General features: G+C 44.6%; 1 protein-coding gene across 1 annotated transcript; it reads left to right on the forward strand.

Moving 5' to 3' along the window:
• Nucleotides 1–11544: 11544 nt before the first annotated feature.
• ndrg3b (ndrg family member 3b) lies at nucleotides 11545–109153 on the forward strand. Its single transcript, XM_068048570.1, has 16 exons — nucleotides 11545–11810; nucleotides 44680–44748; nucleotides 56793–56828; nucleotides 71698–71803; nucleotides 73378–73498; nucleotides 74228–74290; nucleotides 74440–74500; nucleotides 75918–76004; nucleotides 77345–77401; nucleotides 83029–83132; nucleotides 84753–84818; nucleotides 88037–88088; nucleotides 90739–90786; nucleotides 91510–91545; nucleotides 93605–93656; nucleotides 107274–109153. The coding sequence occupies exons 1-16, from the start codon at nucleotides 11550–11552 to the stop codon at nucleotides 107441–107443; spliced, it is 1389 nt and encodes a 462-aa protein (XP_067904671.1). The 5' UTR covers nucleotides 11545–11549; the 3' UTR covers nucleotides 107444–109153.
• Nucleotides 109154–144179: the final 35026 nt, after the last annotated feature.

Here is a 144179-nt window from a genome sequence, read left to right on the forward strand (position 1 = left end):
TAAACAGATTACCTGGTCATTATCACACTGTTGTTTGTGGGAGCTTGCTGTGCACAAATTAAATGCAAAGTTTCCTGCATTACAACAGTGACGACATATCATTGGCTGTAATCACTTTGGGACATCCTGCAACATAAGTGCAAGCCTTTCCTTTCTTTTAAATGCTTCCCTGAAGAAGACTGTGCACTGTCTTTAAATTCCTTGTGTTCCCTGTTTATGTACAGAACTCATCCCCCTTTATTAATCTACCTACCCTGAATTTCTCTAAACTAATTGACTATCGATCACTTCTCGTTTTCTCAGAAAGGTCTTGGCTTCTTGGATAATCACTTTGCTGAACATATCATCTGGCTTGTTTTCTTTATTCAAACAATGTGGAGAACATTGCATTATAATCATCCAGTTTTAAGCACTGTGATTAAATGCTTCACCACTGTAATGGCTGGCGAGTATCCCAGCACTGTTGTAGCTAAAACATTGCTGCAGTCAAAAGGTTTCACGTCAGGCTCAGCTGTCTGGCTAAATGAATGGAGAAACTCATTTTTTAACTGCTTGTTTAATTAAATCCGACTAGATATTTGCAGTATTAAGAGGGGATGTCCAGATCAAGAGTGTGCACAGCTTTTTAGTGGATTTCCATTTCCTTCTCTCACAAAGTACTTTGGAACCTCAGTGTGTGCTGCTTAACAAAATTCTTAGGTGGTAAGGTTCTGATCTCAGCTTCAGAGGTACAACATGCCTACAAGTGGAAGCTATGCATTGTTCCATTAAATGTGGAGGAAAATTGGAAAAGCAGTCACTCAGAGGTGCTGCTAAGTACCTCTGTAAATCTCTGTTCTTGGAGGAATGAGCATAGGAGCTAATTTTATAGCCCATACCTTTAGCCAGTAAAGATATTAGCAATGGCACAGAAAATAGTGATAAAATATATTAAAACATTTTCTCACATTACTCCTCTTCTCGTGGAGGTGGTGTCTTATGCGGGAGTACAGTTCCTTTCATGCCACTGGTCCTCCAATACCTCACCCAAGTGACCATCCTTTGAGTGTGAGCCTAAAAGGTGAGTGTTGCTACACTGTCTGAGAGCTGGGGGAAGGTGTCACATTGAGACCAATCCTGCATTCACCCTATTTGCAAATTGTCCATCCTGCTTTACTGGAAAGTGATCAGGAGCAGGAACTCTTGATGATTCTGCCACTCATGGATTAGGGTCTGCAGAGGTGAGTTTATTATACTTAATAATCTAAACAGAATCAAAACATAAAAATAGAAATTATGCAACACATTCAAGCATGCACTCACATGAGAATCACACACACACAAATAGATTAAAGAGTGATGAAGGGTAGATTTGTGGTTGGATTAGAATCCAGAATAAATAAAAATTAATACACAATCTGTGGGTTGGATGATTCCCTTGTCTTCCAGCTAAAGTTGTGTCATTGAAGTCTTTGGCTGGTAAATGTGCAGCTTGTGGCTCGCCCACCTGGTTCAGGCTTTTCTTGTAGGCAGAATTGTAGGTGGCTTTCTTCCCCTGGTGTCTCTGTCTTGGATCCAGCAACCAGCAGTTAGACTTTGCAGGCCCCCACCTGCCCTTCTGGAGAGAAAGGGAGAGATCTTCTGGCTTCTGCCCTGCATCAGCCACTGGCTTGTCTCCCTTTGCCCCTGCCAGATCATTGTCCAGGAGCAAGTCGACCTTGTCCACCGGTAGACGAGGGACAATCCCCATCGTTACTGGTCCTGAAACAAGGTAACACTCCAGATACACCCAGTATAAAGGTATGGGCCTATACCGCCCTCTGATACCATTCACTGACACTCTAGCATTCACTGCACGCTCTGGGGGAAAGGGCATGCCTTTTCCAGCAGAAGGGATTGGATGGCCCTTGTATCCCTAAGTACAACGATGGACTTTCTTGCCTCACTCGAGGGGGATGGGGTCACTTTTCTTGGCACACAAAATCCTGGTGACCCTCAGGAATTTTGTTAAATTTTCCCGCACTCAGAGGTGTGTTTACTGGGTCTTACTGCCGCATTTAAAGCCACAGCCTGCTCTGCTGCACTTTCCATCAGGGCCCCATCTCCTGCACTGATCTGGTGTGCCCTGATTAATACGACAGGTTTTCCCCGTAATTTCCAGCAGTCAGCTCAAAGGTGACCTGCCTTGTTACAATAGAAATACACAGGTCTTCGGGTGTCACTCCTGCTCTCAGCACCATCCTTTTTTCCCAGAGGAGAGCCCCCTGTGTGTCCAGCTTTTCCTTCTTGCCCATAGCTATTCAGGCTCATATTGCCCTCCCAACTTTTATCCTTTTCGGGTTTGTGGGGGTGACTAGGGAAGGGTCTGCCTTGGGGTAAAGGTTTGTGCACAAGCATGAATTCATCAGCCAGGATTGCAGTCTGCCTGGCTTTTGGAACATTATGTTCCTCTATGTGGTTTCTTATGGAAAGGGGGAGTGAGCTTTTGAACTCCTCGAGAAGGATCACCTCTCTGAGGTTTTTATATGTGGGCTGCAGCTTGAGTGCCTGTATCCACTGGTGAAAAGCAAGCTGCTTAACTCTTTCAAACTTGAGGTAAGTTTGTTCAGGTTGCTTTTGGAGGTTTGGATCTTTTGGCGGCACGCTTCCGGTACTAGCTCATATGTGGCCAGGATAGCATTTTTAGTCATCTCATGGTCTATTGAACTCCCATTTGGCAAAGTGAATAAACCTTATGGGCTTTTCCTGTTAGTTTGCTTTGTAGTAACAGACTCCAGCTGTCTGCCGGCCATTTCAACTGTTCATCAAGCTTTTCAAAAATGACAAAAAATGCTTCCACATCCCCCTCATTGAACTTTGGAATCAATTGGGAGAACATTAAGAGCTCAGCACTCAGCCCTGAGCTAGGGGTAGCTCCCTCACTAGCCGTGCCTTCACTGGGTTTATTGGGTCTCCCCCTAGCAACTCTCTTTCCACCTTCTCCTTCTGGAAAGCTCTTTCTTTCCCCCTTTCCTTCCTTTCTTTTTTTCTTTTCTTGACACTCTCTCTGCTCTTTCTCTCTTTGGAAAGTTCTCTCTTTTTCTTGGGATTCTAATTCCATTCTCCTCTGTTCTAGTTGTATCTTTGCTAACATTACCTTGTCTGATTCTGACTCTAAACCTGTCTCCGGTTCTTCAGTTTCAAGTGCAAAATGGTTGCCCACAAGTTTTAGGATTTCGGGTTTCCTAGCCTTTGGACAGATAGTAATTCCTAACTGCCTAGCTACATTCCTCAACTCTTCAATGGATAGGGCATTTAACCTGTCCCAACTTACTTCACTCTGGCTTAGGAAGGTACGGGTCTCGAATGTGAACATGTTAGTACTGTAGCAGTGAAAAACACAAGAAAACCTATATTGAAGTCTTCATATTTTTTGTTCAGGATCAATTAGATTTCCCACATCCAATTTCACATTTGCCGTTGGGTTACGATCACAGACTAGAGCCCCCAAATTTCTGTTATGATCAGATGAGGAGGGGTCAGAAGGCTCCCCTCTCACCCTTCCTCTTATTTGACCGCAACAGGGTTTATTCCTTTTTAAACAGTGGATGTGCTTCCCACTTCAGCAAGTGTTTACCTTTTACCTGTATTGTGATTGTAAAAGAACCAATCGGACAGGTTTTCTTGAGTTTAAACAAGAAAGAGGTGAGTTTATTATACGTAACAATCTGAACCCGATCTAAAAAAATAATAAAATTACTCAACACATTCACGCATGCACTCACATGAGAATCACACACACACAAATAGATTATAGAGTGATGAGGGGTAGATTTGTTTTGGATTAGAGTCCAGAACAAATAAAAATTAATACACAATCTGTGTGGTTGGATGATTCCCTTGTCTTCTGGATGAAGTTGTGTTCTTGAAGTCAGGCTGGTAAATGTGCAGTTTGTGACTGGCCCATCTGGTTCAGGCTTCTTTTGTAGGCAGAATTGTAGGTGGCTTTCTTCACCAGGTGTCTTTGTCTTGGATCCAGTAACCAGCAGTTAGGCTTTGCATGCTGCCACCAGGCCTTCTGAAGTGAGAGAGAGAGAGAGAAAAAGAGTGAGAGGGATCTGCTGGCTTCTGCCCAGAATCAGTCACTGGCTTGACTTTGTCCAAGGGAAAACTTCCAACTTTCACAGAGATGTACAGACAGTCACATGACTGCCTCAGTGTATTGTTTGGAATCTTCTAATGAGATTCAAGTTTAGGAATTTTAGTCTCTCAGGCCTCAGGATGTTAACATGTACACCTGGAATGGTTGGCCTTTTCAAAGTTAATGTGCCACGATGGCTTTGAATGTCCTACTAATGAACACAATCTCCTGTGGTTTACTCAATAGAGCAAGCCATTGTCTTGGGTACAGGCTCATCAGACATGTGTCTGCTCTTTGAGGCCTTGGAATGTGTAAGGTGTTCAAATGCAAATTGCGGTGGCCATCTTGGCTCCCAGCCTTTTTAAAAAAATTGACTGTAGAATTCCAGCTCTTTCTGTTTCATTAAAAGTTTAATATAGGTTTCCAATTGATTTAGATTTAGATTTAGAGATACAGCACTGAAACAGGCCCTTCGGCCCACCGAGTCTGTGCTGACCAACAACCACCCATTTTTATACTAATCCTACACTAATCCCATATTCCTATCACATCCCCACCTGTCCCTATATATTTCCCTACCACCTACCTATACTCGGGGCAATTTATAATGGCCAATTAACCTATCAACCTGCAAGTCTTTGGCATGTGGGAGGAAACCGGAGCACCCAGAGGAAACCCACGCAGACACAGGGAGAACTTGCAAACTCCGCACAGGCAGTACCCAGAATCGAACCCGGGTCCCTGGAGCTGTGAGGCTGCGGTGCTAACCACTGCGCCACTGTGATCCCCCTTTGGCATAGCAAGTTTTCTTGACAACATTAGACAGGTTGGTGGAATTGCCAGAGATGTAGCAGATGAGATTTAATGCAGAGAAATGTGACGTGATACATTTTGATAGGAAGAATGAGGAGAGGCAATATAAAACAAAAGGTAAAATTCTAAACGGGGTGCAGGAGCAGACCTGGGGGTATATATGCACAAATCATTGAAGATGGCAGGGCAGGTTGAGAAAGTGGTTAAAAGGGCATATGCGATCCTGGGCTTTGTAATAGAAGCATAGAGTACAAAAGCAAGGAAGTTATGGCGAACCTTTATAAAATGCTGATTCGGCCTTAACTAGAATATTGTATCCAATTCTGGGCAATACACTTTAGGAAGGATGGGAAGGCGTTGGAGAGGGTGCAGAAAAGGTTTATGAGAATGGCTCCAGGGATGAGGAACTTCAGTTATGTGGATAGATTGAAGAAGTTGAGGTTGTTCTCCTTTGTGAAGGTTGAGAGGAGGTTTGATAGGCGTGTTCAAAAGCATGAGGGGAAGGACAGAGTAGATAGAGAGAAACTGTTCTCATTGCTGGAAGAACATGAGGACACTGATTTAAGGTGAATGGCAAAAGAACCAACGACAACATGAGGAAAACCGTTATTACACAGCGAGAAGTTGGGATCTGAAATGCACTCCGAGTGTGTGGTGGAGGCAGATTCAATCATGACTTTCAAAAGAGAATTGGATAGTTATCTGAGGAGAAAAAATTTGCAGGGGAACGGTGAGGGAGGGGGAACGGTGGGGGAGTGGGACCAGCTGAGTTGCTCTTTCAGAGAACCGGCATCGAAATGAAGGTCCGAATGGCCTCTTTCTGTGCTAAAACCATTCTATGATTCTATGTATGTTGACACAGTATTTTGCTTTGTAGGTGCACTACTGTTGCAGAAGATATTTTGAATACACAAAGGTTTTCAAAAGTGTTGCCAAAGCTTGACTGTAGCCTAAGTTCCTTCACCTCTCCAGCTCCTTAAAGACCCTCTTTAAAACTTCTTTGACCAAGCTCTTGGTCTCTGTCCTTAGGTGGCTCGGTTTTGTTTGAAAATGCTCCTGTGAGCTGCCTTGGAATGTTTTACTATGTTAAGGAGTTGGCGTTGTTCACACATTTTTTCTGAGAAACCTTAATCTGAGCACGTCAGCGAGGCTGACAGCGCAGTCTGGTGGATCCAGCCTTATAACCACTTCACCCTGAAATCTCCATTCCTTTGACTCTGTCCTTTTGTGCATCCTGCTCCATTTGCTCCACTATTGCCAGCCGTTCCTTCAGCCACCCTAAACCCTTCCCTGGAACTTCCTACTCGCGCTGCCTGTCCAGCTCCTTGAAGACCCTCCTTAAAGCCTATCGCCTTGACCAAGCTTTAGGTTACCCATTCTAATATCTCCTTTTTGTTTTTAGCTCATATCCATTTATTTCTGATTACACCTCCATGAAGGGCCTTGTGACATCATCTATATTAAAGGCGTTATGTAAATCCAAGGTGCTCTTGGAGGTGTTGTTCTTTAGATGAGATGTTACATAGAAATTATGCATGGAAGCAGGCCATTTGATGCAATATGCTGGTGTTTATTCTCCACATTAACAACAGTTCTAATCCCATGTGCCCACTGTATTGCCATATTCCTTTATTCTCTTTCTCCCACCACCTATCTATCCTATTCTTGGAAGTTGACTTGATCCCTGCCTCAATTACTAATTCTGGTAGTCCATTTCACAACCTCGCATTCTCTGTCAAAAAAAAAATTCTCCTGCTCGCTGTCCTAAATTTCTTTCAATTAATCTTATCGCTATGCCCCCTTCTTTTAGGCTGGTGGTTTGCAAACATTCTCGTCTGTGGACTACACTTTGAGAACCACTGTTCTAGTCTCCTCAATCACTGGAAACAGTCTGTTTCTATCTACCATATACCATCCTTTTGTTATAGGAAAAAAAATAGGCCCCTCCAGTCTGTTCCGCCACTCCGTGAAATTATGGCTGATCTGTATCTTACATCCATTTAAACACTTCAGTTCTGTACCCTGTGATACTCTTGCATAACAAAAATCTATCAATCTCAGTTTTGAAATTTTCATTTTAACCCCCTATTTCAAAAGCTTATTTGGGGGAGAGAGTTCCAGATTTCCACAACCGTTTGTTTGAAGAAGTTCTTTCTGACATCATCCCTGAACGGCCTGGCTCTAATTTTAAGATTATGTCCACTTACTCTGGACTCCCACACCAGAGGAAATATTTTCTTTCTCTACCCTACCCTATCAATTCATCTGACTGGCCCTAATTTCACAGAATCACAGAAGGAGGCCATTCTGCCCATCAGGTCTGCACAGGTTCTCCAAGTGAGCAATTCATTTAATGCCATTGCCCCACCTTCTCCCCATAACCCTGTACATTCTTCCTTTTCAGACAACAGTCTAATTCCCATTTAGAATGCCATGATTGAACCTGCCTGCAACACGCTCTCAGGCAGTGCATTCCAGACCTTAACCATTTTCTGCGTGAAAAGTTTTTCCTCATGTCGTTTTTGCTTCTTTTGCCAATCACTTTAAATCTGTGCCCTCTTATTCCTGATCCTTTCTTGAGTGGGAGCAATTTCTTCCTATCTACTCTGTCCAGACCCCTCATGATTTTGAATACCTCCATCAAATCACCTCTCAGCCTTCTCTTCTCCAAGGAAAACAGTCCCAGCTTCTCCAATCCACCTTCATAAGTGAAGTTCCTCATCCCTGGAACCATTCTCGTGAATCTTTTCTGCACTTTCTCCAATGCATTCACATCTTTCCTAAAGTGTGGCACCCAGAACTGGATACAGAATAATGTGGATAAATGTGAGGTTATCCACTTTGGCAGCAAAAACAGGAAGGCAGTTTATGATCTGAACGGCTATAAACTGAGAGAGGGGAATATGCAGCGAGACCTGGGTGTTCTCGTAAACCAGTCGCTGAAGGTAAGCATGCAGGTACAACAGGCAGTAAAAAAGGCAAATGGTATGTCGACCTTCATAGCGAGAGGATTCGAGTACAGGAGCAGGGATGTCTTGCTGCAATTATACAGGGCCTTGGTGAGGCCACACCTGGAATATTGTGTGGTTTTGGTCTCCTTCTCTGAGGAAGGATGTTCTTGCTATAGAGGGAGTGCAGCGAAGGTTTACCAGACTGATTCCTGGGATGGTGGGACTTACGTATGAGGAGAGATTGAGTCGATTAGGATTACATTCACTGGAGTTCAGAAGAGTGAGGGGGGATCTCATAGAAACCTATAGAATTCTAACAGGACTTGACAGGGTAGATGCAGGAAGGATGTTCCCGATGGTGGGGGAGTCCAGAACCAGGGGTCCTATTCTAAGGATACGGGGTAAACCTTTCAGGACTGAGATGAGGAGAAATTTCTTCACCCAGAGAGTGGTGAGCCTGTGAAATTCGCTACCACAGAAAGCAGTTGAGGCCAAAACATTGTATGTTTTCAAGAAGGAGTTAGATATAGCTCTTGGGTCTAAAGGGATCAAAGGGCATGGGGCGAAAGTGGGAACAGGTTACTGAGTTGGTTGATCAGCCATGATCATAATGAATGGCAGAGCAGGCTCGAAGGGCCGAATGGCCTACTCCTGCTCCTATTTTCGATGTTTCTATGTTCTCAATACTCCAGTTGGGGCTGAACTAGTGACTTGTACACGTTTAACATACCTCCTTGCTCTTGCACTCTATGCCCCTATTAATAAAGCCTAGGGGCTGGAATTTATAATTCCACCGCCATAATCAGCAGCAGATGAAAACAATATCGGTTCCCCGCGTGGGCCGCACATTGTGGAGCCGCCACAATATTAAGCGCGGCGGCTCATTTAAAAAGCCAGGGCAGACCGTCCCCCCAAACCCCGATGATGTGGAGGGGGCGGGCGGTCCGTCCCCGACAATGGCACCAGCTGCCTTTGCACAGGCGCTGACACCATATTTAAAAGGCTTCAAGTCCTACCGTTAAATTTAAATATTTAAAGAAGTAATTTTTAAAAATGTAATAAATTTATCCTGCCCCTCTCCCAACTACACCAATAACTGTAGAATTAATTACTTGCCCTCTGCCCCCAAAACACTTACATTGTGCACTTGACCTTCCTCCCCAAGCGCATCATCTTTACACTTTACCCCTTCCCACCATCCCCTATACCAATGAGATGACTGTGACCCTGTTCCCCGCCCCTCCTGCACTGAAAAACGTACCTGCTCCCCCTCCCCATCAGTGTTCTGCCTTGGATCCCCGGATGGGGATCTGGAGGTATGGGAGTGCTGGCCACTGCCACCAATATCGCACCGGGACAGACAGCGGGAACGAGAAGGTAATTTATTCCTTTATTTAAATTAATTTACATATTTAAATTTGGCTCCTGTCGCCGAGCAGCGGGGGGCCCACCACGAGTCCTCGTCGCTGCTAGCAATATCAGGCCAGTCTTTCCTGGCATCGAGGCCCATGATGGGCATCTGCTGGAGGCATTCTCCTACCCCCGCCCACCCCCCCCCCCCCCAAGCCATGACCCCCGCATCAGGGGGTCTGTAAATTTCACCCTAGGATACTGTATGCTTTATTAACCTCGCTCTCAACCTGTCCTGCCACCTCCAATGATTTATGTACAAATACACCCTTTGCTCCTGCACCTCCTTTAGAGTTGTACCCTTTATTTTATATTGTTTCTCCATGTTCTTCCCACCAAAATGAATCACTTCCCATTTCTCCACATTGAACTTCATCTGCCACCTGTCCGCCCATTCCACCAACCTGTCTATGTCCTTTTGAGGTTCTACACTATCTTCCTCACAGTTCACAATGCTTCCATGTTTTATATCATCAGCAATTTATCAACTTTTGTCTGTTTCAGGGGTTCAGTTTGGAGTTAAAGATCAGATTAGAGTGAGGCCTCTCAAGGGTGACGTTAGTAAGTATCTCTTTGCACAAAAGGTATTGGAAATCTGAAAATCTGTTCCCCAAAAAGTTGCTGAGGCGGGGGATGAAGTTGAAAATTTTGAAACTGAGTCCTGATGAAAGGTCACCAATCTAAAAAGTTAACTCTGTTTCTCTCTTCACAGATGCTGCCAGACCTGCTGATTTCCAGCATTCAGTATTTTGCTTTTGTGTTTTCAGTTTTTGTTAGGTAAGGGTATTAAGGGATACAGAACCAAGATCGACTGATGGGGTTAAGGTGCGGAGCAGCCATGATTTAACTGAATGGTGGAACAGGCGCAAGGGGCTGAGTAGCATCCTGCTGTTCCTATAATAAAAGAATGGGACATAGTAGATAGAAATAGGCTGTTTTCAGTGATTCTCTCTTTGGCCTCCTTGTCTCGAAAGACAATGGATAAGCGCCTGGAGGTGGTCAGTGGTGTGTGGAGCAGTGGCTGGAGTGGCTATAAAGGCCAATTCTAGAGTGACAGGCTCTTCCACAGGTGCTGCAGATAAAATTTGTTTGTCGAGGCTGTTACACAGTTGGCTCTCCCCTTGCACTTTTGTCTTTTTTCCTGCCAACTGCTAAGTCTCTCCGACTCGCCACTCTTTAGCCCCGCCTTTATGGCTGCCCACCAGCTCTGGCGATCACTGGCAACTGACTCCCACGACTTGTGATCAATGTCACAGGACTTCATGTCGCGTTTGCAGACGTCTTTAAAGCGGAGACATGGACGGCCGGTGGGTCTGATACCAGTGGCGAGCTCGCTGTACAATGCGTCCTTGGGGATCCTGCCATCTTCCATGCGGCTCACATGGCCAAGCCATCTCAAGCGCCGATGGCTCAGTAGTGTGTATAAGCTGAGGATGTTGGCCGCCTCGAGGACTTCTGTATTGGAGATGCGGTCCTGCCACCTGATTCCAAGGATTCTCCGGAGGCAGCGAAGATGGAATGAATTGAGACGTCGCTCTTGGCTGACATACGTTGTCCAGGCCTCGCTGCCATAGAGCAAGGTACTGAGGACACAGGCCTGATACACTCGGACTTTTGTGTTCTGTGTCAGTGCGCCATTTTCCAACACTCTCTTGGCCAGTCTGGACACAGCAGTGGAAGCCTTTCCCATGCGCTTGTTGATTTCTGCATCGAGAGACAGGTTACTGGTGATAGTTGAGCCTAGGTAGGTGATTGAGGAGCCTAGAATAAGGGGACATAGAGATAAGATTAAATGTAAGGAATTCTGGAAGGTGAACGAAGAAACTATTTTTTCCCCCCAGAACAGCAGGGAATTCTAGTACCCTGGCGAACATTCCTCCCTAAACCAAAAATAAATGAATTCATCATTCATCCAACTGTCATTGGGGCATTTTGCGATGTACAATTAACTGGCCATTTGACCAATCTGAGAGAGGTGATAACAATACTACTTAAATTCAAACCTGCCTTTGAAAAAATGTTCTAACCTGCCGCAAATAAACAATGCTTTTCCAACATTGGCAGTGTTTTTAAATTTGAATTAGCCTTATGATCTTTATCCAGCATCCACAATTGTTCTTAATAGATCCCCCCCTCCCCCCATTTTAAACCTTTTGTTTTTGCAGCGTTTGTAGAGTAAAGGAACGAGTGGAAGTTTTAATGGTGGTACAGATGCAGTGTTTGGAGGTGGAGCAATAGCAGTCACTGTATGATTTTCCGGGATAGAGACAACAGAGATGGGCGGGGTAGACCTCCGTTGCCACAGTGACTCAAGCTTTCTCTCATTGCGGCTGGTTCCTGTCTGGATTGTGTTGCCGCCCCATTTTCACCCAATTCTCCTCCCTCCGCTTGCTGGAGCCGTGACGCATTTGCTCAGTCGGAGTGAGGATCGGTTCCGTTCCTATCAGAGGGCAAAAGCAGCGACCAAGACAAGAAGAACGTGGAGTGAGACAACAACACCATCGATATCCCAGGGGCTTTCCATTGCTGTGCAGTCGGTGAGTATCTGATACATTTTGTATCAATTTAGACAGAATGGAATGTTGAGAAATGGATACATTGAATCGGACACATGTCCCATTCAGTCCAAACGTGTCAATCTCTCCTTCCACAGCCGCTGGAATTAGATTGCCTGGTTGCAAGAAATGAGTTAGATGGAAATAGTTCGACTTTAAGCAGAAATCATACACATTGGGCCAAGAAAAAAAAAGCTAAAGTATTTTCAGCAGTGCCCGAGATAGATGAACAACTTATGGGGAGGGAGGGAGGGGGAGAGATGTAGAAAAGACAGTAATCGCTTAATTTAAGATTATGCAAAAATTAATGTTCATTTTTCTCTGTTGATTTGTGTTCCTGGTGGGCAGGGGTTTTGTTAGGAGGAATGAATGGGGAAACGTTGATGACTGTTGGGTGATAAACTCCCCTCTCCTTCAATTGTACCCGTCCGATTCTCTCGGAGATTAACAAGAGACAGAAGGAAATTGATGCGCCAGCCGTTTGTCAATGAAATGTACAAGGAGCTAGACTTGGACTCTTTACTGCAATGTTTTGCATGCTGATCTTGGATCTGATTCAGACTGTATTTTAGCACAGACACGGCACGTTTCTACTCTCCCTCTCTTTCCACCTTCTTTGTGACATTAGCCGGAGAGATTATCAAGGACGCTGACACCTAGTGTGCACAGTTGCATTCTCCTGTACTCTGCTCTGTCTCCTTTGATCACGTAGCTTCCCAAACTCAAGACGAGATTGCAGGCGTCGTAAATTCTAGTGAGCTTCCCCGTACCCCACAGAAGTATTTAATAGTTCTGTATCAGTCTGCATCTCAACAACATCTTTTCACCTTGCTCGATTTGACCTTGTTGGAGAGGACGGTGGTGAATACAATATAATTCTGTCTTTGAGGTGCAGTGATGGTTAATAGTTCCCCACTGTGTCTAGAGTTAATAATCCTTTCCTTAGGCTACTTTTTACTACTTATGAAGAGCTGGCTGTTGACCTCCAGGAAGGAGAGGAGTTCTGAAAAATACCGCAGAAATTGAGACTACCTGTTAAGAGTTGGGGTCAGGGTAGACCACATTAGCAACGGGAAGGGACCAAGAGATCTCTGAGTGCCCTGGAACATCTCACCTGTTGTTACTTGATGGGCATAGAATGTGTGGCACTGATGATCAGTGACAGCAGAGAGTCCGCAACCACACAACCCCCCCTCCCCCCAATTCCTTCACATTGATGGCCCTGCATTCAGCTGTGTAGACCCTGAGCTCTGAAATTCCCTCCTAAACCTCTCCACCTCTCTCTGTTCTTTCAAAACACTCATTTAAAGCCGACCACTTTGACTAAGCTTTTGGTCATCTGTCCTATTGGCTCCTTAAATAAAAACAAAAAATATTGGCTCAGCAGGTCATAGCCTTTACTATGTTAAAGGCTATTTAAAAGCAAGTTGTTTGGGATTAGGTGTGAGGCGATCACAATTTTTCTGCTTCAATTTTTTCTCCTCGGCTCGATGATTTGCACTGGGGTATGGTTCCATTGCGGTCACTTGGTGGTGAGCCTAAACGCAGAGTGTTGGTAGGCTGTTTAACCAGAGAATGCATCACACCTGAATCTGACCCTGTATTGTGTCAATGCACAAGGATCACTGGATAATGATCAGGAGCAGAAACTCTGCCTGATATTCCCCCCCCCCCCCACCTGTCTCCCATGGGCACTGTAACCAATTGTAGTGCTTCTCTGTAATCTACTAATATAGCACAGACTGGGGATTAATCTTGGCGCCTCAGGTTTTGTATTCGGCAGATATGTTCTTAAATGCTTCTTGACCGTTGTTGTGTAATTGTGGTTTATTTGTGCTTTTTATCTCATTTCAGAATATTGGATAGGGAAAGACATGCTTATAGGGCTTTCAGGAGTAGAAAGAAATATTGCTGTATTATTGCCATGAGGCATGAACTGTCCAGCAGGAGCACATTCTTTCCCGTCCGAAGATGTTAGTTTAGTTTCATAGGTGCTAGTGGATGTCTACTGGCCACCTTTCACTTTGTGAGCCCTGTGTTTTTTCCAGGCTATTTGATAGTGTCAGGAGGGGATATGTAACTACTTTTCAAATATGTTGATCATAAAGTCCTCACATGACAAGGGTGGGTGGGGAAGAACAGTAATTACAAGCTCTCGTTTATTGTATCATGTGACGAGTCAGTGATCGAGGAATTTTAATTGTTATTGATAAAGGTATAATTATATAAGCGTCTCGGCATTGCTTAATTATATATGAATCCTTGTGTTGTTCCTTAACCTTGGTGGTGCTGTTAACATTGTGAAGGAGCATTTTTCAGCAGGAATTACTGGCTCACAAGACAGAAATTTCTTTTCTGTTGGCAGTTTCAAAAATAGCACTGCACGTCTAATAACACAGTCCCAATCAATTTTGTTTACTTGATTTTTGTTTAGGCCAAACGCAATCTGGAGGCCAAGCTCAGTGAAAGTGATGCCTTATAACTTCAATATTGAATCATTATCGCATTTTGTACATTTTTAAAGCAATTCATACTCCTTCTACATCATAGCCAGTGAGTAATTCCTCTTTCAGCTTTGAGGTCTGGCTAAGTGATGGTCACAATTAATACTCTACCTGGTAACAAATTGAAATGGCTTTATAATCTTTTTTAAGGACTATTTTAAGTACAACTTTAGATTGGATTGCATCTGCAACCTTTATGCTGAGAAGCGATGGGACACCTGACTTTAGCCAGCTAGAGAATAGAGGTATGGGTGGGGGTACCAAGTACTCAGTAGCTTGTTAACTTAGCAGTGGTACAGCGAACCCGAAAAGGAGGAGAAACCTGGAAAAAGTGCCAAAGTCACAATCTCCATGGAGTATAAACCAACAATGGATACTACCAAATATACACAAAACAGTTGCCTTTCAGCCATGTCAGTCGTGGCTCAGTTAGTAATACTCTTGTTTCTTAGCCACAAGATTCCAGGTTCAAGTCCCACTCCAGGACTTGAGCACAAAATTCAAAGCTGACACTCCAATGCAACAGAGTGGGTGCAGATGAGGCCTCAGTTTAACGTCCCATCCAAAAGACAGCTCCTCCAATTCTGGCCACAATTCTGCGCATCCCCTATTTTCGTCGCTGCACCATTGGTGGCCGTGCCTTCCGCTGCCTTGACCCTACACTCTGGAATTCCCACTCCACCTCTCTCTCCTTCTGTATGATGCTCCTTAAAATCCAACTCTTTGACTAAGCTTTTGATCATGTGTCCTAATATTTCCTTATGTGGCTAGGTGTTAAATTTTGTTTAATAATGCTCCTGTGAAGTTTTACTATGCTAGTGATCACAGTTAGTGGTATGTGTCTTCCATGTGCCTTCAGACAAGGGAGGGAAAAATCAGTTGGGGTTCCCACTCCTGATCCATAGCTAATCACTTGTTGCTTCATGTGTGAATGTTGGGTCATGACCGGCTTTTCCTTGTTTAGGGAGCCCATTGCAGTCAGATAGCCTGCCAAGACTTGAGGTCATGGCTCACGCACAAACCACAGTGGCAGAGTAATGGAGTATGCTAGGATCCTACCAATGCAACAGGTACCTTGAAGAGAGGAGCAAAGAAAATAAGGCACAAAGGAAGCTCTTGTTTTCCAGATACTGATTCCAGGTGCAATGATGTGGTGAAGAGTCAAGGGAGCAGAAGTCAGCAATGTGTGCTGACAATGGGCAATGTTATTGACCTCTCGTAGAGGAAAAAATTGCATCAAATTCCCAGTTGATATTTAAAATGAACTACCTGTACTTGATAAAGGAATATCATTCAGAGACTGGCTGTGGCTGTGGTTGTTATGATCAAATTTGAAGCAGAGCACCATGGCAACCATCCAGCTGATTACCAGAGTGATGGAGATTGGGGCTTTCAACCTCAGCATGTGTGGAAGCTGTAGTTCTCAATTCCTTAGCTTATGGTGATCCTGTTGCCATGATCTATCTATTACAAACCTGCTTCCCCACTGCGCCCTGATTTACCTTACTGCCTACATGTACACACACTCCATCTACCTCCCCCAGCCCCCGTGTGGGACGTGTTACCCAAAGAGCAGTTAAGTCGAGGCATACATTAACACAGAATGCCGTTTTTGCAAACAGTATAAATGAGGTCGAGCAACTCAATGGTGGTACGTTTGTCACTTTTTTTGGAAAAAGTATAAAAATGATAGTCAGTGCTCATCTGCTTTCATTTAGCTTTAGGAACAGGCGAGGCCATTTAACCCTTCGAACCTGTTCCTGCCATTCAGTGAGCGCATGGCTGATCTGTGGCCTAACTTTGCCCCATATCCCTTAATAGCTTTGGTTAACAAAAACCTATTAATCTCAAATTTAAAATTTACAATTGATCTAGCATCAATTTCCATTTGCAGAAGAGAGTTCCAAATTTCTACCACCTTTTGGATGTAGGAGTGTTTGCTAATTTTGCTCCTGAAATGTCTGGCTCTAATTTTTAGACTATATCCCCTAGTCCTAGCCTCCCCAACCAACGGAAATAGTTTCTTTCTCGCTTCCACCAACCCCTCCCCCCTGCATCTTGTAAACTTCATTCAAATAACTTCTTAACCTTCTAGGAAGAGCTAGAGATTTACAAGCAGTTGCCAATCTACAGAGACTCTTCCCAGTAATAGCTCCTCTAATGCACCTTCGGACATACCTGAGAGTAATTAGCCTTTAAATGACTTGAATGTCTTTCTGCAGTTTGATATTTTGGCTCTAAATGGATATGAAAGATCCATCTTGGCAACAGAATAAGACATTGTACATTAAAGTGTACAGTAGCCCTCTCATGAAGCAGCATAATCTCTGATTTACCATGAGCGACCCTGCAATTATATTAAAAAAACATTGGTCATCCGCTGTCTAGCCTGGTTTTGTATCTGTTTATGGACAGCTGGCTGATCTGTGGAGATCAAGAGGTATTATTGGTCCAATCTGATGACACAACATGATTGGAAAGTGATCATGTTTAATCTGTTAGAGCTCCTAGTCTCAGACTTTGGCCCTCACTACCTCTGAAGGAAACAGCAGGCTATCTCCACCTCTCCTCCTTTTAAGACAAAGAATTTTACAACACAGTAACAGGCCATTTGGCCCAACAGGTCTATGCTGGTGTATATGCTCTACTCGAGCCTCCTCATTTTGCTTCATCTCATCCTATCAACATCTTCTATTTGTTTCTCCCTCATGTGGTTATCTATCTTCCCCTTAAATGCATCTACGTTAATTGTCTTAACCACTCGATGTAGTAGCAAGGTCCAAATTCTCGCCACTCTCTGTCTAAAGACGTTTCTCCTGAATTCCTTATTGGATTTATTACTGACTACCTTATATTGATGGCCCCTAGTTTTCGACTCCCCCCAGAAGCGGAAACATCTCTACGTCTACCCGATCAAACTCCTTCATAATTTTAAAGACCTTAAAACCGATTTCTTGTACCGTGATTTTGATTCCCTATTCCAATGTCTCCTTCTTCACCATGGTGTCAATTTTTTTTCTGAATTATGCTTCTGTGAAGTGCCTTGGGATATTTTACAATGTGCTATATAAATGCAAGATTTCTATTTTCCCTATGTGAGTAAATATGAGTCTTGGTTAAGCTGTACCCTAGCCATATACTATGGTCATCATTTCTTGGAAGCTGCATTCTTGGACCCTGCAGACTTCAGCAGCCCCTTTAGCTAACCTACAGCCTCAGCAATGTGAAGAAGCTGTTTAGAGGACCGACAAGAGAGAGAGTGGGGGAGATATTCTTGGGTTTAAATTTAATAGCAGGGGCCATGAGATTCATTTATTCTCCAGGAAACAACTACTATCCTTGGGAGAGACCACTAGTATTTGGAAGCTTGATATTTTCTGATAGGATGTAAGTCGGGTGGGAATAACTGACCAGTCACAAGCACTTCTGAAACATTCGCACTTCTATGTGTGATAATAAAAATTGAGAATTTCTATTTTAATGGTTATTTGAAGGTGAAAGACGGGCAGCTTGTTCACAGAACACACTCTAGGGAGAAAGTTATAAAAAATGAGAAAATAACTATCGCTGGCAGTGAATTACAGCAATGTCAGTTGGAATGGCCCACTTCTGTATTAACATCAATTCTATATAGTTTGTGGGTGATTATCAGCTGGTTGGCATCTCTTTTTGTTAAAATACATGGACTGAATTATCAGCTACGGTTGCTGACCCTCTCCTTAAGAACACTCATTAGTTTTATTTGTGAATGCTGTGCTCTGCACCTTTCCCAGAACAGCTGAAAGTTAGATAGTTACAAGGGATAAGCCTGGTTATTTTCATGTTCTGTCCCTAACACATTCTGCCTTAGCTTTGAACATAAATTTTGCAGAATAAATATTCCAGTATAGGCAGAGGGTAAAAGAGCAGATGTTGAGTGTAAGAGATGGAGATATGAGGGAATATTTTTTTTTTGATTAGCTGTGGAGTTTTGAGATATTGTCAAGGAAGAGGGACAATGGAAAGATGGAGAGGTTTAAACCGTCAGAGAGAAAAAGAAGGTAAAAGATTGAAGATATGAGAGGGGTTGGGGAAAAAAGGAAATAACCTGCATTTCTGTAGCACCTTTCACGATCCCAGGATGTCCCAAACAATTTTACAGCCAATGATGTAGTTTTTGAACTGTAGTTACCAATGTTCCCTCCAATGTCTCTTTGCTTGTTGCATTGTGCTGGTCCCTTTTAAGATTGTTGTGAGGCCGTGCATGCGCGCTTCTTAAAGGGAGCGTTGGTTGTGCGCAGCCTGTTTGTTCCCTACGCGGTAAGTTCTGGATTGTTGCACAGCTGCTCACCCACACAACTTAGAAGGAACATGGGTCACTTGAAATGTAGGAAACAAACAGCTTTTTGTGCGCCGCATGATCCCACAAACAGCAAAGTGTTAATGACCAGGACATCTGTTTTTACTGATGTTGGTACAGGAATAAATATTGGCCAGGACCACAGGGTGAAACCCCCACCCCGCTCTACTTCAAAACAATGGTATGGGATCTTTTAGGAGAGAGCATTACGGGGTCTCAATTTAGTGTCTCATCCAAAGGACGGCACCTCTGACACTGCAGCACTCCCTCAATACTGCACTAGCAGTGTCAGCCTAGATTTTGAACTCAAGTCTCTGGAGTTGAACTTGAACCCACAACCTTCTGACTCAGGTGAGAGTGCTACCAACTGAGGCAGAGGTAACACCACAGGAAGGTGGAAAGATGGAGAAATAGATACTTGGAGAGCATACAAGCTATTACTATATCCTATATTGATATCCTAATGATGGAGAGACCCCCATGTAGATATAGCTCTTTGGTTGCTGCCAGGGAACAGTTGAGGGGATTATCAGCTGATGTCATCAATCCGTTTGCCCATGGAAATGTATTCTTAACCGTGAAACATCATCTGACCTTGTATAAATTAATTGCATGAAGCTGTGATGTGTGGTTCATTCCTGAACTCCTGCTGCATGGAATCACTGGGATAAAAATAATTGAAAGGTATGGATGTGATTGTTGGCAGTTTCAGCCAGTGAGGAAAAATAAAACTGGAAGAGTTGAATCAATTGCCCTCAAATGTTTCCAAATGCAATATGGTCGACAGTCGACCCTCTGTTTGCTGCCTTTGAGTCTCAGAGTAGGTCTTAAGGGTGTGTATTACAGAGATGATGTTTGTACAAAGGTTTTCCAATAGAGAGGGAGCCAAATATTTCACCAATGTAAAACTGACCATAATTATGTACAGATTGACGTTACATTTCCAGTCTCCAGAGAAGCTAATGTGAGAGATGGAAATATTGTATCACAAGAAAATTCTGGATGAGGAAGACCTTAGCTCATTTTAGTTCCTCCATTGGACCCTAAAGTTCCCTCGTTGCCGCATCTAGTTGTTTCTTAAATGACTCCAGGAATTTTGCCTCCACAGGCAATCCATTCCAAGTGTTTCCTGTACAGTATAGTTAGGTTAAGGCATATTTCCCGTATGTTACCTGTGTTATGCAGAACCTAACCCATGCAAACACCAACATGTCTTTGGTCTGACTCCATCTACCTCAGGTTAAGCCTAGACTCATAGATGCAGCACTTTGCACGTGCTCGCTCTTGTGCTGAGCCTCCTCCCAGCGTTCCCATCCCCCCACCAACCAACCGCCAATATCGGTTCCATTTACTTCTGCAACATTTTCCATTCCACCTCTACCTCTGACACCCTAATCCACACTCTATTAACCCATCAGCTGGATTTCAACAATTATGTCCTTGATGTTTTCCACCATTCATAAAATACATCTCTCATTCCTTGCTCCATCTCCGCCACCTTCAGCCACCATGTCCTATCCTCTAGAATTTCATTCTTCATCATCTCCGCCACCTTCAGCCACCATGTCCTATCCTCTAGAATTTCATTCTTCATTATCTCTGCCTTGTTGCCTCTATCCTTGCCTTCAGAAACATCCTTAAGACCATCCTGTTAGATTATTTGGTCTCCATGTGATCCCTGTTTCCTTTACCTCCTCTTGTTTTCCATCAATCTGTGAGTGCTTGTTGCTGGTTCTGGGTACCAAAGGTAGAAAACAATTGTTGCAAAGATATCCCCAACTGTCAGTTTGACATCAAGTCTTGAATGAATTGGAAGAAATTTTGATTCGATGTAGCGAGGCTGAAGCCATTTTTTTTTTAGCTCCCATCAATTCCTACATACCTTTCCTATTTACTCCATCAGTTGTCACTTCGGGCTGAGTGGGGGGAAATGGTGGTGTAGTGGTAATGTCAGTGGACTAGTAATCCAGGGGCCCAGGCTAATGCCCTGGGGACAAGGGTTCAAATCCCGCCATGACAGCTGGTGGAATTTAAATCAATTAATTAAAAAGAAAATCGAATCTGGAATTGAAAGCTATTCTCAGTAATGGTGCCGATAAACTATCATCAATTGTTGCAAAAAACCTATCTGGTTCACTGATGTCATTTAGGGAAGGAAATCTGCCATCCTAGCCTGGTCTGGCCGACATATGACTCTAGATCCACAGCAATGTGGTTGAGTCTTAACTGCACTTTGAAATGGCCTAGCAAGCCAGTCAGTTGTCAAGGGCAATTAGGGATGGACAACAAATGCTGTCTTTGGCAGTGACACTCACATCCCATGAAAGAATTTTTAAAAATCTGATGAAAAGAAAGAAAGAACTTGCATTCGTATAGCGCCTTTCATGACCTACTGGACATTCCGAAGTGCTTTACAGCCAATGAAGTAATCTCTGAATTGTAGTTGCTGTTGTAATGTAGGAACTGCAGCAGGCAATTTGTGCACAGCAAGCTTCCACAAACAGTAAAGTGATAATGATCAAATAAAGTATTAGTAATGTTGGTTGAGGGATAAATATTGGCCAGGACATGAGGGAGAACCTCCTTGCTCTTCTTTGAATAGTGCCATGGGATCTTTTACGTCCAGATGAGCCTTGGTTTAACAACTCACCCAAAAGACAGCACCTCTGACAGTGCAGAGCTCCCTCAATAGTTCACTGGAGTGTCGGCCTAGATTTTGTGCTTAAGTCTCGAAGTGGCCTGATGCAGAGAGTATTTTTTGTTCCCTCCACATCCATTTGACCATCGTGGATTATAAGGAACAGCTGTTCCTTTGTATATTATAGGCAATGCCATTGCTTTTATCATTCTTCATGGAAAAATAGGTGGAATCTCGGACTGTGGTCCACTAAGCACAGTTAAGATCCCTGGAATCCCATATACAGTTGAAATTTGGCCCGTTCATTGTCTATTGCAGCTTTTCTCTAACTTATTGGCTACTTCCTCTATCTATATGATAGATTTCATTGCACGTAGGATTCATCCTCTCCGGTTAATTTCAAGTAAGTTTACTTTTTTGCAAGCGAGTTGGGGGGAAAAGGTCCTTTTTTAATGTAGAGACCTACACCCATGGTATACAACCACTAAAGAGAAGGCAAGATAAATAAAGAAGTGGTGGTTAATTAATATTGGGTTTTAAGAACCTGTAGACTGTAGAATGGGTCATGCCAATTGGTAAAGATCATTTTAGACCCCAGGAAATAAGGGAGATTGCTAATATGACTACAAGACTGGCTTTGTGAGGTTACAGATTGTGGATTGGGGTGTGTTATCTGCGAGAAAAGTCAAAGATGAGACTTCAGAGCACAGCATCCTTATTTATAGCTCAACGTAGTAGGTAAGTGGGTCAGAAGATAAAGGGTTTGAGCCTTGCACCAGGAGTTGAGCTTATAATTTAGGCTGATACTTTCAGTACTGAGACTCCATGCTGGTGTTTGAAGAGCGAGGAGTTCTCACCCTGTCCTGGCTGACATTTCTTCCTTAGCCAACATCATAAAGAAAGATCCTTAGGGCAGAAAAGGTTGAGGGAAGAGTTGGTAGAGGTGTTCAAAATCGTGAAAGATTTTATTAGAGTTAAATAAGAAGAAACCGTTTCCAGTGGCAAAAAATTAATTAATCACAGGACACAGATCCAAGATAATTAGCAAAAGAACCAGAGGCGACACGATAAAAACACTTTTTACACAGTGAGCTGTTGTGATCCGGAAGGCACTGCATGAAAGGGTGGTGGCAGCAGATTTACTAACTTTCAAAAGGGAATTGGATAAATACTCAAAATTTAAAAATTGCAGGGCTATGGGGAAAGAGTAGCGGAGTGAGAGTGATTGGATAGTTCTTTGAAAAAGCTGGTGCAGGCAAGATGGGCCAAATGGCCTCTTTCTTCAGTGCTGATCATTCTGTGATTTGTATGATTGATTTTGCAAAATTTTGCCATCAATTAATGCAAAAGACAAGGCTGAAGCATCTGCATCCATCTTCAGCCAGAAGTGTCGAGTGGATGATCCATCTCGGCCTCCTCCTGAGGTCCCCAGCATCACAGATGACAGTCTTCAGCAATCCAATACACTTCATGTGATATCAAGAAACAGCTGAAGGCACTGGATGCTGCAAAGGCTATGGGCCCTGTCGATAATCCGGCAGTAGTACTGAAGACTTGTGCTCCAGAACTTGCAGCACCCCTAGCCAAGCTGTTCCAGTACAGGTACAACACTGGCATATACCTGGCAATGTGGAAAATTGCTCAGGTATGTCCTGTGCACAAAAAGCAGGACAAGTCCAACCCGGCCAATTACCGCCCCATCAGTCTACTCTCTATCATCAGCAAAGTGATGGAAGGGGTCGTCGACAGTGCTATCAAGCAGCACTTACTCAGCAATTACCTGCTCGCTGATACTGGTTCTGCCGGGGCCACTCAGCTCCTGACCTCATTATAGCCTTGGTCCAAACATGGACAAAAGAGCTGAACTCAAAAGGTGAGGTGAGAGTGACTGCTCTCAATATCAAGGCATCAAGAAGCCCTAGCAAAACTGGAGTCAATGGGAATCGGGGAAAGCTCTCCGCTGGTTCGAGTCATATCTAGCCCAAAGGAAGATGGTTGTGGTTGTTGGTGGTCAATCTTCTCAGTCCCAGGACATTACTGCAGGAGTTCCTCAGGGAAATCCTAGGCCCAACCATCTTCAGCTGCTTCATTAAAGACATTCTGTCCATCATAAGGTCAGAAGTGAGGATGTTCACGGTTGATTGTGTAATGTTCAGCACCATTCGTGACTCCTCAGATACTGAAGCAGTCCATGCCCATGTGCAGCAAGACCTCGACAACATCCAGGCTTGGGCTGATGTGTGGCACGAATGTTATTTTCCACTTAAGTGCCAGGCAATGATCATCTCAAACAAGAGAGAATCTAACCATCTCCCCATGACATTCGATGGCATTACCATCACTGAATCTCCCACTATCAACATCCTGGGGGGTCACCATTGACCAGAAACTGAACTGGCCTAGCCACATAAATGCTGTTGCTACAAGAGCAGGTCAGAGGCTGGGAATTCAGCCCAATGCCTGTGCACCAAGGCACAAGTCAGAAGTGTGATGGAATACTCTCCACTTGCCTGGATGAGTGCAGCTCCAACAACACTCAAGAAGCTTGACACCATCCAGGACAAAGCAGCCCGCTTGATTGGCATCCCATCCATGAAATTCGACATTCACTCCCTTCACTACTGACGCACAGTGGCAGCAGTGTGTACCATCTACAAGATGAACTGCAGCAACTCACCAAGGTTCCTTCAACAGCACCTTCCAAACCTGTGACCTCTACCAACTAGAAAGACAAGGGCAGCAGATGTATGGGAACACCACCACCTGCAAATTCCCGTCCAAGTCACACACCATCCCGACTTGGAACTATATCGCCGTTCCTTCACTGTCGCTGGTTCAAAATCCTGGAACTCCCTTCCGACCAGCACTGTGGGTGTACCTACCTCACATGGACTGCAGCGGTTCAAGAAGGCAGTTTACCACCACCTTCTCGAGGACAGTTAGGGAAGGGCAACAAATGTTGGCCTGGCCAGCGACACCCATATCTCCCAAACAAACAAGAAAAAAAATTAATTGGTTGTGTCTGCCTTCATTTCACCAGTCACTGCACATCAAAGTTTTCACTGTGTGAATTGCTTTGAAATATCTTGGAAAGAGGTAATAGGGCACTTCATAAATGGAAGTGTTTTTCTTTACAGTTGTCCTTGCCCTGAATGAGATTGTAATTGCCATTACTGCTCAAGGGTTCAAGAAGAGTAAATGATTTTATTATTCCATTCTCTTTTGAAATGCCCAGATTGAAAATGTAAGTTCTTTTTTAACTTTATGGGGCGAAATTGTGCAGCAGCTTCTATAATTCACTAACATGGATTGCTGAGCCCTTATGCAAGTGCTCGTCTGCTGGAAGCCAAACCAAGTTCTCCTGCAGGTTGATCCTAGCTGAGAGCAGAATGGGAGTACAGATGGCAGGAAATGGAGACAAGCAAGTGCTCTGTTTTTGCCCTGTCTCTTACTCCCTTTTCCGCACATTCCTTCCCTCACGCTGTCATTTACTTCGTTCTGTAGACCTTTCCCACACTACTAGCAGCAGACTTGGCAAGAGTTTGTGCAGAGCTTAAATGAGAGAGCAGGAAGTAAGGGGGAGTGGAAAAATAAGACCAGTAATGAGAGGATATTGGCAGCTCGGTCCATCTGTGTGCATTCTGTGGCTGGTTTTTGAATTTCTGAACTCTGCCATCAGGCTCTAATGGGGATCAGAAGCCCGCAATGTTTGGGGAAGCAATCCACACCACCGCGATCTTGCGCCCGGTGGCTCATTAATATATGCACGTGGCTGCCCCCCCCCCCCCCCCACCAAAATCACGACACGAGGGCGGCCTCACCAATGCAGTGAATGGCATCACCTGAGACAGGAGCATTTTTGAAAGGCTGCCAGCCTGCAGACAGTTCCAAAGATGCAGAGTTGGCACCTACCCCACCTCCTCTGTGCAAAACATGCAGCATTCACTCCTTCCACGCCCCTTGCCAATACCTGATTAATGGATGTAGAGTTGCAAACCCCCCTCCCCCCTCACTGCCACCCCCACTCATTTCTGGCTACTTATATTTAATGAGTTCGCTGCAGAAGTGAAGAAGAGCAGGGTATTACCTACCAACCTTTGCAAGCACCGAGGACTCTCGCCTCAGTGGTGCCAGCTTTTCAAGGGCGGGAACGTGAGGGCACCTGAGTGCCGCATGTTGAGTTGAAGATTACAAACGGCTGGTAGGATCACGACAAATTTCATTAAAATGTATGCAAACAGGTAATTTCAGTATTTGAAGTGTGGTCCCACTGCAGAGTGGCAGTGTGATGACATGGAGCTTCCTTGCCACCGGGTAGATCGGGACCAGGAATCCCGGTTTTGGTCTCCTTGGCGGCTGCTGCCGCTCCGACCTCTCGGCACCCCTGCCCCCGCACCCCCCCACCGCCATGGAACCCAACTTGGGCTGGGAACAATTGTGATTTTTCCCCAGAGCAATCAATTAATTGCCAGAGGGCCACTTTGATGTCCAATGAAGGACGACTGGAGGGCCAGTCGGATGCAGGATGCCAAGGCAGGTAAGTGAAGGAGAGGGCACTTTAAAATGGAGATGCCCACTCTGCAACGTTTTCAAACTTTGAATTAAAGTTTAAACTTTGCAGTTGGGCCACCAGTGAACGGGGGGTGGGTGGGGGGAGCCCCTTCACAGGGCGACTGAGGTGGCTTCTGCTGCACCCAGGCAGGCAGGGAAGGCCTCTAAGCCTGCCTGGAGTGCTGGTCAATCCCCCCCCCCCTTCCCAGTCTGCTGCTAGGAGACCCCCTCCAGTCAGTTAAACTGTCCCCCGTCGCCTCTGGGAACCTAGGGGCTGGCTGGAAAATCCCAGTCACCCTCTGTTAGCAGGCCTCCAGTTTGGTCAATTGACTAGCCGATGCGGGCGGTAGCCCTGCCACCCCTCATCCCATCTCTGAGAAAATGGCCCATGGGTGGGACGGAGTCATGGAACTGGCACACAGGCCAGCGTCGCAAAATTCCGCGCCCATCTGCCTCTGTTCCTGGCCCTGTTGGGGGCTAAAAATCCAGCCCATGGTTTTTTAAAATTCATTAATGGGATGTGGGCGTCGCTGGCCAGGCCAGCATTTATTGCCCATCCCTAATTTCCCTTGAGAAGGTGGTGGTGGTGTGTAAACTTTTAAGTAAAGACGATGCTTCTAGCTTCCCTGATGATTCGAGTGACTGTTTGACCGAGTGAGCCACACAGCAGGAAAGTTCTATCTTGCTGAGGTTTATTCTTCAACCAACACCTAATAACCTGACCATCTGTTTTGAGGGAGTTTGCTGTGTGCAAATTGGTGTCCCATTCCTTACAATGGTCGATGCAGTTGAAAAGTACTTCATTGGCTGAAACGTGCTTCAGGATGCCCTGAGGTTGTGAAAGGCGGTGTATAAATGTTAGTCTTTCTGTACTGTGCTCACTGATTTTAGTTGAGGGCAATGGCTGGGATGCTGTAATTGGCTGCCTTGGGTGAGGATGGGGAAAACACGGCCAGTTCCTGCTCCTGGTCATCATCTAAAGACTCTCTGGGAACTGAGCCTGCCTGGCTGGCAAGCAAGGACAGAATTGCACTCAGTCGAGTCGTAGAGCCTGTTTCCGCTCGCAGAATAGATTTGCGAGAATGGTTCCAGGGAAGAGGGTCTTCATTTACGAGGATCGATTTGAGAAGTTGGGGTGCTTCTCAGAGAAGATTAGATTCAGAGGAGATTTGCTAGAGGTGTTTAAAATCATGAGGGGTCTAGTCAGAATGGACGAAGAGAAATTGTTCCCATTAGCGGAAGGGTTGAGAACCAGAGGGCACAGATTTAAGGTGATTTACAAGTCACCATTGGTTCTTGCCAATCTTTTTTACGCAGCAAGTGATTACGATCTGGAATGCACAACCAGAAGGGGTGGTTAAGGCAGATTGAACCTTGGCTTTCTAAAGGGAATTGGATAAGTACCAGAAGGGCAAAAATTTGCATGGGTACAAGGAAAGAGCTGGGGTGTGGGACTAGCTGAGTTGCTCTTGCAGAGAGCTGGCACAGATATGATGGGCCCAATGGCCACATTCTGTGCTGTAACCATTCTATGTAGAATAGAAGAGTGCAAGAGCCCATTGAACCATACCCCCAGAATGAGTCAGTGTCTTCCACATATGAGAGGGACTGGGGGGAAGTATTTTATCACAATTGCAGTTTATATATTCTCATTATAAACATCATGACTTTGTTAAGTGGCATTCTGTTAGGATCAAGGTTTTAGCCATTTGCAGATAGAAATAGCCTATTAGGAAATTTAATCCTCAATTTATTTTATTGCCTAACTCAATTCCTCACTTGGAAGGAAATGGACAGAAAAATTGAGTAACCGAGTGATTATGTGCTGTAACTTCCCTGGGGGTGATCTTGTCAGCTTGTGTTTTGCTTGGAGCAGGTGCGTATTTATCCGACAGCGACTGGAGCACATTTCCGTTTACTTGCAGGCACAAATGGGAGGTGCTGCTTTGTGATGGAGGTAGATAACGAACCAGGCTTATTTAGTAAATAACTGTGCTCTTCACAATCTCGGGATGCCCCAAAGTGCTTTACAGCCAATGAAGTACTTTTTGAAGTGTAGTCACTGTTGTAATGTAGGAAACACAGCAGCCAATTTGTACACCGCAAGCTCCCACAAACAGCAATGTGATAGTGACCAGATAGCGATGACCATTTTAGTGATTTTGGTAAAGACTCAGTTCATCTCAAGTCCTGATGCTTCTAGTCCTGACAATACACAACCAGAAATCACCACGAGCCACTTGGGCTGATGATTCAGCACAGAAAGAATCTTCTATTAACCATTTCACACATTGAGAGTAGATAGTTACAGGTGATGTGCTACCTGCATCATCCATTGCATTAGACAATGTTGCTGATTTTAAAGTCTGCTGACTCTCTTGTGCATTTTAAAAGTGATGCCAATTATAGATCATCTGTGGAGCTGTGTACTACCCACAGTTACTGCCTAATTCACAATTAATTAACAACAACGCATATAGTGTCTTTAACATAGTAAAACATCCCAAGGAGCTTCACGAGCAATTATCAAACAAAAATTGACACCAAGTCACATTTATTTTTACTTAGAGATACAGCACTGAAACAGGCCCTTCGGCCCACCGAGTCTGTGCCGTCCATCAACCACCCATTTGTACTAATCCTACACTAATCCCATATTCCTACCACATCCCCACCTTCCCTCACTTCCCCTACCACCTACCTATACTAGGAGCAATTTATAATGGCCAATTTACCTACCAACCTGCAAGTCTTTGGCTGTGGGAGGAAACCAGAGCACCTGGCAGAAACCCACAAGGTCACAGGGAGAACTTGCAGACTCCGCACAGGCAGTACCCAGAATTGAACCCGGCCTGCTGGAGCTGTGAGGTTGCGGCGCTAACCACTGCCGCCCATTACTTTTTTTTAAGTACACCCCTACTCTTTCTATACTCCTCTAGGGCCTCTGCTCTTTTCAGCCCTCTGAATCTGCCATCAGCATCCTTTTTTTTCCCTTATCCAATCCTCTATATCCCTTGACATCCAGGGTTCCCTGGACTTGTTGGTCCTACTCTTCACCTTTATGTGTACATGTTGGCCCTGAACTCTCACTATTTCCTTTTTGAATGACTCCCATTGGTCTGACATAGACTTTCCTACAAGGAGCTGCTCCCAGTCTACTTTGGCCAGATCCTGTTTTATCATATTGAAATCGGCCTTCCCCCAATTCAGTACTTTTATTTCCGGTCCCTCTTTGTCCTTTTCCATAACTACCTTAAATCTCACAGAGTTATGGTCACTATCCCCGAAATGCACCCCCACTAACACGTCTACCACTAGTTCGGCTTCATTCCCTAGGATTAGGTCCAGTACTGCCCCTTCTCTTGTGGGCCTTCCTACGTGCTGGCTCAAAATGCTCTCCTGTATGCACTTAAAGAATTCCAACCCCTTTAAACCTTTTGCACTAAGACTATCCCAGTTGATATTGGGGAAGTTGAAATCCCCTGCTATTATTGCCCTATTATTTTTACACCGCTCTGAGATTTGCCTACATATCTGCTCCTCTATCTCTCCCTGACTGTTTGGAGGCCTGTAGTACAATCTCAGCCATGTGATTGCCCCCATTTTGTTTTTAAGTTCTACCCTATGGTCTCATTTGAGGAACATTCTAAGATATCATCCCTCCTTTCTGCAGTAATTGACGTTTTGATCAACAGGGCAATGCCACCTCTTTTACCCCCTCCCCTGTCCCGCCTGAAGATTCTATACTCTGGAATATTGAGCTGCCAGTCCTGTCCTCCCATCAACCATGTCTCTGTGACAGCAATAATATCATATTCCCATGTGTTAATCAACACCCTCAATTCATCTGCCTTACTAGTATGAATCCTTGTGTTAAAATAGATGCAATCCAGCATTGCATTATTCGCTTGTTCCTTAACAGGTCTATATTTGTCCTGCCTTCCAGACTGACTCATTTTCTCTTCTATATTTGACTGTGCATCATTCCCTACTGTACCTCCACTCTGTATCCCATCCCCCTGCCAAATTTGTTTAACCCCCTGCAACAGCACTAGCAAACCTCCCAGCAAGAAGGTCGGTCCCGTTCCAGTTCAGGTGCAACCCAACAAACTTGTACAGGTCCCACCTTCGCCAGAAACAGACCCAGTGATCCATGAAACGAAATCCCTCCTTCCTGCACCATCTCTTCAGCCACACATTCATCTGCTCTATCCTCCTATTCCTAGACTCACTAGCACGTGGCACCGGGAATAATCCAGAGATTGCAACCTTTGAGGTCCGGCTTTTTAATCTGCTACCTAGCTCCCTAAATTCTTGTTGCAGGACCTCATCCCTCTTTCTACCCATGACGTTGGTACCAATGTGTACCATGACCTCTGACTGTTCACCCTCCCCCTTCAGAATGTTCTGCAGCCGCTCCGTGACATCCTTGACCCTAGCACCAGGGAGGCAACATACCATCCTGGAGTCACATTTGCGGCCACAGAAAAGCCTATCTGTACCCTTCATGATAGAATCCCCTATCACTATAACTCTCCGACTCTTTTTCCTCCCCTCTTGTGCAGCTGAGCCATCCATGGTGCCACAGACTTGGCTCTTGCTGCATTCCCCTGAGAAGCTCTCCCCCAACAGTATCCAAAGCAGAAAATCTGTTAGATAGGGAGATGGACCCAGGGAACTCCTGCAAAACCTGCCTAGTTCTTCTACTCTGCCTGGCGGTCACGCATTCCCTTTCTGCCAGAGCAGTCTTTACCTGCGGTGTGACCACCTCCCTGTACGTGCTATCCACAATGATCTCAGCCTTGCGGTTGCTCCACAGCGTCTCCAGCTGCCACTCCAGATCTGAAATGCGGATTTCGAGTAGCTGCAGCTGGAGATACTTCCTGCATACATGTTCACCCTGGACACTGGAAGTGTCCCTGACTTCCCACATTGCACAGGGGGAGCACTCCACGCTGTCGAGTTGCCCTCCCATGACTTACCCTTAATTTACTCCCTTATATTCATAAGGAGATATTGTGGCAGGTGACCAACACTTGGTCAAAGAGGTATGTTTTAAGGAGTGTTTTAAAGGAGGAGAGAGACCTAAAGAGGCAGAGAGGGAATTCCAGAGCCTGGGGCCTAGGCAACTGAAGGCACGGCTGCCAATGGTGGCGTGATGAAAATCAGGGATCAAGAGGCCGGAATTGAATGAGTGCAGAGATCTCAGAGGGTTGTAGGGATGGAGGAAGTTTCTGAGACGGGGAGGTGCGAGGCCGTGGAGGGATTTGAAAATTAATTAAGTGTGGTCAGAGACAACTAGGCTTGAGAGACAGTATGTGTCTGAGATTCACAAGCATTTCATTTCACAGTACAACAGTGTTGTGTTGACATCTACGGTCAAATTTATTCAAGGAGGATTTTGATGAGGGGGCAAAGCCCAAGTTGTACTTCCTGTAGAGACTCACAAAAGCAACGCAGTGATAATTCTAGTTGAAAGCAAGTCATTGTGTCGTGTGTTTACAAAACAACAGGAATAGATTTTTCTGTACTTTTGTTCAAGGATGGCTCTGTGACACCTTTCAGCACAACTCAAATCTTCAAACCAGTTAGGCCAGATCATTTTCAACCCCAATTCATGTTGAGCGAGACCAGGGAGGAAATTTGTCTGATGCTGGTTACACTCATGGAGCAAGTATTGGGCAACGGAGGGAAGATCTGTAGGATTTTAGAAAAAAGTCTAATACGGTACCTGTATTCCAATCTGACCCAGGCAACTACAAATCCATTCACTGAATATCAATAACGAGGGAAAATGAACAAACGTGTCCTGTTGTCGGCTGGAGGAAGCATGTAATAAGATAGAAAATTGATTGACTGAAAGGAAATTATTTGTGATAAACCTTTTATTTTCCTGAGTGCGTTATATAGTGGAGGTCCCTTTTTTTGGACTTGGCCCACACCCACAAAAGATTAGTAATTAAACTAAAAGCCACATGAATCCAAGTAGAACCTGGTCACTAGGTTGGAGGTAGAGGGGATTCGTGAGAGTAGGATTACCAGAATGGGTATAGGTGTTGCGTCAATCCTGTAGGGCTCAGTATCCGGGCCTGTTGTTTTTAATCTAGGCAGTAACTTGGATATCATGAAATATGAGCTGCTTTAATTTGCTGATGACAACAGGGAGAGCGATGGGGACAGATAGCAGCAAAAATCATTACAGAATAATTTGGACCCACTGTGCATTTGGACAGATAGCCTGCAGACTGATGAATATAAAGCATTTCGTAGTGATTGAGGCGGGTAACATAGATATGCATTAAAGGGAAGCTAGAGAAACAAGGGAGAAAATAAATAGAAGGATGTGTTGATGGGGTTAGATGAAGAGGGTTGGGAGGTGGCTCGTGTGGAGTATAAACACCAGCATGGACAAGTGGGCTGAATGGCCTGTTTCTGCACTGTACGTTATATGTAAGCATCTTGAGTATATAACGAATGGGTTTGAATTGACAGAAAGGGAATGGGAGTAATTAATCACTTCTAATGTCTGGCCGATGAGCCAAAGCAATATTTATGTATAAGAGCAGAATGCTGGGATGTATAAAACTAGACAATAGAGCAAAGTCTCTGAAGAGCTTTGAAGTGGATTGCTCAATCTTTCCTTTGGAGTATTGTGCTCAATCCTAGACAACCGCATTAATCCTGAGTGTAAAGGGGGGGTGTTATGAGGAAATATTAGATACATTTGAGCTCTACAGTCTAGAAAGGAAGTATCTTATTGATGTATGTAGATAAGTTAACCTGGAATATACCAACACCAACTTGTATTTATGTAGCACTCTTAACATAATAAAACGTCCCAAGGCACTTCACAAGAATGTTATACAATAAAATATGATACTGAGCCACATAAGGAGATATTAGAGCAAATGGCCAAAAGCTTGGCTAAAAAGGTAGGTTTTAAGGAGTGGCTTCAAGGAGGAAAACAAAATGGAGAGGCAGAGAGGTTTAGTAGGAAGGGAATTCCAGAGCTTAGGGCCTGAGCAGCTGAAAACACGGCCGCCAATGATGGAGCGATTAAAATTGGGGATGCTCACGAGGCCAGAATTGGAGGATTGCAGGTATCTCGGAGGGTTGTAGGGCTGGAGAAGATTAGAGATGGAGAGAGGTAAGGCCATGGAGGCACTTGAAAACAATATTGAGAATATTCACAGCACACTCAAAATAAAGTACAGGACAGAGATTTAAAATAAATATTGGCAAGAACATTAAAGGCCTGCTCAGGTCAGGGAAAAAAAAACCCGACCCAAACCCGACAGAACTGCATCGGACCCGAGCCTGACCTGGCCCGAGTCCCTCCATTTTTTCCCGACCCAACCTGAGCCTGAGCCCGACCCGACCACCGGAATGTTCCCTTTACCTACCTTGTGACTCCGAATCTGCAGGAAGCTGCAGCATGAGCGTGATGACATCATAGAGACGCTCACTGCGCAGACTCTGAGTTTGCCTCCTTGATGTCCCGGACACCCAGCTCAGGTAGGTTTTTTACTTTTAACACTTACCAGCAATACTTAGTTTGTGTGTCCGACCTGAGGCCGAAGGCAGACCCGAAAGAGCGACCCCACCCGAGCCCGACGCACGTCGTCGGGTTCAGGTCGGGTAGCAGGCCTTTAAAGAAAGTCACTCAAAAAGAGTGATAGATTTTTGCAATAATCTGTCAGGTGGGGCAGCAAAGCCATAAAAAATGGGCAACAGTCAAAGGAGATTGGGAAGTATGGGATATTAAAGAGCAGGTCCTCAGTAGGACAGACAACCATTTCTCAGACTTAATCTTCTTGCATTCTTGTAAGAAGAGTTTAAAGAGCATGTCCGTAAATGGAAAACATGACATCAAATGTTTGTGGCTGAAACCTCTTAAGTCTGGGGGTAGTAAAACTACTGAAGGGGATTTAAAAAAAAAAGGTGGGTGAGATTCAAATCTAAATTTTAAAATAAAACTCATCTGTGGCACCCCTCAGAACGCATTCGAAGATGCATTGTATTCGAAGGACAGGAAGATTACACAATGTAAAACATAATGTATTCTGCAATGAAAGTCAGGTGTGTGCTTTTTGTATGGTGTAGTCGCTCCGCACTTTGAGTACTTGGGGTTAGTTACAGGACAGGTTGCAGAACAGAAAATCCTGGCTTTGTGAGAAAGTCAATCAAGAAATAATAAACATTCCAGCTTTATATTAGTGTGGCGTAGAAATTTGATTTAGATAATGTGTAGCATCTGGAGTGCAGTCTAGTAGCAATCTAGTCAGTTTTTCCACTGAAGAAATGTGAATTATTGAATAATTTTGTATAACCCAGCAAAGTGGGAATATGGTGCTAAACATTTTGAATCATCAGATAATTTGAAATATACAACTGAGCTACAGCACACTGTATGTGCATCTCCAAGCATTTATTGAAGTCACTTGGAATCAGGGGTGGGGAGGCGGGGGTTGGTGGGAAACTCTCCACTAGCTAGATTCATACCTGGCACAAAAGAAGATGGTTATGGTTGTTGGAGTCAATCGCCTGAGGAGTTCCGCAGGGTAGTGACCTAGGCCCGAACATCTTCAGCTGCTTCATCAGTGACCTTCCCTCCAGCATAAGGTCAGAAGTGAGGTTGTGCACTGATGATTGCAGTGTTCAGTTCCATTCACAACTCCTCAGACAATGAAGCAGTCCGTGCCCACGTGCAGGACAGCGTTTAGGCTTGGGTGGATAAGTGGCAAATAGCATTCACGTACCAGGCACTGACCATCTCCAATGAGAAGGAGTTCACTTTGCCTTGACATTCAATGGCATTACCAAAGCTGAATCTCCTACCATCAACAATCCTGGGGGTTACCATTAACCAGAAACTTAACTCGACTAGCCATATAAATACTGTAGCTACAAGAGCAGGTCAGAGACTGGAAATCCAGTAGCAAGTAACTCACCTCCTGATTCCCCAAGTCTGTCCACCATCTACAAGGCACAAGTCAGGAGTGTGATGGAATACTCTCCACTTGCCTGGATGAGTGCGGCTGCAACAACACTCAAGAAGCTCGACACCGTCCAGGATAAAGCAGCCTGCCTGATTGACAACCCAATTATCACTTTAAACGTTCACTCTGTCCACTGCTGGCACATCTGCAAGATGCACTGCAGCAACTTGTCAAGGCTTTTTAGACAGCCCCTTCTAAACCTGTGACCGCTACCACCTAGAAGGACAAGGGCAGCAAACGCATGGGAACACCACCACCTACACATTCGCCTCCAAGTCACACACCATCCTGACTGGGAACTATATCGCCATTCCTTCATCGTACTGGGTAAAAGTCCTGGAACTCCCTTCCTAACAGCACTGTGGGTGTACCCGCACTACATGGACTGCAGCGGTACAAGAAGGTGGCTCATCACCACCTTCTCAAGGGCAATTCGGGATGGACAAAAATTGCTGGCCTGGCCAGCGGTGCTCACATCCCATGAACAAATAAAAGAAAAATCTCCTACGTACACATCCATGATCTCTGAAAAATTCTATGGATGCTGGAAACCTGAAATAAAAATAGAAATTGCTGCGGAGAACTAGCAGGAGCAGGTCAGCTACCCGTTTCGCAGTGGAGAGAAAACAAAATGGGGGTGGGGGAGATTCTGAACCAGACACTGCAATGTGGATGAGCACAATCTAATTTGTTCTTTGACTATTTTCTGTTGCCCGCTGTCTCACCGGGGTGACATCTCTACAGATAGCCAAACCTGAAGTTGGATTTGCATCTTATCCATCTCTAGAAAAGAGAAGGCTGAGGGGGTGACCGATTAGAGGGCTTCAAAATTATGAAGGGGTTTGATAGGGTAGACAAAGAGAAGATGTTGCCACTTGTTGGGGGGCCAGAATTAGGGGCCGTAAATATAACAAAAGCAAAATACTGCAGTTTCTGGAAATCTGAAACGAAAACAGAAAATGCTAGAAATACTCGGTAGCATCTGTGGCGAGAGAAACAGAGTTAACCTTTCAGGTCAATGACCTTTCATCAGAGTCATAAGTACAAGATTGTCACCAATAGTGACAACAACAACTTGTAGTTGTACAGCGCCTTTCAATGTCGTAAAATATCCCCAGGCATTTAACAGGAGAAATTGCTTTACCCCGAAAGTGGTTAGAACATGGAATTTGCTACCACAAACTGTAGTTAAGGCAAATAGCATAGATGCATTTAAGGGGAAGCGAGATAGGTACATGGGGGAGAAAGGAAGAGGGTGAGAATAAGTAGAGTTGGGAGGAGGCTCCTATGGAGCATAAACACTGGCGTAGATTTATTGTGCCAAATGGCCTGTTTCTTTGCTTTAGTTTCTATGAAACACTCAGCAGGTCAGACAGCAGCATCTGCGGAGAGAGAAAAACAGCATGAATGCTTATAGACGGATGACCCTTCAAGAAATGATGAAAGGCTATTAGCTTGAGACGCGGGGCTGAATTTTCAGGGCCTCCCCGAAGGTGGGAATGGAGGGGGTTGCGAGGAGGGGGCCTGAAAACACCGGCGTCCCAATGTCAGGGCACCGGCAATAATCACCGGGGCGGAGGGAGGGCAGGACAGGGATCCCACTCCCCTCCCAATTGAGACCAATTAAATCAGTTAAAAAGCTTTTTAAAGAGCTTGTCAATGGGCAACTTTTTAAGTTTTTAGAGGGGCAGACAAGAAACCCGCGCCTTCCGAAACTGACCACCTGAAGGCAGGCGGGTAAAGAGTGGGGAGCCAATCATGGCTACCCTCGGAAATCACCCTGGCCCCATAAGAGGGCCAGCAGGGCAAAGGGGGACTGTGCATTGAAAGAGGGTGCCCTTAGTGCTGCACAGGAGGCAGGGAGAGTGGGAACTCCGTGCCTGGGCTTTGAATGGGGTCATCACCTCCCCCTGGCATCATGGGGTAGAAGAGCAGGGGGGAAAGGACAATGGGCAGCTACCTGACCAGAAGGAAGGCTGCAGCTGGCAATGGGGACACAACTGTCAAATCTTGGGCACAGTGGTGATGAGGGGCAACACTCTCTGCTGGAAGAGTAGAATCCCAGGCATCAGGAGAGCACAGGAGAGGCAAGAAGGGCAGGAAGGCAAAAGAGGCCAAACCCTCAACACAGAATTGAACGCTGAAGATGGAGCTACCTGGAGATGACCCAGAACCAGTGCCACAGGATAATACGACTCTCCAGATAGGTGGTCACAGACATCTGTGCCCTCGTCACCAAAGATCTTACAACACTGGTCTCCATGCCCTGCCAGTGACTGTCAATGTCACTGCGGCCTTGAGCTTCTTTGTTTCTGGCTCCTTTCAGGGATCATCTGCAGACCTTAGTCGCATCTCAATAGCAGCTGTACATCACTGCATCTCACTGGTCACGGACTCCCTCATTTTGCCAGAGCTGAACAGCACATTCCTTTCAAAACAGACTAGCCCTCACAGGGACCAAGGCCATCGGGTCTCGCTGGATTTCCCCCAAGTGCAGGGCATCGTTGTTTGCATCCATGTGGTCATCGAGGCAGTCAGTGAGATTCATCAACAGGAAGGGCTTCCACTCCCTCAACATTCATCTGGTCTGTGATCGCAACAAGAGCTTCCTCCATGTGTGTGCTCACTTTCCCAGCAGCTACCGTGACTCCTTCAACCTTCGCCAGTCCAGGCTGCGCAGAACTTCACTCCCATCCCCAAAGTGCATGGATGGATCCAAGGGGATAAGGGAAATCCCTTGAAGAGATGGCTACTGACCCCTCTCTGGGAGCTGCACACACAGGCGTTACAATCAATGCCACCTGCTAAGCAGGACAACCATTGAGAGGCCATTGGGCTTCTGAAGATGCAGTTCTGCTTGGATTGGTCAGGTGGTGTCCTCAATACAATCCTGCAAGGGTCCCGGTCATTGTGGTGGTCTGCTACACTCTCCATAACATGGCCCTGCTGAGAGGGGTGGACCTTGAGGACGGTGAGGCCCTGTAAGGAGAGAGCTTGTCGAGGAGGAGGAAGAGGAGCCGGAGGAAGATGATACTGAACAAAGAGGTGCCCCTCCTGCCCTATGAGGTGGCCTCCTCCTGCCAACCTCCAGGAAGAGGACCTCCATCCTCTCTCTCTCTCTCTCTCTCTCTCTCTCTCTCTCTCTCTCTCAGCCTCCAGGTCGGCATTGTTGAAACGAAGGGGAGTCCTGCCCCAGATGCTGGGTCTCCAACTCCCCTGTGACATCTCTCTTCCCTCCGGTGAAGTGGAAGGCTTTGGCACAAACCGCAGATCTCTCCCTCATGACAGCCGGCCGTCTCAGTAATGGCTGCCGTGGGGAGTCTAAATGAATCTCACACTTCAGCTGACCCACCTCCGTACCCACACCCACTGTCTCTAATTGGACAGGAAACCCATCTCCATATCAACTAAGGGCTCACCCCGTGAAAATCGGGACTTTAATCAGTTTCCCACTGGAGGCGGGTTTCTGACCCGAAAACAAACCGGGCTGCTGTTTCCCGCCTCCGTGGCGAAAATTCAGACTGTGAAACTGTTTCTGCCTCTCCATCGATGCTGCCCAACCTGCTGAAGTGTTTTCCAGCATTTTCTGTGTTTTTCTATCCCCCTTAATCTCTGCTCTGTTTCCAACACACAATTTATCCAATTCCTGCTGTCTTTGCCTAAAACAGGAAATTATATTTGGTAAGTGACTCGTTTTCATATGTTGAACTAATTTTTGTTTTCGTGGCTGAGACGAGCAATTCCCAAAACAAACATCCTACCTTGTGGTTGTCTCAGACTGTGATGCATTTATTTAGTTTACGTGTCCCCAGACCAATTGGCGCTACCCTCTGTAGAGGCTGGCTACATACAGCAGGAGAAGCCAACAGTCTGATAGTTTATGCTGTCAACACTGCACAGTTGCTCACTAAATCAGATTAGTTTACAGTGTAAACAGCATGTGGCTTAGGGGCAGGGTCCTAAATCAAAATAGATTGTATTATAAACTCAGTGCGGCTGTCCAGATGGTTTAGTACTGTGTGGTGATGTACCAGCCAATATCCTAACTTGCACCAAGTCGTATTCTCCCATTACCTCTGTGCACACTGACCCACATTGCTTCCCGGTCCAACAATGTCTCAGTTTTAAAATTCTCATCCTTTATGATTAAATCTCTCCATGGCCTCGACCCCTCCCCCTCCCCCTGCCATCTCTGTAACCTTCTCCAGCCCCACAACACTTTGAGATCTCTACGCTTCTCCAATTCTGGCCTCTTGAGCATCCCCAATTTTGTTCGTTCCACCATTGGCACCTATGCCTCCAGCTGCCTCTGCCCATAGTTCTGGATCTCCCTCCCTAAACCTCTCCGCCTCTCTCCTGCTTTTAAGGCATTCCTTAAAACCTCCCGCTTTGACCAAGCTTCTGCAAGTATCTCCGTAAATGGCTGAGTGTCAAATTTTGTTTGATAACCTTTCCAAGACGTGCCTTGAGATGTTTTCCTATGTTAGGTAGTCAAGAAGGGATACGGCATGCTTGCCTTCATCGGTCGGGGCATAGAGTATAAAAATTGGCAAGTCATGCTGCAGCTAACTTTAGTTAGGCCACACTTAGAATATTGCGTGCAATTCTGGTCGCCACACTACCAGAAGGACGTGGAGGCTTTGGAGAGGGTACAGAAGAAGTTTACCAGGATGTTGCATGGTCTGGAGGGCATTAGCTATGAGGAGAGGTTGGATAAACTCGGATTGTTTTCACTGGAACGACGGAGGTGGAGGGGCGACATGATAGAGGTTTACAAAGTTATGAGCGGCATGGACAGAGTGGATAGTCAGAAGCTTTTTCCCAGGGTGGAAGAGTCAGTTACTAGGGGACATAGGTTTAAGTGTGGGGGCAAAGTTTAGAGGGGATGTGCGAGGCAGGTTCTTTGCACAGAGGGTGGTGAGTGCCTGGAACTTGCTGCCAGGGGAGGTGGTGGAAGCTGGTACGATAGCAACATTTAAGAGGCATCTTGAGAAATACATGAATAGGATGGGAATAGAGGGATACGGTCCCCGGAAGTGCAGAAGGTTTTAGTTTAGGCAGGCATTGAAATCGGCGCAGGCTTGGAGGGCCGAATGGCCTGTTCCTGTGCTGTACTGTTCTTTGTTCTTTGTCAGAGGTGCTATATAAATGCAAGTTGTTGTGACTGCATTCAGAGAGGAAGGGGAAATTTGCAATAGATTAAATCTGCAACAGCTTGGCACATTATTGCAAAAAAGCCTAGAAAATTAAAATCTGTTGGTTGTAAGAACAATGTTTAATGGTGAACAAAGAAAATGGAGAGGGGAACGGGACTAATTGGATAGCTCTTTCAAAGAGCCAGCACAGGTGCGATGGGCTGAATGGTCTCCTTCTGTGCTGTAACATATTATGGTTCTAATATGCTGTAATATATTTACAGGATTTTTTGGGGGTTTTTTTTGTAATGAACACTCAGTCATGTGGCTAAAGAGAACTCGACCTTTCTTAACTTGAGTTAATGCCTTTAATTGGCAGTTATGGTTGAATCAGACAAAGGAAATGATGCTTTAAATTTTTGGTTTGAACCGTCCCAGGCAGCTGTTGCCGCAGCTGAGCCAGCTGTGTCAATCTAGGTAAACGTGATGACTCCTCTACAGCTCCCAGCAGCAGGCCCCAAAGCAAAATTGATTTAAATCAGAGATATAAACAGAAAATGCTGCAAACTCTGGTTTGCAGGTGCCTGACCGGCTGAGAGAAAAACGGGAGTTGACGTTTCACATCAATGACCTTTCATCAGAACTGGGGGGATGTTAAAGATTGGACAGTTTATATTCCAGTACGGAGCTTGGGAAAAGGCATTAATTAACTTAAGTAAGTTCCGGTTCTCTCTCATCACAAAATTGAATGTTTGTTTAAAAAAGGAACGCAAAATGCTGTAACTATACTGCAGGCTCATAGAATCATCTGTTACAGCACAGAAGGAGACCATTCAGCCCATCGTGCCTGTGCTGGCTCTTTGAAAGAGCTATCCAATTAGTCCCACTCCCCTGCTGCATTTTCTTTGTTAACCATTAAACATTGTTTTTACAACTGGATTTTAATTTAATTAGCTTACTTGCCATAACATGCCAAGCTGTTGCAAGTTCACTCTACTGCATTTTCCCCTTCCCCTCTGAATGCAGCTGTAGCAACTTGCTTTTATATTAGCATCTTTGATATGGTAGAACATTGTAAGGCACGTCATGCGGGAGTGGGTGAAGGGAATGGTTGAAAGAACACGAGGCGTGTTGGGGTGGGGGCAGGAGTGATTAAATGACAAAGGTAGACACCTAATCAGCCACGAAATGGGAAACAGAAAGGAATGAAGATGAACAAGGGAAAAGAAACAAACAGGAATCCCTTCGCAGGGAAGATTGATTTAAATTGGGTCTTTGAGCAGACTATCCACCAGGCCTGTGTTACACATTAGGCCTGGGAGCAGGTTACCCATTGGGCTTTCATTCCATATTGAGCCTTGGAGTAGGTTATCCATCGGGCCTTAGTTATCCATCAGACGAGCCATCCAGGGATGGCATACAGCATAGTGACATCTCAACCACGACGAAGGCACTAAATAGCTTCATTTATGTTTTTAAAAATAGAATAATCTCTATCCTTTGACCCCTGTTCAAAAGTGCATGTATGTGGGCATCAGATGAGGAGCGGAAGGGACTGGATTTTGTTATCTGTTTGAATAGCCATCAAATATTCGCCATCCAGCCTCTCCCATTCAGGCTAATCTCTGGCATTCGTGGAGTCAGACTCGAGTTTGAGCCAGGGCCTTCAAGAGAGGCCAGAATGAGAAAAAAAAAGATATTGTGTGCGGGAGGATGAGGGATGGGGAGGATGCTGGGCGGACGTGGCGGGGGTATGTGGGGTTGGCTGGCATATGGGGTTGGTTAACAAAAAAACAAGAGGCCGTCCTGATTTATTCAAGGAGAGTTCCCTAGACATTTATCTGATTTCTCTCTGTAATTACAAGTACCTTATCTCCCAAACGGATTAGGTCACGTTCTATGCATAATTTAATTTAGATGAAGGATGTTTCTGTGAATGGATTGAGATGATTTTTGTAAAGACGGATGCTTTAGGATGAAATGTGGTATAGAAATTGTTGGGAAGGTGAGACTTTCCTGAGGTGTCGTTTAAATTTGTGTTTTTAAACATTTTTTTCCCGAACCCCCTCGCTCTTAATCTTCCTGTTGTATGTAGAAACTGTTAGTGATCTGCCCAAATATGTTTTTCCTCTTCCTATTTTTTGACGTATTTGCGTTATGTAATGGAGGGGTTTGTGCTTCACTCTGTTGTGTCCTCCATAGTCAGATAATATCTGGCACTCAGCCCACATTTCCGAATTGACATTATGTTCATGGCTGTGTTGACCCCTTTTTAAATAGCAGTGGTGTATCGACACTGATAGGAATCTCTAGTCTTTGTTGCTGAGGCCCATACATCAGCAGTGGCCATTCGGCCCAAATCAGGACTGGTGACCAGAGTGCCTTCAGCTGTTCATCATTGAGGGGGTGAACACCAGGAAGGGGGAAAAAGATAAGTTACATTTCTTTAGTGCCTTTCACAACCTTGGGATCTCCCAAAGCACCTTGTAACCAATGAAACACTTTCCCTGCTCATTGTTGCAGGACACAGCAGCCAGTTCAATTACAGCAAGATCCCAGAATCAGGCAGGTGACCAGTTCTACTGTTCCTGTTTTTAAATGGTGCTGGTTGCGGATTAAGTGTTGGGCAGGATGCCCAGAGAACCCACTGCTGTTCTTTGAATGGCGCCCTGGGATCTTTCACATTCACCAAGAGGGCAGAAAGGACCTCAGGAGAGGAATCTTGCACCCCGCTGGTCTAACCTGAATTTGGATCCTGATTTTGGAGCGGGTACAGTGGGCTTACCCGCTGTTGCAACCAGACACCATACAGGTTTTAGACCGGACGAGAGCAATGCTTTTGCATGTAATTTCAGTTTCTCTTTAATCCTGCTTTCATGTTTTTTTGAAAATACAAATCTCTCGCTCCAGATCCTTAGAATTCTCCATCTGCTCCCAGTGATTAACCGATCCTGCAAAACTGTCCATTTGCTCTAAATCTCTGGACCATAACAGATTGTCCAATTATTTTAATTGAAACTGGTTTAGCATGCTATATTTCAGTTCCCTTAATGCTTGCTTGACCATTTGAATTGAACGGACACCATCCTCAGCTTTGGCTCAGTTGGTAGCACTCTCGTCTCTGAGTCAGAAGGTTTTGGGTGTAAGTCCCATTCCAGAGACTTGAGAACAAAAATATAGGGTCTGGGGGAGTGCTGCGTTGTCAGAGATGCCGTCTTTCAGATGAAACTTTAAAACCGAGGCCCCGTTTGCACCCTCAGGTGGGGACGTTAAAGATCCCATGACAGTATTTCAAAGTTAAGCAGGAGAATTCTCCATGGTGTCCTGGCCAATATTTATCCTTCAATCAACATCACAAAAGCAGATTATCTAGTCATCATTATATTGCTGTTTGTGGGATCTTGCTGTGTGCAAATCGGTTGCTGCGTTTCAAACATTACAACAGTGACTACACTCAAAAGTAATTAATTGGCTGTAAAGTGCTTTGGGCCGTCCTGTTTTTTTTTATTCGTTCAGAAGATGTGGGCGTTGCTAGCTAGGCCAGCATTTATTGCCCATCGCTAATTGTCCTTGAGAAGGTGGTGGTGAACTGCTTTCTTGAACCTCTGCAGTCCTTGGGGTGTAGGTACACCAACAGTGCTGTTAGGAAGGGACCCAGTGACAGTGAAGGAACGGCAATATGGTTCCAAGTCAGGATGGTGTGTGGCTTGCAGGTGGTGGTGTTCCCATGCATCAGCTGCCCTTCTCCTTCTATGTGGTAGAGGTCGCAGGTTTAGAAGGTGCTGTTGAAGGAAACTTGGTGAGTTGCTGTAGTGCATCTTGTACATAGTACATGCTGCTGCCACTGTGCATCGGTGGTAAAGGGAGTGAATGTTGAATGTCGTGGATGGGGTGCCAGTCAAGTGATCGTGAATGCAAGTCTTTCTTTCCTGATATAAAGGAAATTGCAGATCTGTCCCTGTTTGCCCCTGCCCATTCCTGACCCCCATTCGCCTGAAGAATGGCCAGAAAACCTGCTCTCAAGGTTCACCTCTGAATGTTGACTCGACTCATGCTGTTGTTCAACACACATATCTGTCTGCCTCCTTCATCGATCAGTCCCTTTCCCTCCTAAACCTCTCTGACTCTCATCCCATCAGTCACTGTTTAAAACCTACCTCTTTGACCAAACCTCTTGGTCCCCTGTCCTAATATCTCCTTATGTGGCTCGAAGTCAAATTCTGTTCATTAATGTCCTGTGCAGTACCTTGGGATGTTTGACTATGATAAAGTTGCTATATAAATGCATGTAGTTGTTGCAGTTAGTTTTCTTCACTGTTTCAAAGACGCTTTCAAGTAGGAATGATGTTATTTGTGTCAGATGATCAATTTTCTGGTAATTCTACTCGCTATTGGTCAAGTAAGCAAATTATTTAAATTCTAATACTTCCTGTGTACCGTAAGTCAGTGCAAGTTTTGATTCAAAATTATTCCACAGAGTAGAGTCGATTTCTATTAATTCAACGCTAAAATGTTTGATCCAATATTTCAAATTAAGCGATTTAAATAAAATAGTCCTGGAGGCTTTTTGAGAGATTCAAATGATCCAGAATTAAGTAGATTGTTTTGTAGTGGTGTTTTCTGGTTAGAGTAATCTTCTGTACCAGACACTGTGCTTAATTTGTGTTCCTTTTGTATTTGTGCAGATTTTGGTAACAATGGAGGAACTCCAGGATGTTCAACTGACTGAAATTAAGCCACTGCTGCCAGATGGGGTAAGGAACTTGCCCATTTGAGTCTGTTTTTATGTTACTAGACTAGTAATCCAGTGACCTGGACTAAAGATCCAGCGAACATGCATTCAAATCCTATCGTAGCAGTTTGGGGATTTAAATTCAGTTTTAAAAAGTACTTTAAAAATCATAAAATAAAAAGCTGGTATCAATGAGAGTGATCACGAAGCTGTTGCATTGATGTAAAAGCCTATGGATTCATTAATGTCCTTCGGGGAAGGACACCTGCTTTCCTTATACTGTCTGGCCTATATGTGACTTAAGTCCCACGTCAACATGGTTGACTCATAACCCTCCACTAAAGTGGCCAAGCAAGCCACTCAGTTGTATCAAACCTGGGTAAATAATGATGTCAGCTGCCTCGCCAGCGACACCCACATCCTGAGAGTGAATGTTTAAAACAAATTCGGAGCTAAATACATGTTTAGTGTAGTTGACATTGTCCTGCCCTGTTTATGCCATTTGGATTGTTAAGTACCAGTTACACAAAGGTTAACAAACTTCTATGCACCATGCCAAATTATTTAAGAATCATGCCAGTGGAGCTGAGTGAGACAGACAAGGGAGCTCCCTGGTTTAAATCCTATTCAGTGCTGAGCTAGTTGATCTTGGTCAGACTAACTGTGGGACTACTGTTTATAGCCTCAGTGGCCCTGAGCCAGGAAAGGTTCCCCACCTTGCTCACGAAACAATGAACATTGCCGGAGAGTAGGCATCTTCGTGAGGAAGCATTGGGCTCGCCCACAGTGCTTGAGCAGTCTGCTGCAGTCACTGACTGGCCTCGCACACAACAAAAGTACCAGAGGGGTGCCAGTGTATGATGCGCCATCGTTCTAAGAGCAGGGGAGGATTCCTTCTGAACCCTGAGCTTCTGGTTGATGCGTATTGAGAAAATAGGTGGAAAAAGAAAGAATTAATGTTCCCATTTGGGATGTGAAATACATACGTTTGACTGTGTGAGGATCACATTACTGGCTGGGATGTTATCTGGGTGACTGGGCTCTCAACCCCATCGCCTCCTCTGGGGAAGGTCCATTGGATTACATGCCAATTAGGCACTTAAGTGGACAGCGGCGAACCTTCCCTGGGATTAAGGCTGCCAGTGATGGAAGTCCTGCCCTCTGAGAGCCGCTGGCCAGTCAGAGGCCGACACCTCTTTAACTGAGCAGCGCCACCACAGAGGTGGTGGCTGCTGCCAGTCGAGCACTTACCGGAGGTGCTGGAACCAGGCCACAGGTAGGTTAGGGTGGAGGGGCGTGTTGAGGGTCGGCAGCAAGGGCAAGGGGGTGGCTCTCATTTCGTTCCCCCCTTCCATATGCTGCGTCCCACATTCAGGCACCTCCACCCCCGGAGCTGGCAAGCAACTCGCACGGGTTTGCTTGGCATGCTTGCCATGGGGCAACAGGCTGACCCACTGCTGGGCTAATTCTGGTGGTGGCGGGCTGAGGCCCTTGATTGGGCATCGATTGCCCACTCGAGGGCTGCAGTTGGCGGCAGGGCAGTTCACAGGCGTTGCTGCCCCAAGACTAATTTGGATGGAGGTGGGAAGGTGACAGGGTCACCCCACCCCCCCCCCACCGCCTCCCAACTCCCAACCGGACACAGGAGAGAACATAAAATTCCTCCCACTATTTTCTTTTCTCTTTTTATATTAATAAACTGATTGGCAAATGCAGAGGTGAGAATGGGTAGAGATGCGTCTTTGATATGAATGCAGTACCTGAAAGGGTGGTGAAAGCAGATTCCATACGATATCTCAACTGCCAGTTGGATGTGTACTTGATAGGAGCTAATTTTCAGGGTTATGAGGAGAAATCATGGGGTGAGGGACTAAATTGGATAGCTCTTTCAAAGAGCCAGCTCAGGTACGATGGGCTGAATGGCTTCCTTCTGTGTTGTATGATTCTGAGCATGTTCTGCTTTTCATGTCTTTAGGCTTGGAATTATTATCCTCCTCTCTAAGTAATCTTGAATTGCTTCCTTTTATGATGTACAGTATAATTTTTCTACTGCAGATATTGAGCTAACGGGTTTATGGTTCTCAGGGTCAAGCTTCTGGCCTTTTCTTAAAAAAAAAACAATTTTTTTTTCCACACTTCTGGTATCACCCTTGGTTATTGAAGTATGCAAAGTTTCAGCTACACTTCCCTCATTTCTTAACTGTTGTTGAGCACTTTTATGTGATGAAACTGAATCCCATGAGATATGAGCAGCAGCCTGCAACCGGGGGGGGGGCATAAAAGGAATGAAGGGGATGTTCCCATAGCAACAAAGACCCACATTTTGGCGCAGGATGTGAATGGATATTGGAATCTCAGCCACTTTTGAGTTTTCAGCTGCTGGAAAAATAACGGGAGGAGAGGGACGTGAGACGGCCAGTATGACGTGCATTTATTTAACCCAGCACAGCAAGCTTAGGGGGCCTCTTGATTGTGTTCCATTCGGTCTCATGTCTTGACTAATATTCCAACAGTTCAATTTTCATTGGCTTTTTTTGTAAGTTTGGCAACACATTTCCTGTCCATAAAGCTACCAGAAGAGGCTTAACATTATTTTGTTCAGTGAAAACTGATGCACAAAAATTTACAAATATCCACAGCTGTTTTTCCTCCCATTGTTGCACTCCTTTGTGACCGCACTTGTCAAATTTGGCATTGAATTTTCACTTCTGTATGTGAAATATAAAAACATAAGAAATAGGGGCAAGAGTAGGCCAAACGGCCCTTCGAGCTTGCTGCTCCATTGTGACCTTAACTTTTCTTTCCTACCTGATCCCCATATCTCTTTATTCCCCTAGATTCCCAAGGTCTGTCCATGCCTTGAATTTACTCGAATGGGCATTCACATTCTGGGGTAGAGAATTCCAAAGATTCACAACCCTCTGAGTGAAGAAATTTCTCCTCATCTCAGTCCTGAATGATTGGCCCCTTATCCTGAGACTATGACCCCTAATTTTGGACACTCCAGCCAGAGAAACAGCCGCACAGCATCTACCTTGTCAAGCCCCCTCAGAATCTTAAGTTTCAGTGAGATCACCTCTCATTTTCTCGAGAGTTTTGTATTTATATATTTTTAGGGTAATAGAGAATATGATGAAACAAAAAAGAGGGTATATGATGTATGTCAGGTGAGTTGTTAAAGCGAGAACCAGGCCAAATGCAATAAGTTGAGAGGGGAAGAGTAAAATAAGACTGGCAAAGAGAGAATATGCAAATAGAAAGGCATTTAATATAAAAGGAACCCAAAAATCTTCTACCGCATGTAAGTGGTAAGTGGGTAGTAAGAGGTGGCGTGTTGCCAATAAGGATAAAGAAGGTGATATATGCTTAGGCGCAGGGCAAGTCTCGAATACTTAATGAGTATTTTAGTAGTGTTTACAAAGGAAGAAGATGCTGACAAAATGTCAGTAGAAGCAGAGTTGGTAGACGTAATGGATGGGGTGAAAATTGATGGACAGGATGTACTGGAAAGGCTGGCTATGCTTAGAGTGGATAGGTCGCCTGGTTCAGATGGCTTACATCCCAGGTTGCTAAAGGAAGTGGGAGTGGAGATAGCAGAAGGACTTGCCATAATCTTCCAATCTTCCTTAGATATGGGGGAGGTGCCAAAGGATTTGAGAATGGCAAATGTGACACCCTTATTCAAGAAAGGGTGTAAGTACATTCCGAGTAACTACAGGCCGGTCAGTTTAGCATCAGTGGTGGGTAATATTTTAGAAACAATCAGAGAAAAAAATCAACAGACACTTGGAGAGGTTTGAGTTAATTAAGGATAGCTAGCATGGATTTGTAAAAGGCAGATTGTGCTTGATGAATCTAATTACATTTTTTGATGCTGTAACAGAGAAGGTTGTTGATGAAGGGAAAGCAATGGATGTTGTCTATATGGATTTTAAGAAAGCGTTTGACAAAATACTACATAGAAGGCTTGTTAACAAAATTGAAGCTCATAGAATAGGAGGGTCAATGTTAGCTTGGATTAAAAAATTGGTTTAAGGACTGAAAACACAATGAACATGATACCAATTGACTGCAACAGGATATAAATAGGCTAGCAGAATAGGCATACAAGTGCAGGCAGATGGAACTTTATTACAGAGAAGTGTGACGTGATGCATTTCGGCAGAAGGGATAGGGAAAGGTAATAAAAACTTAATGGCACAGTTCTAAAGAATGTGCAGGGCCAGAGGGACCTTGTGGTCCATGTGCACAGATCCTTGAAGGTGGCAGGATATATTGGGAGAGTAGTTAGCAAAGCATATGGGATCTTGAGCTTCATAAATAGCTATGTTGAGCACAAAAGCAAGGTTAGGCCACAACTAGAGTATTGCATCCAGTCTGGTCACCACAATTTAGGAGGGATGTGAGGGTAATGAGAGGATGCAGAGGAGATTTACCAGAATGGTTCCAGGGATGAGGGATTTTAGCTACAAGATTAGGTTGGAAAGATCATGGTGTGTGAGATTAACTGGATAGCTCTTTCAAATAGCCAGCATTGTTACAATGGGCTGAATGGCCTCTCTTTCTGTTGTATGATTCAAATTTCCTTTCTTATAAGTTACACTCCTAGCTGTACATCCCAAAGTTCTGATTACTTTCCTCACTTTTTTTAGCAGCTTAAACCCCACAAACTTATTCTTGGAGACGTGCATTTCCATTTCATACAAACTACACGATAATCTTTCCACTGCAAAATTACGTAACTTTCCACTTCTCTACCCACAGATACAGCTTCCCTCGATCCTTTTAGATTTGTGCAACTTGATAATTGTCATTCGCCACTGCTTCCGAATTGGTGGCCGCTGTAAACTTGGAACCTCTGGGCATATTTCCATTTCCAAAGATTATAAACAATAATGGTCCAAACACTGACTCCCTCTAGAACATTGCCTACGACCAACTACCATCCAGATAACCGCCTCTTCCTCAATTAGTCTATGAAGAATTGATTCTACCTGTACAACAATATTAACAACAACAAAAGCAGCTTGCATTAATGTAGCGTCTTTAACGTCCCGAGGCACTTCACCGAATGTAATTAGGCAAAGATTTACTCAGAGCCAAAGGAGGAGATATTAGGACAGCTGGCTAAAAGTTTCCCAAAAAGGCAGGTTTTAAATGGTGTCTTATGAGGGCAGAGAGATGTAGAGATTTGGAGAGAGAATTCCAGAGCTTAGGTCCTGGATGGGTGATTGCATGGCTGTCAGTAGTGAGGCGAAGGAAGTGGAGGCTGCCCAAGAGGCGAGAGTTGGAGGAGCGCTTGGAGGAGAGTTCTTGGAGGGTTGTAGGGCTGGAGGAGGCTACAGAGATCTTCAATTCATTGCTGTTTAAGTGTTCCTATTTCTCTCAATTCTCCACCACCTCGGTTTCAGTCCAAACTAAATTGTGTCTGACCTTTTTCCCCTGTTGTAAACCAGTATTGTTTTCCTCTACATGGTGGAGGAAAATAGTCATTGACTGTAATTATTGTGTTTTCATCAACTAAATTAAAAATAGAAGCAGTCTTTTTTTTTGGGAAGGCCAAAAAATAAAAAAGAAGATTAAAATTCAAGATGACACCAAGATTAAAATTATTTCCTATAGCTAAAAACACGGATCAATCCCCACGTTTGGACCAAATTTTGAAAACTGAGACCGCCAATTATAATAATTGTTACTTGAGCTTCAGTTTATTGTTTCTCAGCATTTCTTGGCAGCTGTGTGAGGAGTGAAAGAGCAATTGGTATTTTTTTTTAAACATAACCTGTGAACCTTATGGAAAGAGCTAGAATGAAAATATGGAATCCAAAAATTAGATCCTTGACTAAGTTATTTTCCCCCATAGGACTGAAACTAAAATATGACTACACATTGGGAACAAAAGACTTGAATCCATGGCCCCGCCCCCTCCCTTTCTCTGTGATCTCCTCCATCCCCACAATCCTCTGCTAATTCTGTCCCCTTGAGTATTCCCGATTTTAAGCACTCCACTATCGATGGCTGAGCCTTCAGCTAAGCTCTGGAATTCCCTCCCTAAACCTCTACCTCTTTTTTCCTTCTTTTTAAGATGGTCCTTAAAACCTATCCCTTTGACCAAGCTTTTTGGCCACCTACCTAATATCGCCTTAAGTGGTTTGGTGTCAGATTTTGCTTTTTAAACAGTTTCAGTTTGAGGTGTTAAATAAATATTTTGTTTTTGTTGTTGACCCCACTTTTCCAAAGACTAAGTGAAATGACCCGAAAACTCATTGGTCCAACAATGAGACCAAACATAAAATTAGAAGAATTTCTGGGAAAAAAAACAACCCTGGTAAACAAACAGGGCCCTTAAGGTCCTCCTATATGCTGTTTTTGGAGTTGGTTGGTGTGTTTGAGTTTAATTCCTGTCTCTGCTCTTTTAATATAGTTTTAGGCTTGTTTGTTAAAATTACCAGACAGGATTAAATACCGCTGTGTCACGAGCAGGCCCTTTAGTTAACTCCATGCATTTTCCTTTTCTATTCCATCGCAGAGCAGAGTGAGTAAATACCCTGTAATTATCAACCTCCCTTCTTCTGATGCACGTTCTATTCAAATAACTCCCATCATAATTCCTCTTCCTCGCTGCAATGACCTGTCATAATTCTCGCTATTAAGCGCCTTTCTTTCCTCAGTCACAAATGAACTCAGCTGTACAAATGTGAAGTCAAGTCCAATTGTCTTGTCAACGTTTAGATACTCCATTACCAGCAATGCTGCTCCATTCTCTTCCCCATTTTATCTCTCATATCTTCCAAATATTTTAAGCCCAGCTGTTTGAAATGTGTCCTTATCCTGCAGTCTAGCTAAGGCCAGTTGTATCTCATTGCACCCATGATCCTCAAATGCTTTGTTTCCTATGCCGGCTGGGTATTCTCCAGGGAGTGGCTCGCTTCCTGACTCCCCAGAGTTTCTCCACCACCTACATGGCACTAGTCAGGAACGTGATTGAATACTCTTCACTTGCTTGGATGGGTGCAGCTCCAACGACACTCAAGAAGTTTCACGCTAGCTAAGGCAAAGATTGCTTGATTGGCACCTCATACGTTGGCTTAAGCATCCACTCCCTCCACAATTAACCCACTGTGGTGGCAGTGTGTACTTTCTACAAGATGCACTGCAGAAACTTGCCGAGGCTTCCTCGGCAGCTCTTCCCGAATTTGAGAGCTTTACTTAGAAGAACGAGGGCAGAAGCTGCATGGTAACATAATCAATTCCAGGTTCCTCTCCAAGTCAGACACCATCCTGACTTGGACACATATCACCAGTCATCGGGTCAAAATCCTGGAACTCCCTACCTAACGGCACTGTTGGAAGTACCTTCACCAGACAGACTGCAGCAGTTCCAGAAGAAGGCCCTCCACCACCTTCTCAAGGACAACTAGAGGTGGGCAGTAAATGCGGCCTGGGCAGTAAATGCGGCCTGGGCAGTGATGCCCACATCCTGAGAATGATTTTATTTTTAAAATATTCCAATAGTGCAGTTTATCAGCATTGCTGAAATTCAGGATTATTTACTTGATGGTTGGCTGTCTCCTCTAATCTTCACAGTTCAGCTCCAGTGGGGACAGCTCTTCTAAGGCTGAGGTTCTACATGTGACCTGTGCTGTTCTTGATGAAGCAGTGTTGATGCTAACAGTGGCTGACAAAAACATTCGATTTCTCAGCATGGAAGAATCACAGAATGATAGAATGGTTACAGCACAGAAGGAGGTCATTGAGCCTGTCCAGTCTGTGATGGAAGAGAAATTTAGTTAGCCCCGCTCCTCCGCCCTTTCCCTGCAGGCCTGCAATTTTTTTTCCCCACCAGGTGCTTGTCCAATTCTCTTTTGAAAGTCACAATTGAATTTGCGTCCATCACCCTTTCAGGCTATTCATTCCAGATCGTAACCACTCGCTGTGTAAAAAAAAAAAAAATGTTTTTCCTCACTTTATTATCTTGAAGATGTGAGAGAAAAGAAACTGTGGGAAGTAGTCCATTTCAGTATGCAAGAAAGCTTGGACAGAGGAAAGGCCAAGTGGCCTGTCCAATGTGGGCCTTTCAGAAACCATTTGCAATATACCCAACAGTAGATTCTACCCCAAACATACATGTCCAAAGGGAACCTGGAGTACTATGTGCAGTTTTGGTCTCCATATTTAAGGAAGGATCTACTTGCATTGGAGGCAGCACAGCGAAGGTTCACTAGATTGGTTCCTGGGATGAGAGGGTTATCCAATGATGAGAGGCTGAATAAATTGGGCCTATATTCTCTGGAGATTAGAGGAATGAGTGGCGATCTCATTGAAATCTACAAGATTCCGAAGGGTCTTGACAGGGTAGACACTGAGAGGTTGTTTCTCCTGGCTGGGGAATCTAGAACATGGGGGCACAGTCTTAGGATAAAGGGAATGATCATTTAGGACTGAAATGGAGAGAAATTTCTTCGCTTAATTGGTTGTGAATCTTTGTAATTCTCTACCCCAGAGGGTTGTAGATGCTTCATCATTGAATATATTTAAGGCTAGGATAGACAGATCTTGGTCTTTCAGGGAATCAAAGGATCTGGGGAGCGGTCAGAAAAGTGGAGTTGAAGTCCAAGATCAGCCATGATATTGAATTGCGGAGCAGGCTCAACGGGTGGTATGGTCTACTGCTGCTCCTATTTCTTAGTTTTTTTAATACATATACTCCGATTCCTAATGATAATGGAGCAAAAACATCCATTATTCTTGTATCCTCAGCTTTGGTCCATTTCTGTAGAAATAAGAACGTATAAGAATAGGAGTCGGCCATTTGACCCTTCGAGCCTGCTCCTCCATTCAACAAGATCATGGCTAACCTTCTACCTCAACTCCACCTTCTCGCGCTATCCCCTTTCCCTTAATTTCCTTAGTGCCCAAAAATCTGTTGACCTCTGTCTTGAATATACTCAACGACTGAGCATCCACAGTTCTCTGGGGTAGAGAATTCCAAAGATTCACCATCCCTTTGAGGGAAGAAACTTTTCCTCATCTCAGTTCTAAATGGTTGATGCCTTATTCTGAGACTGTGTCCACTGGTTATGGATTCCCCAGCCAGGGGAAATGTTTTCTCAGCATCCACCCTGTCAAGCCCCTTAAGAATTTTGTCTGTTTCAATGAGATCACCTCTTATACTTCTAAACGCCATGGAATATAGGCCTAGTCTACTCAATCTTTCCTCATAGGACAATCCCCTCATTCCAGGAACCAGTCTAGTGGAGCTTTGTTGCTCTCCCTCCAGAGCAAGTATATCCTTCCTTAGATAAGGAGACCAAAACTGCACACGCTACTCCAGGTGTGGTCTCACCAACGCCCTCTATAAATGTCTCCATCCCCAATGCCACCAATTGTCCCTTTGCTGCTGTGTGCAGACTACCTGTTATATATTGTGGGTTTGAAATGAGAAAGAGAGACATGGTGTGAATCAAGTGGGGTTCGATTTGAAATCCGAGCTGTTGCAAAAGCTTGACTGACCTCATTGCCATGGCGTGTCACTGTCTACTCTTGGGCAGCCTGAATTAACCCTCAGTGACTTTTCCACAGCCCTCCTCCCTGCGCCAAGGAATGGCCGCGTCATGTGGCTGATTGCTTCCGCTGTAGAGAGATCTTCACGTTGGGATCAAAAACTCTACTGGGTAAACATACAATGAACCCATCTGCAGCCTCCATCTCTACTGAGAAAGCCAAGAAATCTCTGAGAGGAATCTGGCAACACTTTGTAGGCATCAGTGTAGCACCGTGGGCGATTACTGATCGAGTGATGGATTGTATTTACTAGACTTCAGAAATAAAACTGTCAGCGATATGACCAGTCCTGTGTTATATATTTTTCATACTTCAGATCAGCATCATTGCTGTTCTTTTGTTTTGATGTCACCCGTATCTCACACTCCTCTGACTCAGATGGCTGTGGGCTCAAACCCCAATCCAGAAATATAAGATTATTGTAATCTATACTGACGCTTCAGTGCACTGTTGGAGGTGTTGTCTTTTTCAGATGAGGTGTATGCCCTTTCAGGTGGGTATAAAAGATCCCATGGCACTTTTTGGGGGGGAAAAAAAGCAGGGGAGTTATCCTCGAATTGCTGGTCAACATCTACCTCCCAACCAGCATCACTAGAAACATTATATAGTCATTTATCTCACTGCCGTTTGTGGGATTTTGCTGTGTGCAAATTTGCTGCTACAGTTCGCACATGACAACAGCAATTACATCTCAAAAATATTTAATTGGCTGTAAAGTGCTTCAGGACGTTCTGAGGCTGGGAAAGATGATCTATAAATGCAGGCTCTTTTCCTTTGTTTTTAATTTCTTCCATCCTTATTCCCTACCATAATTCTTTGTGGAGTACAGTATTTTCTTGTGATGTTTCTCCTGAAAATTTGTTTTTTAATCTCCTCTCTCTGGGTAAGTCCTGGTCTTAACCCAACTGAGTAGTTGATGCCAGGAACTCAGTGAGTGAGGAGTGACAAACATGAGGCACTCTGTGTTGTTAGTCTAATGCTTTCCTCCAAAACATTTGTTGCTCGTTTTCTCCTCTGCTGGTCTGAAGGTGCTGACCTTTGCTGGGGTATAGCTCTTCACAAGAGTCCAGACGTTGCATGTCAACTGTTTGACCATGAACCAAAACACAGTCGAGCTTGCTTCTCTCCTCGCCTGATGTCTGCACATTTTCCAGTAGGAGGCACTGGGTGGCAATGAGTTCTTCCTTCCTAGGGGTTTCCCAACTGTGGGCAATTGGCATTTGTGTCTGCTGTAAGTGGTGAGGACTATACTGGGATTTAACTTCTCATGGGTCAGTGAATTATATCCCAATGCATTGCTAAGCCGTGCGGAACGGGAAGGGGTCACTTTTGATCCTGATCCATGTTGAGTTAGCTGATCTTGAGAGCTATGGTTCGACTCAGTGCAGCTGGATTAGGAAAGGGAAAATGGAGTAAGGATCCTGCGGTTGTGGAAAATCCAAAAGTGAGGAATGAGATGAGGCCAGCATCAGGTTAGCCCATGATACCATTCCTCTCCCAGTTAGGGGTACTGTTGCATTGTGGTTATGTTACGGTACCAGCAATCCAGAGAATGTCAGTTCAAATCCCACCACAGCAGTTTGAGAATTTGAATTCAGCTATTAAAATTTTTTTCAAAGGCTGGGACTAGTAAAAGTGACAATAAAGCTGTCTGATTGTCACTAAAAACCCAATAGGTTCACTAATATCCTTTTGCGGTGGTGGGGGGGGGGGGAACTGCCTTTCTTTCCCAGGCTGGCCTCCAGTCTCCCATCAATGTGATTTGACTTTCAACTACCCATTCTGTACCTGACATTTGTCATAAGCCTTCTTTTCCTGTTTTATTTTGATCTCTGTTCCCTTTGTCGCTCGGGGAGCTCTAACTTTAGATGCCCATTCTGGGAAAATGTTTGGTTTTGTGCCTATAGTATCTCCAGCTTAATTGACCTCGCAAGCTACTTGGTGGCAACAAGCCTGGGTATAGGCAGTAGGTGGCAGCTGTGCTTGTGATGCCCGCATCCCAAGAATAACCAATAAAGAAAAAATGGTCACCTAGCCTAGGAACCCTTGCTGCTCAGTCTTACACCTGACTAGGGGCCACTTGGGTGAGGTACCAAATAGCAACTGTTGCCCAATATAGCCCTGAAGAGGAGCAGTAGAGAAAATTGACAGGAAAAACTAGTGAGGACGAAACTACAATTTTTTAAAAACTGAGAATTTAGTCCATTTTAATCCTTTCGGCTGATAGCCCAAGTCCATTTCATCTGAGGTTCTCCATGTCCAACATTGAATTAAAATAGTGACTAAAAAAATTACCTTTTCCTATTCTTATGATTTGACAGTGCTACATTTGAGGTTGCAGTAGCTTGTATCACACAGGTAGTCACTGGCAAGGTGTCACTGCTGGCGGACATTGTTGGGCTAACACCTCCAGCGGACACATTGTCCTTGAACACTGAACTGGTAATAGGTTGGTAATTCATGGAGTTATTGATGGCTGCCTTTTCCATTCTTCCTCCACAGAACACTGCAAGGAGCTTCCAGGATTTCGACTGTCAGGTAAGTCATGTCTATGTCCTCTGAAGTGTTTGGGAAGTCTCTCGTAGAATTCAGTGAGGATCTGCTGCTCCATTTTTTTTTTTTTGTGGCATTTTATTCCATTGCTGAAAGGGTGTGTATTTGTACGAGTTCTGCCCTGCTGGTTTCTGGGCTGGAGAGAATGGGAGGCAGGAAGATGTGTGTACAATTCAGAAGAAACGGCTGAGAGGATCTCGCTCAGTGTGAAGCTGAGCATTGTGGACCATGAATATTTCAGGCTAACTCCACCCCAGTCTGAGCTAAGTTCATGGTTCTTAACCTAAATATCAGTACAGATGGCACAGTTGGTTTTGGCTCATTTGGACTTTGAAAGGAAAATATTTGACTCCTGGTTGACATCCACTGACCCTTAAGATGAAAACACATGCACTGTCCACTCTACACGATTCAAATATGTTCTTTTGTTGAATAAACCATTCAAGTTATTCAATAATTTGAATCTAGCAACATAAAGAATGCAACAAAGGAATTTACTGCTTAAAAATAATTTGACTTGTTAGATAATTTGAATTCCGTCACTTTGAATTAAGAGGAGTAGACTATATATGGACAGGATCTGGCTTGTTTGTGCTGCCCTCCATGGTAAAATAGTCTGCTGTGCTGTCTAGACAGGTGAAGAATGGTGACTTGGCCCGTGTTTGAATCTCTCCATTTGTGTTTTGGCCCTATCACCATATTGCCTCATCCGCCTTGTCTTTCACACGTTCGCCAACACTACCTTCCTCCAACACCATTTCTCCACTGTCCTTGCTTGGTTCCCATCTTACCTATTCAGTTGTAGCCAGAGCATCTCCAGCAGTGGCTTCTCTTTCTGCCCCTGTGCTGTTGCCTCTGGATCTATCCTTGGCCCACTCTTCTTCTACATGCTGCCTCTTGGTAACAGACATGGGGTCAGTATCCACTGATGACACCCAGTCCTGCCTCCCCACCACCTCTCCTGACCACTTCACTGTCTGTGCTCTCAGATTGCTTATCCAAAACCCAGTCTTGGGATGAGCCACAATATCCGGTTAAGTATTGAGAAAACTAAAGCCATTGCCTTTGACCCCCAGCTCAAAGCTCAAATCCTTGACAATGATTCCATTCCCTTCCCTGAGCACTGACTGAAGCTGTCACAACCTCAGAGTCCTATTTGATCCCGAGCTAAGTTTCTGTCCACTTCGGTAACATCCTCCACCACTGCCTGTTCCTCGGTCCATCTGCTGCTGAATCCCTCATCCCGACTTAGCTGTTCCAATGCTTTCCTGACCATCCTTCCAGTCTCCATTCTCTATAAACTTCAGCTGCCTCTATCCCATACTGTACCTACTCACCTGGCACCCCAGTTCTTGTTGACCTACTATGGCTGCTGGTCCCCCAGAGCCTTCAATTTAATATTCTCCTGCTAATGTTCAATTCCCTTCGTGGCCTCATCCCTCTTCATCTCTGTGAACCCCTTCCTCTGACTCTGGCACTTGATGCACGAGCCCTCCCTTAGACACACCATTGGCCTTCAGCCACCTAGGGCCCACACTCCGGAATTCCCTGACTAACCCTCTCTGCCAGTCCACCTCACTCTCTCCTTTAAGACCCTCCTTAAAACCCACCGAGCTTTTGACCATCTCCTCCTAATATCTCCGCCTTTGGTTTGGTGTCCATTTATTTCTGATGATGCCTTGTGAGGTGCCCTGGGACGTTTTTCTATGTTAAAGGCGCTATATAAATGCAAGTTATTGTTGGTTGCAGTATCCAAGACTGACCTGCCTCAGCCAGAACCATTCTTCACTATCAATCAGTGGGAAGGAAACAGAGAAAATTGTTTGCACGCGGAAGGGGCTGAATATTTTCATTTGAAAAATTGGTTAGAACTAAGAACAAAGAAAATTACAGCACAGGAACAGGCCCTTCGGCCCTCCAAGCCTGCGCCGATCCAGATCCTCTATCTAAACATGTCGCCTATTTTCTAAGGGTCTGTATCTCTTTGCTTCCTGCCCATTCATGTATCTGTCTAGATACCATCTGTCTGGTTGAATTAATGAAAAGCGTTGCTGCTTCTTGGCTTGCTATTTTTAAAAATCTTGATTGCACCTTGGTGTGATTATACTAACTGTTCTCCCATCTAACTCTCCACATGGGTTAGCGTGGGTTACTCTGTTTGCAATGCTGGGCATCTACGCATTTTGCCTTCACTCTATCACAAATGGAGCTTTGTTTTAGAGCATGGAAGAGTAGGAAGAGATCTTGAAGGGAAAAATCAATGTGTTAAAATATCAGTTTGTGGGCTGTACATTTTCCATTGTGTTTACATTGCAAGCTACTCTGTCAGCTGTGACTCAGGTGGTAGCACACTCACATTGGAGTTAGAGGATTATGAGTGTATGAATCTCGCTACAGTGACTTGAGCACAAAATCTAGGCTGGCGCTCCAGTGCAGTACTGAGGGAATGCTGCACTGACTGAGGTGCCGTCTTTCGGATAAGACGTTAAGCCGAGGCCCTGTCTACCGTCTCAGGTGGACATCAAAGATACCGTAGCACTGTTCAACAGATGATCTGGTAATTTATTTAATTGCTGTTCAGGGAACCCTACTGTGTACAAATTGGTTGTTTTTTTTTTCACATTACAACACTTCAAAAGTACTTCATTGACTGTATAGTGCTTTGGGGCAATCTGATGCCGTGAAAGGCGCTATTTAAATGCAACTTCTTTGTTTCTTGTTATTGTAACGGGAGCACCGGATCAATTCTGTAGAGGGGGAAGAGAGCATGCCTGTCAGCTGGATGCAACGCATGTAATCCAAGCAGGCAACAATCAGTCACTAATCCCAAGGTTGGGAGTCTAATGCATTGTGACAGAACTGGCCTACATGCTGACACCCAGGTGCTGCCGTCATATTATTCTGCAGATTTTCTGGTAATCCTGGCGTGAGTAGCTTTAACACAACAGCAAACAGCTGGTGTTATGGTTCCACAAAGAGCAGACTTTGTGAGATGCAGCCCACATTAGTTAGTGTAAGGAGATTTTCAGATGAATACAAACATCATCTTCGAAAGATTTGTCAAATTACGCAACAGCTGCAATGAAAGTCAAAAGCAGGGTGTGAGTTTGATGCTGTCTTATTCCCGCACCTTCCCCCCCTGCTTCCAGTGAACTACAAAAAAAGAGAGAAAACATTCAAACTACCACATCATCATACTCACCATGGGGTTGTACTGATTTAATTAATTCATTCGGAGAATCATTCCAAGCAGTCATTGTCCATATGCAGCAAGACCTGGACAATATTCAGGCTGATATGTAGCAAGTAACATTCAGAGCACACAAGTGCCAGGCAATGACCATCTCCAACAAGAGAGAATCTAATCATCTACCCTTGATGTTTAATGCCATTACCATTACTGAATCCCCCACTATCAACATTCTGGGAGTTACCATTGACTAGAAACTTAACTGGACCAGACACACAAATACTGTGGCTACAAGACCAGGTCAAAGGCTGGGGATTCTGCGGCGAGTAACTCGCCTCCTGACTCTCCAAAACCTGTCCATCATCTACAAGGCTCAAGTCAGGAGTGTGATGGAATACTCTCCACTTGCCTGGATGAATTCAGCTCCAACAACACTCAAGAAGCTCGACAGCGTCCAGGACAAAGCAGCTACTTGATGGGTACCCCATCCACCACCTTCAACATTCACTCCCTCCACCACCAATGCACAGTGGCAGCAGTGTGTACCATCTACAAGATGCACTGCAGCAACTCACAAAGCCTCCTTAGACAGCACCTTCCAAACCCACAACCTCTGTTGCCTAGAAGAACAAGGACAGGAGACGCATGGGAAAACCACCACCTGCGAGTTCCCTTCCAAGCTGCACACCACTGACTGGAATTATGTCATCATACAAAGTAGGCCATTCGACCCCTCAAGCTTGCTCTGCCATTCAATAAGATCATGACTGATCTGTTTGTGTTTCGAATTCCACACCCCCATCTACCCCCACTAACCTTTGATTCCGTTGCCTAACAAGAATCTATCTACCTCCACCTTAAAAATATTCAATGTTCCTGCCTCCACCACCTTCTGAGGCAGAGAGTTCCAAAGTTGCACAACTCTCTGAGAAAAAGTTTCTCCTCATCTCTGTCCTAAAAGCATGATCCCTAATTTTAAGAGTGCCGCCTAGTTGTGGACTCACCCACAAGAGGAAACATCCTTTCCACATCCTTGTCAAGACCATTCAGGATCTTTTAAACTTAAGTCAAGTCTCCCCTCACCCTTCTAAACTCCAGTGAAAACAAGCCCAGTCCGTCCAACCTTTCCTCATAAGACAACCCGCTCATTCTAGGTATCAATCCAGTAAACCTCCTCTGACCCTTCTCCAACGCATATACATCCTTCTTTAAATAAGGAGACCAAAACTGCACACAGTATTTGAGCTGTGATCTCACCAATGCCCTGTATAACTGAAGCATAACATCCTTTGCTGTCACTGGGTCAAAATCCCTTCCTAACAGCACTGTGGGTGTACCTACAGCACATAGGCTGCAGCGGTTCAAGAAGGCTCCCCCAGGCACTGCTAACTGTGAAAGGCACAACGTAGACGTAAGATGCCCCACTAGATTTTGAGCAGGTTTAGTTTTTTAGTTTTAGTTTAGAGATACAGCACTGAAACCGGCCCACCGAGCCTGTGCCGACCATCAACCACCCATTTATACTAATCCTACACTAATTCCATATTCCTACCACATCCCCACCTGTCCCTATATTTCCCTACCACCTACCTACACTAGGGGGAATTGCTAATGGCCAATTTACCTATCAACCTGCAAATCTTTGGCATGTGGGAGAAAACCGGAGCACCCGGAGAAAACCCACGCAGACACAGGGAGAACTTGCAAATTCCACACAGGCAGTACCCAGAATTGAACCCGCGTCGCTGGAGCTGTGAGGCTGCGGTGCTGACCACTGCGCCACTGTGCCGCCCAAGTATCCAGGACCTTTTCAATTGGATCTTGCAAAGGTAATTGATGGTGGCAGAGAGTCAGAATTGAGGAACAAGTCGCAAAAGGTCACTATTGTGCTGTTCCTGCTAATACTGCTGGCTGTAATTTGTGAAATAGATTAAATATATAATTTTACAAACTGCCTTGATTGCTTTCTTCCCCTCTCCCCCACAGCCCCCAAATCAAATTGCATTTCTATAGCACCTTTAACTTCACAAGGTGCTTCACAGAAATGTTATCAAAAGAAATTTGACTCTGAGCCACATAAGGAGATATTAGGACAGGTGGCCAAAAGATTGGTCAAACAGTAGATTTTAAAGAGAGAATTAAAGAAGAGAGAGAGGTGAGAGGGTTAGGGAGGGAATTCCAGAGCTTAGAGCCCAGGCAGCTGAAGGCACAGCTGCCAATGGTGGAGCGAAGAAATGCAAGGATGGGCAAGAGGCCAGAATTGGGGGTGCACAGAAATTGAGGGGGGTTCTATGGCTGGGTAAGGTTACAGAGATAGGGAGGGGTGCGGCCAAGAGAAATATTAAAACAAGGATGGGAATTGTAAAATCGACATTGCCGGACCGGGAGCTGATGTTGGTCAGCGAGCACAGAAGTGATAGGTGAATGAGACATTGTGTGAGGTAGGACATGAGCAACAGAAGGTAATGATTCAGGGCCTGGTGAAACATTCTTGCACCTTCAAAATTAGTATGTTACACTCACCTGTTACATTGTGATCAGGTGCTGTGTGTGACTAAGATTAGAACGGGTGCTTGCAGTGACACTACAGAAATGCTGCAGTAACTGGGACAGCAGTAGGCAAAACGAAATCAGCACCTCCCCGTAGGAGAAGTGATTAATTATTGCTCCAAAACCAGCACTTTGCAATCTGCAGGATGTTTTGTAAAATTGGTTGGCAGATCACATCGCATAACAGTGTGGAAATCAGGAGCTGGCATGCTATCTTGCACCATAACAAATCACTAACCTCGGCTCTGCTCAAAGCCAACTGACTGTTTATCGAATAAACATTCAGTTGAAAATAGCAGGGCTGGTAGTCTGAAACGAGAGCACATTGCGTTAACAAGTACCATTCGTGGACATGGGTGGAGGAGGGGGCGGGGGCTTGTTGTGTTTTTGAGGATGCTGTTAATGACTTCTCATCTGCTGTGCAGTCATACATTTGCAGTGCAGATTGGAATCACGAGAGCAATACATTTCCCAGGGCTGTTGCATAGATTTCTTTACACAGAAGTTCAGAAAGACCGAATGTGGCAGGATGGGGTGGGGTGGAGAGGAGAAGTACAAAATCCAATACCTTCAATGTGAATTTTCTTCAGGATCTCTGTTCAGCTTTAAGCTGCTTCCCTAAGCTCTGAAAATCCCTCTCTAAACCTCATCGCCTCTCTGTTCGCCTTTTAAGACACTCCTTAAAGCCTACCTCTTTGATTAAGCTTTTGGTAACTTGTTCTAATATCTCCTTACGTGGCTCGGCATCAAAGTATTGTTGTGAATTGAACCCTATTTAAAATGACCGCTACATTTAATTTTAAATTTACATTTGGTACAAAGCTGATCAAGTCAAAATCTGATGAAGCTTTCTGGATTTGTAATTTCATTTACTGTTGCTGTTGGAAATGCCAGTGATCACTCGGGGTGATCCATATCCTGCGGAGAGTGTTTTATTTTAAAAGGAGGTGGCAACTATTTTTTCTCCTCGTTATGGAAAGTCTGATTTAGTTGCAGTGTCATTGTCCTGGGCTATGTCACTGGTCTGTTTAAAAAGTCCCGTTGAAATTTTGGCTTGTTCACGCAATGGCTTAGCAAGTACTGCATTGCCAGGCTCTTTATGCTGAGATATCTGGATGAGGAAGATCCCAGATTCAAGCAGTGTCCTTGTGGACTGCCACGTCCTATTTTCAAGAGCCCAGGATTCCCACAGTCAGGAGGAGGAAAGGTTGATGCAGCTGTGGTGATAGTTCTCAATCTTTTGGCTCAGCAGTGTGTTACACTGACCTTACAAAGTAGGACAGAAATCCCAAAAGTATGACAGTATGGGACCGGAAAATGCAGGAAAGTGTAAGACATGAACTCTCAATTCTGGGATAATGAGCCTAAATTGAGAGGACAGGGTGGGATTGAGGGCACAGTGTGGGACAAAAACTGAAATGTTAAGATAGTTTAAGACACACAAGCCTAAAAATCATGAGACAGTGTGGAACATAGTACCCTAAAATGTAAACGAATGTAAATGAAACAAATGTAAATGAAAGTGTAAATGTAAATAATCAGTATGTACCATGCTTTACTGATGTTTTAGAATTCACCAAGCATACATTTTTTACAATTGAATTTCTGATGCGCTCATAATTTAAGCAGGCCTTAACATTAATCTGTGTATCCCTCTGGTCTCAGCATCTCCGCTGCATTGCAGTGCAGAAACCCAGTGCTACTGCTGTTGCGAGGAGAGAATAGAAAGCAAATGTCCTTTACAGTACTGTAATGATCTTTTAGTTCCTCACATCATTTCAGCAGGTGTTTAGCTGCACTACAAGTGGGACAGAATAGAGCCTTTAATAGAACTTCTTCATTAATTCACCATAGATGGTGGACATTTTCAGATTGCAACACAGACATTATTTCATCTGCAACATACAATTATCATTGAGCTGGATTTTGTCTCGTTTCCCTGTGGGTTTTATTTTAACTGATCTTTGTGCATTAGCAAGGAACTGCTGTCTTTCAGATGAGACAATTAAAAAAAAAAAAATTCCATGGCACTATTTCAAACAAAGAAAGAGGGAAAGAAAGACTTGCATTTATATAGCGCATTTCGTGACCTCCGGACTTCCCGAAGCACTTTCCAGCCAATGCAGTGTAGTCACTGTTGCAATATAGGAAGAGCAGGAGAGTTCTTGATATGTCTGAACCAACATTCCTCCCTCAGTCAACATCAGCGGGAACTGATTGATTAACTGGTCGCTTGTCTTGTTTGCTGCTTGTGTTTGTGTACAAATTGGCTGCCCTGTTTGCCTGCAAAACAACAGGAATGATACTTCAAAGGTAATGGATTAACTGTGAAAGGCTGTGTGTTTGTGTGTGTCCTTTTATCTGGCAGTCCACATCATGCCTAGAATAAGAACGCTTTGATCTATTTACGCATCTTTCCTTTTCCATAAGGAACACAGGAGCAGGAGTAGGCCATTCAGCCCATGGAGCCTGCTCCACCATTCAATATGAACATGGCTGATCATCCACTTCGATGCCTTTTTCCCACATTCCCTTATGTCATTGGTATTTAGAAATCTGTCAATCTCTGCTTTAAACATACTCAATGACTAAGCTTCCACAGCCCTCTGGGGTAGAGAATTCCAAACTACCTCTGAGTAAAGACATTTCTCCTCATCTCTGTCCTAAGTGGCTTCCCCCCCAATTTTAAAATTGGCCCCCCCCAACCAGGGGAAACATCTTACCTGCATCTACCCTGTCTGTCCCTTTAAATATTTTGTAGGTTTCAAGAGATCACCTCTCATTCTTCAAAACTCTAGAGAATACAGGCACAGTTTCCCCAATCACTCTTCTCTCCTGGGAACAAGTCTGGTGAATCTTCGTTGCACTACCTCTATGGCGATAATATCCTTCCTAAGGTATGGGGACCAGAACAGCAAACAGTGCTCCAGGTGCAGTCTGACCAAGGTTCTATACAATTGAAGCAAGACTTCGCTACTCCTGTACTCAAATCCTCTTGTGATAAAGTCTAACATACCATTAGCTTTCCTAATTGCTTGCTGCACCTGCATGCTAGCTTTCAGTGCCTTATTGACAAGGACACCCAGGTCCCTTTGTACATCTACACTTTCTAATTGCTTACTAGTTAAGAAATACTCTGCACACATCTATTCCTCCTACCATAGTGGGTAACTTCACATTTCTCAACATTATATTCCATCTGCCACGTTCTTGCCCACTCACTAAGTCTGTCCAAATCCCCTTGGAGCCACTTTGCATCTTCCTCACAACACACATTCCCACCTGGTTTTGTGTCATCCACGAACTTGGAAATATTACATATGATCCCCACATCCAAATCATTGATATCTATCGTGAACAGCTGTGGCCCAAGCACTGATCCCTGCAGTACCCCACTAGTCACAGCCTGTCAACATGAGAATGACCCTTTTATTCCTACTCTCTGCTTTCTACCTGTTAACCGAGGACATCTTAGTTATTTATGAAGCAAATGAACAATCGGAAAATGCAGTCACACATATACGTCCTTCAACAGTGTAATCTGGTGAGTTGATCTTTCTATTGCCATCCAAGGATACTTCGTCACAAACTGAGCTGACAAAGGTTGTTTGCATCTTTAATTCACACTTTGAGCGCTAACTCTTCATGGCTTACTGATCCCTTACACCAGAAGTTAGTGGACGTCACAGATCGTCAGCAGAAGTGGCAGAGGGAAGTTGTGCTAGGCCCAAAGCCATGAGGTGGGATGGGGGCAGTGGCTGGATCATGACTAGATTGAGTCAGCTGTGGCTCAGTGGGGAGCACTCTCACCTCTGAGTCACAAAGTTTTGGGTTCAAATCCTAATTCAGGACTTGAGCATAAAAATCAAGGTGGCACTGTTGAAGGTGCCATCTTTTGGATGAGACATTAAACTGAGGCTCGTACGCCCTCTCTCTGGTGGATGTCAAAGATTATATGGCACTATTTCGGTGGGCGGCACAGTGGTTAGCACCGCAGCCTGACGAATTATATCCAACCACATCTGTTCCTCTGGCCTCACAGCTCTCATTGCTCCGCTGGGCTGTTCTGGGAGTACTTGACAAGTCCTTTGAGACCCTTCTCTTGTGTCTGAACAGATTTTGCGGTCGATTCATGCCTGTTCCATTTCCTAAAGCGTACCAAAGTGAGCTTTAAAAGTTCCAATGTATCGATCAAAGACTTTGCACAATTCTGTTAGGTCTAAATCAGCTAGTCATGGAAATTCCAGAAAACAAAACGGAGCGTGGAGGGAAAGAAACAAAACCAACAGCAATTTTTAAGTGCAGGTGGCACGTTGTGTCCAGTTTGAGGCAGTTTCCCTTTGCTTTTGCTCTGATCACCTGTGCAGTGTTTTTCCACCCAGGTGTCCCATCCGACCTTCACTAATCCACTTAGTGTAACCAGCTCGAGGTTTAGCTGTGGCAGTGAGCTCACAAAGATCTGATCAGCCCTGCAATCAGTGTCAGCCAATGATCTAGTGCACAAAAATAAATTTGTCACTTCAATGCAATTGTTTGTTTGACTTTTCTAATGGTGCACTATTTTAGCGCACTTTAATTTTGAACCTTTTTTGGATTTGCAGGAGAGTGAGGCCGGGATTTGACACGTAGGCGTTGGCCCCGCCCACTAGCTGGAAAGCCAAAGGGCGAGCCCGCCTCCCCCGGCCCTGGAAGATGCGACGCTATTTTGCGTGGCTCAGGCAATAGAATTGCCAGAGGTCGCGGCTTCCGCCCCCTCTGAGGCAGGATGTCGCGCCTCCGAGAACTGCCGGCCAACCAGAGAGCCGGCAGCTCTTCAGTCTCAAGTGCGCCACTGGGAGCAGTGGCAACTGCTGGGACTGCAGCAGGTCCAGGGCCCAGCCAGCGATGGAGGCTGGAGAAGAAGTTAAGTGGGGTCAGGGCCAGGCAAGGGGGAGTGTGGTCGATCACAAGGGCGGGGTTGGGGTGGGGGGAGGTGTCTTTCAGTGAAGCATGCCCCTGCTGCTGGGGTGGGGGGGGGGGGGGAGACCCTCTGAGGCACAGGGTGCCCAATCAGGAGGGACCCCTCCTCTAAGCCCACAAGGAGACCGCCAGGTTTTTCTGCATGGCCTCCCCAGGTGGCGAATGCCCATCCACTGGTAAAATAACAACGGTGGTGGGAAGAGGCCTTTAGGTGGCCATTAATTGACCTCATAAGGGCCTCAATATGCCTACGGGCGGGCGGACTGCCCACCACCTCTCCCGCTGCTGGTAAAATACCAGCAGAGGCAGATAGGTGACAGGCATGGCACCTCTGCCATCCCACTTGATTTTGCCCCCTTTTCCCCTCCCCCGCCCACCTCCACCTCCAAGCCCACTCCCATGCGGGGGTGGGAGCATATAATACCAGTCTGAATGTGCAGTTGTCGTGGTGAGTGGCTGCTGCAGGGTCCATGGTCATTAGATGAGTACAATAGTTGTTACCTGGGAGATTCCTGTGGAAATGAGGTTCCACATTCATCAGTTTTAATTTTGAGCCAGATCACTCTTTATCTATATCTCCAAGCTGTCATTGGGATTTTAATGGAGTATAGTGATGGATGTGTGAAATCTTTGTACTGTTGCCACTTACAGGATTCTGAACTGAAAATGAGTTGCTCCTGAAAGGCATTTTAACCTGTGTAGCACTCGGGGTAAGTACCGATGGTCACAGGTTTGCTATTATGTGCGAGTGGTTTCAGGTAACAGATTCAGTGTTGGACACAAGAAGGCTATTGCAGTAGATTAAGGTATGTTGGGTTAAGTGTGATATCTGCCCCATCAAATCAGGTGCCAATCTTGGCTCATTGGCAGCAATTTCTCCCTGAATCAGAAGATTCCACCACATTCCAGGGCCAGTGCACATAATCTAGGCACATTTGGGGGATTGGGACTAGCGGAGTTGCTCTGGCAGAGAGCCAGCATTGACACAAAGGCTGAATGACCTTGTGTGCTGTAACAATTCGATGATGATTTAGACTTCAGTGTAATACAGAGAGAGTGCTGCACTGGCGGAAGCTGCAACAGAATTATGTTTCAAAACTACATTATTGGCTGCGAGGTGTTTTGGGATATCCTGAAGTTGTGAAAGGCGCTATATAAATGCAAGTTTCTCACACGTAAGGACACCTTCAGACAGATGACTAAAGGTTTGGTCAAAGAGGAAGTTTTAGGAGAGAAAGATGTAGGAATGAAAGGGTCATTCTCGTGTTCACAGGCTGTGACTAGTGGGGTACTGCAGGGATCAGTGCTTGGGCCCCAGCTGTTCACAATATATATCAATGATTTGGATGTGGGGACCAAATGTAATATTTTCAAGTTCGTGGATGCCACAAAACTAGGTGGGAACGTGTGTTGTGAGGAAGATGCGAAGTGACTTCAAGGGGATTTGGACAGACAGTGAGTGGACAAGAACGTGGCAGATGGAATATAATTTGGAAAAATGGGAGGTTATCCACTATGGTAGGGGGAATGAATGTGCAGAGTATTTCTTAAATGGCAAGAGATTAAAAAGTGTAGATGTACAAAGGGACCTGGGTGTCCTTGTCAATAAGGCACTGAAAGCCAACATGCAGGTGCAGCAAGCATTTAGGAAGGCAAATGGTATGTTAGCCTTTATTGCAAGAGGATTTGAGTACAGGAGTAGTGCAGTGTTGCTTCAATTGTATAGAACCTTGGTTAGACCGCACTTGGAGTACTGTGTGCAGTTTTAGTCCCCTTACCGTAGGAAGGATATTATTGCCAAAGAGGGAGTGCAACAAACATTCACCAGACTTGTTCCCAGGATGGTGGGACTGTCGTATGAAGAGAGATTGGGGAAACTGTGCCTGTATTCTCTAGAGTTTCGAAGAAAGAATGAAAGATGATCTCATGGAAACCTACATAATACTTAAAGGGATAGACAGGGTAGATACAGCTAAGATGTTTCCCCTGGTTGGGGAGTCTAGAACTAGGGGACACAATTTCAAAATAAGGGGGAAGCCACTTAGGACAGAGATGAGGAGAAATTTCTTTACTTAGGGAGTTGTGAATCTTTGGAATTCTCTACCCCAGAGGGCTGTGGAAGCTCAGTCATTGAGTATGTTTAAAGTAGAGATTGACAAATTTCTAAATGCCAATGACATAAGGGGATAATGTGGGGAAAAAGGCATTAAAGTGGAAGATCAGCCAAGATCGTATTGAATGGCGGGGCAGGCCTAATGGGCTGAATGGCCTACTCCTGTTCCTATGTTACAGTTCGTAATGACCATGTCCTTTATAAACAGCCACGTTGGAGGCTTAGGGAGACAGCTTACTGCCTGAAATTCTAGACCCATGCCTCAAAACACAGCCTTGCCAACGCTGTCCATTGTTTCTGTCTAGTTGGAGGGCGAGCTGCCTCCTTGTGTGCGGGTTAGCTTCCAAGAAGAGCACGGTGAAGAATACTTGAGCTCGTACTGTGTGACCGCCCTGCTGAGAGCACTTTTTAAAGGAGACCGCCTTTCTTTTTTAGTGGTAGTTCTGAGTAGAAGCAGAGTGAAAGTTGGTGTGCTGCTCTGCAAAGGTACCCTGCACCTCGTATTGCAAGCATTTGTGCTGAAGGAAGGGAGGCATGCTGTCATCCTGTATCCCTGAGGAAGCTGGGGCAGCGTGAAATTCTATGTGCTACATCTTCCTTGAAGAAAGATACCCCTGTCCCACTTTAAGACACTTCTTTAGATTGTCAGCCTTGGCTGAGTTGGTAGCACTCATGCCTCAGAGTCAAAAGGTTGTGAGTTCAAATCCCACATCAGAGACTTGAGCACAAACTCGAGGCTGACGCTCCCAGTACAGTACTGAGGGAGTGCTGCACTATCAGAGATGCTATCTTTCATTTGCATTATTAAACTGAGACTCTGTCTGACTCAAAGTAACAGCACTACTTCAAAGAAGAGCAGGGGAGTTCTCCTGGTGTCCTGGCCAATATTATCCCTCAACTAACATTGCTAAAACAGATGATCTGGTCAGTATCACATTGCTGATTCTGGGAGCTTGCTGTGCACAGATTGGCTGCCGTGATTCCGATATTAAACAGTGACTACACTTCATAATAGTATCTCTGGCTATAAACCCACTTTGGGACATCCTGAGGTCATGAAAGGCACGATATAGATGCAAGTCTTTCTTTTAAGACCAAACTTTTAGTCACGTGTCCTTGTGTGTCCTTCTTTGGCTCGGTGTCAATCTTTGTCCGATTACGCTCCTAGGATGTTTTACTATGTTAAAGGTGCTACATAAATGCAAGGGGTTATTGTTGAGACATGTGTACAAAGGAGTGCCCAACTACCATGACCCTTCTGCAGAGGACTGAAAACATTCTTCCAAATTTGCTCCCAGATTCAGTGTTGATCTGCTCTGCCACCATCCCCCACACGGCGTGAGCTCCCACCATTTGAAGCAGGTTGGCCCAGTTACCCTTGGCCCCCATCTCCGTACTTTACAGCAATCTGATGCAGAGCAGCATCAACAAAAGCAAGAGGTCACCACACTTTAGGAAGGATGTCCAGACCTTGTAGAGGAGACTTACGAGAATTGTACCAGGGATGTGGGACTTCAGTTACATGGAGAGACCAGAGAAGCTGGGGTTATTCTCCTTTAGAGCAGAGAAGGTTAAGGGGAGATTTGATAGAGGTGTTCAAAATCATGAAGGGTTTTGATACAGTAAATAGGGAGAAACGGTTTCCAGTGGCAGTAGGGTCAGAAACCACAGCCCACAGATGTACGGTATTAGTGAAGCAAGATGAGAATTTTATTCTATGCATTAAGTTGTTCTGATCTGGAATGCAGTGCCGTAAAGGGTGGTTGAAGCAAATTCAATAATAACTTTCAAAAGGAAATTAGATAAATAGTTGAAAAGGAAAAATGTGCAGGGCTATGAGGAAAGGGCAGGGGTAGTTAGACTTATTGGATAGCTCCTCCAAAGTGCTGGCACAGGCATGATGGGCCGAGTGGCGGCCTCCTTTGTGGTATCATTCTATGATTCTATCTGCTGCTTCTCGGCAGAGATTGCTCTGTGGCGTCGGGGCTTTGGAAAGGAAAAGCAAAGAATAAGTGTAATTTTGTGTTCCTTTCCACCTACAGGAACATGACATTGAAACTGTGCATGGTGTGCTGCATGTAACCATGCGAGGCACTCCAAAGGGAAACAGACCAGTCATCCTGACCTACCACGACATAGGCCTCAACCGTAAGTCATTGTCTTTTTCATTTCTCCTCTTATTGGTCTGTGTGCGCTATTCTCTGGTCAGTCCGAGGGTGGGGGGGGGGGTGGTGAGCAGACTGTTCTCTGATCTCTTCCTTTGTCCTTCAGTAACCTGAAGAGAAACCGTGGGCTGCAACCCCTTGCAGTTTACTTCTTCTGCTCATAATAAAATAGCTGACCTTCCCCCTATCCCTTTACAACACAGCTAAGGTCAGGAACTCGCTCCAGGGAAAGTGTCAGCTGTGGCTCAATAGCTAGCACTCTCACCTCTGAGGCTGTGAGGGCTGCTTTATAATTGCATGCAGCTGAAGTGCTGTAGCCTGCAAGGCTGGAAGGTGGGATTAGATTGGGTGGCTAGATTTCTCGGCCGGCGTAGACACGATGGGCTGAATGGCCTCCATCTGTGCCATAATTTTCCTATGGTTCTGTAGTATTTTTGAGGAGGGGTATCACTGGTACACGGTGCAATTTACCATTGACCAGCACAGTTATTCCTTCATATTCCACAATGTAGCATTTATTAGTTTAAAGGAAAAGCAGACAATTTTACTCAAAGCGCTCAAGAATGATACACCGACTCTGTGATGACCTTGTATAGTGAGCTTTTCAGGTGCAGGAATGATGCATTCTAGCCTCATCACAGTAAATAACACTGTCAGGGAGAGTGGGAACATCATGGGAATACCTGCTGCTGACCAGTTTAGAGAGATGGAAAATGATAGAGGGGAACAAAATTGGTTATGGGGGAGGGGTGGGACAAAAGTTGTAAGATTCTGTTATTGGTCAACATATTTTTGGAGTGGACCCTTTAGATTAAATTAGATTAGAGATACAGCACTGAAACAGGCCCTTCGGCCCACCGAGTCTGTGCCGAACATCAACCACCCATTTATACTAATACTACACTAATCTCATATTCCTACCAAACATCCCCACCTGTCCCTATATTTCCCTACCACCTACCTATACTAGTGACAATTTATAATGGCCAATTTACCTATCAACCTGCAAGTCTTTTGGCTTGTGGGAGGAAACCGGAGCACCCGGAGAAAACCCACGCAGACACAGGGAGAACTTGCAAACTCCACACAGGCAGTACCCGGAATTGAACCCGGGTCGCTGGAGCTGTGAGGCTGCGGTGCTAACCACTGCGCCGCCCTTGTTGAATAGACTGTTGGATAATCCATTGGGATTGTATATTCTGTTGGCAAACCTATGGATTGTTCCAAGACCCCATTCCTAATGTGGTCAGGGAAATAAGATCCAAAACTAAACAGATTGGATGGTGCAACTCACTTATGAACAGAAGCAGGATGTACTTGATAAATTGAAGATAAAAACATGAGGGAGGAAGGAATGAAAAGTTATGCTGATTTGGTTTAGATGAAGTAAGGGTGGGTCGGTGAAGGCTTGCATGGATAAATACTGGCATTGACCAGTTGGGCGGAATGACCAGTTTCTGTGCTGTAAATTATGAGAGGGGGCGGGGGAAGAATTGCTGATTGCTGTGTTTGTTTCTCCCACTGCGCCCCCATTAATGCTTTGTCATTTTCTCACAGACAAATCTTGCTTCAACACATTGTTTAACTATGAGGACATGCAAGAAATCACACACCACTTCGCAGTGTGCCATGTGGATGCCCCTGGACATCAAGAAGCAGCTCCACCTTTCCCAACAGGGTGCGAGGTTTTTGCACATTGTGTTTTGTTTTGTTCTTATTGCAAACTTTATCTTTCAGAGGTGCTTGGATTCATTTCCACAGGAGTAGTTCATTGAACTCATTGCACCATTCAGTTAGATCATGACTGATCTTAGTTTCATATCCTTTAATACCCTTACCTAACAAATATCTCTTTTAAAATTTTTTATTCCCTTTGCCTCTCTGCCCTGACCTGCTCGTAGACCTCTGCCTTGTAGCTGGTAGTCAGGAATTGCTGGAGATCAAGTGGGTACAATTTCCTCTCCAAATGTCCCTTTTACCACCCAGACTCAGCTTCACCCACCAGTGCAAATAATTCTAATGAATTTTTTTTTAAGTACACATTGATTCCCTGAAATCACCAGCTGTGATGAGCTGCAGATGGAAGGTAATACAGTTTGAAGAAAGAGAGACAAAAGCATAGGAAAGCAAGGGAATAGGCCAGCAAGCCAATTCCAAAGTGTCCTGGTGCTACATAACAGCAGGACCTAATCACCGTCCCCTTAACTGACCTGATAGATAGTACAAGTGCTTTTGGTATTGCTAAAATCAGCCCAGAAAATGACATGTTTGATGCCTTTGAGATTGTTACGCAAAACCATAACACTCGGGAAGCTTGTGTAGAGAGTTGCTGGATGTTGGGCTGCAGCAGGGCAGGGTTAGCAATGGAACATTCCTGACTTGTGTTTTCTGCCTTTTGGATTTGCAGGTACCAGTACCCAACTATGGATGAGTTGGCTGACATGCTGCCTACAGTTTTAACCCATTTAAAGTGAGTTGATCGCACAAACAGGCTTGGATTGAACCCCGGCTTCCCCTTACCACCCACTCTACGCACCCCACCCCCCCATCTCCCACCCCTCAGCTACATGTCCTCTTCTTTTGCCTTGACTCAATGCTTGTTATTTGATTGCTTTGCAGCATACAGAATGTGATTGGAATCGGAGTTGGTGCTGGTGCTTACATCCTAACCAAATTTGCAGTGAGTATTCAAAGATATTAATTGAGTTAATCCTGCGCAGGCAGGCCCTTACTGTCCAGCTTCCAGTTTTCACCATTTTTGGTTGCACCTTTATGCCAATATTTAACTTCCAAAATGCCTGTGTAAACATTTCAAATGAGGATCCTGTATGTAAACAGTTGACTGTAACCAAATAATTTCAGGCTCTGTCGAGTAGGTGGCACTTTGGGAGTGAGCTTCTGAAGTGTCTCAAGCCTGTCACCATCTTGTATAAAAAAAAAATTGTATTCATCAACTGACTGCCCGTGGCATTGCTCACAATTTGCTAGTATTCTTTTCATCTTCCTTTCAACTAATATTTTTTGCATATCCCTTATCACCTTCAATCAGTTTGATCCAATGAGAGGGCTACCTTAATATTCTCTCTTGGTGATTCAGTGGAATCATTCTGGTAGGTGATGAGCTGTACAACCAGGAAGTGGCTGGGTAAATTCACTGACCTTTAAATAATGCCACAGGAACATTTCACAGTGATGCTTTCAGCCATATAGGCCCTAGACCTCTCCACCACTCTCCTCCTTTCAGGCCTGCCTTAAAATCTGCCTCTTACACCTGTCTTAATGTCTCTCCTTTGGCTCAGTGTTGATATTTGTCTGATTACAATCCTGTGCAACACCTTGGAATATCTTACTATAGACGATATGACTGCATGTTGTTATTTGAAAGGGCACATTGAGACATTCATTGTCTCCCCTCTGCTCACACCCCATTTACAGTAATCCTGTGCAGTACAGTAATCCTGTGCAGTACAGTAATGCTGTGTCCACAGCATGGAGCCTCACGAGTCAGGAGGACACTCAGAGATAGGGTAAAACCCCAATGCCGATTCTTCCATCCACGGTCTAGTTGAGCAAGGCTCCGTGTTGGTGGTGCAGGATCTTTGAAGGAACCCCATGCACAGCAGGAAAGAAAGTACCGTTTACGACCTCAAGACGTTCAATGCATTCACTGTTATAATATAGGAAATGCAGCAACCAATTTGCACACAGTAAACTCCTACAAATAGCAATATGATGATGACAGAAAATGTAATTTTTAATCATGTTGGTTGAGTTCTAAATATTGACCAGGTAGAAATCCCCTGCTCTTCATAATTATGCCATGGATCTTTTTTGTCCACCTGAGAGGATAAATGGAGGCTTGAATTAATGTCTCATCCGAAAGCATGCACTTTCGACAGTGCAGCTGTCCTTCAATGCTGCACTGGAAGTGTCAGCCTAGATTTTGTGTACAAGTTGCTAGAGTGGGACTTGAACCCACAACCTTCTGACTATGAAACATGAGTGCTATCAACTGAGCCACCGCATATATGTAGGATACAATGCAGTGTGTCTAATCGTATCTGATCTCTAACTTCCGCCTGTTTTGTTTTGTGCAGCTGAATCATCAAAATCTCGTTGAGGGACTTGTCCTGATCAACATTGACCCATGTGCTAAAGGCTGGATGGACTGGGCTGCATCAAAAGTATGTAGGACTGTACCTGTATTGTATACAGTTTTGGTCTCCTTCTCTAAAGAAGGATATACTTGCCATAGAGGGAGTGCAACGGAGGTTCACCAGACTAATCTCTGGGATGGAGGGATTGTTTTATGAGGAGAGATTGCAGAAACTGGGCCTGTATTCTCTAGAGTTTCGAAGAATGAGAGGTGATCACATTGAAACTCCACAAAATTCTTACAGGTCGTGACAGGGTGGGTGTGGATGGGACGTTTCCTCTGACTGGTGAGCCTAGAACAAAGAGATACAGTCTCAGGATAAGGGGCAGGCCATTTGAGACAGAGATGAGGAGAAATTTCTTTATTCAGAGAGTGGTGAATCTGTGGAATTCTCTACCCCAGAGGACTGTGGAAGCTCAATTATTGAGCATGTTCAAGACAGAAATCAGTTGATTTCTGAATACTAACGACATCAAGGGATATGGGGATAGTGGAGAAAAATGGCAGAGGTAGATGATCAGCCATAATGTGTTTGAATGGCGGAGCAGGCTCTACAGGCTGAATGGCCCACTGCTGCTCCTATTTCCTATGATCTTATGTAAATGATTTATTCTATATAAAAAAAAATTGCTTGGCAATTTTTCCCTCCTTTCCTGAAGAAATTCACAATCTAACTCCTTGCTGGGGTATGATCCCCCGACACTAATTGCCTTCCAGTAACTTCACTAAGGATCATTATTCAACTTATGAGCCCTCGCAGAGAGTATAGGCATGTTGCTTCACTGTGTAGTTTGCAGGGTGGTGACTAACCTCCGAGGTGAGAGGGGCACAGTCCAGTCCAACATGGGATGGGCAGAGAGTTTTCCATTGCAGCAAAGGAGTGAGTGCGAAGGCTCCGAGTACTTGAAAGGATGACATACGGGGAAAGAGCAGGAAAGTGAGATGATTACGCAGCTCTACCAAATAGGCTGAGCAGGCATTACTGGTTGTATCCAGTTTGGCAACTGCTTATGTCCAGTTTGTTTTGCTCACTCTTGATTGCTTTCTTGTTGGGGATAGCACATGAGGATCATGTTGGGCTTTTTTTTTAGGTTGAATAGTCTGCCAACAGTCACTGTGCATATTCACAGAATTGGACATGCTCTTGAGTGAGGTATCAGAGGGCAATTGATACCTGTGAACTATTACTCAGGATGAGGTGGTGATTTCAGGGGGGGAAAAAATGGGAGAAAATTGGGCCAAAAAACATTGGGGATGCTTGGTAGCTGGTGATTGTTGAGATCCTCTGGTGGGGGTGCCTCCTGGTTGTTGGGGGTGGTGGTGCAATTTTTTTCTTGAGGGAATAATCAGCTTCTTATTTTCTTTCAGCTTTCCGGATGGACAACCAACCTGGATGACATTGTGCTGGCGCATCACTTCAGTAGTGTGAGTTGAAGCTATTTATACACTGTCCTGGTTGGGATCCTGTCCATGAGACCCTGCCTCCTGCTCCCTCAACCCAGTTTTCACTAAACTGCTGACCAGCCACCTTCCCTGCCTAGCTCCTATGTTATCTGATATTGTTAATGGTTCTCTCTCTCTCTCTCTCTCTCTCTCTCTCTCCTCAAATACTGTCCCCTCCTTCAAATCTGCCATTATCGCCCCCCTCAAAAAAAAACCCTTGACCCCTCCACCCTTGCAAACTATTGCCCCATCGCCAACCTCCCTTTCTTCTCCAAACTCCTTGAACTTGTTGTCTCCTCCCAAATTTGTGTCCATCTTTCTGGAACACCATTTTGGAATCCCTCCAATCATGTTTCCGTGCCTGGCACAGTAAGAAACAGAACTTATCAAAATCACAAATGACCTCCTACGTGACTGTGACAAAGCTAAACTATCCCTCTTCGTTCTTCTCAACCTGTCTGTTGCCCTTGACATGGTTGACCACACCATCCTTCTCCAACGCCTTTCCACTGTCATCCAGCTGGGTGGGACTGCTCTCACCCCGGTTCCATTCTTATCTATTCAATCATAGCCAAAGAATCCCCTGCAATGGCTTCTCTCTGTCCTCCTGCACCTTTACCACAGTTGTTCTCCAGGGATCTATCCTTGGCCTCTTCTATTCAGTATCTACATGCTACCCCTCGATGACCTCATCTAAAAACATGATGTCAATTTGCACTTGTATGTTGATGACACCCAGCTCTACCTCCCGACCTCTCTTGACCCTGCCACTATCTCTAACTTGTCAGACTGCTTGTCTGACATCCAGTACTGGATGAGCAGAAATTTCTTCTTGCTAAATATAGGGAAGACCCAAAGCTGTTGTTTTTGGGCCCCGCCACAAACTCCATTCCCTAGCTACCAACTGCATCCCTCTACCTAGCAACTGTCTGAGGCTAAAGCAGACTGTTCGCAACCTTGGCATTATATTTGACCCCGAGGTGAACTTCCAAGCACATAAGCACATATCTTCGCTATCACGAAAACTGCTTATTTCCACCTCTGCAACATCGCCCAACTCTGCCCATGCCTCATTTTATCTGCTGCTGAAACTTTAATTCATGCCTTTGCGACCTCTGAACTTGATTAATCTAATGCATTCTTGGCTGACCTTCTATGCTCTACCCTCCTAAACTTGAGACCATCCAAAACTCTGCTCCCATGTCTTCACTCTTACCAAGTCCCGTTCACCCATCACCCCTGTGCTTGCTGGCCTACATTGGCTCCCGGTTAAGCAACACTTCAATATTAAAAATCTCATCCTTGTTTTCAAGTCCCTTCATGGCCTCACCCCTCCCTAGTTCTAATTTCCTTCAGTCCCAAAATCCTGTGAGATATCTGTGCTCCTCCATTCTAGCCTCTTGAGCATCCCCAATTTTAATCACTCCACTATTGGTGCCTGTGCCTTCCGTTGTTTAGGCCCTAAACCCCTCCCTCTTTCTCCTTTTAAGATGCTCCTTAAATGCTGCCTGATTAACCAAAAAGCTTTAGGTCATCTGACCTAATATCTCCTTGGGTAGCTCAGTGTCATATCTTGTTTGATAACACTCCTGCGAAGCATCTTGGGATATTTTACCATGTTAAAGATGCTGCATAAATGCAAGATGTTATTGTTATATAAGTTGAGGCTGTTTACTCATTGTATTAGTTGGGATTACTACTACAATCCGATTTGCGCTTTTCTCTTACCTCCTTGATTACTGATTATGGAAATGTGGACACTGCACTCAGTTTTATTTACTCCTCCCCTCCCCCGGCATGTTTCAGATATAAATAGCTCAGGTTTTACAATGAGACTTTTGGATCTATTGATGAAGCATTTGTAGATTGGTGGTGGTGTCAGAATACATATCTAAGTGCAATATCTTAATCTTTACCATTAGCAGCAGCAGCAGTATACTTTGAGTCGTGGGAATGAAGTACACTGGCTCAGGGAGGGGAGCTGGCCAAAGCCTAGAGTACAAAAGCAGGGAGTTTATGCTCGAACTTTATAAAACATGAGTTAGACCACAGCTAGAATACTGCATACAGTTCTGGTAACTGCATTACAGGAAGGATGTGATTGCAGTAGCCAGGGAACAGAGCAGATTTACGAGGATGTTGCCAGTAATGGAGATTTTTAACTACGAGGAAAGATTGGATAAGCTGGGCTTGTTCTTTTTGGGACACAGCAGGCTAAGGGTGATTTTATTGAGGTGTAGTAAATTATGAGGGGCCTGGATAGATTGGTAGGAAGGACCTATTGCCATTAGCAAAGAGGTCAGTAACCAGGGGGCAGAGATTTAATGTAACTGGCAGAAGGATTAGAGGGGAGTGGAGGAGAAATTATTTCACCCAGAGGGTGGTGGGGGTCTGGAACTCACTGCCTGAAAGGTTGGTAGAGGCAGAAACTCTCATTGCATTTAAAAAAAAACACTTGGATATGTATTTGAAGTACAGTAACCTACAAGGCTATAGACCAAGTGCTGGAAAGTGGGATTAGGTGGATGACTGTTTTTCAGCCGGCACAGACACAATGGGCCAAGTGGCCTCCTTCTGTGCTGTAGATTTTCTATGTTTCTATGGCTTAATAAGGGAGGCGCAATCTGCTTTTATTTTGTTTCCTCCTCCTCCAAAAGTGAAATATTGCTGGCTGTAGAGATTGTGACTGGAGTAAGATTGCCACCCATTGGGCTTTTGAAAGGGTCTCCCGATATTTCTCAAATAAAGACACATTAACACAATTTCAAAAAGCCAGCATATACACAATGGGCTGAATGGCCTGCTCCTGTGCTATATTTCCTCATGGGCTGGGGATTGGGACTGGGTGATTCGCTCTTGCAGAGAACTGACATGGACACCACAAGCCAAATGGCTTACTTCAGTGTTGTACCCATTCAATGATTCTCTGATTTGATGGTTACTGGCCACTGTGGAAATGGAGGAAATAAGGAAAAACTATCAAAACACTTCATAACTTCAAACACCTCAATTAAATCTTCCCTTGACCCTCTCTGCTGTTAAGGAAAACAATTCCAGCTTCTCCAATCTCTCATAACTGATGTCCCTCATCCCTGGTAAATCCCATCTTTCCCAAAAATATGGAGCCCAGAATTGGACACACTATCCCAGCTGAGGCCTAACCAGTGATTTATAAAGCTTTAGCATTGCTTCCTTGCTTTTGTAAGTTAAATGATTGAAATTAGTTTCAATATAGTTCCTGGTAGGCATGAATCTCACAGCATAACTGCTCCCAATTCAGCACAAAGCAGAGGTGGGGTGGGGTGAGGGTCCTGTATTGTCCGCTACTGCTTAACAGCTGTGACAACAGTAGTAAACCAGCCTGCAGTTTTCCTTTTCCATGCCCCTTGCCACTTTCTGCCCCTCAGTACAGAATGAAACTTGCAACAATTTTTTGTCTGTTTCTTACTAAACTTTGAGAGAGATGTGACAATTTTCTGCTGGGAGAAATTGAGATTACGTAGATGCAAGTAAGTTGGCCAGCTGAGCTGGAGGTAATTTAATGATGAACGGCTAAACCCTTTGGCACAGTATCTGTTTGAGCCAGATTTTGCTGTGATTGTTACATTAATCGGTTCAAGGTCACTTTGGTTGAGAAGCGTGCAGGAGCACAGGCTCCAGCATGGATTACATATCCACCCTCACCAAACTAAACTGATACGTCAGCAAAAATACTGCACATGTTGGAAATCCGAAGTAAAAACAGAAAATACTGGAAAACATTCAGCAGATCTGGCAGTATCTGTGGAGAAAGAAACAGAGTTAACGTTTCGGGTCAAAGACCTTTCATCAGAACTGGACGATGATAGAGATTTAGAGAAGTCAAAGATTTAGCAGTTTTTAAGTGAGTGCCACACCAGGGGACGAGGAAAAAGGTCATAGATCTGTGATAGGGCAGACGGCAGGGGTGCTGTTGGCGCAAGGATAGAAACAAAAGGTGGGTCTAGAAGAGCTGTAAATGATAACAGCAGAACCAGTACCTGCTGTCCAAGAAAATAGGGGTGATGGTTATGATTTTAAACATAGCTTTGCTGTTGAGCAACACTCCACTCGCAGGCACTTTAACCAATTGGCAGTAAACCTGTTAAAAGCTCCAATGACACAGCAGATGTGCCTGGGTGTTAAGGCTCGGAATTATAGCTCAATCTTTGTTTCTGATTTCAAAACTGAGGCTGGATTGCCGACACAAGAATCGATAATTGGGTATTAATACCTCAGGATCTATAAACCAGTCTATTAAAATCTATTAAAACCTGCTCTCATGCACACATTTCTACCCTGGGATTGCTGCAATGTTCCAGCGAACATCAATGCAAGCTCGAGGAACAGCATCTCATTTACCAATTAGGCACACTACAGCCTGCCGGACTGAACATTGAGTTCAATAATTTCAGAACGTGACGGGCCCCTCTTTTTATGTTGAGTTTTTTTTTCTTTTTTATTTGGTTAATTTATTTTAGTTTGTTTCTACTGTGCCTACTCACTGTTTCTGTTTTTTATTTTTTTTTAAATAATGTTTGTGCTTGGAGTGCTTTTGCTTTATAGTCTATTCACACCCTCTCTGTACTGATGCTTTGTCTTTCAGCACAGCATTAACATACCATTTGCCTTTGTTCCATGACCGTATGGTCAGTTATTCTCTGTGACCTTGTCCTATCTACACCTCTTTTGTTATCTCTTGCCCCATCCCCGACTTTATTTGCTTAAAACCTTTTTACATTTCTAATATCTGCCAGCTCTGATCACCCCTCATTAGAACGATTGTGTCGAACGGCCATTGATCTGTAACGTTAATTCTGTTTCTCCTGAGTTGCTGCCTGGCCTGCTAAATGGTCCCAGCGTTTTCAGTTTTTATATCAGATTTCCAGCATCCACAGTATTTTACTTTTGCTTGAATGAACATCCTTGCCCAATGTAACATATAGGAATGGCTGGTGTGTGAAATAATAACAGAACATGCATGATGTTGGCAATCAGGGATGTCCAGTGTTTGTGAGGACTGAATGAAAGATGGCTTGCATAAAATGCTCAGGCTATAATTAATTAACTGCGGTAACCACAGCCATCAATTAACTTCATGTCCCACCAATTCACTGGTGCTTTAGCTGCTTTGATTGGATCTCGTATCCCTTGTCCTTTTTGCTGTTTTTGTGTCTGTTACTTTGGTTTCCTGTGAACTATTATCTGAATATTAAAGACACTTTATAAATGTGAGTCTAACAATCTTGGGACTTGCCAAAATGCTTTACAGCCAATGAAGTACTTCTGAAGTGTAGTCTCTGTTCTAATCGAGGAAACCTGGTAGCCAGTCAGTGCACAGCAAGCTCCCACAAGCAGCTATGTAATGATCTATTTTAGTGACGTTGCTTGGGGGGATTAAGTATTGGCCAGGAGAGGAACATATCAATAACCAGCAAGCAGTTTGTGCAGGAAAGTGGGCTGTGCTCGGTACCCATCTTGTTGATGGTTGATTGGCAGAGTTACAGGTTCCTCGGGGTAATCAATTTACGATCCTTTTCTAACGGCTATTTCTGTATTTTCTCCTCCGCCTGATACTGCTGCCTCTGTAGGAGGAGTTAGAAAATAACTTGGAGCTGATCCAGACATATCGACTCCACATCTCCCAGGACATCAACCAGGAGAACCTTCATCTCTTTGTCAACTCATACAACAGGTAGAGGTGGCTTTATATAGTGACTATTCAGTCTGGTCTTGGAAAGCATGTAGCCCTGGAGCAATGCTTTTTTAAAATGAAAGTGCATGAAAATATTGACCCTTTGTTCACCTCACTCAATACATCACAGTCATCAATATTAACCCTCGCCATACTGAATAACCAGTTCCATGCAAAAAGAGCAATATGTTTTAAGGGTTAAATTCTGACTTTCCTAGTATCTCAATAAGAGTAAAATACCCATGCAGACCAGTCAGATCCCAGGCTCAATCTCAAAGTCTCTGCTGAGTTATCTGACCTCGGCCAGGGTAGCACCCTTAAGTTACCCAGGAGAAAATTGATAGGGGTTTCTGTTCCTGGACACTCATTTAGCAACCCTTGCTGGAAGATTCTACATTGGGACATGAAGGTGAGCACACATTTCAGCTTCTGCCTGTAATGCCCCACATGCTCAAACAGCCACCGACGCTCATTGCCATGTGTCATGCGTGCGAAATGCCCACCTGAGTGAGGTACAGGGGTACCCATACCCTGGCAGTTTTGTCAGTTCTGATGAAAGGTCAGAGACCTGAAACGTTAACTCTGCTTCTCTCTCCACAGATGCTGCCAGACCTGCTGAGTCTTTCTAACACTTTGCGTTTTTATTTCAGATTTCCAGTATCTGCAGTATTTTGCTTTTACCCCTGTGTTGCAATGTTACTTTACCAAGGCATATTGTGCAGGGGATGGAGTGCAGTGGGAGGTGTCTTGCTGGGGGCGGGGGGAGGTTCAGGATTTCTATAAGCAAGTGGTTGGTAGAAAATCAGGCAGTTTGTAACCGTATAGTCATTCATTCAGTGATGAAAAGAAACAGAATTGGGGAGTACTGAACAAAAATCTAGCTATTAGAATTGAGTCTGCATTTCAAGTGCAGTCTTGACTGCATTTCCCATCGGTTAAGCTGGAATACACAATTAAGTGTTAGCTGAAGTGTTGCATCTGTAGGACTGATCCCACGAACCTGCACTCTTGTTGAAGTAGCTGCGTTCAAAAGGAGTGGGGAATCAGCGATTGAAAGCTCTTCTATCTGTGAGTGTAGTTCTGTCTGGGAGAGTGGGAAGATGGAATTGCCCTTCTATACTGTCCTTGGATCTGTAATTCAGTACACAGGAAATGTTACTTGTCTCAGGATAGATGTATGTTCACTAGGAGTCAGCTGTTTGGAAGTACAGTTTGCACGGAGTACACTTTTCTTGCTAGCATCCTTGAAGATTGCAGAGTCAAGAAGGGGAGTTTGATCTATTTCATGGGGGTGTTTTACATGGATTGTGGCATTGCCCAATCACATTTTTATTTAGACTGTAGTGATGGAGTTGGGAGAGGGACTTCAGAAACTTGTTCCAAAGAGCCGCCTAGTGTTGAGAACCTTTAACTATATTGTGACACTTAATATGGCAGAACTGAATGGGGAAATGTTGACATAGCAACTTCCAATGGTAAAGTTCAGCACACAAAGCATTACCAAAAATTGTGACAACAGGATGTAGGGTTTGTGAGCAGAAATCACAAGACTGATAGAAGTGTTTATTTGAAGTCAGGCATGAAATAACTTATGTGCATCTTTTTTTTTTCCTTATACAGTCGCAGAGACTTGGAGATTGAACGACCCGTTCTTGGTGTCAATGAAGCGACTGTTAAAACCCTGCAGTGAGTAACTACTATTACCAAAATGCTTTATTATTCCAGCCAATCGAATGCTGGACTCTGACCTCAGAAGTACCCACTGAAAACCCTGACCATTAACTTGAAAGATCTTATTTTTCTTCAATGCTCTCCGTCTCTCTCCCTTTGTGTCATGGAATTTTTCTGTAGTGAAATTATATCTTAAAGCCCTTTATCCATTGTACTGTGAGATGCCAAACTCCACTTCAAAATAGCAACTTTAATGTTGTCTCTGGGAGCCCAGTCGGAGCAACTTCCACACTTCAGAGTCAGGGGTACGATTCCTTGCCAATGGCTGTCTAGTGTTTCCCCGAGATGGTTATTCATCACCTTGAGTCTGGACACTGAGTGCTAGTAGTCCAGTAAGTGTGGAAGGGAGCATGCATCATGCATAGCAACTTCGGCTAATAGTCTTTCTTTATCATCACCTACCTAAGTTTGAGTTCTGTTGTATTGCTGTCGCAGATTAAATCCATTAGCTCTACACAGACCAACGGTTGAACTTGCAATCTTCCTGGTCTGTATGGCTTAGCACCGTGCTACTGACCCTTCAGGAGACCCAGAGAAATGACCAACATGATGACAAGCAAGTCTGCCCAGTTGGGCAGTGGGTGTATTCCAAGAACCACATGTGCTTTTAGCTTTGATGAATTCATAAATAAGTTGCTGTAAACTAACGTACTGAGCGCTGTGTTAGTTGTTGAAATGATGTAGTTTGTCAGTACTATAGCTCAGATTAATTAAAGGAAAATGGTGTTCATCTAATTTGCTGCGTAATCCTAAATGTTAAATTTAGAATTGAATGATCCCATTCATCAGCAAGGCCGCCCATTTCCACCTCTGCAATATTGCTCACCACTGCTCTTAACTCGCCCTCATCAACCACTGAGTCACTCGACTACACCTTCGTCGCCTCAATGCCCAAACCTCTCCAATGCCTGAGCTCTGCTGGCCTAGGAATAGGAGGGTCAGTGTCAGCTTGGATAAAAATTGGCTTAGGACAGAAAACAGTGAGTTGTGGCAAATAGCTGTTTTTCAGCAATGATAGACAGTGGTGTTTCCCAAGGGTCCATGCTGGGACTACTGCTTTTTTTTGGTATATGTAAATGACTTGGATGTTGGAATACAGAATACAATTTCAAAATTTGCCAATGATACCAAATTGGAGGAGTGGCAAACAGTGAAGGTGATGCAAACTGCCTGCAACAGTGAGCAGACAAGTGGCAGATGGAATTTAATACAGACAAGTGTGAGGTGATGCATTTTGGCAGAATGGATAGGGTGAGGCAATATAGTCTTAACGGTGCAGTTCTAAAGTGTGTGCAGGAATAGAGGGACCCTGGGGTGCATGCACATCGATCTTTGAAGTTGGCAGGACATATTGAGAGAGTGGTTAGCAGAGCACATGGGATCTTGGGCTTCATAAATAGAGGTGTAGCGTACAAATGCCGGGAAGTTATGCTGAAGCTTTATAAAGCTCCAGTTAGGCTCCAGCTAGAGTATTCTGTCCAGTTTTGGTCACCACACTTTAAGAAGGACGTGAAGGTCCTTGAGAAGATTTACCAGAATGGTTCCAGGAATAGGGGATTTTAGTTACAAGGTTAGGTTCTCCATGGAGCAAAGGAGATTTAATAGAGATGTACAAGATTATAACAGGCTTAGATAAGTTAGACGAGGAAAAACTGTTCCATTACACAGTGGCGCAGTGGTTAGCACCGCAGCCTCACAGCTCCAGAGACCCGGGTTCAGTTCTGGGTACTGCCTGTGCGGAGTTTGCAAGTTCTCCCTGTGTCTGCGTGGGTTTTCGCCGGGTGCTCCGGTTTCCTCCCACCTCCAAAAGACTTGCAGGTTGATAAGTAAATTGGCCGTTGTAAATTGCCCCTAGTGTAGGTAGGTGGTAGAGAATATGGGGTTAGTGTAGGGTTAGTATAAATGGGTGGTTGTTGGTCGGCACAGACTCGGTGGGCCGAAGGGCCTGTTTCAGTGTTGTATCTCTAAATTTAAAAAAAAATTAATTAACTGATGGTACAAGGACTAGGGGACACAGATTGAAGGTTTTGGGCAAGACATGCAGGGGGAATGTGAGGAAGAGTTTTTTACACAGTGAGTGGTAATGACCTGGAACTCGCTGCCGACGTTGGTGGAAGCAGAGACAATCAATGATTTCTTGAAGGAAATAAACTTGCAGGGCTACGGAGATCAAGCAGAGGAGTGGGACTGACTGGATTGCATGGCAGAGAGCTGGCATGGACTCGCTAGGCCAAATGGCCTCCCCTTCAATGTATATGACTCTATGACTCCTGAGTTCTGTTATCCATAAACTCCAATTCATCCAAAGCTCTGATACCTGCATCTCTACATCTTCTCAGATCCCTGTCCTCACCAGCCTCCATTGGCTCCCCAGTGCATTGTATTCAAAATCCTTCTCACTCTCATATCTTGCCCCTTCCTACCACTACCATCTCCTCCAGCCCCAGCAACGAGTATGTACTCTCTATTCTTCTAATTCTGGTCTCGATAGCATCTCCCCTCCTTTTGCTCCAGCTTTGGCAGCTGAACTGTGGGCCATCTTGACCTCACATCCTCTTCCCAAACACATCGTTGCGTGGTATCCATTTTCTGACTCTGAGGTGTCTTGGGACATTTCACAATGTTAATGACATTATAGAAGTGTTAATAGGGGAAAGCGAGATCTGTACCATCATCGATATCTCTCAATCCCTCCCTTATCGAATATTTATAACAATACAAGTCATTCTGAAATAAAGGTGACTAACACACAAGCCCGATAAACGGCTGTGCTTGTGGAAGCAGCTCCATAGACCCGTCTACAGTGCACATTGACAGCTGTGTATCCATTGTTTTCCATTTGCCAACTGTTGCTGGTTGATATTTATGTGATAACACTGTTGGCATCACAGCAGATTTCCAATCCACATGATCTTGGCTAAATATTCCCAGGTTTCTAGACGAATGTCACATCTCAAAGTTTTGCTTTAAATTACTGTTGAAACACTCCCATTGACTCTTCACTGTCACTTTGGAAAGTTCCCGTATCCCTTATTAATGTCTGTGAGTCCTTGTTTCCCGTGTTTTTATGCTAACCTCACCATCAACTAATTTTAGAATTTCTCTTGATTTGGACATGAAGTGTTGAGATCCATGAGGATGGAGTGAAACTGAATCTTTCTTTCTTCTCTTAGGTGCCCGGCCTTGCTGGTTGTTGGTGACACCTCTCCTGCAGTGGAGGCAGTGGTAGGTGACTCAGTGGCTCATTTATTTCTTGTGCGCTCTTCCGATATATTTATAATTGATCAATCCGGGGGAAACTTTCTGTTTACTTCTTGCTATACCCTCCCTCTTCAGGAAGCTGCTTTGTGTCTGTATGTTTGTCGTCTTACGCGTCTATTACTCGAAACATCAGAATGCGCACACTCAGCTGGATTTTGTTCCCAGCCCAACGTCGGGTTCCGGGGGGTGGGGTGGCCGGTAAATCGGAGCGGCAGTGACCCGCCACGGAACCCAAGACCGGGATTGCCGGGCTCAATCTTCCTGGCAGTGGGGAAGCTCCATGGCGCCTCCTCGGCGGCTCTGCGACCGGACCCTGCTTTTCATGGGCTAATTAGATCTTTGCATTAATTAAAATGTAATCCGTAGTCGATCTTACCATCAATTCCCGATCTTCACGACGTGCGGCACTCACGCGCCTTCACTTTCCCGTCCAGGGAAAGCTGGCACCACCGAGGTGGGAAAGGGGTCAACTCTGCAGTATTTGTGTAGGGAAGCGGTCGACAACTCTGCATTTTTGTTGAACTGTCTGCAGGGCTGGCACCATCACCTCTTCCAGCATCAGGTGGCACTGTGAACAGCGTCGCCAGTGCCGCCCCTGCCATGTTATTAAGTGGGGCAGCCGCCGTGAATATGCTAAGTGGCTGCCTGCCACTGAATCGCAGCAACGCGGATCCCATGCAGGGCAGCCGCCATTGGCAGGACGACAAAATCCAGCCCACTGTGTGCTCAGGTACATCACACTTCACGATTCCAGTAGGAGTATAGCATCGAGTGGATCACTCACAACTCTTACTCTAACTCTACCTTTGATTTCTACATTCCATGCATACTGTCATTAAATCACTTTACATCAAAGATGCATAAAAGTGACATCAGAGTAACAACATGGAGCCAGCAAAATGCATTGACTCTTCTCAATCTCCTCTAATCATTCTGTTACCATGGTTATATAGCTCTCTTGAGCTTCGTGGTTATATTTCCCCCTCAAACTCTTCGGATCATTTCATTACTATAAACAGAAGAGTACATCCCAAAACTGATAGGAGTACATGTCAGCCTTCTGATCTGCTGAGATACCTTTGCCTCAAAACTATGCTCGGCGGAAAGCTGTTTTAACTCATTGTATGCTGGCCCACAGACAGCCGTGTGTGTGTGTGTTTTTGTGTTTAAATTTAAGTTTGGTGTATAGCAAACTCATTTGCACAGCATTTCCATAGCTGAGAAGGTGGGTGGGCAACTTCCAGTACCGTTGGTATTCAGAGTTTGGTCACGCTCCCTTTCTTTTCACCCACCCCATGGCACAGTTTTGGTCTCAATATTACAAAAAGGGTATAAAAGCACTGGAGGAAGTACAAAAAAGATTTACAAGGATGCTACCAGAACTGAGATGATACCACTATCAGAAAAGACTGAACAGGCTGTGGGTTTTTTTTCTAGAAAAGAGAGGACAAAGGTGACCTGATGGAGGCCTTTAAAATTTTGAAAGGGCTTGATAGGGTAGACATGGAGAAAATGTTTCCACCTGTGGGAGTCCAAAACTAGGGGTCATAAATATAAGGTGGGTACTGATTACTCCTGAATTCCTTTTTGGATTTATGTCTTTAACAAGTGCGTGATTTAATGTGGAACTTGCTACCACATGAAGTGGTTGCAGTGACTGGTATAGATGCATTTAAGGGGTAGCTAGATAAGTACATGAGGGAGAAAGCGATAAAAGGATATGTTGATCGGGTTAGATGGTGGAAGGAGGCTCATGTGGAGCAACTGCATGGACCTGTTGGGCCGAATGGCCTGTTTCTGTGCTGTAAAATTCCATGTCACTTGCGCTCGACATAGTGTGAATCAGGAGATTGAGTTATGCAGGATGAGCGCACACACTGTGTTAGAATCATCACATTGTCTTTAAACTGTAAGTGCGTTTGTACAGAGCACAGAGACCAGTGCTGATCTGAAAGCAAAACGCTGCGGGTACTGGAAATCGAAAATAAAAACAGAAAATGCTGGGAAACAAAACTCAGCGGGTTAGGCAGCATCTGTGGAGAGAGAGAGAGAGGGAGAAACAAAGTTAACATTTCAGGTCGATGACCTTTCATCGGAACTGAAAGAAGTTAGAGATTTAACAGTTTATAAGCAAGTACAGAGGCTGCGAAAGGGGAGGTGGGGAAGGAAAGAACAAAAGGGAAGGCCTGTGATATGTTGGCGTGAATGGTGCAAGATGGTAATGGGACAAGTGAAGAAACAAAGATAAGTCCAGTGAATCGGTAAATGGCAATAGAACCATTATCAGTATCTGCTGTTTGAGAAAAAGGGAGCGGTGGTTATGATCTACAGGTCTTTCAGTCACATCTGCTATGATGTGCAACCTCCTGTTTGTTAACTTGAAACTGCAAAGGACCTGTTACTGCGAGCAGGACAAGCATTGATGGTGATGGAGTAGCCAATATTCCAATCAGCAACAGATAGCGCAGTCTAATAAATGGTGTTCATCTCTCATGTAGACTGCACATCTCTCTTACGACGTTTCTATGGCATTCCCTATTATGTGTATTTGTGACATCCTAGTGCAACTACAGTTCGTGCTAATGTTGTTGTACTTTTTCCCTTTTGACTCTAGGTGGAGTGCAATTCTAGGCTAAACCCAAGCAACACAACACTGCTGAAGGTGAGATTTCCCTCCTAAGCCCTGCTGTGTTTTCTACTTTGTGTTTGGCGTCTTAAAGCAATACGTAAAAGTGGAAGAATCAGAATAACTGAAAGGGACCGATCTGTAATGGTAACACATCCACCAAACACCAATAGGTTTTGTTTGTAAAATCCATTCTTGGTTAATCGTATATTCAATGTGTTCTACCATTTAAGTTGATTTGATGAATAACCCCACTGCCGACTTGATGGCAGGGAAAAGATTATTGAAGAAGCAGCCAAGGACAGTTAGACCAGGCTCGCTTCCCTGAGGAATTCCTGCAGGAATATCCTGCAGTGATTGTCCTCCAACAACCATAACCAGCTTTCTTCATGTCAGATAAGATTCCAGGCATGGGTGAGTTTTCCCATTGATTCATGTTGACCTCGGTTTTGCAAGCACTTTTTGTTGTCAGAATCAGTTAAATGCTTGTCTTGTCCAGATTAATACTGGCAATAGTCAGTTTACCTATGGTTTTGGACGTTTGCTTGGCATTTCTCTAAGTACTGTGGTAAGATTGTCCCCTGTTGAATTCCCGAACAACTAGAATATTCATAACCATTAAGAAAGGGAACCATAATAAACAGTAGCCAACACAGACTGTTCAAGAGCTTGTCATGTATTGCTTCTAATCTGCTAGAAAGGCTAGAATCAGGTTGCTCCTTGTACAATAATACATCTCCTGTTTCACTTTACTGGCAGATGGCAGATTGTGGAGGACTTCCACAGGTTGTTCAAGTAAGTAGATGCTGGCTCTTCCTGAGAGAGCTTATTTATACTATTTATTTATTTAGAGATACAGCACTGAAACAGGCCCTTCGGCCCACCGAGTCTGTGCTGACCAATAACCACCCATTTATACTAACCCTACAGTAATCCCATATTCCTGACCACCTACCTACACTAGGGGCAATTTATAATGGCCAATTTACCTATCAACCTGCAAGTCTTTGGCTGTGGGAGGAAACCGGAGCACCCGGCGAAAACCCACACGGTCACAGGGAGAACTTGCAAACTCCGCACGGGCAATACCCAGAATTGAACCCGGGTCCCTGGAGCTGTGAGGCTGCGGTGCTAACCACTGCGCCACTGTGCCGCCCCAACTCTTATGCATCAACTCCTATACATCAACTCCGTTGAAATCAGATTCTAATTGCCTGGAACGAACGTTCCTCATTGCAGCCTCATTTGGGATGAACGTCTAATCTTAGCTGCAGTGTGCTTTTATCTTCTAGTATTTCTGCAGCATGCGCTACTTTTAAGCATTTGCACCTCAAGGTTTATGAGTAAGTCAGTTGGAGATGTTGCGTGCGAGTTTTGCAACTTGATGTGTACCAGCCTGCGTTAAAACCAGTGTTTCACCTTTCAGAGGTCTGTTTGTTTTTCTTTTAATTTTTTTTCTTCCCATTCATCTTTCCTGAGGTGTTGATTAGTGATGGGATATAGTTGTATCTCACCTCTGTGACTGATGGAATGCAGTTATACCTCACTCACATGATTAATGGGATATATTATATTAGCCATGTGACTTTTTTATTTCCAAAATATACTTTATTCATAATCTGTAAAAAATACATTACCAAACAGTTTCAAACAGCACCAAAAAATACAAACTTTGCAAGGATGAGCTCTACTCTCTTGTTTACACATCTTAGTGGTTGGTAACAGAGTAGCAGAGGATGAAGAGCTCAATGAGGAATGATGCGTGAAGCAGGATGATCTGAAAGAGGGGGATAAAACCAAATAAGTACAGGAATATCTGCTGGAAAATGGCCAAACAGGACTTAAGTAGACAAGAGAATACAAATTTCCCCAACTACCTGTAGCACAAGCATTGTGACCAAAATACAGTTTCACTTCCCTTTATTGAAAACCCTTCCAAAATGTTGATCAGTCATTTGGTTGTATTTGATTTGGAATGGGGTGTGAATAGGGTTTTGTCCATTGATATTCCCACAATAAAGACCTTCCTTAGATCTTGTTCCTAGCCCTTGGCCGGGCATCCTTCTCCGCCAGGGCTGTGAGCAAGGGTGCAGAAGGTGATCCACCTTTCGAGTTATCCCTCCTTCCCTGTGAGGAGGTGGCTGTTTGTCACCGAGTACTTCCTCACAGTCATGTAACTGGGATGTAAATTCATAAACACAAATCCATTTCTTCCACCAATGCCCCCGCCAGTGTTCCCTGTAAGCTGCACACACGGTCGCACAACAACCTGAAAGATACACGTGGACTACTCGTAAGCTGTCCCTGTTGAGATAACGCACAGAAAAATTTAAAGGTGCCACCAATGTAGCCTCTAATTTTTTTTTTGTAGCGCGTGGGCGATGTGTTTAAGTGCACACGCGGTAACTCAAAGGGGCCGACTTGCATGCGATCTGGATGAGAGTTTTCAGTTCTGTAGCTGCGGGGCTTAGAAGGGAACATTGGGTACCAAGCACTGAAATGAACAGGCTATGCGTAATGAAAAACTTTAGAAGGGACATTGCCTCACACACCCTATCGATCTGATTGTCTCTCATTTTCCCTGCCATTTTTCTCGACAGTGCTTCTTGCCTCTACCTGGACTGTCTCCTTCCCACATAAGATGTCTGGCTAAAATAGGGGAGCCCATGCTTTACTGTTGGCCCCAACACACACGCAGACAGCAAAGACGGAGGCCGTTTGGCCCACCGTGTCTGTGCTGGCACATTGCACATTAATGCAATGATGGTGACTTGTTCATAATTTACTTCTTATTTCAAAAGTGTTGGCAAAAAATAAGTATGTTGATAAATGACTGCCTGTGTTTACACCCTAGCCTGGCAAGCTGACTGAAGCCTTCAAGTACTTTGTGCAGGGGATGGGCTACAGTAAGTACAACCTCTTGAACCTCGGTTATTTAATGGTGTTATGTTCAGGGACTTGTTTTTCAAGTCTGTATTTAGCTACTGGATTCTTCAATGATTGGAAAAAAGCTGCTTTTTATTCCTGTTATCCCAGAACAATCTTTTACTTCATATAAGAATTCCAGACTAGGTGGACATCTGAAACAGCTGGAGCGGGTTCTGACTCACAGTGGAGAATTGGAAAGTGCAGACTTGTTTAGTTTGAGCAATGCAGAAAGCATTTTTCCCTGGATTTCCTGGTGATATGCAGCAGGCTACGCAGTGGATGGCTGAGTCTGTAGCCTAAGGGTGCGCTCTGGCAGGATCCATTTCTGACCTCCTGTGCTGTTTCTATAGTAACCTGTCCTTGTATCTTTTTAGGTATATTCAAGATGACAAGGCAAGGCTTACCCCCACAGTGTTTTTATTGGTGGAGCCATTTTGTGCAGTGTTATTGTGACCTGATTTTATTAAATTGATTTAATGAAAACCTTGCTAGGCTGTAAATGATAGAACATTTGAGATTTCCATTTTATGTGTGTATAAAAATTTCACAGTTGAAGCACTCCAACAAGTAATTGCTTGGAAAGATAGAATTTTACAGCACAGAATCAGGCAGTACAACCCCACTGGTCTATCCAGTGTTTATGCTGCACACAAGCCTCCTCCCGCTCCTCTTCATTTGACTCCCTCAGCATATCCTTCTCTTCCTTTCTCCCCCATGTACTTATCTATCTTTCCCTTAAAGGTATCTACGGTCTCCGCCTCAACTGCTCCTTGTGGTAGCGAGTTCCACTTTCTATCCACCCTCTGAGTAAAGAGTTTCTCCTAAATTCCTTTTTGGATTTATTAATGATTATTTTAACATTTGCTACCCCTGGCTTTGCACACCCCCCTACAAGTGAAAACATCTTCTCTATGTTTACCCTATCAAACCCCTTCATAATTTTCAAGATCTCTATCAGGTCACCCCTCAGGATTCTCTCTTTTTCTAGAAAAAAGAGCCCCAACCTGTTTAGTCTTTCCTGATATTTCTACCCTCTCAGTTCTGGTATCGCCCTTGTAAATTTGTTTTGCACTTTCTCCAGTGATTTTATGTCCATTGTGTTTAAGGGCCATCATAGAAAACGCACTTATTATTTCCTGACATGCACCTTTTTGCACTTCTTGCAGTGCTGGGTCATGGAATCACACTTGCACCAACCTTCAGTGTTTCTTGCAGCATCACAAGCCAATTTGAACTTCACTTCATTTTTTTATACTGGTTAGGTCACACCCGGGAGCACTGTGAGCAGTTTTGGGCACCACACCATGGGAAGGATATACTGGCCTTGGAGGGAGTGCAGCGTAGATTTACCAGAATGTAAGCTGGGCTCCAAGGGTTAAATTACGATGAGAGATTACACAAACTAGGGTTGTATTCCCTGGAATTTGGAAGGTTCCGGAGTGATGTTGATAGAAGTTTTCAAGATATTAGGGAAATAGATAAGGTAGATAGAAACTACTTCTGCTGGTTAGGGAATCCAAAGCAAGGGGACATCACCTAAAAATAAGAGCCAGACCTTTCAGGAGTGAAATTAGGAAATACTTCTACAAGCAAAGGGTGGTAGAAGTTTGGAACTTTTTTTTTCTGCAAATGGCAGTGAATACTGGATCAGTTGTTAATTTGAAATCTGTGATTGATATATTTTTGTGAACCAAAGTTATTCAGGGATATGAGGCAAAGTGCCATGATCTCATTGAATGTCGGAACAGGCTCGAGGGGCCAAATGGCCTACTCCTGTTCCTAACTTCCTATATCCTTGGTTGTCACTCCAGTTAAATGTGTAATTTGTGTTCAGTAGTTCCTCTGTTTCTATTTGGAATGAAAATGTCATTGGTTCTGAATGGTGAACTATATCTCAACAGTGGAGGGATATGGCTGAGCCAAACCAATGTTGTAAACAGGCTGGCCCAGCTTTCTCACTCCCTCTCTATCCCAGTAGTGCTGAAGCTTGCTGCTGTTTCAATGAGGTGTTTTTTTGCTTTGAGAGGAAAGGAGGGGAACTTCTTAATACAAACACCTGATCGAAGTTAACATTTATAAGAGTGGGCAAAATCAGCCATAATAGTGTAAGTAAAAGCAAAATACTGCAGATACTGGAAATCTGAAATAAAAACAGAAAGTGCTGGAAATACTCAGCAGGTCAGGCAGCATCTGTGGAGAGAGAAACAGAGTTAACGTTCTGATGAAAGGTCACTGACCAGAAACGTTAACTCTGCTTCTCTCTCCGCAGATGCTGCCTGACCTGCTGAGTATTTCCAGCACTTTCTGCTTTTATTTCTAATAGTGTGAGTATTGTATTAAAGTGCAGGTCACTCTTGTGCTCCAGCTGTGCAGGGTTGTAACTCAAGAAGGGAAGTGGTGAACTAACTGTCCCATTACTGTCTTGTTTGCAGTGTTCCACAGTCATTGTAAGTATTTGAAGTAATGGGTTGGAATGTCTGCATGCTCTGGGGTTTGGGGCCTCTGATTCAATGCTGCTGTCTTAGTGGGGAACAGCCCTAGGGTTTCCTTTTCGAGGAGAAGCAAAAAAAAATCCAGTATCAATCGATTAGAAAATCTCGAGGATTTGATGTGGGCATCTCAGCCCATCCTGAAGCTAACTTTAAAAGAAGCACTAATTATCTAACTCCAACTTAAATCCGATCGATAACTATGTCCTCTCCAACTCACAGGGCATTCCCAACATTTGAATTCATTTTATTTCCTGGTGTGTTTGGTCCTGAATAACACAATCCCTTTTACTCTGTCCACGTTGCAGAATCTCACCTGTGAAAATCACTGAGAGGCTGTTTAAAAAAAGTTATTTTTTTTGATGGGCTTTATCTAATAGAATCTTACAGCACAGAAGGAGGCCATTTGGCCTATTTGCCTGTGCTAGCTCTTTGAAAGAGCTATTCAATTAGTTCCATAGCCTTGCAAATGTTTCCTTTTTAAGTAGAAATCCAATTCAATTTATTCCCTCTGGATAAAAAATTTGATGTTGAATCTCTGATAAATTTGGGGCCAGCTTTGCTTACAGTTTAACTGCAAGTAAACCACCCTTTGAGTTTGCATTTTATATGCCCATGGCTAATTTGATTAACACTTCTGCTGAAGGGCTGTTTTACTTGCATTGGATCATCACTGTTATCTTTTCTTTAAGCACGCACAGCTCTATTGAATTAGCTCCCCATCCCACCCCCAGTTGCTTTGTGGAAATGTCATACACCTGCATCGCAGGTAGGATGGGAAGCTCATTGTGCAGCAAGCTGCAGGCACAAACTGTGCACTGAGGCATCCACCTCCATCTGCTTGGAGTAGCATTAATGCCCTGGGCCCAGGGAAGGACACCTTGACCAACTTCTGATTGCTCTCTACTGACCCCTGCTGGAAATGTGGTGTATAGACACTAGGAGAGGCCAAGGCCCAGCATGGCTGTGAAGCCTCTTGTGGTCAAATAGTTTCCCTGAATTTTACCTTCTGGGATTGTGCCTGAATAATGGGCGCAGTATTGAAAGGCAGCTGAAATCAGTAGCCCATATTAGTCCAGCAAGGAGTCCACAAATTTAATGGGGGGGGGGGTTGCCGTAAATTGGCATGGGAGGGGGGATGAATAAAAAATTGAATTAAAGACAGTGCTGACTGTTGAGATAGGATTACCCATCCTCATTGTGCCAAGTCTCTGTAACAATCCCAATCGAATTCTGAATATGAATTATTTAAATTCCCATCCGAGATGTTAGAAATCAGTTCATTTGATACCTCTTCTCTCTATTGAGTCTTTAAATTCCAGCTGCCCGTAACTAATCAGAGAAGCGGATTATAAAGCTGGAGCCTTTTTGGTACTGGAGAGAAACTCGCCAATGGAAAAACCCAGGGCTTTTCCCCCCTTTTGACATTGTATGTTCCGAGCATTGGTCTCCACAGTAGAACTAGAAACAGCACCTGGGGGGCAGAACATGATGAAATGCTTCATGTTGATGGTCTGGCATCATTACTGAACCTGCAGTTTCCTGCATGTTAGAGTGTGCGTGCGTCGCTTTGTTTATTCCTCATAATAACCCCGCCCCTGGGCCTTGTGCTGCCTGATTGACAAAGGATGAGTGAACTTTAAATAAAGTGTAAACTGCAGCACTGATGGGGGCCATTTCCAATTCATTATCTCTGTCTGTGTGTAACTTCGCTTGGATGTTCAATGTTAACATTTTGTTGGTTTGGGGGGTGTGGGGGTTGGCCAAAAAATGAATTGATTCTCTTTCCCCCCCCAACCCCCCCCCACCCCTCCATCCACCCACTTCCATTGCACACACCTTCCCCACCATACAACATTCAGAGGTTGGGGACAATCTACATTCCCCAAGGCCACTGTGTAAGAACATGCTACAAAGTGGGACAGGGAATGTGTCATTCTATGATCTCTTTTTATATCCCCCTGCCCCCATATCTTCCTCGTGCCTCTTATTTTGTATCTACTTTTAACTTGTATTTTTGTTTACCATTTTCTTTTGAATTTTCCCTCGACGTACGGTGGAATTCTCCCCTGAATTGCACGCAATTTCCATCTATACTCTGGCAGGCGAGAGTGGAAAATGTGGTGGTGCCCCCACATACCAATATCCTGGTGCCACTTCCTGTATAGTGCAAATGTTCCCACCCCCCCACCCACTTTCTAAATACAGATGGACTGACTCAAATAAGATGATGAAAGGGTTACTTTATGCTGACAGAATGCATCGACTAGGCTTGTATTCCTGGAGTATAGAAGATTAAAGGGTGATCATTAAAGGAGTTGGTAAGGTAGAGAGAGAGAAACCATTTCCTATGGTGAGTTTGTCCAGAAAAAAGGGGTATAACCTCAAATTTAGAGCAAGGCCACTCAGGACTGGTGTCAAGAAACACTTTTTGACGCAAAAAGGGTAGTGGGAATGTGGAACCCTCTTCCCCAAAAAGCTGTTTAGGATGGGGGTCAATTGAAAAATTTCAAAACCGAGCTTGATATTGTTAGGGAAGGGTGACAGAACCAAGGTGGGTAGATGGAGTTCAGATACAGATCAGCCATGATTTAATTCCTCCCTCCAACCTATGTGCGCTCCAGCACCATTGGAAATGTCACCAAAAGAATCTGCCAAAGGATCGCCTGGTGAAATTCAGGTGGGGTGGGGTGCCAGCCGGTCAAACAGATTGGCAGATGGAACTCCTGCTCTACCAATGCCCCAGTCATATTGGGGGAGAAAGGGGCAGAATGGAGATTCAGGCCAGCAGTGCTTGGGAGTCCTCTTGTGCAAGTACATTTGAATCCCACAGTGGAGACTCGGAAGGTAATGCTATCACTCAATTGGTAAAGTCCTCGCTGAGATGTAAAACATCAGCTAAGTTACAAGAAAAACCAAATTGTGCTACTGAAGCAATGAACTGCACAGAATGGAAAATGGTGATCCTTGTTAGAGGAGTGATTTCACTTCCATTTCATCCCAATCAAGTTCCATTCACGCCACTGGGGGCTTTTAAACACGTGACAAGAGTTGCACGCAGACAGAAATAATTCACCTGGAGTTTCACATTTTAGCAAGGAGTGAATTGCCCTACTTTAGGCTGTGCTGGATTGTGCCTGTCACCCAGCCCTAGCCTTTCCTGTGGCTGTCGGGGATTATTTCATTTGATCGTTCTATGACTTGAGGTTCGGAGTGGACTACACCTCTGCCCCATAATGGGCGGATGATGCTGTGTGTGTTTTTTTTTATATGTTTGATTCCCTTCACTTGCTCCTTCACTGACCCTCACCTAAGCCCTCCTGTGTTTAACTGCATCGGTCTTGCTCGGGCTCTTCACAAAACAGTTGTGCACGCGTCACTCCCCCCACCCTATTAATCAATGTTCTAGCAGGTTTACATTCAAAAAACATCAGTGTATAAGGTTGGGTTGGAATCCCACTCCATGGACATGTTGTGCTCCTGCTTTGCTCACAAGGAGTTGGCTTGAGTTAAGTGATTACGATTGATCACGTAAATGCAATTTTGTTGAAAACCAGTCACTTGCTGAATTGGGACTGACTGTGCTATGAGGAGGCCATTTGGCCCATCGTGTATGTGGCGGCATGTTGTTCTAGTATGTCACAACGACCTGAAAGGGTGCAATTTTGCTCTTTGGTGGTAAGTTCAAGTTCTCCAGCGCACTTCAGTTTGCCTCCCCAGAATCGGCTCCGTCTGTCATCCTGGATTCAAGCTCCCCGTGTGGGAGGGTTTGCGCAAACCTGAAGAAATTTAGTTTTTGGCCATCGATGGCTGTAATGGGAGCCAAAGGTGGGCATTCCTGAAATAATCGACTTTAGATTACATCACCCGCTGGTTGTGTGGTTGTGTCTTGCAATGAGCAGATGTGCCCTTGTATTTTGAGTGACTTGTGGAAAGAAATAAGGCAATTTACAAAAACATTTTTTTAACAATAATAGTTAGATTGTAAAGACCATGGGGTGTCATTTTCTTACAACGCAGGGGAACGTTTCATCTTTAAAAGTCCTAAAGTCAGGACTGTAAAGACCACTAAACTGACTTTGCTTCCCGTTGTTTCCTACACATGTACTCCCTGTAGCTCAGTCTCCTGCGCTCTCTCTGACCCCCATTCTCCAGTCTCCTTCTGTCCCCTGACCCACCTACCCCCGTCTCCTTCCCTCATCCCACCCAACTTCCGGAGTCCCACTCTTCAAGCAACTCGCCTTCCCCAGCCTCCAGCTCTCCCCCGACCCTATTCCCCAGCCAGTCTGCTCCTAGGCTATCTCCAGCCTAAAGGCTCAAAAAATAAATTGATTGAGAGCAATGTATTGGAGTCTCTCTCATTACATCTTGCTGGCAGATGTCTTGCCTTTGCTTTGTGCCCCTCCATTAGAGTGCACCTGACGTTGGGAATTAACTGGGGAGTGGGAGACTGAACAAATGTTCTGCCACTGAGAATCAATTATAGTACCTCATGGGATAAATCTATTCTTAAATTGCTTCCTGGTGGCGCAATTGTAAAAGGAACTGCCCAGTGAGAAATTGAGCCCAAGAAACTAGAAGGTTCCGGGTTCAGCTCTGGGTTTGCACCAGTTGGTTGATCTCAGTTGAGCAGAAGTGGATTCTGTGCAATCGTCCTGTTGGTTAGAGTGTTCCCACTCCTTCTCGCTATCCTCGCTTAAAAAGTGCACATGTGAACATCAGGTGTGAAGAAGATTGTGTTTGTTGTGATGCCTGCTGTGGATGATTAGTCTGCTGGCATTTGCTGTCTGCTTGCTTATGAAGAAAGGATAATTTAGCAAGTTGGTGAAGGGGCTGTCAGAGTCTATTGAAATGTAGCTGAAAGAGTCAGTATCGTTGGAACAGAAAGAGAGGAAATTGAGGGTGGGTAAAGAAAAGAAGGGGACAGTAGCTTACTAAATGGATAATCCATATTCTATTGTGTGTGTGTGTCTCTTTATTAATATACTTTATTCTAGTGTATCTTCACTCGTCAATGATGGGAAGTGCTGTGGCATTGGGCATCACATTCAATGTTGCTGGAAAGGCTAAATTTGATCCTAGTACCGCGCAGTTAAAATAAACAGTGTGTGTTTACGTATAAATATAAAAATGCTCAAACTGGTAACTTTAACGGTAAGGGCCACACCTGCTGTTCTTCCAAAAGCAAAATATTGCTGGAAATCTGAAATAAGAATAGAAAAAGCTGGAAATACTCAGCAGGTCTGTGGAGAGAGAAACAAAGTTAACCTTTTCAGGCCAATGACCTTTCATTCATAAGTATTCACCACCTGCTATTCTTAGCTTCCTGCACCTGATCGTGCAGTCTCTTAAAATAAAACACAAGGCTTCGTGTTGTTCTTACTTCCTCCAGAGGTGTTGTAGTGACCTCTGTCCCTGTTATAACAAACAGATAGATCTAACATTGACTGAGATTCATTGATGCGTATATATATATTCTATCTAATGAGTGTTCAGATGATGGCTGCAAGCCACTTGAGTTTTACCTGTGCTTTATTGTAATATTATTTGAATCTCATGTTGCACTGTCTGATCTCCTTATTCTCTGTATAATGACACGGGAGTATGTAAGCACGCAGCCAAGAGGAATATAATCTGTTTTTTTTAGTTTTCAGTAAGATCCTCTCTCCCTGTTGTGTGAGGAGCCTTGTCTTTTGCTTTCAAGCTGAGCTCCTCTCACCAGATTGGCAAAGCCCCCACTCTTTGCGTTGCAGTAAGTGAAGCTGTGACAGCAAAAGTTGACGGGCCTGCGGGCTTTCCATTAAGAAGTACCGGCGACCTTAGCAAACGATGCAACATTCAACAGCAAAGTCAGAATGGGAATGGCAGGCACTGGAGAGGAGTAGGAACTGTCTACGTTAAGGAACGCAGGGAGTGTGTTGTTTGGGAGTAGTGCACCCCCAGGGGTTTTAAGAGTGTGCGTGCATCATGCTTGCAGTATTACTTTCTGACCAGCCCCCTCCCCCGCCAAAACCCCCCCCCCCCCCCCCCGCCAACCTCTGTGTGTTATAGCCTTTGCAACATACTCCCAGCTGTCTGCTGTTATGTACTGTGTGTAACGTGCATTGTATAACCAATAATAACCTGGTTCTTTTCCTATGTGTTGCCCTCACCTGCTTCCAGTCCCTTCAGTCCAGCTCAGCCACCTGCACAATGAAACAGGTAGCTCTATGTGCATTCAGTGTTTCCCATCATGCTTTAGTATTTCCCACAATGCTTCACCTTTTCCTTTTGTGTAAATGTTTATATATGGTTCTGTCTTGTTCTTTGGAGAACCTTGTAAGTTATTCAGAGTGCACACAAATTAATATGCTTATACAGTTCACACCTTTTCATTCAAAGATAGTTAATTCAACATATTTGATGATTCAGTTCCCAATTTAGGAAGTATTAGTTTGCTGGATTCAAACTGTTAGAAAACAAACTGTTAGAGATTATCTTTTTAGCACAACCGATGACTTTAAATCATCATCAGTAGACTGCATTTCATGAAATGAAAGTGGCTGTGAACACTTTTGTCTCCCGCTTATCTTCAAGCCATTTAGTCAAAGTTCCGGCTCAATTGATGGTAAGTATTCAAGGCTGGGTTTTTATTTCTCTGGCTCTCTATTGCATTTTGTGACATTTGAATGCAATTTCGAGCTTATCCCAACGATTCTGGAAAACCTGCCCAGCTTCGAACTCGGAGTCAGGACCAACGCCATGCAGAATAATGCTAAATCTGCCAGTTCATATAGTCGTGGTATTTTTAAAGAGCCCTTTAATGAACAAAAATAAAATCCAGAGTTATTTCACAGGAGTTGTAAGGGGAAAGAAATGGATGCTGAGCCAAAGATGCAGAGAATAGGAGAGACAACCAAAATCTTGGCCAAAGAGGTGGGATTTAAGGAGAGGCAAAATGGTTCAAAGAGGGGACTCCAGAGCCTTAAGTCTCAGTGGCCTGGCACCCTACATAATGGGGAGAATAGCAGGTAAATGGCCCTCTCCTGATTGAGGAATTAAAAACAGTCGGTTGGTATAAGAACCACTATGGTGACTTGGGGAGTCTGGAACTCAATTTTTGGTAAGTAGGCAATCTTTAAAGGAAAATTATGCCAGAATGTCCTTGACAGACCCAACTAGGAGCACTGGCTAAAGAAAGTAGAGTGGTCACTGTAATAAGACTGTGAAGGAAAAAAATTGAGTGCAGAAAATCTACCCTGAAATCTTAAAATTCTTCAGCGTTCCAGTTTCACGCCAGGCTGACTGATATGAATTCTATTCCATTGTCATGTTTAGTTGGCTTGTTTGGGCGTGGCTTTTCTTTCCTTGCATGGCACTTCTCTCTTTATGCTGCGATAACATTGAAAACGCTTCCCGATTTTGTGTGTGATCAAATGTTTGTATTGAATCTGTTGCAGACCTCCACTCTTTCTCCAAACTCAATCCAGGATGCATCCTGCACATGAATGAATTTGGGGCTTGTGCATCCAAACAGACCATATTTTTCAGGCACTTCTCTGCTGGCCTCCATTGCCATATTGGGTGTGGAGGGCTGTGGGTTTGAGGTAACCATGATAGGCCTTGAGGTAAAATATTTTAGTTTATCTGGGATGAGCAAAGAAGTGTCAGCCTTGACTTATCTGTAACTCACTCAGCTCAGTTAGATTTTGATGTGACGTTAAGCAGAGGTCCTGTCTGCTCTTCAAATTAATGTAAAGTATATCCTAGCACCATTGGAAGAAGAGCAGGTTAGTTCTCCCAGTGTCCTGTTCAGCCAACATCATTCAAACCAAGTATCTGCCATGTATCTCATTGCTGTTTGTGGGACCTTGATGCGTAAACATTGACTGCTCCATTTGTCTACACCACAGTGGCTACTTAAAATGTGATTCATTAGCTGTAAGGTGTTGTGGGACATGCTGAAGATGTGAAAGGTGCTATACAAATGCAAGTTCTTTCTGTCTATCAGAGTCATAATGCTAACCTACATATTTAAGCTGATTTCTCCTTCCCTCCCCGCAACCCCCCCCCCCTCCTCCAGCCCCCACGTCAACTCCCGGGAGAGACCAAAAGACGGGCTCCTGTAGCCAATTGAGGAATCCTCTTTTGGAAATTCCTCCCTAAGTCCTCATGGACAATGAAGTAAGCCCCAGGAGATGATACTTAATTATACCAAAATACCTATTGATGCTGATTAACTGGGCATCTTCTCCGGACCCTTTGGAAGTGTATCATCCTGAAGCCCAGCTGCCACTTTGGCTTAGAGCAAAATACTGGATTAAAAAAAAAACACACGACATCCCTTTGTGAAAGGAATGGGCAAGGTACGCTTCAGGCTGACTGTATTGTCGCTCTGAAGCCAGCAGCTAGGAAGTATGAATTGCCAATCTGCAGATGATTTTTGCTGTACCTTTTCTCAGTTTGTGACTGTAAAATCCCGCTTGCCCGTGGTTCTTTATGGTGCATCGAATTGAGGCTTTGATGAATTATGCTAATCCAGCAACACAGCAACAACAGCTTGCAATTATATAGCGCCTTTAGAATAGTAAAAAAAATCCCCAGGCGCTTCACAGGAATGCTATCAGGCCAGATTTCTCACCAGGCTACTTTGTGAGATTTTGGGACAGGTGGAAGAGGTGGATTTTAACGAGCGTCTTGAAACGTGAGACAGAGACGAAGTATTTTACAGAGGGAATTCCTGCGCTTAGGGCCTAGGCAGCTCAAGGCACAGTGATGGGGCGATGAAAATCGGGGATGCGCAAGAGGCCGGAATTGGAGGAGCGCCAAGATCTGATCCCGGAGAGTTGTTGGGCTGGAGGAAGTTAGAGATGGGGAGGGGGCGAGTCCATGGAGGGATTTGAAAACAAGAATGAGAATTTTGAGATCTAAGTTGATGGACTGGGAGCCAATGTAGATCAGTGTTAAAATAGTCAGGTCCAGGGTTAACACAACCAGAGATGAGTGTTTCGGCAGCAAATGAGCTGAGGCAGAAGTACGAGACATCCATAAGGTTTTAATTTTCCTCTCCTCAGCTCCAAGAGGACTTGAGTTGATGGTGATGAAATGATAGTTCTGTTCCTGTTCACATAAGTTTCTGGGAAGGAAGTAGAGGGAAATGGTCGGTGCACAAGTACCAGAGTGAGGGAGTAGTCTGCTGCTCCACACTGCTGGTGTGTAACTCATCGGGGTTTGCTCAAGTTAGCCTTTGAGAGGCCTAGGAACGAGTGGAGAAAGGGGCATCCTGAAGGAGTAGAGGCAACCCAAAAAGGGGAGGAAAATGTTTTTCAGAGCAGGACTGACTTTATACCTCTGTGAATTTTTCAGTCTCGTCATTGTAATGCAAAGCCTGAAGCAGAAATATAATCTTTCTGGGAGCCATCACTCATCCTGCTGCTAAAGTGCAGCAGTATTTTGTGTTTCCCCACAATACAGAGAATGGACTAGCAAAAGACACAGACATTTCATTTTGTGCCCTGCTTTTACCAGGTTTGTGTGAAGTCTGAGGTAAAATATGGTCTGTTGCCCAACCCTGACTCTCTCATTTGTAAGGTTGACATGCTTTGTTGATGCAGTGCATCATGGGAACGTGCCCTCTCCACAGCAACAGCAGGAGATTGCAGGCTGAGTCAGTCCGATGATGCAGTGGGGCTTTCCGTGTGCAGTAGAATTGAGATCGTTTCACTGAAATTCCATGCAGATCTTGCAAGTTTACTAGTGGAAGTTTCCTGGAGAAACCGTGCTGATAGAAAGTTTCAGGAAAATTATACGTATGTATTTTTTTTTAAGGAAAATAAGTACCGTCCTCGAGCAGTCGTGACCAAACTGCTCAATCCACAGTCTGTTTTGAGTTACTTGATCTGAGCTAGAGTAGCAGTTGGCTTCAGCACTCTGTCTCCCTCGCTGCCTCAAGTCAAAGTAGCTTTGGATAAAAAGAAAGAAATGGCAGAATAGTAACAATATGAAAATAGCAAATATGTCAGCACCTGTAAAAAGAAAAGATCAGTGAACCCTCCTATGTAGAATTTTTCATCAATACCAGCTCTCTTGCTATGGAAGTTTAAAAGTAATGTCAACTTACATTTATATAGCATATATTTATATACCTTACATCGTCAAACATTTAAAGGTGCTTCACAGGAGCATAATTAGCCAAAACCTGATACTTAAAGAAGGAAACATTAGGGCTAGTGACCAAATGCTTGGTCAAAGTTGTCGCTTTTCATTGGTATCTTAAAGGAGGAGGGTGGGTTTGGTGAGGGATTCCAGAATGGCCGCCAATGGTGAGGCGAAGAAAGTGGGGCGTACGCAATAGTTGAGAGGATGCAGAGTTCTGAGGGTTGAAGGAGGTTACGGAGATGGGAGTGGGTGAGGCCTTGGAGAGATTGGAACACATTAAGAATCACTTATTTAAACTGCTGCATGTTATGTTTGGTAATGACTCAGTGTGGTGGTATGGTGCTGAGCCATGCAGGACAGGGAAGTCCACAGTTCGTCTCTTAGCTGAGTTAGCTAGTCTTGACCCGGATAGAGCTGTACACTACAGTTGGCCTTTGTGTCTCTGATCTAGAGAAGGGAAAAATCAGGCAGAATTCTAACTCCTGATAGACATTGAATTACCTTGCTGTAAAGTATATGTGGGTAGGTAGTGGATAAGGAATGAATTGAATTGGACTGTGAAACCTCCCCAAGGGTCAAAAAGAATGCCAACCTCAGTGGAACTCTAATAAGAGGGGTCATTGAAGAATGTGCTGCTTTTTAGAGTGTTTTCCAATGTATCAGAGCTATAAGGGAAGCTAGGCTGATGTGAGAGGGTGAAAAATGGATGAGAGGGTGTGATTCCGATTAATAGAACGAGTTAATTTCAGAACAGAGATGCAACTTGACAAATCTACATGTGGACCTTTTTTTTTTTGGGTAGCAGTTTCCATCCCATTAAATGGTTCGATTCTCCCCAGGAAACACAAATCCAGCAGGCTTGTAAGCAGAATTGGTTAAATAACTAATATACGTTTTGCTTCTAATTATTGTTTTGTTGTGTGTGTTTTCTTCTTTCCCCCCTTCACCCCCTCCCCCTTCCCATCTCAGTGCCGGCCGTCAGCATGACCAGGCTAACCCGGGCTCGCACCACCTCCACCTCAAGCGTGGGATCCGGAGACGCCACCCGCAATCAGTCTCCCACCAACAACCAGGCAGACGCCATCGGGAACAGCGAAACAGTTCAGGGCAGGCCTCAAACCATGGAGGTCTCCTGTTAAAACAGCAACTTCAGTCGTTTATTTATTTGTCTTCTCTTTTCCCGATTCAAGAGATCAACTTGGCTGAGTCACAACCTTACAAGAAAATGGAGACTCAACAATGGAGAGCAAGTTTCCTGGTTTATTTGTGTCTCTTTAGTGCATGCCTGATTCGGTGGTTGATGCTCTCACACTGCAGATGATCCTTGTTTTCATTTCTTTGAAATATTCTTGTTTTATCTAGTGGTACAAGATGTGTAATGTTAACGTTCCCTAGTTCCTGTTTGTTAACCAAAGCGACTCGTGTCTTCCCTGGATTTAAAGGGGCAGTACCAGAGTTCACCCCCCTCCCCCCACCATGGCTGTAACCAATGGACAAACAACAGGATGAAAGCAAAATCCTGTGGATGCTGGAAATCTGAAATAAAAGCAGAAAATGCTGGAAATACAGAGCAGGCCTGGCAGCAGCTGTGGAGAGAGAGAGAAACCGAGCTAATGTTTCAGATCGATGGCCTTTCATCAAAACCAGCATTTCCTGTTTTATTTTAGGACAGCCTTTTTCATTTTTAATTCTATAATGTTATTTTTATAGGTTTTTTTTTTTCTGTATTGTGCCCCGTCCCGGTCGGAATGCTGAGAGTTTGGACCCTGAGTCGGGATTAAACCTGTGGTCTAGGTTGACATTGCAATGCAGAACCCCAAAAGTGCGTGCTGCACTGTGGAGAGGCATGAGTGAGACTTTTGAACCCAAAGTCCCGTCCATTCCAGTGTAGCTTATTAAAGATCCTGTGACAATACTCGGCAGTTCTGCCAGTGTTCCTGGCCCATTCTGCCTCAGGCATCACCAACAAAAAAAACACAGGTTAACTAGCCATCAATCTCGTTGCTGTTTGTGGGGCATTTCTGCTGCAGAATGGCAACCAGAAGAGTCGCTGCCACAGATCGAGATACAAGGTATTACTTGTAATTGTATGTATAAATATAGAAGCTCCAATGAAAATTGCCCTATAATATATTCGGCGTTAGCCGTACATTGGGCAGCTATTAGGAGTGCGACAGATTGCAAAACCATCTCAATATTTGGAACTGCCTTTTTAAGTTAAAATGAGCCACATCAGATTATGTTGCTTATTTTTGTGTGTGTGTTTATTTGGCACAACTCCCTGTCCAACTGAACAAAGTCTCTGATTACAGCCTGGTCACAGTTTGGTGTCACGGTGGGATACTGTCATCTGGAACAGTTTTGGACTGTTCTTGGGTTTTCCAATAACCCCTTTGTATCTCCCTCCCGTCCCTCAGAATACAAATGCCCCTTTAAATATTAAATTCTAATTTATTTACCCTCTGCTTCTCCCCGCACTCTCCCTCGCTTCTGTGTTAAAAGATTTTGAGCTTGATTTTGTTTTTCTTCTCATCGTTCGCCCGACAATGAGACAGCCTCAGCGGGTGCAAGTCAAGACCGCTGCCCATGTGATCAGTGTCTGCGTTCGTACCCTGTGTGGCTTTTATTTGTGTTTGTTTTCCACACGGCTGAAGCACTAGCTTGAAAAATTAAAAAAAAAATGTAAAAAAACTCCAGGCACAAAAGCTAGTTGTGTAGGCTTGTAATGTCTGTGTGCAGGTTCGTTGTGATAAATTACAGGCGTTTCACACTATAACTGTCCTTAAAAGATCTAGAGGTGAGCAAAATAGCTGATTTTGAAATAAAGACAGAGCTCTGGCTAGAAGTGACTCCTGGTGTCCAGACGTCTTGTGTTTTTATGTAGTTAGAATTCATTTAATGCATTTATTAAGATCGAATTTTTTCCATGCAAATTGGTTGCCATGTTTGGCTACAAAGCAACAACAACCGTGCTTCATTCTTTGGGTGTGAAGCAGTTTGGAGTGTCCTAAGGATGTAAAAGGCGCGATGCAAATGCAAGTTCTTTCCATTGAATGAATGACAGGGACAAAAGATGATCAAAACGGCTTATAGACTTTATAACAGGGGGCTGGATTATAAAGGGGAGGTAGGTTTGCTACAGCTAGACAAAGCCCTGGTTAGACCATACCTGCAATACTATGTACTAAAGGCCTACTACCCGACCCGGACCCGTCGACATGTGTCGGGTTCAGGTTGGGTCGCTCTTCCGGGTGCGGCTTTTGGGCTCGCGTTGGGTCCGGGTTGGACGCACACAGCAAGAGTTGCAGGTAAGTGTTAAAAGTAAAAAATCTACCTGAGCTGGGAGTCTGGGACGTCAAGGAGGGAAACTCTGAGTCTGCGCAGTGAGCGACTGACGTCATCACACTCACGCTACAGCTTCCTGAAGATTGGGAGTCGCATGGTAGGTAAAGAGAACATTCCGGTTGTCGAGTCAGGTCGGGCTCGGGTCGGGTAGGCTCGGGCGCGGGAAAAATTAGAGGGACTCTGATCGGGTTGGGCTCGGGTCCAATGTGGTCCTGTCGGGTTCGGCTCGGGTTTTTTTCCCCTGACCTGAGCAGGCCTTTACTGTGTACAGTTCTGTGTACTGCTCCTTAGAATGGATATAGTGACCTTGAGGGAATGCAGCACAAATTCACCAGCAAGTTACAAGGGCTCCAAGGGTTAAATTATGAGGAAAGTACACAAACTAGGCTTGTATTCCCTGGAATACGACGTGAAGCCCATGGACAGCACGTCTTTGCAGTCCTTCCTGTCGTCTATCACGGAGGTCTTAGATGACAGCATGAGGGAGAGACTGGACAAGCCGCTAACTCTGGATGAACGACAAACGCCGTCAGGTCCTTCGAGACGAGTAAAACTCCCGGAAGTGATGGCTTACTGGTTGAGCTGTATTTGGCCCTGTGGGACTGGATCGGCCCAAACCTGCTGAAAGTATACGAGAGTATGCTTCTGGCCGGCAGCATGTCGGAATCCATGAGGAAAGGCATCATCACCCTCATCTACAAGCGGAAGGGGGAGAGGGCAGAAATCAGAAATTGGCAACCCATCTCACTGCTTAATGTTGACTACAAGATTCTGTCCAAAGTCATAGCCAGTCGGGTCAAGTCTGCTTTGGAGTTGGTGATCCACCCTGACCAGACCTGCACTGTACCCGGCAGGAAGATCTCTGATAGTCTCGCGCTACTCAGGGATACGATCGCCTAAGTACGGGACAGGAGGGTGGACACCTGCCTCATCAGCTTGGACCAGGAGAAGGATTTTGACAGGATATCGCACACCTACATGATGGACGTGCTTTCCAAAATGGGGTTTGGGGAGGGAATCTGCAATTGGATCAAACTGCTCTACACAAACATCAGTAGCACAGTCTCAAACAATGGGTAGGAATCAAAGTTTCCCAATCCAATCTGGAGTCAGACAGGGCTGTCCTCTGTCCCCTGTCTGTTTGCTATATCGAACCCTTTGCTGAGTCCATTAGGAAGGATGCGGGCATAAGAGGGGCGACAATCCCGGGCAGCGGAGGCACTCAGGTAAAAATCTCCCTGTACAGGGATGACGTCGCCGCCTTCTGCCCGGATCCGCTGTCCGTACGCAGACTGATGAGCATCTGCGACCAGTTCAAACTGGCCTTAGGAGCCACAGTCAACCACTGCAAGAGCGAGGCCATGTTCTTTGGGAACTGGGCCGACCGATCCATTGTTCCCTTCGCCGTTAGGTCAGACTACCTGAAGGTGCTGGGGATGTGGTTCGGAAGGGCCAGGGCATGCACCAAAACCTGGAAGCAGCGAGTAGCCATGGTAAACCATAAACTGAGCATGTGGGAGCAGCGATCTCCATTGTGGGTAAGCACCTGGTCATCAGATGCGAGGTGCACACGTTGTTGCTACATGTGGCGCAAGTCTGGCCCATACCCCACTCCTGCGACGTGGTGGTCACCCGAGCCATTTTCCGCTTTTTTCTGATAAAGGAGGGACACGATGTTCAAACCTCTGAATAAGAGCGGGAAAATTGTACCCAACATCACCCTCATCCTGATGACCGCCTTTGTGTGTGGCTGCATCAAGCTGTGCATTGAGCCCCAGTGCACAAACACCAAGTGTCACTACGTGCTGAGGTTTTATCTCTCCCCGGTGTAATGAAGGATGGGTCTGGTCACATTGTGGTGGAACGCTCCATCCAGTTGGACTGTGCCGTACCATCTATCCTTCGTGAGAAAGTTTCTGTGGGAAAACACCTTTGATCACCAATCCATCAGGCAGTGGTCTACACGGAATGTCCTCATGGCCCTACGGGAAAAGGAGATGGTGAATCCAGTCGGATGGTTCCCCGAGCAGACTGCCAATGTCATTTGGCAGAATGCCTCACCAAAACTTTCAAACGCACACCAAGACGTAGCTTGGCTGGTGGTGAGAAGGGCCCTCCCCATCAGATCCTTCCTGCACACCCGGAGTCTCACCCACTCCACACGCTGCCCTCGAGGTGGCTGTGGTGGGGAAGAGACAGTTGCCCATCTCCTTCTGGAATGTGTCTTTGCAAAGCAGGTGTGGAAAGAGATGCAGTGGTTTTTGTCGAGGTTCGTCCCAAGCAGCTCTGTAACGCAGGAGTCTGAACTCTACGGGCTGTTCCCAGGGATGCACACTGAGATAAACATCAACTACTGCTGGAGGACTATCAATTCGGTGAAAGACGTTTTTTGGTCTGCCCGAAACCTGCTGGTCTTCCAGCGCAAGGAGTTGTCCACAACCAAATGTTGCTGAGGGACGCACTAAAGCTTGGGGCAGCCGCAGCAAAGGCTCAATGGGGAAAGACCACTGTGTTAGGTCCTCCCACCAAAGTGAACTGAGGGGCTGGACCAATGGGAAACCCCTTAGGCTGTATACACCAGATATGGTTTTGCTGTAAAATGTATATGGCGTGTGAAATGGAATGGAAGGGTTGTGAGGCAACCCATTCCTGTATTGAAGAAAACTGATTTCCTTTGCACTTTTTGGAATGTCAACTTGGTGCTGTTTTGAACTGTTTTATAACTGTTTTGTTTACACTGGAGTACTGACTTGGGTTGCATTAGAGTGCTATAGTGGAAGTTTGGTGAGGAGGGAGCGAGGAGCTCCTTTCATTTCCTACCTGTCCTCAGAGTGTGGGGAGCCGAGAGCTTCCAAAGAGCACAGCTGACTGGTGAGTAAGTCCCGGTGGGTATTTTTCAAAGTGGATTGAATTGTAAGTCATTGTTTTAGCAACACTTAATTGTTTTTTAAATTATAATCTTCTATAGTTTTAAATTTAAAGGGTTTAGTCATGGCAGGAGAGCTTGAAGCCGTGGTTTGCTCCTCTTGCTGCATGTGGGAATCCAGGAACATTTCCAGTCCCCGGGACCAGCATGTGTACAGGAAGTGTGTCCAGCTGCAGCTTCTGGAAGCTCGGGTTTCAGAGCTGGAACGGCGGCTGGAAACGCTGTGGAGCATCCGCGAGTCTGAGAGCATTGTGGATAGCACATATAGAGAGGTGGTCACACCGCAGCTGAAGGCACTTGAGGAAGGAAGGGAATGGGTGACCACCAGGCTGTCCAAGAGAAACAGGCAGGTAGTTCAGGAGTCCCCTGGGGTCCCGCTTGCAAATCGGTATTCCATTTTGGAGGCTGATGAGGCTGGTTCCTCCAGGGAGTGCGGACAGAGCCAAGCTTCTGGCACCGCAAGCAGCCTGTCTGCACAGGAAGGGGGAAAGAGAGGAAGAGCAATAGTAATAGAGGATTCTATAGTCAGGGGAACAGATAGGCGCAGCTGTGGCCGTCAATGTGACTCCAGGATGGTGTGTTGCCTCCCTGGTGCCAGGGTCTGGGATGTCACTGAACGGCTGCAGGGCATCCTGAAGGGGGAGGGTGATAAGGCAGAGGTCATGGTACATGTTGGTACCAATGACATAGGTAGAAAGAGGGATGAGGTCTTGCATCAAGAATTCAGGGAGTTAGACAGTAGACTAAAAAGCAGGACCTCTCTGGTTGTAATCTCTGGATTACTCCCAGTGCCACCTGCTAGCGAGTATAGAAATAGGAGAATAGCACAGATGAATGCGTGGCTTAAGAGTTGGTGCAGGAGGGAGGGTTTTAGATTCCTGGACCACTGGGACTGTTTCTGGGGAAGGTGGGACCTGTACAAGCAGGACAGTCTACATCTAAACCAGAGGGGGACTAACATCCTTGCTGGTGGGTTTGCCAGTGCTGTTGGGAGGAGTTAAACTAATTTGGCTGGGGGAGGGGACGTAGACTCCTAGCAGAATAGGGACACAGCTAAACACAGGAAAGCAAACATGTCAGAGGGAATACAGCGGAAGTAAGTTTCAAGGGAGTAAGACCAGGATGGAAGGCTCTACTTTAATGCCAGGAGTATTGCAGGTAAAACTGATGAGTTAAGGGCAATGATTGACACGTGGAATTGTGATATAGTAGCCTTCACGGAGACATGGTTGAGGGAGGGGCAGGATTGGCAGCTCAATATCCCGGGATATAGAATCTTCAGGCAAGACAGAGGAGGGGGTAAAAGAGGAGGGGGCATTGCAATATTAGTTAAGGAGTCAGTTACTGCAGTAAGGAGAGATGATATCTTGGAGGGGGCATCAAATGAAGCTTTATGGCTAGAGTTTAGGAATAAGAAAGGGACAGCCACGTTGCTAGGTTTTTATTATAGACCCCCAGATAGTCAGCGGGAAATTGAGGAGCAAATATGTGCGCCATTTGCAGAGGTGTGTAAAAATAATAGGGTAATTATATTAGGTGATTTTAACTTTCCCAACATTAATTGGGATAGGCATCGTGTTAAGGGCTTAGATGGAGTGGAGTCCTTAAAATGTATACAGGAGAACTTTTTAGCTCAATATGTAGAGGATCCAACAAGGGAGGGTGCAGTGCTGGACCTAATTCTGGGGAATGAAGCTGGACAAGTGGTTGATTGTGTTGGTGGGGGGGCATTTTGGTGATAGTGACCATAACATGGTACAATTTAAGCTTGTTATGGAGAAAGAAATAGACAAGTTGCAAAAAAAGGTTTTGGATTGGGGGAGAGTAAATCTTAGTAAAATAAGGCAGGATCTGGCCAAGGTAGACTGGAAAGAGTTACTTGTCGGGAAATCTACAGAAGAGCAGTGGGGGGCATTCAAAAAGGAAATGGGGAGGGTACAGGCCCAACATGTTCCCTCTAGGGTAATAGGTAGGAGCAACAAGCCCAGAGAACCATGGATGACCAGAAACATTCAGGGTATGATGAGAAGGAAAAGAGAGGCTTTTAGCAAATACAAGGAGAGCAAATCAATGGAAACGTTAGTGGAATACAGAAAGTGTAGGATGGAGCTTAAGAAAACAATTAGGAGAGCAAAGAGGGGATATGAGAAAGCTCTGGCTGGTAAAAGTAGGGAAAATCCCAAGATATTCTATAAGTATATCAATGGGAAGAGGATAACCAGGGAAAGAGTAGGACCCATTAGGGACCAAGGGAGAAATTTGTGGGTGGAGCCAGAGGACATTGGTAGGGTGTTGAATGAATACTTCACATCTGTCTTCACCCAAGAGAAAGAGGATGTAAATATGGAACTGAGAGAGAGACTGTGAGGTTCTTGAGCAAATTGTCATAGGGAGTGACAAGGTATTGGAGGTTTTGGCAGGCTTAAAAGTGGACAAAACTCCAGGTCCGGACGATATGTGTCCCAGGATGCTGTGGGAGGTGAGGGTGGAGATTGCAGGGGCTCTGACCCTAATTTTTAATTCCTCTCTGGCCACGGGGGAGGTGCCAGAGGACTGGAGAACCGCTAATGTGGTACCACTATTTAAGAAAGGTTGTAGAGATAAGCCAGGGAACTACAGACCAGTGAGTCTCACGTCAATGGTAGGGAAACTATTGGAGAAAATTCTGAAGGAGAGAATCTATCTCCACTTGGAGAGGCAAAATTTGATTTGGAATAGTCAGCATGGCTTTGTCAGAGGGAGGTCATGCCTAACAAATTTGATTGAATTTTTTGAGCATGTGACCAGGTGTGTAGATGAGGGTAGTGCAGTTGATGTAGTTTACATGGATTTCAGCAAAGCCTTTGACAAGGTCCCACATGGGAGACTTATCAAGAAAGCAAATGCACATGGGATACAAGGTAACGTGATAAGGTGGATTCAAAATTGGCTTAGCTGTCGGAGACAGAGAGTGATGACAGATGGCTGTTTTAGTGACTGGAAACCAGTGTCCAGTGGCATACCACAGGGATCTGTGCTGGGTCCCCTATTGTTTGTCATTTATATAAACAACATAGATGACTATGTGGGGGGTAGGATCAGTAAGTTCGCGGATGACACAAAAATTGGCCGAGTGGTTAACAGTGAGGTGGAGTGTCTTAGGTTACAGGAAGATATAGACGGGATGGTCAAATGGGCAGAAAAGTGGCAAATGGAATTTAATGCTGAAAGGTGTGAGGTGATACACTTTGGAAGGAGTAATGTGACATGGAAGTATTCAATGAATGGCCTGACACTGGGAAGTTCCGAGGAACAAAAGGACCTTGGTGTGTTTGTCCATAGATCTCTGAAGGCAGAAGGGCAGGTTAATAGGGTGGTGAAAAAGGCATATGGGACACTTGCCTTTATCAATCGAGGCATAGATTACAAAAGCAGGGAGGTCATGTTGGAGTTGTACAGAACTTTGGTAAGGCCACAGCTGGAGTACTGTGTGCAATTCTGGTCGCCACACTATTGGAAGGATGTGATTGCACTGGAGGGGGTGCAGAGGCGATTCACCAGGATGTTGCCTGGGATGGAACATTTAAGTTCTGCAGAGAGGTTGGATAGGCTTGGGTTGTTTTCAGTGGAGCAGAGAAGACTGAGGGGTGACCTGATCGAGGTGTACAGGATTATGAGGGGCATGGACAGGGTGGAACCCTTAGTTGAAGGGTCAGTTACAAGGGGTCACAAGTCTAAGGTGAGGGGCGGGAGGTTTAAGGGGGACTTGAGGAAGAACTTTCTTACCCAGAGGGTGGTGACGGTCTGGAAAGCCCTGCCTGGGAGGGTGGTAGATGCAGGTTGCCTCACATCCTTTAAAAAGTACCTGGATGAGCACTTGGCACGTCATAACATTCAAGGCTATGGGCCAAGTGCTGGCAAATGGGATTAGGTAGACAGGTCAGGTGTTTTAATGCATCGGTGCAGACTCGATGGGCCGAAGGGCCTCTTCTGCACTGTATTTTTCTGTGATAATGCATTTTTTACGGATTTTTATGAATAAAGTATATTCTTGGGAACAAAATTCCCTGGAATATCGAAGGTTAAAGGGTGATTTAATTGAGGTTTTTAAAATTTTAGAAAGGAATTGATGGGGTGATACCTTTTTCTTCGGCGGGGAGAGTAGTTAGGAAACAGTTCATGCCAAGGGTGGTACATTTGGGAAGCTCTATCTCTCAAAAAGTGGTAGATGCTAGCTCAATTCATAATTTTTCATCTGAGGTTGATGGATTTTTGCTAACGCAGCATAGAAAAAGATGTGGAGTCAAGGCAGATGGATAGAATGAACATACAAAGCCATGCCTTTGTTACCTTTACACTTGACTATTGCAATGCACTCCTGGCCAGCCTCCCACATTTTACCCTCCCCTAAACTTGAGGTCATTCAAAACTCTACTTCCTGTGTCCTTACTCACACCAAGTCCCATTCACCTCTCACCCCTGTGCTCGGTGACATGCATTGGCTCCTGGTCAAGCAACTTCTCTATTTGAAAATTCTCATCCTTGTTTTCAAATCCCTCCATGGCTTCACCCCTCCGTATCTGTGTAATCTCCTCCAGCCCTACAACTGTCCGCGATATCTCTGCTCATTTAATTTCGGCCTCTCGAACATCCCCGACTTTAATCGCTTCACCGTTGGCGGCCCTGCCTTCAGTTGCCTAGACTTTTCTTTTATCCAACCAACACTGTTGCACCTATCCCAGTGAGACTTTATGCTGTAGAATCACCTTGGGGTATTCTTTTTTTTTGGGCCTCCTTATCTTGAGAGACAATGGATACACGCCTGGAGGTGGTCAGTGGTTTGTGAAGCAGCGCCTGGAGTGGCTATAAAGGCCAATTCTAGAGTGACAGGCTCTTCCACAGGTGCTGCAGAGAAATTTGTTTGTCGGGGCTGTTGCACAGTTGGCTCTCCCCTTGTGCCTCTGTCTTTTTTCCTGCCAACTTTTCCTTCAGTTGCCTAGACATTTCTTTTATCCAACCAACACTGTTGCACCTATCCCAGTGAGACTTTATGCTGCAGAATCACCTTGGGGTATAGTTTTGTACAAATTGCACAGTATCGTCTGAATACGCAGGCGTGCTTCCACGGAAACACGATCCTTATCCACACACTTTTAAAATAGAAATCACGTTAATGCAGAAAGGTTGTGTAGCCAGACTGTGTAAGATCACTGAGCATTGGACAGTGCAAGACATTTGTAATCTCAACAGGAGCTTCAAATGACATGTACGCTAGATACCATCTTATTCCTTTCACTCCAGCTTCCTTTCCCCATGTCCTTCGGTGCATGTCATTCTTCAACTGGCTGGCTGTCTCTGCCAAAGGCTCTGATAAAGTGATTAGAGGAAATCATAGAATGGTTACAGCACAGAGGAGGCCATTCAGCCCTTCGTGTCCATGCAGGCTCTCTGCAAGAACAAGTCACCTACTCCCACTCCCCTGCCTTTCTCCCATAGCCCTGCAAATTTTTTCTCTTCATATAATTATCCATTTCTCTTTTGAAAACCTTGATTGAATCTGCCTCCGCTGCACTCTCGAGCAGTGCATTCCAGATCCTAACCACCTGCTTCATAAAAACGTTTTTCTTCACCGTTGCTTCTTTTTCCAATCACTTTAAATTCATGTTCTCTGGGTCTGGATGCTTCCACCAATGGGAACAGTTTCTCCCTATCTGTCCAGGCCTTTCATGATTTTGAACACCTCTTACAAATCTCCTCTTAACCTTCTCTTCCCCAAGGAGGACAGCCCCAGTTTCTCCAATCTATCCATGTAACTGAAGTTCTTCATCCCTGGAATGATTCCCGTGAATCTTTTCTGCACCCTCTCTCATGCCTTAACATCCTTCCTAAAGTGTGGTGCCCGGAACTGGACGCAGTACTTCAGTTGAGGCGGAACCAGTGTTTTATACAGGTTTATCATAACTTCCTTGTTTTTGTATTCAATGCCCCTATTTATAAAGCCCAGGATCCCGTATGCCTTAGTAACTGCTGTCTCGACTTGCCCTGCCACCTTCAATGACTTGTGTACATATACCCTCCCAGTACCTCTGCTCCTGCACCTCCTTTAGAATTTGAAATGCCCCAATTCCTCCTGGATTTTCCTTCCTTTCCTTTTAGCGAAGGCCTTCTTTACCAGTTGGGGACTGCCCTGTCCCAAATGTTCTCTTTCATGAACAAAGGCCTTGGAGCCCTCTTGTATTCATGAATTAGTTGGTATCACCAATAGATGGTGCTGTTGTGTGGATAGACATGCTTCAACAACAACAACAACTTGCAATTATATAGCACTTTTAATGTAGTGAAACATCCCAAGGCACTTCAACAGGAGCAATTACCAAACAAAATTTGATACTGAGCCACATAATGTGATATTGGGACAGGTGACCAAAAGCTTGTTCAAGGAGGTAGGATTTAAGGAGAGTCTTATAAAAAGGAAACACAGATGGGGAGGTTTCGGGAGGAAATACCAGAGATTAGGGCCTAGGCAGCTGAAAGCATAGCCGCCAATGGTGGAGTGATAAGCAGAAGTGCAAAGGCCAGAATTGGAGGAATGCAGACATTTTGGAGGGCTAGAGGTGGTTACAGAGATTGGAAGAGGTGAGGCTATGGAGGGATTTGAAAACAAAGATGAGAATTTTAAAATTGAGGCTTTGCCAGACAGGGAGCGGTGCGAGTTAGGTTACAGGCAGTAGATTAATGTTCACCACTTCTGCAGTGTGTATATATATATATGTACATACATGAGGTTCCAGAGGCTGTACCTAGCTCTCTCTCTACCTTTCACTCAAAAGTGGTTGGGCCAGTGCTAACAACAACTTGCATTTATATAGCACCTTTAATGTAATAACATGTCCCAAGGCACTTTACAAGTGTTAACAAACAGAATTTGACATTGAACCACATAGGGAGATATTAGGCCAGATGACCAAAAATTTGGTCAGAGAGGAAGGTTTTAAGGAACATCTTTAGGAGGAAAGTGAGGTGGAGATGCAGAGAGATTCAGGAAGAGAATTCCAGAACTTAAAGCCTTGGCAGTGGAAGACTTGGCCACCAATGGCGGAGGAAAGAAAGGGAGTGCTGAAGAGGCCAGAATTGTTGGAGCACAGAGATCTCGGTTGCGGGGTGCTAAGAGGCTGGAGGAGACTACAAAGATCGAGAGGGGCGAGGCCATGGAGGGATTTGAAAACAAGGATGAGAATTTTAAAAACAAGGATTGCTTGACTAGGAGCCAATGGAGATCAGCGATCACAGGGGAGATGGGTGAACGGGACTTGGTGCGAATTAAGACACGGGCCGCAGAGTTTTGAATTATCTCATGTCTGCAGAGCATAGAACTGGCAAGTCCATCCAGGATTGCGTTGGGATCGTAAAGTCTAGAAGTAACAAAGATATGGATGAGGGTCTCAGCAGCAGATAAGCTGGAGGTAAGGGTGAAGTCTGGCACTGTTATGGAGGTGATATTGCGGATATGTGGTCGGAAGTGCATCTCGGGGTCAAATATACCACCAAGGCTGCGAACAGTCTGATTCAGCCTTGGACACTTGCCATGAAGAGGGATGGAGTTGATAGCTAGGGAATAGAGGGATATGGTTCTGAAAACAATGGCTTTTGTCTTCCCACTATTTAGTTGGAAGAAGTTTCTGTTCAGATAGGCAGTCTGACAGTTTAGGACCAGCGGAGGGGTTGGGAGTGGTGGTAGACCTGCATAGAGACAACTACCTCTACGCGCTGGAGTTTGGAAAAAAAGATCAAACCATGACATCACAGGAAAATTGGCTGTGTAGTTGATAGTGAGGAGGATAGCTGTAGACTCCAGAATAATATCAATGATTTGGTTGAGTGGGTGGAAAAGTGGCAAATGGAATTCAATCCGGAGAAGTGTGAGGTAATGCATTTGGGGAGGGCAAACAAAGCGAGGGAATACACAATAAACGGGAAGATATTGAGAGGGGTAGAGGAAGTGAGAGATCTTGGAGTGCATATCCACAGGTCCCTGAAGGTGGCAGGACAGGTAGATAGAGTGGTGAAGAAGGCATGGAATGCTTTCCTTTATGGCTGAGGTATAAAATACAAAAGCAGGGATGGAATGCTGGAACTGTATAAAACACTGGTTAGGCCACAGCTGGAGTATTGCGTACAGTTCTGGTCACCACATTACAGCAAGGACATAATTGCTTTGGAGAGAATACAGAGGAGATTTACAAGAATGTTGCCAGGACTTGAAAATTGCAGCTATGAGGAAAGACTGCATAGGCTAGGGGTGTTTTCCTTAGAACAGAGGAGGCTGAGGGGTGACTTAATTGAAGTGCCCAAATTTTGAGGGGCCTAGATAGAGTAGGCAGGAAGGACCTGTTTCCCCTAGCAGAGAGGTCAATTACCAGGGGACGCAGATTTAAGGTGATTGGTAGAAGGATTAGAGGGGACATGAGGAAAGATTTTTCACCCAGAGGGTGGTGAGTGTCTAGAATTCACTGCCAGGAACAGTGGTGGAGGCAGAAACCCTCAACTCATTTAAAAGGTACCTGGACATGCACCTGAAGTTCTGTAACCTGCAAGGCTATGGACCAGGTGCTGGAAAGTGGGATTAGATTGGGCGGCTAGTTTTCTCAGCCAGCGCAGACACAATGGGCTGAATGGCCTCTTTCTGTGCCGTAACTTTTCTATGGTTCTTTGGAAAGTAGTGAGTTGATTGTCTGGTGAGTATTGCTGCTTGGAGTGTTTGGTGAGTGAGGGAATCTTAAGGATCAATCTGTTTCTAAAAACCTAGTCTCGCCTGCATTTAGCATTTAACTGAAGTTTACTGTTTAAGTGAAGTTTAAGTTCCTTCCAGCCTTAGGCAGGATAAACAAGTTCTCTACTGGATAGCAGCTGTAATTAATTAATTAGATAGTTAGTTTAGTCTGGTTTCTGTAGCTGCAGGTACAAGGTAAGAAGCTGATTGGTGAGTAACTGGTAAGTACTCAAGATAAATAGTTTGTAAAGGTAAGGTATGGCAGGGCAGCTCGGCTGAGTGGAATGTGCATCCTGTGGCATGTGGAAAGTCATGGATGCACCATGTGTCCAAGACAGACACATCTGCAGCAAGTGTCACCAGCTGCAGAAGCTTGAGCTCTGGGTTTCAGAACTCGAGTGGTGGCTGGAGTCACTGTGATGCATCCGCGAGGCACAGGACTATGTAGGTAGCACACTTAGGGAGGTGATCACACCGCAGGTTAGGAGCATGCGGGCAGAGAGGGAATGGGTGACCACCAGGCAGTCTAAGAGAACTTGGCAGGTAGTGCAGGAGTCCCCTGAGATGATCTTGCTCACTAACTGGTTTTCCGTTTTGGATACTGGTGAGAGCGATGGTTCATCAGAGGAGTGCGGCTAGAGCCAAGTCCATGGCACCATGGGTGACTCAGCTGCACAGGAGGGGAGGAAGAAGAGTGGAAGAGCAATAATGATCAGGGATTCATTAGTTAGGGGAACAGACAGGCATTTCTGCAGCCATAGACGTGACTCCAGGATGTTGTCTTCCTGGTGCCAGGGTCAATGATGTCACAGAGCAGCTGCAGGACATTCTTCTGGGGGAAGGGAGAACAGACAGAGGTTGTGGTCCACGTTGGTACCAATGACATAGGTAGGAAAAGGGATGAGATCCTGAAAGCAGATTTTAGGAGGTAGGAAAGAGATTAAAAAGCAGGTTCTGAAAAGCAATAACCTCAGAATTACCACCAGTGCCTCATGCTAGTAAGCAAAGGAATAGGAGCATTGAGCGATTGAACACGTGGCTGGGGAATTGGTGTAGGACGGAGGGCATCAAATTTCTGAGGCATTGGGACCGGTTCTGGAGCAGGTGGGACCTATACCCAGATGGATGGGTTGCATCTTAGCAGGACCGGGACTAACATCCTTGCAGGAAGATTTGCGAGTGCTGTTGGGGAGAGTTTATACGAGATTGGTAGGGGAGGGAACTCAGATTGGAGGGAAGCAAAGCTGGTTACAGGAAATAGAAAAGTAGTAAGCAAAATTAGAAGACAGACAAAGCGAAGGCAAGCATCAAATAGAATCAGAATACAGAATGATGTTAAAAAGGGCACTCTATCTGAGTGCACGCAACATTCGCAACGAGGTAGATAATTTGAAGGCCCAAATAGAGGTAAATGGGTATGATTTAATTGCCATTACAGAGACGTGGTTTGGTTTGGGTGGAGCTAAGAAACAGAAAGGAGCAGCAAACATTGGTGTTTATAGGCCAAACAGTAGTGCAATGTTGGGCACAGTATAAATCAGGAAATTAGAAGTGTATGTAACATGAATAACGCACCAATAATGGGTAGCTTCAATTTACATTTGACTGGGTAAACCTAATCAGCACTAATGCTGTGGCGGATGAATTCCTAGAGTGTGTACAAGATGGGCTTCTGGAGCAGTACGTTGAAGAACTAGCTAGGGATCAGGCTTTTAGATTTAGTATTTTGTAATGAGAAAGGGCTCATTAACAGCCTTGCTGTAAAAGAGCCTTTGGGAAATAGTGACCATAACATAATAGAATTTTACATTAAGTTTGAAAGTGAGATAATTCATTCTGAAACTAGGGTCTTAAATTTGAACAAAGGAAACTATGAAGGTATGAGGGGCAAGTTGGCTATGGTGGATTGGGAAAATACACTAAAAGATTTGATGGTGGACAGACAATGGCTAGTATTTAAAGAAGTATGACATGGTCTACAACAAATATTCATTCCTCTGAGACACAAAAGCCCAACAGGAAAGATGAATCAACCCTGGCTAACAAAAGAAGTTAAAGATTGCATTAGATCAAAAGAAGTGGCTTATAAGATTGCCAGAAAAGGGGTAAGGCCGTGTAGTTGATAGTTAAGAGGATAGCTGTCGACTCCAGAATGATATCGATGGTTTGGTTGAATGGACGGAAAGTGGCAAATGAAATTCAATCCAGAGAGGTATGAGGTAATGCATTTGGGGAGGACAAACAAAACAAGGCAATACACAATAAACGTGAGGATATTGAGAGGGGTAGAAGAAGTGAGAGATCTTGGAGTGCATGTCCACAGGTCCCTGAAGATGGCAGGACAGGTAGATAGAGTGGTGAAGAAGGCATATGGAATGCTTTCCATTATTGGCCGAGGTATAGAATACAAAAGTAGGAATGTGCTGCTGGAACTGTATAAAACGCTGGTTAGGCCACAGCTGGAGTATTGTGTACAGTTCTGGTCGCCACATTACAGAAAGGACATAATTGCTCTGGAGAGAGAACAGAGGAGATTTACAAGAATGTTGCCAGGGCATGAAAGTAGCAGATATAAGGAAGGATTGGATTAGCTAGGGTTGATTTTCTTGGAACAGAGGAGGCTGAGGGGTGACTTAATTGAGGTGTACAAAATTATGAGGGGCCTAGATAGAGTCAACAGGAAGGACCTATTTCCCCTAGTGTAGACGTCAATAACCAGGGGGCACAGATTTAAGGTGATTGGTAGAAGGATTAGAGGGGACATGAGGAAAAACCTTTTCATCCAGAGGGTGGTGGGTGTTTGGAATTCACTGCTCGGATCGGTGCTGGAGGCAGAAACCCTCAACTCATTTAAAAAGTACCTGGACATGCACCTGAAGTACTGTAACCTGCAAGGCTACGGACCAGGTGCTGGAAGGTGGGATTAGATTGGGTGGCTAGATTTTTCAACTGGCGCAAACACGACGGGACGAATGGCCTCCTTCTGTGACATAATTTTTCAATGGTTCTTTGGTTCTATTGGGAGCAATTTAGAATCCAGCAAAGGATGACCAAGAAACTGATAAAGAAAGGGAAAAGTGAATATGAATGCAAGCTAGTGAGAAACATAGAGACTTTCTGTGAAAGCTTCTTTAGATATGCGAAAAGGAAACAATGAGCAAGGACAATGTGGGTCCATTACAGGTGGAGACAGGAGAATTTATAATGGAGAATAAGGAAATGGTGGAGAAACTAAACAATTACTTTGTGTCTGTCTTCACAGAGGAAGTTACAGAAAATCTCCCAGAAATACAAGGGAACCAAGGGACTTGTGAAAATGAGGAACTGAAAGAAATTAGTATTAATAAAGAAGTAGTACTCAAAAGATTAATTGAATTGAAGGTTGATAAATCCCCTGGACTGATGAACTACATCCCAGAGTATTGAAGGAGGTGGCTATAGATTGCTGGTTATCTTTCAAAATTCTATAGATTCTGGAAAGGTTCCTGCAGACTGGAAACATAGGAACATAGGAGCAGGAGTAGGACATTCAGCCCATTGAGCCTGCTCCGCCATTCACTATGATCATGGCTGATCATCCACTTCAATGCCTTTTTCCCACATTATCCTCATATTCCTTTATGTCATTTGTATTTAGAAATCTGTCAATCTCTGCTTTAAACATATTCAATGACTGAGCTTCCACAGCCCTCTGGGGTAAAGAATTCCAAAGATTCACAATCCTCTGAGTAAAGAAATTTCTCTTCATCTCTGTCCTAAGTGACTTCCCCCTTATTTTGAAATTGTGTCCCCTAGTTCTAGACTCCGCAACCAGGGAAAATATCTTTCTTGCATCTACCCTGTGTATCCATTTAAGTATTTTGTAGGTTTCAATGAGATTACCTCTCATTCTTTGAAACTCTGTATAGAGAATACAGGCCCAGTTTCCCAATCTCTCTCCATAGGACAGTCCCACCATCCCGGGAACAAGTCTGATGAACCTTAGTTGCACTCCCTCTATGGCAATAATATCCTTCCTAAGATAAGGGGACCAAAACTGCACACAGTACTCCAGGTGCGGTCTATCCAAGGTTCTATACAATTGAAGCAAGACTTCGCTACCCATGTACTCAAATCCTCTTGCAATAAAGGCTAACATACCATTAGCCTTCTTAATTGCTTGTTGCAACTACATGTTAGCTTTCAATGATTTATTGACAAGGACACCCAGGTCCCTTTGTACATCTACTTTCTAATCTCTTACCATTTAAGATATACCCTGCACATCCGTTCCTCCTACCATAGTGGATAACCTCACATTTTTCCACATTATATTCCATCTGCCATGTTCTTGCCCACTTACTAAGTCTGTCCAAATCCCCTTGAAGCCGCTTTGCATCGTTCTCACAACACACATTCCCACCTAGTTTTGTGTCATCCGCGAACTTGGAAATACTACATATGATCCCCACATCCAAATAATTGATATATATCATGAACAGCTGGGGCCCACGCACTGATCCCTATAGTACCCCACTAGTCACAGTCTGCCAACGCGAGAATGACCCTTTTATTCCTACTCTCAGTTTTCTGCCTGTTAACCAATTCTTAATCCATGCCTCCTATCCCATGTGCTTTAATTTTGCTAACCAACCTCCTGTGGCGGACTTTATCAAAGGCCTTTTGAAAATCCAGGTATACCACATCCACCACTCCCCTTTATCAATTCTGCTAGTAACATCCTCAAAAAACTCCCAACAGGTTTGTCAAATATGATTTTGCATTCATAAATCCATGTTGACTATGCCCAATCAGATCATTATTAATCAAGTGTCCATTTATCACATCCTTTAGAATAGATTCTAGCATTTTCCCAATGACTGATGTAAGGCTAACAGGTCTGTAATTCCCTGTTTTCTCTCACCCTCCCTTCTTAAATAGTGGGGTGACATTTGCAACCTTCCCCCAATCTGCAGGAACCACTCCAGAATCTATAGAATTTTGGAAGATGATCGCCATTGCATCCATTATCTCCATAGCTACCTTTGTCAACATTCTGGGATGTAGAGTATCAGGTTCTGGGGATTTATCAACCTTCAGCCCCATCAATTTCTCCAATGCAACCTTCTTACTAATACTAATTTCCTTCAATTCCTCATTCTCCCTAGTCGCTTGGATCTCTAATTCTGAGAGATTTCTTGTATCTTCTTCAGTGAAGACAGACACAAAGTAATTGTTTAGCTTCTCTGACATTTCTCTATTCCTCATTATAAATTCTCCTGCCTCTGCCTATAAATGGACCCACATTTGTCTTAGCCAAATGTTTCCTTTTTATGTTCCTGCAGAAGCTTTTACAGTCTGTTTTTATGTTTTTTGCTAGCTTACGTTCATATGCTATGCTCCCTTTCTTTATCAGTTTCTTGGTCCTCCTTTGCTGTATTCTAAAATTCTTCCAGTCCTCAGGTTTACTACTATTTCTGGCAATGTTATAGGCCTTTTCTTTTAATCTTATACAATCCTTAACTTACTTTGTTATCCACCATTGACTGTCTTTATTTTTGGAGTATTTGTGCCTTGAAGGAATGTATAGTTGCTGTAAACTGTAATATTTCTTTAAAGACTATCCATTGCCTATGTACTGTCATACCTTTTAATGGATTTTCCCAATCCACCTCAGCCAATTTGCCCCTCATACATTCATAATTTCCTTTGTTCAAATTTAACACCCTGTCTTCAGATTGAACTACCTCCCTTTCAAACATAATGTAAAATCCAACATATTATGGTCACTCATCCCTAAAGGTTGTTTTACAACAGGATTATTAATTAGCACTTTCTCTTTACATAATATTAGATCTAAAATAGCCTATTCTCTAGTCAGTTCCTCAACATACTGCTCTAGAAAACCATCCCTAACACACTCCAGAAACTTGTCCTCTACAGCATTAGTGCTCATTAGGTTTACCCAGTCTATATGCAGATTGAAGTCATCCATGATTACTGTATGACCAATGCTACATGCTTCTCAATGCCATGCCCCACACTACCACTGCTGTTTGATGACCTATAAACAACTCCTACCAATGTTTGCTGCCCCTTGCTGTTTCTTAGCTCCACCCAAACAGATTCCACATTTTGTTCTTCTGATCTGGGATCCTCCCTTTATAATGTACTGATCCCATCCCTTATTATCAGCTAAACACTACAACCTTTTCCTTTTTGTCTATCCTTCCTAAATGTTGAATATTCTTGAATAATCAATTGCCAGTCTTGGTCAACCTGTAGCCACATTTCTGTTATGGCAATAAGATTTACCTCTTTTTGGGCCTTTAAGTCACCTTTAAGCATTATTGCAAATGCTATGTGCATTCAGGGAGAGTGCCCTTAACCTTGTCATTCTGCATTCTAAGCCTAGTTGATGCTCGCATTTGTTTCGCCTGCCTTCTAATGTCACTTGCTACTTTTCTACCTCCTATTACCAGCTATACTTCCTTCCAACTTGAGTAGCAAATGTAACCCCATGATTTAAGAAAGGAGAGAGAGAGAGAAAACGGGGAACTATAGACCTGTTAGTTTGACGTCAGTCGTAGGGAAAATGTTAGAAACTATTATAAAGGATGTGATAACTAGACATTTAGAAAATAATGAGACAATGCCCCCTGGTTCTAGACCAGGGTTGCCCAACATATGGCCCGCGGGCCAGCCTCCGACCCGCCAAATGTTTCCATCCGGCCCGTGGGTGTAAACTGTTCCTGGGGCCGTTCCTCATCCTTCCCGTGACAGGAGATTAGAAATTTCACATTGTCAATCCAGCTTTTAAACTATTGCACTGTCACTTTCACAGCTCACAGCTGCTGACTCTCACACAGTTGCAGAGAGTGGGACGCCCTTTTAAAGTTTTTTAAAAAGTCAGTTCTTTTAAAAAAGATCATCGTCAGTTTCAGAGTTGACAGCCGCTGACATCGGGAACAGTCGGTTTTCCGGAGGGTGCTGACTTTCTAAAAACAAAGCCGGCTGGAAAACCCCGAGTCTGTTGGGAATTGACTGTTCCCGATGTCAGTGGCGGTCAGCTGTGAAACTGACAATGATCTTTTTTAAAAGAACTGACTTTTAAAAGATCTTTAAAAGAGTGTTCCACTATCTGCAACTGTGAGAGAGAGAGGGTGGAGAGACAGGGAGTGGGGGGGGGGGGGGGGGGGGACAGGGAGAGGGGGTACAGAAAGAGTAAAGGGGGAACAGAGAAAAGGGAAGAGAGAGAGAGGGGACAGAAAGAGGGAGTGTGCAGAGAGACGGGCAGACAGACAGAAAGGGGGATAAAGAGTGAGAGAAAGGGGGACAGAGGGGAAAGAGACAAAGAGAAGGGGGCAACAGAGAACGCGGGGAACACTGAGCAGGGAACACTGGAGACACGGGTGTGGAGGGAGGGAGAGATGCAGAGAGAGTGGGGTGGAGAGGAACTGAGAGGGGGGAGAGGGAGACAGAGAGAGAGTAGGCAAGGGAGAAAGGGACAGACAGATGGAGAGGAGGAGAGTGAGAGGGAGACAGAGAGGGGAGGGGGGAAAAGAGGGTCATTTATCTACGGCACAGAAGGAGACCATTCAGTCCATCGAGCCCATGCCGGCTCTCCATGGAGCAACGCAGTCAGTTCCTCTCTCTGGCTCAATCCCCGAGGCCCTGCAAGTCTATTTCTCTCAGGTGGCCATCCAATTTCCTCTTGATGTCAATGATCGTCTCCACTTCCACCAGCCTTGTGGGCAACGAGTTCCAGGTCATTACCACCTGCCACGTAAAAAAAAAATGCTTCCTCATATTCCCCCAGTAACTTTTGCACAAAACGTTCAATCTGTGTCCCTGAGTCCTACAGGGGAGGGGGGAGAGAAGAGGGAACGAGACAAGCACACAGAGCGTGGGGAGAGGGAAAGCAAGGTCAAGATCCTCCTGAAAGGTGAACATCTATTCAGAATACTCTGCATTGCTACAGCAAGAGATTGACTACTTATTAAAGCAAAAACAATGCCAGGTATGTTACTAAATCAGTTTTCAATATAGTGACGAGAAAGTAAGTCAATAAATTAGTCTTCTCATTTAAAGCTTCTTCACAAAAATGCACATTTGTTATTGTTTTTATTGGTAAGATAAATTTTTAATGCCTTTATCTTTTGAAATTTGGTCACCAACACCGCACCCCCCCCCCCCCCCCACCCCCCACACCGGGCTGAGCAAAGATCGCAATGCAACCCTCCGCCAAAAAAGGTTGGACAACCCTGTTCTAGACTCACCAGCCAGTGGAAACATCCAGTCTACATCCACTGTAAGAATTTTGTACGTTTCAAGGAAATCACCTCTCATTCTTCGAAACTTTAGAGAATACAGACCCAGTTTCTCCTCAGTATCTCCTCAGAAGACAGTCCTGCCATCCTAGGGATTAGTCTGGTGAATCTCTTTTGCACTCCCTCAATGGCAAATATATCCTTCCTTAGATAACGAGAGCAAAACTGTTCCTAACACTCCAGGTGCGTTCTCACCAAGGCTCTATACAATTGCAACAAGACATTTTTACTCCTGTAGTCAAATCCCCTTGCGATGAAGGCCAACATACTGTTACGACTGGGTGTGGAAGGGGTCTCAGGCTCCCCTCTTGCCCTTTCCTGGTTTGGCCACTACAGGATTTAACTTTTAAAACACACAGTTTTTAGCTTCACCTCAGTGAGTCCTTTCTCACTGCTCTCTAATTGTAATTATGAATGAACCAATCAAACAGGCTTCCTTAGGTTTTAAACAAGAAAGCTTTAACTTTATTACTTGAACACTCTAACTCAGTCAAAGTTACTAAAAACACGCAACACAACCACACTAGCATGCATATGTGATAAACACACACAGGCAAATAGATACAGAGGGGGAGAAAGAATAAAGAAGGGGGGTTTGGAGTAGTAAATAGAATTCAGTTACTGTCTTTGGTTTGGATGTAAAGACCTTGATTGGAGTTAAGTCTTGCTGTTCTCGTTGGTGCCCAGTGCACACTTTCAAACTTGTTTCGCTGGTACCAGAAAGTTGAAGAAATCCTCTTAAGCTGCTTCTGTGGGTCCCTGGAACTTTGCTGGAGAGACAGACAGAGAAAGAGGGGTGCTTTCTTCTTGAAGCTCAATTGCAGTCTGCCCCAAACCTTTCTATAAGGCACAACTCAATCAATTCCCAGGTTGGCCAGCAGGTTAGTCATGTGACCATCTCTTTGTTTGAAACAGCTTCGCCTTTGAAGGTTGTTGATTCCTCTAAGCTTACTAGACACACTCTATGGGGGGCAGTTGGTGGTGGTGCAGTGCTGGCTCTTGCACAGACAAGATGTGGATCATCACTGTTGCCCAGCCCAATCTTGCTAATTGAATCAGTGAGCACTTCCGTTGTCTCTCTATTCAACTGTCTCTCAGAATGCTAATGTGTAGCCATGTTTTCGGCCGTTCAGCTCTGTGGTCTTTTTGAACAAGTTATAGAGTCATAGAGTTATACAGCACAGAAACAGACCCTTCGGCCCATCGTGTCTGTGCCGGCCATCAGGCACCTATCTATTCTAATCCCATTTTCCAGCACTTGGCCCGTAGCCTTGTATGCTACGGTGTTTCAATTGCTCATCTAAACACTTCTTAAATGTTGTGATCGTTCCTGCTTCTACCACCTCTTCAGGCAGTGTGTTCCAGATACCAACCACCCTCTGGATGAAAAATGTTTTCATCAAATCCCCTCTAACCCTCCTGCCTCTTACCTTGAATCTATGCCCCCTGGTTATTGACCCCTCTGCTAAGGGAAAAAGTTTCTTCCTATCTAACCTATCAATGCCCCTCATAATTTTGAATACCTCAATCATGTCCCCCTTCAGCCTTTTCTGCTCTAAGGAAAACAACCCTAGCCTCTTCAGTCTCTCTTCATAGCTGAAATACTCCAGCCCAGGCAACATCCTGGTGAATCTCCGCTGCACCATCTCCAGTGCAATCATATCCTTCCTATAGTGTGGTGCCCAAAACTGTACACAATACTCCAGCTGTGGTCTAACTAGCATTTTATACAGCTCCATCATAACCTCCCTGCTCTCATATTCTGTGCCTCGGCTAATAAAGGCAAGTGTCCCATATGTCTTCCTAACCATCTTATCTACAAGTGCTGCTGCCTTCAGTGATCCATGGACAAGTACACCAAGGTCCCTCTGACCCTCTGTACTTCCTAGGGTCCTACCATCCCTTGTATATTCCGGTGCCTTGTTAGTCCTCCCAAAATGCATCTCAGGATTAAATTCCATTTGCCACTGCTCGGCCCATCTTACCAGCCCTTCTATATCGTCCTGCAATCTAAGGCTTTCCTCCTCACTATTTACAACACCACCAATTTTCATGTCATCTGCGAACTTACTGATCATACCTCCTATATTCACGTCTAAATCATTAATGTACACTACAAACAGCAAGGGTCCCAGCACCGATCCCTGTTCACAGGCTTCCAATTGCAAAAACAACCCTCGACCATCTGCCACCTGCCACTAAGCCAATTTTGGATTCAATTTGCCAAATTGCCCTGGATCCCATGGGCTCTTACTTTCTTAACCAATCTCCCATGCGGGACCTTATCAAAAGTCTTACTGAAGTCCATGTAAACTACATCAACTGCTTTACATCATCTACACATCTAGTCACCACCTCAAAAAATTCAATCAAGTTAGTTAGAAACCATCTGCCCCTGACAAAGCCATGCTGACTATTGCTAATTAATCCCTGCCTCTCCAAGTGGGGATTAATCCTGTCCCTCAGAATTTTTTCCAATAGTTTCCCAACCACTGATGTTAGACTCACTGGCCTGTAATTACCTGGTTTAGCCCTGCTACCCTTCTTGAATAATGATACCACATTCACTGTCCTCCAGTCCTCTGGTACCTCTCCTGTGGCCAGAGAGGATTTGAAAATTTATGTTCAATGTCCAGTAAAAGTTCAAATAGTGTTCCATATGATGAAATTGACATGTTTCCATTTGGCAGGTATGGTTTTGTCACAATAATGTTTGACTTCCTAATTGCTTGCGCTTCTGCGTGCTTGGGAAAGTACTGAGTCAGAGTAATGGGAAGGTTCAGCTTTCAAAACTCCTTCACATTGTACAGGCCACACAAATGTGTTATTTCCTTGTGAACTAACATTGAGCAGAGCCTCTGCACATATTCAGTTTTTCACAGATCTGGTCCTGGTTACCATTTAAAGTCTAACACCCACAAAACCTCTGAAGCTTTTGAGACCTTAAAGCTTACCTGCATGCGAGGTCGATTGGACTAAAACCATCACTTGACACAGGTTGTTTCAGTGTAAAGCTACAGTAAGTGGCCACAGGAGCTTGCATTATTGTTGTCAGGAAAACCCCCACCTGCCAAGACTGAGGCACGCATTGTTTCGCCACATGAACATTGAAACTTAAAATTGCAGACCCTGACTGGAAGGGCATTTGCCTAGTGCCAGACAATGTTGGAACAGTGGGGACCCAGCGGTTGTTTCTCCAGTGCACAGAGGTGGTCGGGCCAGTTTTGATCACATGACTGGCTGGCTGGAGCTTTTGGATTTGAACTCCCAACAAAGGGATCAAACTGAGAAAAAGCTGGTGCTCATGGAGTAAAGACCTCTCCTGTGACTGACAACACCTCCTCTCCTGTCTGCCTGCCTTCATCTCTTTCCACGGAACTGAATCTTGTGAAAATATGTGAAACTCAAGAGAGAACAGTTTCCTATGTGAACAAGGTTATCAAGATGAATACTGGGCCCCAATGAAACGCAAGACCATATCTTCAATCAAGGACGACAGCGAACTTAAGAAACCGTAACAAGATATTGCCTCAAACTGTTCTACTTATCTTTTCTTCTGCTCTTTTCTGTCTCTGTTCTGCATATTTATATTGCATGTGCATGCTAACGTGGGCGTGTCATATATCCATACGCATGAAACCCGTATTAGAGTTTAAGTTTAAGATTTAATAAATTTCTTCTTTCTGCTTTAAACCAAAGAAAGCCTGTTTGTGCTCATTTCTTTGCCTTATAATTGGAAACTGTGAACAAGGATTCACGAAAAGGGGAGCTCAAAACACAGTGTGTTTAAAATTAAACTCGGTTACAATAAAACCAGGTAAAGACAGCAAGAGACCCCTAGACACAGTGCTCACCTGGTCGTAACAGTAATTGGGTGCTAATGTTCGGATTGTTACTCACAGACAAACAAGTGAAAATTGAATTGGGAAGCTAAATTCTTCCCAATCAAAAAGAACAAATCAATACAGGTTTTCTTGTGATTATGTGTGATTGTATACTAATATACTGAAGTGAGTAGCACTCCAATCCAGGGTGAATGAACTTGGGATAAGTTAAAAGCACTGTCTATGGAGGAGTTGAGAAAAATGGCTGAGCAGTGTGGGATCACTGTACATAGCAAGGCTAGGAACTCCTAAGCTAGTGGCCAGCCATTTTACCCTTGAATCTGACGAAGCAGAAGCAGTGTTCGAAGCAGACCCAGACAGGGTACTGCTAGCAAAGATACAATTGGAAGAAAGGAAACTTGAATTAGAAGACAGGGAAAGAGAGAGAGAGGCAGAAGAGGGAGAAAGAAAGAGCCTTCCAAATGGAACGTGAAGAAAAACAAAGACAGGAGAGGGAATGAGAGAAAGAGGAAAGACAGGTGAAAGAAAAGGAAAGACAGGAGAAGGAATGAGAGAGAGAGAGAAAGAAAAATCCAGAAAGAATCCAAAGAAAGAGAGTTACGGCAACTTGAGTTAACTAGGGGGTGACAGAGCAACCCTAATGAAAGCATAGCCAATGTGGAGGATTAGAATTCAGGCTTGGGTACAAGATAGCTAAAACTCGCTCAATTGATTCCAAAATTCAATGAGGAAGATGTGGAGAATTTTTCGTGTCTTTTGAGAAACTGGCAAGGCAGCTAAAATGACCATCTGAGACCTGGTCTCTTTTACAGCAAAGCAAACTAATTGGAAAAGCCCTCGCTGCCAGATGAGAGTTCATCAAACGATGAACTGACCAAAAATGCTATCCTCGGGGTGGATGAATTCGTACCCGAAGCCTACCGCCAGAAGTTTAGCACCCTCAAAAAAACAAGCCAATCAAACCTATCTGGAGTTTGAAAGAAGCAAGCAGCTGGCTTTGGACCAGTGGCTGTGGGCTTTAAAAATACAGCTCAGCTATGAGACTCTGAGAAGTAATCCTGTTAGAGGAATTTAAAAACTCTCTCCTATTTTCAATAAAAACTCATGTCGAGGAGCAGCAGGTTGAGAGAGCCTGGCAAGCAGTCATTCTGGCCGATGAGTTTGCTTTAATTTATAAGTCGGTTTCCCAGGGGAGAACCTTTCCTGATCACCCCCACAAATCCAAAAAGGACAAAGGGTGGGAAGGTGATAGAAGCCCAGATAGTCCTGGAAGAGAAAGGAAAGCAGGGGACCCTCCTCCAGCCAAAAAGAAAGGTGCTGTGAGCAAGAGTGAGACCCGGAGATCTGTGTGCTTCCATTGTAACAAGGCAGGGCATTTAAAAGCTGACTGATGGAAATTAAAGAGGAAACTGGTAGGGTTAATCAGGGCTCAGTGACTTCACCCACTCAGTGAAGACGAGGGCCTGATGGAAGACATGGAACGGGCTGTGGCTTTGACTGCAGTAAAGGTGCAACCCAGGAAGCTTACAGGCCGCTGCAGGAAAAGTTAATAGGATTCCTGAAGGTTATTAGGATTTTGTATCTGAAGGGAAAGTAACCCCATATCCCTCGAGTGGGGCAAGCAAGCCCATAGTGATTTTCAGTGACACAGGGGCCACTATATCCCTTTTACTGGGAAAAGGCCTGACCTTTCCCCCAGAGAGTGCAGTGAATACCAGAATGGTGGTGAATGGTATTGGAGGGCAGTGCATGTCTGTACCTGTACACCGGGTGCATCTGGAGTGCGACCTAGTTTCGGGACCGGTGACTGTAGGGATTGTCCCTAGTTTGCCTGTGGACGGGGATGACCTGCTCCTAGGTAATGATCTGGCAGAGGTGAAGGTGGTAGCCCCTCCAGTAGTGAAAAAAAGACCACAGGAAGTCAGAAAGACAGGGCAGTGGCCGGAGACGGTCTCCTGCAGAGTCCCTTAATGCGTAATGGGTCAGGCCATGATCACACCAGCTCACCTAGAGGAGAGTGCATTGACGCTGCAGGCAGATGACCATGAGGTCTGTTGATCTGAGACTTTCTTTGGAAAGTTAGAAGACCCAGGGAATGAATTAAATGTATTTTCCCTAGGTGAGGCTCAACGAGCTGACCCAGTATTGCGAGGGTTAGCATGGACTGCCCAGTCTGAAAGTGAAGCAAAGGGAGTCCCTGATTGCTACTATTTAAAGAATGAGGAACTGATGAGGAAATGGAGTTCTCCTCACAGACCTGAAGGCCAGGAGTGGACAATATTTCATCAGTTAGTGGTGCCACAGAGGTACCGGGGAGAACTATTAAGAAGGGCCCATGAGACTACAGTGGCTGTACATGCCAGTATACGAAAGACCAAAGCCCACATAAGACAGCAGTTTGACAGGCCAAAACTCCACAAGGATGTGGTGGAGTACTGCAGCAGTTGCCACATGTGTCACGTTGAGGGGAAACCCCAACCTACAGTGAAATCTGCATCTCTTAAGTTCTGTCCTGGTGTTAGGAGGACCCTCCAGCAGAGGGCTGGTGAACTGTGAGGGACCCAAGCTGAGAACAATAGAGTCAGGCAGGCACATGGCTGGCAAAAGTTTAGAAAGAGAAGTGGAAAAAGAGTGCAGGTTAAAGGAAGTCTGAGATGAAAACTCCTACCGCCCAGTCAACCAACCCAGAAAAATGTGAAAAGTTAGACCCCACATCCTCCTAGGTAAATGCAGACTCTAGAACCATCCCACCAGAGTTGCTTAACAGCATTTACAGGAACCTGCAGAGACAAAGAAAAACCTCTAGGGGCAGAGAAACTGTGAGGGTGATGCCTCACCTAGTCGAAGTGTCACAGGAGAGTACAGTTAAGTCTGCACAAATACCTGCAGGTAGGACTGTCCCAGAGAACAAAGGGGAAAATAACAGAGACTCCTCCCCCACAGTCAGAGGAAAAGGGACCCATCCCCTGAAGCCAAAAGTCTTTGCATGAATCAGGGAGTTCAGGACACAGTGTGTTTAAAATTAAACCCTATTACAATAAAACCTGGTAAAGACAGCAAGAGACCCCTAGACATTTCTCACCTGGTTGTAACATTCTACATGATCATCATGCCATTCAGCTCTTTATATTCCTAAGTAAGTTCAAGTTTACAGGCAATAGCAAACTGAGAGGAGATGGGAAAATTGGAAAATGCAGGTAAGAATATACAAACTAAGTAAGTGGCCAGACCTCAAAACATTTAAGTGCAAATCAGAAGGAAAGAAATCATCAACTTAAGTACTTCATAAATCGTGTTGAGATATTTATGGGTGAAGTGGAAACAGATCTAGGGGTCTTAATGACTGGAATGTTGAATTATCAAGTCAAATAGGCAAAATGTTAGTTGGAGGTTGCATAGTTTTGGTCAGGCCTTACCTTCAGTTGTGGTCACTGAGATACAAGAAAAACAATCAAGCACTGGAGACAGTGTATAAACGAACCACAATACTGATTTCTAGCATCAGAGCACTGAACAACAAGGAAAGACAAGAGAAACTGGGGCTTTCCAGCCCGCCAAAGATATTCAAAGATGCAGATAACAGAAAAGTGGATCAGGAACATGCCTTCAAATTAAACTGTGACAGTAGATCAAGGCATTCTACCTGGTGAAAGCTAACTTAAGGACTGATGCCAGGCAGTTCTTCACACAAAGTGTGATCAACCCCTTGACTACTGGGCAGGATAATGGAAGCAAAAACTCTGGAATCGTTCAAGGACCAGTCAACGCAGTGAACTTCCTCATGCTTATCTATGTCATGTTAATGTCAATTAAGACATTTCTGATGGGCACAATCCAGTCACATTTGGGAAAAATCCAATGAGGGTAATTTTCATTATGGGCCAAGGTGTAAATTGGGCACTTTTGAATTACCTACTCTTTATACACTAGGCCTAAGTTCCCTTGTGACACAAGAGTGGAAATTTTCACGCTGTAAAATCTGGTGGCTCTCCTGGTGCAAAACACCTGAGGCACGGGGATACACTGAGTGTGTTATCCAGCAACAGCAGCTCTGAAAGGGCTGCTGATCACCCTTGAAACAAGATCACTCAACAACATCCAGAACAAAGCAGTTTGCTTTGCTTCCTCTCTACATTCTCAAGACTGGCCAATAAAAGTGGCCTCGTCAGTATTGACTCCAGGGTTTTCACCTCCACCCTCTTACCTGAAAGGCTATTTCATGTGTTGCTCAGAGTTTGTGAAGAAGAACTTCCTGGTATCAACCTCAATTTGCCTTTCATTAGTTTGATCGTGTAGTGGCAATTATTGTCAAAAAATGATAACGCAAAATAAGCAGACCCAATGTCTAATAATTCAGAGCTGCATTGCGATTTGTAGATCTCAAGTCAGTTATTACCTATAAACTAGAGTTAGAGTTTTCTTTACAATAATATAACAAAACAAACATTTAAATGCAGTCTTAGGAGAGAAAAGATACATTGTCCAGTCTCACACAACCTGTAACATGGAGGCAAGCCTTGATCACCTGACTTTTAAAAACTTTGTTATGCAGACATTCCATTCCAAGGAAGATTTTGTGGGAGTTAAAACTCAGCCAAGATCTAAAGACACGAGAAGGAATCAAACCAGATGAGAATTGAGGGGCTGTTTCAGGACCCCGGAAGATTTGGGGACTAGATGACCTCAGATTCAATCTGAAGCATATCGGGAAGTCTGATATAAGGCCCTCTTTTTTCTTCTTTTGCATTAGAACTTTGTGCAGTGGTCTTTGGGTTTGACATCCACCCTCACTAGTTGAACTTGGAATTCCCGACCGAACAGCAGCACCCACGTCACATACCCAGCTGTAGTTTAAGGAGAAGGCTCACCACCACCATTTCAAGGGGCCAACTAGGAATGGGCAATAAATGTTGGCCTTGCCGGCGACACCCACATCACAAGAATAGGGCGGCACAGTGGCGCAGTGGTTAACACCGCAGCCTCACAGCTCCAGGGACCCGGGTTCGATTCTGGGTACTGCCTGTGCGGAGTTTGCAAGTTCTCCCTGTGACCGCGTGGGTTTTCGTCGGGTGCTCCGGTTTCCTCCCACAGCCAAAGACTTGCAGGTGATAGGTAAATTGGCTGTTGTAAATTGCCCCTAGTGTAGGTAGGTGTTAGGGAATATAGGATTACTGTAGGATTAGTATAAATGGGTGGTTGTTGGTTGGCCGAAGGGCCTGGTTCAGTGCTGTATCTCTGAAATAAAAAAATAAAATAAAAAAGAACAAATTTTTAAAAAGAATTTGCTTTACTCTCCACTGAGATCATGGCTTGAGGTCTGAGGTTTGATTTGCTGATGGTTCATTGATGTCCATTCAAAGCTTTGCTGAAATTAGTCTTGGGGAAGAGCACAAAATGGGCGACAGTGAATCAGCAGCCCGTTTTACCACCCCACTCCACACCCGGCCCACCCATTCTTCTTTGACTTCAATGTTTCTCTGTCATAAACACAGAAATAAGTGGAAACGGGTTTAAATTTAAAGTCAGAATTTTCCCAGACAAAACACTCAAAAACTGCACTGTTTGGTCTAAAACTGGATGGACTGAAATCTCAAATGGAAACTCTAGCTCCAGTGTGACAATACAGCCCAGACCCCTTTTATAATTACCAAATTCAGACCATGTGCTGGACAAGGTGAGCTAAAACAAAACCAGTTCCTTTCGGGGTAGAAGGCAAGTTAGCAATCGGTGTTGCAGCAGCATGCTGTGATGGGGTTAAATACCATCCACATGGTTAGACCTGCTTCGGTACGGTTCTGCTCACATCATTGAGTGAGTAATGAGAGTAATGAGACTCACTCTTGGTGTTCGAGTGTTGAGCTGTGAAAAGAGACATCTCAGAGTGAACTATATAGAGGAAATAGAAAGGAAAGGATTCTTATTTTCACATCCGCAGGGCGTCTCAAAGCACCTTGCTGCCAATGAAGTATTACAAAATATTAAAAAGTCTTTACAGCACTGAAACAGGCCATTCGGCCCAACAGGTCCATGCCGGTGTTTATGCTCCTATCACTTCTCTTCATCTCATCCCATCAACATATCCTGATATTCCTTTCTCCCTCATGTTCTTATTTAGCTTCCCCTTGAATGCATCTATGCTATTCACCTCAACTATTCCCTGTGATAGTGAGTTCTACATTTTAACCATTCTCTGGGTAAAAAAAGTTTCTCCTTAATTGCCTATTGGATTTATTATGGGCCCTAGTTCTGGTCTGGCCCACAAGTGGAAAAATCTTCTCTATGGCAAATGACCGTGAAGTGTAGTCACTGTTGTAATGCAGCCTTCAATTTGTGCACAACAAGATCGCACAAACAGCAATGAGTTACATAACCAAATAATTAACTTTTTTTGTGATATTGGTGGAGTGATAAATATTGACCAGGAAACCAGGAGAGCTCCCCTATTCCTCTTCCAATAGTGCCATATGGGATCTTTTATGTCCATCTGAGTGGGTAGACAGCACCTCGGTGAAACTGAAAGACTGCATTTCAACATTGCAGCACTCCCTCAGTACTGCACTGGAGTATCTGCCTAGATTTTGTACTCTGGAGTGGGACTTGAACATATAACCTTGTAACTCTGAGGCAAGATTACTGCCACCAAACTCCAATAAGTACTTCATTGGCTGTGCAGCGCTTTGGAACGTCCTGGAGTCGTAAAAGATGTTATACAAATGCCAGTCTCTCTTTTCTTTATGAAACTTCCCGTTTCTGAGGTACATGATGTACACTCTGCCTTTATTCATAGTTTGAGGCATATTTCAGATGTACCAACTGGGGAAAAACTTTAAAGAAAATTACAACAGCAGAAGTGACGCACAAGCCTCACTGATGCCCACCATCTCTTACCTTGAGTCAAATTGCTTTTGAAGTATAAAAAAAGGATTTGTAGGAAAAAGTTACCCATTAAACCGTCAATTGCTACAGAAAGTGGGCGGAAGAGGAGGGGACACGACCCTTGTTATTTATGATTAACACCTCGTAGTATGCTGCATTTCCATTCCAGAACCTAAAATTATATAGTATATTGATAACAAGGTGTCAGGATCTAATGCTAGTGTTTCAGTCGGTAGTAGGGGGACAATAAGAGTTTCTAAACAGCTAGGGTTGCCAACCCTCCAGGATTGTCCTGGAGTCTCCAGGATTTGAGATTCAATCTCCTGAATACCGCTGTGAGCAATATTGGGAGAAAAGCTATAGGGGCATTAAAGAAAATTGGGCTTTTTTGTCCTTTTCTTTGAAAGTGTCCATGCATTAGTTCTAGAAATTTTCACTGGAACAACGGAGGTGGAGGGGCGACATGATAGAGGTTTACAAAGTTATGAGCGGCATGGACAGAGTGGATAGTCAGAAGCTTTTTCCCAGGGTGGAAGAGTCAGTTACTAGGGGACATAGGTTTAAGTGTGGGGGCAAAGTTTAGAGGGGATGTGCGAGGCAAGTTCTTTACACAGAGGGTGGTGAGTGCCTGGAGCTTTCTGCCGGGAGAGGTCGTGGAAGCAGGTACGATAGCGACATTGAAGAGGCATCTTGACAAATATATGAATAGGAAGGGAATAGAGGGATACGGTTCCCGGAAGTGCAGAAGGTTTTAGTTTAGACAGGCATCAAGATTGGCGCAGGCTTGGAGGGCCGAATGGCCTGTTCCTGTGCTGTACTGTTCTTTGTTCTTTGAAATATTGGAGATGAGCGGGGTTGGAGCAGGGGGAAATGTTGTTTCACCTAAGGCTAATTCAGTTGGGTAACAAAGAGCATGTCCCCATTCTAATTGGCAGTGGGAAGGCAGTGGATGGGCCAATGGAGGGAATGTGGAGGGGAGGGACATTTGAGTTGGGAGGTCATGTGATGAAATCTTCAGAAATAGCCCCACCTAGAGTTTGCAACTCTATAGATAGCTGGAACTAGTTGGTCCTGCTGGCAGGTATATTAAGTGCCTTCTCACCATACTGATTGAGGAACCCCTACCATTCCAACATCCCCCATGATCCAAAACATTCTCAAATTCAAATGTTAATTCAGAAAATTCCAGTCATTCGCAGATCAGCACTGACCTGAAACGTTAACTCTGTTTCTCTCTCCACAGATGCTGCCTGACCTGCTGAGTATTTCCACCATTTGCTGTTTTTTGTTTCAGTAGGTTCAGTGCTCTGTTACCCAGATAACCAGGCACCTCTGACTGAGAATCTGGCATTCCACCATTAGATCTCAATTACCCTATTGAATAGGAGTCCCAGCACACTATGACTTATCAGGTCCTTTGAATGAGAGTCCCATCAATGCATGGCTGGAGTCTCTGACTCTTCTAAGTGGTAGTCTAGCATTCTATAAGTAGAGCTAACAAGCCCTACTGAATGGGAGTTCAAGCACACTTTAACCAGAATTTTCAGGCCCCTATGAACAATTCTACTACGACAGTCAAAGAGCCTTTTTACAAAGAACAAAGAACAGTACAGCACAGGAACAGGCCATTCGGCCCTCCAAGCCTGCGCCGATCCTGATGCCTGCCTAAACTAAAACCTTCTGCACTTCCGGGGACCGTATCCCTCTATTCCCATCCTATTCATGTATTTGTCAAGATGCCTCTTAAACGTCGCTGTCGTACCTGCTTCCACCACCTCCCCCGGCAGCAAGTTCCAGGCACTCACCACCCTCTGTGTAAAAAACTTGCCTCGCATATCCCCTCTAAACTTTGCCCCTCTCACCTTAAACCTATGTCCCCTAGTAACTGGTTCTTCCACCCTGGGAAAAAGCTTCTGACTATCCACTCTGTCCATGCTGCTCATAACTTTGTAAACCTCTATCATGTCGCCCCTCCACCTCTGTCGTTCCAGTGAAAACAATCCGAGTTTATCCAACCTCTCCTCATAGCTAATGCCCTCCAGACCAGGCAACATCCTGGTAAACCTCTTCTGTACCCTCTCCAAAGCCTCCACGTCCTTCTGGTAGTGTGGCAACCAGAATTGCACGCAATATTCTAAGTGTGGCCTAACTAAAGTTCTGTACAGCTGCAGCATGACTTGCCAATTTTTATACTCTATGCCCCAACCGATGAAGGCAAGCATGCCGTATGCCTTCTTGACTACCTTATCCACCTGCGTTGCCACTTTCAGTGACCTGTGGACCTGTATGCCCAGATCTCTCTGCCTGTCAATACTCCTAAGGGTTCTGCCATTTACTGTATACTTCCCACCTGTATTAGACCTTCCAAAATGCATTACCTCACATTTGTCCAGATTAAACTTCATCTGCCATTTCTCCGCCCAAGTCTCCAACCGATCTATATCCTGCTGTATCCTCTGACAATCCTCATCACTATCCGCAACTCCACCAACTTTTGTGTCGTCTGCAAACTTACTAATCAGACCAGCTACATTTTCCTCCAAATCATTTATATATACTACAAACAGCAAAGGTCCCAGCACTGATCCCTGCGGAACACCACTCGTCACATCCCTCCATTCAGAAAAGCACCCTTCCACTGCTACCCTCTCTCTTCTATGACCGAGCCAGTTCTGTATCCATCTTGCCAGCTCACCTCTGATCCCGTGTGACTTCACCTTTTGTACCAGTCTGCCATGAGGGGCTTTGTCAAAGGCTTTACTGAAGTCCATATAGATAACATCCACTGCCCTTCCTTCATTAATCATCTTTGTCACTTCCTCAAAAAACTCAATCAAATTAGTGAGACACGACCTCCCCTTCACAAAACCATGCTGCCTCTTGCTAATAAGTTCATTTGTTTCCAAATGGGAGTAAATCCTGTCCCGAAGAATCCTCTCTAATAATTTCCCTACCACTGATGTAAGGCTCACCAGCCTATAATTTCCTGGATTATCCTTACTACCCTTCTTAAACAAAGGCACAACATTGGCTATTCTCCAGTCCTCTGGGACCTCACCTGTAGCCAATGAGGATGCAAAGATTTCTGTCAAGGCCCCAGCAATTTCTTCCCTTGCCTCCCTCAGTATTCTGGGGTAGATCCCATCAGGCCCTGGGGGCTTATCTACTTTAATGCTTTGCAAGACACCCAACACCTCCTCCTTTTTGATAATGAGATGATTGAGACTATCTACACTCCCTTCCTTAAGCTCATCATCCACCACCAAGTCCTCTTTGGTGAATACTGATGCAGAGTACTCATTTAGTACCTCGCCCATTTCCTCTGGCTCCACACATAGATTCCCTTCTCTGTCCTTGAGTGGGCCAACCCTTTCCCTAGTTACCTTCTTGCTCTTTATATACGTATAAAAAGCCTTGGGATTTTCCTTAATCCTGTTTGCCAATGACTTTTCATGACCCCTTTTAGCCCTCCTGAATCCTTGCTTAGGTTCCTTCCTACTGTCTTTATATTCCTCAAGGGATTTGTCTGTTCCTAGCCTTCCAGCCTTTACGAGTGCTTCCTTTTTCTTTTTGACTAGGCTCACAATATCCCGCGTTATCCAAGGTTCCCGAAACTTGCCAAACTTATCCTTCTTCCTCACAGGAACATGCTGGTCCTGGATTCTAATCAACCTACGTTTGAAAGACTCCCACGTCAGATGTTGATTTACCCTCAAACAGCCGCCCCCAATCTAAATTCTTCAGTTCCTGCCTAATATTGTTATAATTAGCCTTCCCCCAATTTAGCACCTTCACCCGAGGACTACTCTTATCTTTATCCACAAG

This window comes from Heterodontus francisci, chromosome 16, assembly GCF_036365525.1.
Source record: "Heterodontus francisci isolate sHetFra1 chromosome 16, sHetFra1.hap1, whole genome shotgun sequence".
In the NCBI taxonomy this organism is placed as follows: Eukaryota; Metazoa; Chordata; class Chondrichthyes; order Heterodontiformes; family Heterodontidae; genus Heterodontus; species Heterodontus francisci.

Coding starts and splice junctions, on each gene's coding strand:
- ndrg3b (XM_068048570.1), top strand. CDS start 11,550: ATGGGCGGGGTAGACCTCCGTTGCCACAGTGACTCAAGCTTTCTCTCA. Junction 71,804..73,377: donor CCACGACATAGGCCTCAACC/GTAAGTCATTGT, acceptor ATTTTCTCACAG/ACAAATCTTGCTTCAACACA. Junction 83,133..84,752: donor TTTGTCAACTCATACAACAG/GTAGAGGTGGCT, acceptor TTCCTTATACAG/TCGCAGAGACTTGGAGATTG.